This window comes from Lactuca serriola, chromosome 5 (assembly GCF_051521515.1).
Source record: "Lactuca serriola cultivar US96UC23 chromosome 5, Lser_US96UC23_V15, whole genome shotgun sequence".
NCBI classification, from domain to species: domain Eukaryota; kingdom Viridiplantae; phylum Streptophyta; class Magnoliopsida; order Asterales; family Asteraceae; genus Lactuca; species Lactuca serriola.
In genome coordinates this window covers 312331112-312475290 of record NC_136412.1, presented here as the reverse complement: position 1 = coordinate 312475290, position 144179 = coordinate 312331112, and the positions used below count along the sequence as shown (strand labels likewise).

At 37.2% G+C, this 144179-nt stretch overlaps 8 protein-coding genes across 10 annotated transcripts; 5 read left to right on the top strand and 3 right to left on the bottom strand.

Annotated features, from left to right (window-relative positions):
* The first annotated feature begins 24362 nt into the window (after positions 1 to 24362).
* LOC145050774 (F-box protein At3g07870-like) lies at positions 24363 to 25466 on the top strand. The gene has a single exon (XM_078998969.1). It carries the CDS (start codon positions 24363 to 24365, stop codon positions 25464 to 25466), a length of 1104 nt encoding a protein of 367 aa, XP_078855095.1.
* Positions 25467 to 43245: 17779 nt separating this feature from the next.
* On the top strand, positions 43246 to 45152 carry LOC145050773 (uncharacterized). Its single transcript, XM_078998968.1, has 4 exons — positions 43246 to 43372; positions 43697 to 43961; positions 44010 to 44350; positions 44404 to 45152. The coding sequence occupies exons 1-4, from the start codon at positions 43246 to 43248 to the stop codon at positions 45150 to 45152; spliced, it is 1482 nt and encodes a 493-aa protein (XP_078855094.1).
* A 13030-nt stretch (positions 45153 to 58182) lies between these two features.
* Positions 58183 to 59400, bottom strand: LOC145050771 (uncharacterized). The gene has a single exon (XM_078998967.1). The coding sequence runs from the start codon at positions 59398 to 59400 to the stop codon at positions 58183 to 58185; it is 1218 nt and encodes a 405-aa protein (XP_078855093.1).
* Positions 59401 to 64124: 4724 nt separating this feature from the next.
* Positions 64125 to 66690, bottom strand: PAG1 (20S proteasome alpha subunit G1). Its single transcript, XM_079003237.1, has 9 exons — positions 66463 to 66690; positions 66292 to 66375; positions 65981 to 66054; positions 65328 to 65414; positions 65145 to 65229; positions 64911 to 64957; positions 64610 to 64675; positions 64441 to 64531; positions 64125 to 64343 (listed from the first exon to the last, which is right to left on the bottom strand). Exons 1-9 carry the CDS (start codon positions 66604 to 66606, stop codon positions 64272 to 64274), a joined length of 750 nt encoding a protein of 249 aa, XP_078859363.1. The 5' UTR covers positions 66607 to 66690; the 3' UTR covers positions 64125 to 64271.
* A 13552-nt stretch (positions 66691 to 80242) lies between these two features.
* Positions 80243 to 83671, top strand: LOC145054964 (pectin acetylesterase 5-like). Its single transcript, XM_079003236.1, has 12 exons — positions 80243 to 80608; positions 80864 to 80946; positions 81270 to 81399; positions 81656 to 81735; positions 81844 to 81933; positions 82055 to 82179; positions 82289 to 82349; positions 82474 to 82527; positions 82686 to 82763; positions 82838 to 82943; positions 83053 to 83198; positions 83297 to 83671. The coding sequence occupies exons 1-12, from the start codon at positions 80365 to 80367 to the stop codon at positions 83417 to 83419; spliced, it is 1320 nt and encodes a 439-aa protein (XP_078859362.1). The 5' UTR covers positions 80243 to 80364; the 3' UTR covers positions 83420 to 83671.
* Positions 83672 to 84389: 718 nt separating this feature from the next.
* Positions 84390 to 86156, top strand: LOC145054963 (protein ROOT PRIMORDIUM DEFECTIVE 1-like). Its single transcript, XM_079003235.1, has 2 exons — positions 84390 to 84644; positions 84711 to 86156. The coding sequence occupies exon 2, from the start codon at positions 84792 to 84794 to the stop codon at positions 86082 to 86084; it is 1293 nt and encodes a 430-aa protein (XP_078859361.1). The 5' UTR covers positions 84390 to 84644; positions 84711 to 84791; the 3' UTR covers positions 86085 to 86156.
* Positions 86157 to 87495: 1339 nt separating this feature from the next.
* Positions 87496 to 89688, top strand: LOC145054962 (cAMP-regulated phosphoprotein 19-related protein). 3 transcript variants are annotated; one of them, XM_079003231.1, is made up of 7 exons: positions 87496 to 87651; positions 88671 to 88736; positions 88821 to 88883; positions 88950 to 88997; positions 89071 to 89124; positions 89236 to 89293; positions 89430 to 89688. In XM_079003231.1, the coding sequence occupies exons 2-7, from the start codon at positions 88701 to 88703 to the stop codon at positions 89474 to 89476; spliced, it is 306 nt and encodes a 101-aa protein (XP_078859357.1). In that variant the 5' UTR covers positions 87496 to 87651; positions 88671 to 88700; the 3' UTR covers positions 89477 to 89688. The 3 variants fall into 3 exon arrangements, with proteins under 3 accessions (XP_078859357.1, XP_078859358.1, XP_078859360.1); XM_079003232.1 differs by lacking the exon at positions 87496 to 87651 and adding an exon at positions 87664 to 87795; XM_079003234.1 differs by lacking the exon at positions 87496 to 87651 and adding an exon at positions 87678 to 87789.
* A 535-nt stretch (positions 89689 to 90223) lies between these two features.
* Positions 90224 to 92048, bottom strand: LOC145054961 (fructose-1,6-bisphosphatase, chloroplastic-like). Its single transcript, XM_079003230.1, has 4 exons — positions 91558 to 92048; positions 91273 to 91494; positions 90537 to 91046; positions 90224 to 90456 (listed from the first exon to the last, which is right to left on the bottom strand). The coding sequence occupies exons 1-4, from the start codon at positions 91984 to 91986 to the stop codon at positions 90385 to 90387; spliced, it is 1233 nt and encodes a 410-aa protein (XP_078859356.1). The 5' UTR covers positions 91987 to 92048; the 3' UTR covers positions 90224 to 90384.
* Positions 92049 to 144179: the final 52131 nt, after the last annotated feature.

Sequence of the window (144179 nt, the reverse complement as noted above, 5' to 3'; positions counted from 1 at the left end):
CCACAAATATAAAAAATAGCCAATAATAGAGGATCTAAATGGTCTAACCCAACCAATTTCCTCTAACCTTTCATAACATTCAAGAACTTTTGGCCTCTCCGTGCATTTAATTAAATGTTGTAGAGCTTTTTGCATATCAGTGTAAGTCTCCAATAAACATTTTTGATGCTCAATGAACCATTGTTGTTTCTAAGAGTATCTAAGAATGAAGATCCTAATACAGTAATGCGAACGAACTTGGCTAAGAAGAGGACACTCGAGGATTCTCATGGAACTATGTAGAGTTCGTGTGGAGAGGGAATGATGTGGGACAAAAGGCGAAAGACCTACCAGAGGCTATTGAGCGCCACTACCCTAACACATTTAAAGAGGTCCAAATTCGGGTGAATCCAAATTGGTTGGCCATTTTGGGTTATTTTCATGCCATATTTATGCGAACATCCTCAGGTGCACTAACGAAGAAGAAAATAACCATCCTTCAGGTAGATCTTAAAGAGTTGGAGGGGCTTAAATTTAATCCTCGTGGGCCCTCAAGAGACTAGACATGGTTGACAAACTCAAGTTTGGAAACAAGTTGTTGCATAAAGAGTTGATGGCCTAAGATGATTCCTTAGATCCTCTGAAGGAAACAGTTGATATGTGCACAGTTGTTGACCAACATGTTTGAGTTGCTTCTAACACATTCTCTGAAAGCAACGATTGATATGCGTAGAGTTGTTGACCAATGTGTTTGAGCTGCTTCTAAAACTGTAACGTCTGGTTCCTGGTACGCAATTAATTATAATTTATTCACTTTTGTAGAGCTACTTGATGAATTGGGAGCCCCAAACTCATCGAGTAAAAACCAGAATGGCCGTGGGATTTTAAGTCACCTACTCGACGAGTTGGGAGCCTCGACTCGACGAGTAGGACTGCCAGGATGAAACCCTAACTTTGGGGTTTTGCACCCTATTTAAGCATCCTAATCCCCACTTGTTGGACTCATTTCCAGCCTCCGAGTCCCCAACCCTAGTTTTAGAAACCCTAATGCATTTGTGAGCTTGTGATCCATTTTTGAGTGATCTCTGTGTGTCTTGAAGCTTGTGGAAGAAGAAGAAGAAGCTAGTGGATTCAAGGAGAAGATAGTAGATCCAGAGACCTCCTTCCATCCTCATCATTTTATGGTAATCAAGTCTCTAACTTGCCTAACAGTTTCTTAGATCTCCTTATTTTCTCTTTATTGGGTTTTTGGTCCAAGAAGCTTGATCCTTGGGATATAGATGTCCCAAGTGAGGATAACTTCAGATCTGGAATCATTAAGGGTTGTTATGGCATAAAGGTGCAAACTTTATGCCATTGGAGCCCCCATGCAAGCTCTAATATGTCATATTGGCCTTTTAGCCCCAAAAGGCCATGCATGGAGGAAAAGGCAGAAGCTTTACGTGTTAAAATGATGTCTAAGGCCTAGATCTCTATTTATATGCTTTAGTTGGAGTATGGATGACTTGTGGACCAAGATCTAAGTTCTAGAGAGTTAGGGTTTGAGCCAAACCCGTCAAATAAGGGTATTAACAGGTAAAGTTGGAAACTTTACCCTTAAAGGGACGTTTTCAATGTGTATGAGAAACGAGAAGCTTAGATCGGAAGTGTAGGGGCTTAATCCGTTAAATTGGCCCAAACAGACAGAGGAACTCGTCGAGTTCATAGAGAAACTCGATGAGTTGAGGCGAGTTGTCCCGATGTTGAATATGGTAGAACTCGGCGAGTCTGAGGATGACTCAACGAGTTGACTCACTTAATTACGACTATGAGTAGCCATGGGATTTGGCGAGTCAGGGGGTGACAGTTGGATCGTGATTTCAGGGTTTTGATTTATAGAACTCAGCGATTTGATGGAGCAACTCGATGAGTTGAGTCAACCCAGAACGTTGACTTTGACCAGAACGTTCACTTTGACCAGGGGTAAAATGGTCATTTTACCTTAAGAAGGATTATCAGTTTTTTACTAAGTGTTATTGCGATAATGATAGCCAGGGAGTCGTTGGAGCAGCCGTCAGAGATTCCTCACACAAGATTTCACAGTTAGCTTACGAGGTGAGTTTTCCTCCAGCAAGAATGGGTCGAAGGCACCAATGTCAGCTCGTTTATGTATGTTAGCATATGCCGAACTTAGGTTCAATGTTGGGGTTAGCCCGATGTAGGTTATATGTTTCCGGACTTCGGTCCGATGCCCGGGAAAGCTCGAGGAATGTTTATATGCTTGATGTCTTCGTGATTCTTGCATGTGTTTTTTTATATGTTCCGGGCTTCGGTCCGATGTCGTGGCAAGCCTGAGGAATTTTTAGCTTATATGTTATGTGTTTATGTGATACTCATGTTGATATGTTATATGTATACCGGACTTCGGTCCAATACCGGACGGGGCCCAATGCCGGATTCGTCCGATGCCGGGTGGGGCCCGCTGTAGAGGGTAAGGTCCAATGTATGTTATTATATGATTATGTGTATGGTATGTGGTAGTTTGGGGAGACTCACTAAGCTTCGTGCTTACAACTTTCAATTTTGGTTTCAGGTACTTCCGCTAGTAAGGGGAAGAGCTCGGGATGACTGCATTACACACACAACAGCTTTAGCCTGGGAGGATTCACTCTGATGTTTTGACATATGATTTTGATATATTGACAAATGTTATGATATTTTTTTGATACATGATTTATGATTTTTATACGATGAATGATACTTATGGTTTTTGTTAATGATTTAAAATGAAAATTTTGGACCGTATTTTTGGGATTTTTCAAGTTGGTATCAGAGTCTTGGTTTGAGGGATTCGGGCACACTCTCGGGTGTGTATGAACTCAAACTAAGGAATTGGTATGAATTTTTTTCAAAGAAAATCATTTTAAAAAGAATTTTGAAAAGGATTTCGGAAATAGAAAAGGGTGTGGTGCATGCAATTAGCCGAGCTCAAGTAAGTACTCCCAAATTACCCATACAAGTTTATGTTAGGATATGTTTATGAGAACTGCATGCTAGATTAGGACTAAGGATCTAGGAAGAATGTCTTATGTTTCTGTTATATGTGTATCATCTTTATGAACTGCATGCTAGTACAGATCAGTCAGTGATATGATGACCTGAGTAGAATATGATTGATTGTGTTTACTCAATGCTCGAATGCTGCTTGCTTTGTGCTTTTAGGAGTCCTTGTTATCTTTAACTAACTAGTAAACGAGTACATTAAGTTGCATATTGTGAGGACTAAATAATTTCAGAACGTTAGGTTTAGCTCTATTTCGCAACTCTCGTTTGAGTCTAACTGTTGTAGGGTAGGACCTCTCATTCGAAGAATTATCTGGTCTTAGTGATATGTAATGGTATTCGCGAGCTAGTTAGGGGGAGATAGCAGGGACTTCTTATGCAACTGATGGCGGAAAGTGGGTTGGTGATTACCCTAGGGCAAGCCTAGGATGAGATTTTCGCGCGAAGCAGTAGTAGTAGAAGGGACTTGGTGGAGTCAAGGCAGATCTTGAGGAAAGTACGGATAGATGTGGACGGTAATATGGGCCTGTACTACTGAAAGCAGAGGATCTGTACTCGAATCAAGGAAGGCTGAGATGAACCCAGGAAACTTGGAATGTGTGAGATCCCTCGAGTGATGATATGTATATTGATGTTTGTTATGGTGTATTTTCAGTATGGTGATGCTACGTACTAGACCAGTCAACAGTTCAGGTGCCGGTGAGGGATCAGGCTCGGGCTTTGGAGCTGGGCAGCTCGACGAGCATACGAGAGAGTTCATTTCGTTTGAGGTCACGCACAGTATTTTAGACCAGACTCCTGTGATCTTTGGTACGATCAAGGAGGGTATCCTAGAGCTTCTGCATAAGAGACTGAGTGCATTCCGCACTGAGGTGGCAACCATGATGGAGTCGTGCACGCTGACGTTCAGGGAGTTCTGAGCTTGCGGAGCTCCTAACTATCATGGGGCTCGGGACCCCATTGCTAGCAGCAGATGGTTGGCTGATGTCACCAACACTTTCCGTATGAGTCAATGTCCCGAGGGGAACAAGGTCCGACTTGCTTCCCATTTTCTGAAGGACAGGGCACGTGACTAGTGGGAGGAGGTCGGACGAGCCATTGGAGATGATGCAATTCTAGATGCGATGACCTGGAGTGATTTTCGACCAGGTTCAGGGTCGAGTTTGCACTTGTGATTAAGGTGCATCAGCTTGCTAGGGAGTTCCAGGATCTCCAGCAGAAGACTGAGACGGTGACTGAGATCACCGCCATGTTTAGGGAGAGGGCCCTTTTCATTCTGTTGTACGTGGCAGACGAGGAGATGAAAAAGGCCCGATATCATGAGATGTTGCGGAGTGACATCCGCCAGTTTGTGAGCCGATCCAGCTGCAAGATGTTGGAGGATATGATTGCTAGGGCTATAGAGAGAGAGAGAGAGTTGGATTTGGAGATTGAGAGGAAGAGGAAACCCGAGGTGGCCGGGCAGAGGCACCTATGGCAAGGAGCAGGGCCTTTCAGTTGACAGCAGAGGAGATACGAGCAGCTCCCGATGTGGTGAAGGGTATGTATCTTCTCATTATCTTTTTATTTATATTAATTATTGCTTATGTTTCTGTGTTTCATTATAGGATCATTCATTGTGAACGGTATATCTACTATGGTATTGTTTGATTTGGGGCTAACTTGAACTTTTGTGTCGCTCGCGCTCAACAAGCGATTCGTAGGGGATTCGGAGGAGCTGGATTGCCCACTTGATGTGGAGATAGCAGATGACAGGATCGTTAGGGTTGCGAGGGTTCATAAAGGATGTACACTACAGTTGTTCGATGAGCAGTTTTCCGTGGATTTGGTCTTTATTCCCCTACGAGGGAATAAGGTTATAGTTGGTATGGACTAGTTAAGCCAATGGGGCAGTGATCGACTACGAGCAGCAACTAGTGAGAGTTCGAACTCCTAGTGGGGGAGGGTTAGTGATTCAGGGTGAGAGGCCACAATGTGGATCGACTCTATGTTCAGCAGCGAGAGCGAGGCGCTAACTTCAGCAAGGTTGCGCGGGTTATGTTGCGTATGTTACGAATACCCGGGATAAGGGTAAGGCGACAGTGGACGATGTACCGATCATGCGAGAGTACCCGGATGTACTCCGGGAGGATTTTCCTGGGATACCTTCGGAGAGATATGTTGAGTTCAGGATTGACCTAGTCCCTGACGCAGCTCCGATAACCAAGGCACCATATTGGTTGGCTCCTCCCGAGATGCAGGAGTTGTTTACACAGCTGCAGGAGCTGTTAGACAATGGATATATCAGACCGAGCAGTTCACCATGGGGAGCCCCAATCCTGTTTGTGAAGAAGAAGGACGTGTCACATTGGATGTGCATAGACTACCGAGATCTGAATAAGGTAACGGTGAATAACCGTTGTCCCCTCCCGATGATTGATGATTTGTTTGACCAGCTACAGGGTGCATCTTGGTTCTCCAAGATTGATCTTCGATCGGGTTATCACCAGATGCGAGTTAGAGACTAGGATGTGCAGAATACATCTTTTAGGACTCGCAATGGTCACTATGAGTTTGTGGTGATGCCGTTTGCCCTCACCAATGCTCCAGCCGCATTCATGGACCTCATGAACCGCATGTGCAGACTGATGCTGGACCGGTCTATGATAGTCTTCATTGATGACATCTTGGTTTATTCCAAGACTTAGGATCAACATGAGGAGCATCCGAGGGAGGTGTTGGAGACATTGAGGAGGGAGAGACTTTTCATAAAGTTCTCCAAGTGTGAGTTCTGGTTGCGCGAGGTGCGGTTTCTTGGGAACCTTGTCAACCAGAAGGGTATTTTGGTCGATCCGGCCAAGATAGTGGCCGTGATGTAGTGTGAGGCTCCAAGGTCTCCAACCGAGATTCGGAGTTTCCTTAGTCTAGCAGGTTATTACCGGAGATTCATCTAGGATTTCTCCAAGATCGCTGCTCCTTTGACCCGACTGACCAAGAAGTCTGTGACATTCCGTTGGGGGCCTGAGTAGCAGACAACCTTCGAGACTCTCAGACAGCGACTATGTGAGGCACCGATTCTGACTTTTCCAGAGGGCGTCGACGACTTCATTATTTACCGTGACGCTTTGATCACAGACATGGGTGCGATATTGATGCAGCAGGGTCACGTGATAGCTTACGCTTCGAGGCAGTTGAAGCCTCACGAGGGAAACTATCCGACGCATGATTTAGAGTTGGGGGCTGTGGTTTTCGCCCTCAAGATTTGGCGGCATTACCTCTATGGGGTCCATTGTACCATTTACATGGGCCACAAGAGTTTGAGATACCTAATGGATCAGCCGAATCTGAACATGAGGCAGCGTCGGTGGTTAGATGTGGTGAAGGATTATGACTGTGACATCCTTTATGACTGGGGCAAGGCCAACGTGGTGGCCGATGCCTTGGGCATCAAGGCGGTGGCGGCCCCGATTCAAGACATATGTCTGAGGATGACAGTGATTACTCCGTTGCTGGAGAAAATTCGGGAGGTGCAGGTCGAGGGTATGAAGGAGGAGCGATGGAGGTGTGAGCGGATCATAGGCCATGTGGCCTTATTTGATTATGACAGCAGTGGGTCCTTGACCTAGCATGGGAGGGTTTGGGTCAGTACTGGGGCGGAGTACTACAGGTTCTGATGGATAAGGCCCACAAGTTCGAGTTTCTCTATCCATCCAGAGCCGACGAAGATGTGTCGAGATCTTCACCCTGATTACTGGTGGCCCTGCATGAAGTGAAACATAGCATGGTTTTTGGAGCGGTGCTTGACCTCCAGGAAGGTCAAGGCCGAGCATAAACGACCCCATAGCAAGATGCAGCCGTTGGATATTCCCGTATGGAAATAAGAGGATATCACTATGGACTTCATCACCAAGCTTCTCAGGACCGCACGTGCAGTAGATTCGATATGGGTCATCGTGGATCGGTTGACCAAGAGTGCTCATTTCATCCCAATACAGGAGAGTATATCGGCTGAGAAGCTAAATGAGATCTACATTTGAGAGGTGGTGACACGTCATGGAGTGCCCATTTTGGTAGTGTCAGACCGAGATGTCCGTTTCACTTCCAGGTTTTGGAAGCGGTTTCACGACGAGGACGATACAGACTCTCGAGGATGGACAGAGCGAGAGGATGATACAGACTCTCGAGGACAAGCTACGCGCATGCGTCTTGGATTTCGGTGACAGTTGGGATACGTATCTTCCGTTAGTGTAATTTTCGTATAACAACAGTTACCATGCCAGCATAGACCGACCTCCCTTCGAGATGCTCTACGGGAGGAAGTGTAGGACCCTAATCTGTTGGGGCGAGTTTGGTCAGAGAGTCATGGGGAGTACTGAGGTAGTACTCAGGACCACTGAGAGGATCCAACAGGCTCCAGGCTGCTCAGAGTCGGCATAAAAGCTATGCCGACAAGCGCCGTTCAGACTTGGAGTTTCAGGTGGGCGACATGGTCCTACTGAAGGTGTCACCTTAGAAAGGTGTCATCCGGTTCAGGAAGCGGGGCAAGCTGGGCCCCAGATACATCGGTCCGTTCAGGGTGTTGGCCCGGGTAGGCCGAGTTGTGTACCATTTGGATCTTCCAACAGAGTTCATCCAGATCCACAGCACTGTCCATGTTTCTCAACTGTGGAAGTGCTTAGTGGATGACTCAACGGTTGTGCCTCTAGAGGATATTTAGTTTGATGACAGCCTGAATTACATCGAGAGACCAGTAGCTATTCTCGACAAGAAGACAAAAGAGATGAGGACCAAGAAGGTTGAGTTGGTGAAGGTGCAGTGGCAGCACCGCAAGGGTTCAGAGTAGACTTGGGATCCCGAGGAGGAGATAAGGGAGCACTACCTGGAATTGTTTCTCGATGCAACAAAGTTTGAGGATGAAGTCTAAGACAAGTGGGGGAGAATTGTAACACCTGGTTCCTGTTACGCAATTAATTTGTAACATCCCGAGATTTTGCAAGTATTTCCGAAACCTCTTCTATCATTATCTGGTCATTTGTAGTCCTTGGGGTTGGAAGTGTAGAGCCAAGATAAGGTGAAGGGCCAAAGTTGCAACCTTGGGCCAAGAAAGAGTACATTGTGCGTACATAAGAGTAGGCTAAGCGTACTAAGGTCCGCCTTAGTATGTTGGGCGTACTAATGTCTGGTTGAAACCCTAATATTTCGGGTTGGGGGCTATATAAACATCCTTATTGCTCATTTTCTCTCATCATTCTCGGCCTCCATCTTACAGAAACGTCCCAAACCCTAGCTTTGTGTGAGAGTGTGAGTTAGTGTGTGTTTTGAGCTCTTAAAGTTGAAGTCATTGCACCAAGTAGTTGGAGAAGGAAGGCCAGCCTGTAGATCTGAAGTTTTCTTGTGTTTTAGGAACTCTAGAAGGTAAAAAGCTTCTAACTTGGCAACTATTTTGAGTAGATCTTGTATTATTTAGGTTTTGGCACATTTTTTGTCCCAAAAACCCCAATATGGTGCATGATGCATCTTGGCCATATTAAGTTGTCTTCTAGACCCTAGAAAGGGTCTTAAGTGATAAAAATGAGGTTCCGATAGTTGAATGTGTCCCATGCATGGAATAAGAAGGTCTTAATGGATTAAGACCAAGTATTAGGAGCTTTCTGGACGTCCAAAGTGATAAAGTTCGTAACTTTATGGGTCCTAGGCACGTTATGTCTCTGGATATGAAGATTGGGCTTAAGTTCATAAGCCATTTAGCACTTAATAAGATTTTGGCAAGACACTGCGTACACCCAACGTAAATCCAGTACGCCCAATGTACTGGGTCAACCACCGCGATGGTGGTCTACATCTGAGCGAGTATGCCCACGTACGTACTCTGCTGGGCCTTTGACTTTTGGGCTTCGATTTTTGGACTGTTTATGGACTAATTGGGTTTGGGCCTTTGATGGATTTTAAGAATATAATATTTTGGGTCAAGTTTTGATAATGGATCTTGGGATTAGGTCTAATCAGGGAGTTGGGCCCAATTTGGTAAATTGGGCCAATAATAGGCTTTATAAATGAACTTTCAAGTTAAGGACTTGGTATTAGGCTTTGGCCCAATAAAGAGGATGGACTTAATGAGTGGTGTGGACACTTAGTCAAGAAGGTTATTTTGGGTATTAACTTAGTATTTATTATGTTATAGTTCGGGATTCCTGGTGAGACGATAGTCAGAGATTTACAGTATATCAGCACTACTTGCAAGGTCAGTTACCTCACTATACTAAAGGGTCTAAGGCACCAAGGCCGACCCATTGGATATGATATCCTAGCAGTTGGTAGTATGTTGAGTATGAGTTAGAGTTTCATGTTAGTTGCTATGCCAGTTAGGTAGATCTATAGGACTACCTGTAGTGTTATGTGATTATTTGTATGTGCATTACTTGTGTTATATGTCGACATATTATGTAGGATGGGTTGAGGTGAAACAGCTCCGTGCGGTAACCAACAAACCCGAAGCATTCCGGATACGAGCTAAGGGAGACTCGTACTGTGGGCTCGGGAGCATTCCAGATACGAGCTGAGGGAGACTCATACTATGGGATTGATGGCAATCCAGATGTGAGCTGTGGGCCCGGAAGGCAATCCAGACTCACACTGTGGGCCCATGGGTAATCCAGTCTGTAAAGATATGGACCCAGTACATGTTGTTATTTGTATATGTGTTATGTGAAGTGTATCGGTATTTTGGGGGAACTCACTAAGCTTTCGGGCTTACAGTTTCAGTTTATTGTTTCAGGTACATCAGGGGATTGCGACAAGGCAAATGTGTGATCGTACAACTCCTCATGTTATGGTTATGTTTCTGGGAAAACTCTGATATTATACATTTTGAAAACAAGCTTGTAATGATTTAATGATTTTGAAATGTTTTTAAAAGTTCAAATTTGGCATGATTTTATGGGTGTTACATAATTATAATTTATTCACTTTTGTAGAGCTACTCGAAGAGTTGGGAGCCCCAAACTCGTTGAGTAGAAACCAGAAAGGCCGCAAGATTTTAAGTCACCTACTCGACGAGTTGAGAGCCTCGACTCGACGAGTATGGCTGCCAGGATGAAACACTAATTTCAGGATTTTAAGACAATTTGGTGAATCCTATTTGTTCTTTACTTTTTTGTTCTTTATTTGCTTAGTAATTTTGTTCTTGTTTCTTATACTTGAAGTGTATCCGATCGACACAACCCTTCACTATGCTAGATGAACGATTTATACATGTTTTACTCGATTTAAATTGTATATGTATTTTGATACCAATAAATATATTGGGTAAAGATGGATAGATGAAAGATGATATAGATGATAAGAGATGAAAGATGATATAGATGATGAGAGATGAACGATGAAATAGATGATGAGAGGCCTTGACTTTAAAGATGACGTCATCTAGTAGAGTATAGATGAAAATCACGCACTATTCTAGACAGTTCAGTGGAATGTTAACAGACTCACAACCTGTAGGTGTTTGTGAACCATGTGTTCATTAGATGTACTCTAAAAACCCATTGAAATTTATTGTGGGTAGACTCCCTAAATAATATTGTCAATAAAGAAGATGATCCCATGGACTTAGTGCCTAATAGATAAAACCTGGAAGCTATTGACTTAATGCCTATTAGATAAACCCTAACAGAGATGGACTTCATGCCTATTCCTTAGGACAAATCTATATGAATAAATATAGAAGAAAAACTACTGAAAAGTGTCATGGAGGAATCCCTGAACTAGTATTGTCAACATAGACAGTCCTTAGGGTAGATCCTTAAGAATAAAGAAGAAAATGGGGATGGTAAATTGGGTTAGTTGTTTGATGATTAAACATATTAATTATATTATTGTGGGTTGAAAATACTATGTACTCACCAGGTTTACCAACCTGACCCACTTAGTTTATTGTATCACAAGTAGCGATATGAAAGATACATTCTGTTGAGAGATTCGAGGAGTATTAGGACACTAATTTAATTACCGTAAGGCTTGTAATGTTTCGTTATGCTTATTTTTCTGTATTGACGATAGCATCTCAATGTTTAAATATAAATAAAATACATTTCTTCGGAAATGTTTTGATAATATCTTTATCATATTTTTTGGGAACAAATTCCGCAATATTATTCTTCAAAAAGGATACTCTGATTTTAAATAAGCATAAACAAATCAGTCTTTTCTGGCTGTAAAACTGGGACGTCACAAAGCTCCACCAATTGAACATCTTCTTCTCATTCTTCTCTTATTCTTCTAGCCAAGAAATGCTCCAAAAAGGCCAAGAATCAACCAATGAATCAGGGTTAGGGTTTTTCTGAGATAAAAGGGTGTTGGAGGCTGATAATGAACCCTAAAAATGACTTAGAGGGTCTTAAATACGAAGGAAGCCCTAAAAGATCATGGGCTTGGGCTACAACAGTTCTCACGTTGTGAGACCTTATGTCTCACATCGTGAGATTGGTCTCGAAACACGTTACACATGTTTATCCTCGCCACATCGTGACCATCCAATGGTCACATCTCACATCGAAACACTCGATTTTCTTCAAAAATCAACCTTTTGACTCCTTGAAACCCTAAATCGATCTATCCTAGAAAACGGGTGTTACATATTGTATGTCAAATTAAATTAATTATGCAATAAAGAAAACCTAACCGCAAATGTATGACTATAATTAATAAAAATATTAAGTTAATTAGAAAATCAAATTAAATGATACATTATTTAACCATAATATTATGTAAGATAATATTAAAAGTATGGTGCTATATTAGAAAATAAACAAAAATGCGATTTTATAATTAACAAAAGTGATTCTTTTCTTAATTATAACATTATACTTTTGTTTATTTTCTATCTTAGCATCGTACTTTAGTATTATATTACATAATATTAAGGTTTAAATAATGTATTGTTTAATTTGATTTTCTTATTAAAACACGTTGAATCATTGATTTTTAGTTTAACTCTCTTCTTTATAATCATCAAGAGCCTAGAAATACCTGCCTGAAACTGATTTTGAAATTAATTTCGAGTTCCCTATTTTGGGACTACTTTTAGAATACTTTATCACATTTAGGATGTGAATGTGTATTGCATGATTGTTTGTTTGAGAAAAATTTGGTTGTCATTTTCTCCTTGCTCCTTCTGGTATATATTTATTTATATATTTGGGAGCTAAGGGGAAATAGTGCCGAATTTTTATTAAACAAACAACCATGCAATACACATTCACATATGAGATAAGGTATTAAAAAAATAGGTTTAGAAGCCTACTCTTCTCAATACTCTATCCATTCCATATGATTTTTAGTTCTCATGCATACATTTTTTATATACTTCTGAACACTCTATCTGTTCTTGGGTATATATTTCCTTATATAGCCCAAATGTATAGCTCCATATTCATAGCTAAAGATATGAGTTGGCATAATACTGGATGCTCAGTGGATGGTATTGTAACGCCCGTAGATCCGGGCTAGTCAATTTAGAGGCAATAGGGGTCGAAAACGAATTTTCGACAAAATATTATTTAGAATAAATAATCTTAACCAAGTTGTAGAATATGTCACAAGGTTTCCGTACATATAAAGAACTCCTACTGTTAAATTTAAAATCTGTTGAGAATTAGCCAATACAGTCAAAAGGAAAGTTGTAGATCTTGTTTTTACCTACGCGTGGATATAAAGAACGTCAAAAACGGAGTTCGTATGCGAAAGTTATGAATTTTTAAAGATTGGCTGTTTTACCTGCGTCCGGTGCCACTTGTCAGCACCAGACTTCGCCTTGGAGCCTACACAAAACTCACGACGTGAACACCCTTTTTCACGACGTGAATTGGCCCAGACAACCTATAAATAGAGGCGTAAATCACCCCCAAAACTCACCCCTTTCATACTCGTTCTCTCCCATTACCCCCAAACCATCTTCCCCTTTCCCTAGCACCTCCCAGGTGCTAGATGCGAGTCCCGGAGCGCCAGATGGCTCCAAGAAGAAGAGCCTTTCGGCTCGGGAATGCTGCTCCAGCGGAGCCCGGTTTTCTTTAAAACCCTTTGTAAGTGAGCTACGCCTACACTATTTTTAATATAGCTTTCAAATAATTATAGTAATGTTATTAGGTCCTTAAAATAATTATTTGGGCTATTATTATGAGTTATATATAGTGTTGTTTAATTCTTATATAATAATAATAATAGCTAGACTATTAATTTGGCACGGTTATCGTTAGACTAAACCCTAGTAGTATTGGTACTAGGTTTTATCGAAGGAAAATTGTTTTGAGGGTATCTAAGCGTTGTCTGAGTGCTGAGTCACCACCTTTCAGGTGAGTGCATAGTTACTTTCATCTTACACATAGATATGAAGTATTTTAAATAAATTATGTGCTTTGTGTGCATATTACCTGAGTACTTGCTGTCTATGCTGGATGAATGATTTTATACACGTTTTAAATGATTTAAACTCTATATGTATTTTATATCTATGAAAATGTTGGGGTAAGACATGAGTATATGTAATAGATGAAATATGAGTTGGATGATGAGTTGAGAGATGAAATAGACCGTGAGGTGAGGGTGAGAGGTGGACGATGTGAGAAGCCTTTCTCCCAAATGATGGCCCCGTCATTCAGCAGAGTATGGATGACAACCACGGACTATTCTAGACAATTCAGTGGAACACTAGCAGGCTCATAACCTGTAGGTGTTGTGAACGATGTGTTCACCGGTGTACTCTAAAAACCCATTGATATGTATTGCGAGTGGACTCTCGAAAACGATATTGTCAATAAAACCGTGGCAGATGCGCTTAAAGGACTCTACCGGCAGAAGCGCCTAATAGAGAACCTCGTAACCCCGACAGATGCGCCTAAAAGGACTATTCCGGTAGATGCGCCCCATAGAGAATGTCACAATTTTGGCAGCTGCACCTAATTGACAGAACTAGCAGTTGTGCTTGACAGACGTGTCATTTACAACGATGGAATTCATACCTATTCCTTAGGATTCTCCTTAGGAATGAATGAACAAGAAATAGCTGATTCTTAGGGTAGATCCTTAAGAATAAAGAAGATAATGGGGATGGGTAATTGGGTTAACTGTTTGATGATTAGACATAATAATTATATTATTGTTGGTTGAAAACCCTATGTACTCACCAGGTTTCCCAACCTGACCCACTCAGTTTATTTATATCACAGGTGTCAATATGAAGTGACATTACACTGAGAGATTAAAGAGATGTAGATCACTAGTGTAAATAAATGTAAGTTCCGTTTATGCTTATGTTCCTGTATTGATAATGACATCCCAAACGTTTTAAAATGAATAAAATACGTTTCTTCAAAAATGTTTTGATAGCGTATTTATCGTATTTTTCTGGGAACCAATTCCGCAACATTTTTATGAAAGGAAGTACTCTGATTTTTATAAAGCATAAACAAAATCGGTCTTTTCTGGCCATGAAAATGGGGATGTCACGGTTGGTATCAGAGCATTAGTTTAAGCGAAGTAGGAATTTGTAGAAAACTTCTAGACTTAAACTTAGAATGCTAAGCGATGATTGTGAGCTGTGAGCACTAGCTTATGTAGGAAGTATACCTAATATGCTTTTATGTGCTAAATGATTTATAATGCTAAATGTATGATCGGATCTATGGTCTGTTGCCGACCGGATCTGGAAACTTTATGTGTTCAGATTTCTAAATGTTTAATTACGGTATTAGAACTGGCATGTAACTTTTCGGAGTGATAGGGAGAATTATACGTCGATCATAAATAAAATCTTCTCTATCTAAATTCTCGTCACTCTACACCGGACATCTAAATTCGATGTGTAGATCGACATGATGAACACTAAAAGAGGATTTGGAAGCGGTAACCCGCAGCCCGAACCACCAGTGATTGAGCATATGCCAGAGGTAGCAGCTGTACCTGGGCCAATCACGATGGCCGGAGTACAAGCAATGGTGCGGATAATACTGGATCAACAGATGGAAGAAACAAGGCATTTACTTCAACAAAGTGAGGACGAACTTACTGTGCCAGTACGCCAGACACCCGCTCTTGAGGCAACCATCTAGGTTGCTAAGTCTGTCGAAGAAATGATCAACGATAGGATCGCCAACAAGGTTGAAGTTGGCAAGAAGAGGAAATTTGAGGGATCTTCAAGGTCCAACACGAAAAACTTATTTTCACATTCTGGAGGAGGAAGAGGTGAAGCAAAACGGTGTAATAGGAGATACCTTAAGAAAGTGACCTGCTTCAAATGCGGGAAGATTGGTCATTATGCCCATAAATGCTCAACCAAGGAGGAAGTTTGCCTTAAGTGTAGTGGAGAGGGACACTTCAAGCAAGATTGTCCGATGAGAGCAACAACGCCAAATGTACTGCTAAACCACTATGAGGGATACGATGAGAAGGTGACTTGCTACAAATGTGGAAGGACGGGGCATTACGCCAGCAAGTGCACGTCCAAGTGAAAGGTGTGCTACGGATGTAACAAAGATGTACATTTATCTAGGGACTGCCCGAAGAAAAATGAAGCAGCAGGAGCAAATGCACCTCCAGAGCTAAGGGGCATCCTTGACAAAGCAGCTGGCAACGCAAGGAATCAAGAGTAAGGACGAATGACCGAAGATCAAGTTATAAAGTAGTCATGTAGATAGTACCACGTGGTGTAGCCTATTAGAGGCATAGTCTAGGGTGAACTTGAACACCTATGTAATAGTTTCAAGAAATAATAAATTCTTCGTTTTGTTATCTGGTGTGTTAAACTGTTATGTGATTTTCTTTTATGGTGACTTGGAAACTGCGTGACAATACTTGGGACGAGTATGAGTAGGTGTGAATGGTAGTAGAGACCTATACTACCGGAAGCATAGGACTCACGCTTGGATCAGGGAAAGTCACAAGGTTACCAAGAAGCCAATAATTGATTCCGGTTTATTCAAATATGTCGTTACCATCGTTTTCGGTAATGACTAAGAAGATTGTTGTTATCCCGACCCTAGTGGTCATATCACATTGAGTCCGACTACGATGAGTATGTTACGTGGTTCAGAGAACCAAGTTCGATGTAACATCTAACTTAAGCCATAGGATTGAAGTAAAAGATGATCGAAGTGATCGGTAGAGGTATCGCAACGGTTTCTTGTAGCTAGAAATGCTAAGATGTGATTATAACATGAAGGAAGGTATAGTCTGTTCTGAAAATTGACTCTAAAAGACTTGAGTCCAAGCAATGCATCATACGATGAGAGGTCGTTAGAACATGACCCATCGGTCTATTATGATAATCGAAGGAAGAAACTTATCTCAAGTTTGTTAAAGAAGGAGCCTCCAATAAAGAACGAGATCGTGACATGAAGATCATGAGATAGAGAGAGGGTCCAAGATCGGGCACCGCCTGCAGTCAGGAAGTCTTAGAGTTAGATACTCGTTCGAAGAAACATCAAAGTTACGATTATTACTTAAGATGAAGAGATAACGTATGGAGTCATCATGTGAGCCCTGTTTCGTTGATGATTCCGGGACGTAATCATCCTAAGGGGGAGATAATTGTAACGCCCATAGATCCGGGCTAGTTAATTTGGAGGCAATAGGGGTCGAAAATGACTTTTCAACAAAATATTATTTAGAATAAATAATCTTAACCAAGTTGTAGAATATTTCACAAGGTTTCCGTACATATAAAGAACTCTGAAATCCGAGTTATAACGAAGAAGTTATGACCCGTCGAAGTTTTGAGACGAAACCGACACGACACCGAGAAGCGTAAATAGTGAATTTATGATAGAGCGAGATTTAGCCTTAGTGACCTAAACGTAACTCGTAGAATATGTTAAACCGAGAAAATCCATAAAAAGAACGCCTAAATCTGACTTTGTATGAAGAAGTTATGATTTTTCTAAGATTCGGCTTAGCAGTGCACGACCCAAAACTCGAATTTTAGTTCGAGCAGTTTTTTGCTTACGCGACCTAAATGAGAGTTGAAGATCTCATTAATAGGAACTCAACGGTAAAAAGATAGACGAAAACGGAGTCCGTATGAAGGAGTTACGAATTCTTCGCAGTCATTTAGCAGTCTAATCTCCTCCTACTGTTAAATTTAAAATTGGTTGAGAATTAGCCAATGCAGTCAAAAGGAAAGTTGTAGATCTTGTTTTTACCTACGCGTGGGTATAAAGAACGTCAAAAACGGAGTTCGTATGCGAAAGTTATGAATTTTTAAAGATTGGTTGTTTTACCTGCGTCCGGTGCCACTTGTCAGCACCAAACTTCGCCTTGGAGCCTACGCAAAACTCACGACGTGAACACCCTTTTTCACGACGTGAATTGGCCCAGACAGCCTATAAATAGAGGCGTAAATCACCCCCAAAACTCACGCCTTCCATACTATTTCTCTCCCATTACCCCCAAACCATCTTCCCTTTTCCCTAGCACCTCCCAGGTGCTAGATGCGAGTCCCAGAGCGCCAGACGGCTCCAAGAAGAAGAGCCTTTCGGCTCGGGAATGCTGCTCCAGCGGAGCCCGGTTTTCTTTAAAACACTTTGTAAGTGAGCTACGCCTACACTATTTTTAATATAGCTTTCAAATAATTATAGTAATGTTATTAGGTCCTTAAAATAATTATTTGGGCCATTATTATGAGTTATATATAGTGTTGTTTAATGCTTATATAATAATAATAGCTAGACTATTAATTTGCCGCGGTTATCGTTAGACTAAACCCTAGTAGTATTGGTACTAGGTTTTATTGAAGGAAAATTCTTTTGAGGGTATCGAAGCGCTGTCCGAGTGCTGAGTCACCACCTTTCAGGTGAGTGCATAGTTACTTTCATCTTACACATAGATATGAATTATTTTATATAAATTACGTGTTATGTGTGCATATTACCTGAGTACTTATTGTCTATGCTGGATAAATGATTTTATACACGTTTTAAATGATTTAAACTTTATATGTATTTTATATCTATGAAAATGTTGGGGTAAGACATGAGTAGATGTAATAGATGAAATATGAGTTGGATGATGAGTTGAAAGGTGAAATAGACCGTGAGGTGAGGGTGAGAGGTGGACGATGTGAGAAGCCTTTCTCCCAAATGATGGACCATTCATTCAGCAGAGTATGGATGACAACCACGGACTATTCTAGACAGTCCAGTGGAACACTAGCAGGCTCGCAACCTGTAGGTGTTGTGAACGATGTGTTCACCGGTGTACTCTAAAAACCCATTGATATGTATTGCGAGTGGACTCTCGAAAACGATACTGTCAATAAAACCGTGGCAGATGTGCCTAAAGGACTCTACCGGCAGAAGCGCCTAATAGAGAACCTCGTAACCCCGACAGATGCACCTAAAAGGACTATTCCGGCAGATGCGCCCCATAGAGAATGTCACAATTTTGGCAGCTGCGCCTAAGTGACAGAACTAGCAGTTGTGCTTGATAGATGTGTCATTTACAACGATGGAATTCATACCTATTCCTTAGGATACTCCTTAGGAATGAATGAACAACAAATAGCTGATTCTTAGGGTAGATCATTAAGAATAAAGAAGATAATGGGGATGGGTAATTGGGTTAACTGTTTGATGATTAAACATAATAATTATATTATTGTGGATTGAAAACCCTATGTACTCACCAGGTTTCCCAACCTGACCCCATCAGTTTATTTATATCACATGTGTCGATATGAAGTGACATTACACTGAGAGATTAAAGAGATGTAGATCACTAGTGTAAATAAATGTAAGTTCCGTTTATGCTTATGTTCCTGTATTGACAATTACATCCCAAACGTTTTAAAATGAATAAAATACGTTTCTTCGAAAATGTTTTGATAGCGTATTTATCGTATTTTTCTGGGAACCAATTCCGCAACATTTTTGTGAAAAGAAGTACTCTGATTTTTATAAAGCATAAACAAAATCGGTCTTTTCTGGCTGTGAAAATGGGGATGTCACAGGTATGATACGTCATCCAGTTGATGGGAAGTCATGGAAAGATTTTGATCAGAGATATCTAGAGATTGCCAAAGAACCTAGAAACTTTCGTATAGGTTTGGTTGCTGACAACTTTAATCCATTCGGCAACTTTAATAGTACTTATAATACTTGGCTGGTTATATTGTCTACCTACAATATACCACCATGGATATGTATGAAAGAGTATTCTTTCATGCTAACTTTACCGATTCCTGGCCCTAGATCAACCTTAAAGGTCATTGATGTTTTCTTGAGACCTTTGGTGGATGAGTTGAAAATGTTGTGGGCCGAAGGAGTCCAAATGATAGATGCATCAACCAACACTGTATTCAATATGTGTGTGATGTTGTTATGGAATATCAATGATTTCCCAACATGTATTAGTTTTTCTCGATAGAGTGGTCAAGGTTATTTAGCATGCCTTACTTGTAACACAGACACATCTTCCATTCATGTGACCAACATATGTCTTATTTTGGTCACAGACGATTCTTACATATGATTCATAGTTGGAGGTAAAGTCTATTATTTAATGGTCAACATAAGAGAAGACCGCGTCCAAGACAATTCAGTAATGCAACTATATGAAAGCAATTGGCTCGTCTCCCTAATCGTACTCTAGGAAAACATCCTAAGCATGGGGGTGCAAAAAGAAGGCGCGCCGATGAACAACGTTATCATCAATTCATTAAAGGAGTGAGACTACCTGATGGTTTGGATCGAACTTTAAGAAGAAGGTGAATGATACTGAATCAAATATGCTTGGGCTAAAGTCTAACAGTCATCACATCCTCATGCACCGATTGCTACCTATAGGGCTTCGAGCATGTCTCCCAATAAATGTTTCAACAACACTCATTGATTTATGTACATTCTTTCAAAAGATTTGTACACGGTCCTTAGATGTTAGCGACATGAGAAAAGCCCAACCAGAAGTGGTGAAAATATTATGTAATCTTGAGTTGATATATCCTTTAGCATTTTTCGACATAATGATTCATCTAGTTCTTCATTTACCTGAAGAAGCCATTCTTGGAGGGCCTGTACACATGAGAGGGATGTATCCCTTGGAAAGATACTTGAAAAGACTTAAAAATTATGTTAGAAACAAAGCCAAGCCAGAAGGTTAAATAACTGAGGGTTATGTTGCAAACGAAGCTTTGAAATTATGTTCTATGTATCTTGAAGGTATGCAAAACAAATTCAATGGTTTTATAGAAATGAGGATCCTGACCTTCCAAAAAGGAAATTTTTTGTGTTCTCATCACAATGTCAACCGATGTCCACTGAATGCTCACCGAACTTTATAAAAAAGCCAACAAATCATTGCATTGGTTTGTACTAAATAAGTATGATGAGGATGAGATGAAAGACTATAAATAATTGCATTGGGTAAGTAATAAACAAAGTTAATAGGCTCTTTGGTAAATATGTTGTTGTTATTATTATTATTATTATTATTATTATTATTATTATTATTATAGTTTTTAAGGTATATTATTATTATTATTTTAGTGTTTAAATTTAGTTTTTTGTTTTAACTAATGTATGTTTATTGTTTTCTTTATTTTAGGAAAAGATTCAAGGGGAGAAGATGAAGATGCAAGAAAAGCTCGGGGAGGGTGAACACTTAATTGAAGAATATTGTCTCATTCGTGCCCTCGGTAAGAGAAGCAAACATGTTTGCAAACTTGGAAGGAAACCAATCATCAACAATCATTTAATTCCAAATCAACATTCCAAACCTTCGAAAGCCAAATCTCAAAATACGAATAATCCCCAAGTTGCTGCATTAACACAACAAATGCAATCTCAAATGCAACAAATGCAACAAACGTATAATAACTCATTCGCGTCCGTAATTCCTAACTTCCAACCACCAACAATGCCACAATTTTCATTCAATCTTAATATGTTTCAACAAAATATCCCCAAACCAACCAACGAGACCGAGGAGAACAATGAAGATTGTGATTGATCTTTTATGTTTAATTTAAATATTGTTTGTTGAAGACTTGGTTTTTTTGTTATTTTGGTACATAGTAGATCTTGAATTAGAATTTTGATGGTTTGTTATGAATATTTAGTGTTTCGCATTATGTTGCATATATAATGGTTAAATTTGTTTTTTTAAAACAGGTTTTGTATATATAACAAAAATTGTGAAAAACATTAAAAAAAAACGATTTATCAACGACATGTTGTCGGTATAAGTCATAACTATAAAAAGGGTTATGACTTAGCTCAAATGAAAACAACGGTTACCATCATTTCCTGACGATAAGTTGTTTGAATAAGTTGACCTTTCCCGACGACAAGTCGTCGTACAAGTTGTCTCTATACCGACAACAAGTCGTCTATTAAAGAATATAATAAAAAAAATCTCGAAAATCACTTCCGACGACCATTTTCAGACGCCAAGTCGTCAGGATTGGTTGACCTATACCGACGACATCTATTTCACTTATAGCGACAGTAGAGATGGCAACGGGGGCGGGGAACACAGGGGACCTCAATCCCCATCCCCATCCCCGAATCCTCAATCCAATCCCCATCCCTATCCCCATCCCCATCGGGGAATATGAATAAACCCTCATCCCCACCCCCAACGGGGACTGGGGATCCCCAACGGGAAACGGGGATTTCTATTTCTCTTTTAACATGCAAACTTTTACGTAAGAAAAACTCTAAATTTCAATTTTACCATCATAAGTTTAAAGATTTTATAAAATATATAAGTACTCATAAATTGCAGAAAAAAATATAAATAAATTTTCTACCAAATTTAAATACATACATAAAAAATCAAGTAGAAAAAAATTATCAAATTGATATTTTAGGTAAAATAGATCAACCAAAGAGGAAAAAGAAATATACACGAGTTTAAATTAGATAAAAGAAAAAGTAAAAATATAATTTCAACAAAGTAATTACTAATAAGTTAGGTTACTTAGATCAAATTTTATGTATTATAAATTGTACTATAAATGTATGTTCTGTATTATTTTTATATATGGATATATGTCGGGGGCAGGTCCAGGGTCGGGGATTAAGGGTATCCCCATCCCCACTTTTTTTATTCGGGGATTCTCCATCCCCATCTCCATCCTCATCCCCGGTCAACTTAGGGATTCCCCAGTCAAAACGGGTGCGGGTTTCGGGTTCCCTGTTGGGTATGGGGGTTTTTTTGCCATCCCTAAGCGACAGAGCTATACCGACGACTTTTTACAGAAAATATGTCGTTGACATTAGGGGTGTTCAAAAACATCTGAATCCGAAAATCCGATCCGAAAAGTGTGAAACAAAATTATCCGGAAAACCAGATATCCGAATTTTCGGATTCGGATACAGATATCAATTCTATAGATTTTCGGATCTTTCGGATATCCGATATCCGAAAATTTTGGATATTTTTATTTTATTTATTTATTGAAAATGAAAAGGGTCACTTTAAATTATTCAAAATTCATTTTATCTTAGTAATTTTATGAAGTTTTTTGATACTTTAAATATACGATACCTAAAGTATGTTCCTTTTTTCTTTTATTTGTTTTGAGAAAACAAAAAAAGGCTACAATAAACTAACTAAATAGTTTTTTTTTGTCTAAGTGACATAATTAAATATATATTTTGTTGTTTGTATGCTAACATATTAACATTGGATGACTGATCACAAAATAGCTTTATCACTTTAATTAATCGAAATATGTATTTAGTTAATTGATCCCACGAAGTAATGTGGTCATGTTTGACCACTTTATGATAGATTTTTACATTTCATCAAGATATGCACTGTTTATGGCTATTATATTATGTAAGAAAATAGAAAGAATACTTTACGGTTGGTAGTATCAACGTGTAGAACAAAATAGAATAAAAATATCAATAAATCATCTCTTGCTACAGTATATTGTATTCATTGATTTCTTTCATTTTTTTGTTCGCAATTTTAAAGTAAAGAAAAATGGTTTAGATCTTTGTTACTCAAATGTTGCACCACTTAGTTTGATGAAAAAACACAAAATTTTTGGATATCGGAATTAATATCCGAAATTTCGGATACAGATTCAGATACCAAAATCTATTATCCAAAATTTACGGATATCAGGTTTTTGAACACCCCTAGTGGTCATAGGCTTTATGGACAACTTATTGTCGGCAAAGGATTAAAAATGCCGTAAGTATAGGGTTGCATTCTTGCAGTGATATTACTAAATTTAAAATATATGATAATAAATATATAAATTAAGAATGAAATCTTAAAGGATCTCTAATCATTTTTTTGAATATACGATAATAAATATATAAATTAAAGAGAATCTTAAAAGATCTCTATATATTTTGTGTGTGGTATATTTCTATTAAATAAAATATTTCCAAAAAACTATGCTTGCCATAGTAGATTATAGACTTTGATTCTCGTCAGTAAAGATCATGAAAAAACCCCACATCTACTGCCACAGTTACAATCGTTTCTGCGAGATTAAACATTAAACGCTAGAAACCCTTCATTTTCTGCCTATTATTCACCGAAACCTAACTCTAATCATCGATCTACTCATTTATCAATTATCAAAGCTATCGCGCTACAGGTTTTCTCTCAAGTCTCTTCACATATATACTTGTGTCAATTTCATTAATGTGGTGTCTTACGTTCATGCAGTTCGACGCAAATCAAATCGTAATTTAGAGTCTGCAATTTGGTTTCGTATTTAGCCTTACAGTATATGCGCCTGAGTCCGATCGCTGGAGTGTGGCTAAGAGCATCCACAATATTTAGTTAATGGAGGAGTTGAATAAGGTAACAAGTGTCATTCAATTGATTGAACTTCATAGAGGCCAATTTGTTACTTAATGGATTTGAACTCTTCAATGAGAAAAAAGAAAAGTGTTTAATTCTTAAATATATACTATAAATTAATTTTATAGAGTTCAATGCATATTAGAAAAAAAAAAATTAACAAAGTTGTATGGAATGTAAAAAAAACTATGTATCAATCTATTAAACTCTATAAAATTCAATGAATTATGGATTGTGGATCTGTTTGGAAATTAACAAACAGTTTGAGCCCGTTACCCCAAGACTTTAATCGGATACATCTATCTAGTAAAAGCTAAACTTTTTTTTTTTTTTAGCATTTTAGAATGTAACAATCTTGCTTATAAACATTACTTTTATTGATCCGAAGTAAAAACGTATTTGTTGGATTGAATTTTTTATTTGTTACAGCTAGAGAAGTCATTTTCAACCCATAAGTATACACAAAATTGATGCATGTTCCCTTGTGCGTAGTTATATATCTCATCCTTGTGAAACATTTTACAAGAGAATGTAATATTTTGAAACAGATGTCGATCGAGATGGAAACGAGCATCTCAAAGAAAGAATCTAAAGATGAGAAGACGATGAGGAAAAGAAAGAGAAAGAAGATTGACGGGTTTGTGTTTCTTCCGGATGACATCCTTTTCGATATCCTCAAAAGGCTCCCTGATGCTTCCCTTCGTTATAAGGCTAAGTATGTCTGTAAACGATGGTTGGATCTAATCATTAACATGAAATTGCTAGACCATGCTTCTTTTATCCTCCAGAAGACGGGAAACTTGACAGCACGTCATGTGGATATAAGGGAAGAAGGAGAAGGGCTACAAGTGAAAGTGCAAGATCTTGACATACCTCGCATAGGCATCATAAAGTCTTGGGGTAACGAGCTAATGCTAATATCAGATTATAAAAAACAATCTCTGTATATTTATAATCTAATCACCAAGGAAGGATCATATCTTCCCGAATGCAATGCATCATGTGGAGGATATTGTATTATCAAATGTGGAGTTGCAATTTCTTTCGACATGTTCAAGGGAATATATAAGGTGGTTCACTTGTTTATGGGGCCACCAATCGAATGTCATATCCTTATATTGAGAAGCGACAATATTGCTTCTTCAAAGTGGAAAAAGATCCAGGCTCCTTGTATGAATGGAGGGTCGATGTATTCTTCTAACCCAGTTTCAGTTCAAGGAAGGTACTTTCACTGGGATAATTACATTGATAAGCGCCTGGTTTCCATGGATATGGTGAAAGAGGAAATTGTGGATATGAGTCTTCCCGGTGATTGTAAAGGAGTTGACTATACTATTTTTGAGATGGGTGGTTCCCTGGCTCTCTTTGCTGGAGATAGTCCGGACAAATCTGAGATATGGATTCTTAAAGATTTTCAGAAGAAGACGTGGGAGAAGTTGCAGTCAGTTACTCTTGAGAAATGGTATTACAGAAGATTTCCTGTCTGTGGCGTGATGAGTAACAGATATATCATCCTGGAATGTAAATACTATAATGGTATGTGCTATTATGATGTGAAAAATGGAGTCGTGAAAATGCTAGACATCCACATAAACGTTGATGATGGTTGCCTGATTCAGCACCATCAAGTTTTAAATAATCTAACTGCATAAAGCAGGACGGAGGAGGTATGTATTTCCCTACCTTTAGTTCTATTTATCGACTATGGTCTGGTTTCGTTCTTTTTTACATGCATGGAACACATCTTTTTTTTTTGCTATATACACCCCACCTGAGTTGTAAACAACTCACTTTTTCTCAAGGATTTGAGCACTTGCCCATTCCCAGCTTCCAGATTGTGTACGTAGGAAACAAATCTACCATCTGTTGAACCATAATTATATCACTAGACTATTAGAAAAAAGGCTGATTGTTGTGGTAAATGCATAGACATGAGACATGTCTGTGGTGAGTAGCATATTAGTGGGGTGCATTGTTGACAGTTGACTATGTAAATTAATAATAATAAGAGTAAATTACACGAATGGTCCCTATGGTTTGGGGTAAGTTGAAGGCTTGGTCCCTAACTTAATTTTTTAACTCGGAAGGTCCTTACTATTTGTTTTTGTTATGCGCTTGGGCTCAACTGTTTGTTTTTATTACGCACTTGGTCCTTGTTTTACCTAAAAAGACTATTATTTAAATAGGAAAAAATTATGAGGTAGGTAAAGTAAGGTGAGGGGGTGGGGTTGGGGTGTGTTTATTTAGATAAATTAACAAATCAAGGGGAAAATAGTTTTTTTTATGTAAGACAGGGACTAAGCGCGTAACAAAAATAAACAGTAGGGACCTTTCGAGTTAAAAAAATAAGTTATGGATCAAACGCACAAATTACATTAAACCATAAGGACCATTTGCATAATTTACTCTAATAATAATAATAATAATAATAATAATAATAATAATAATAATAATAATAATAATAGATACTTAAAAGTATAATAACATTAATACATTCAACTAAATGTTATTTTACAATTGAAATCTGTGATGGGACATAGCTAAGAAACAATTGATAATACTTTTATTGGTAACCTTGGAAAATCCTTCTCTTTCAAGCGCACAAATTACACAATTATTTAAAAATTCATCCGAAATCTGATTCTACAAATCTGATTTGACAAGCTTCATCGCCGAAAAACATCTCTCCACCGTTGCGGTTGCAACCGGCAAAAGCAATGACAACTTCAATAACCGGTAAACCAAATGAAAGTTAAGATGCATATTGCTTTCCACCATCACTTTAGCAAGGTCGAATATATTCTTCAAAGTAGAAAATCTTGCATCTTGTTGCATAAAAGTGGGGTAAACTGAAAGTTCATTTAGAATATTCAACCTATCTTTAAAGCTAAAATTGTGTGGATATAAATCGATCAACTTCCGTAACTTTGATGGGTCAGTCACAGAATGAATCATGTGGATTCAAACTTTTCATACAAATGAGCAATTCGGAACTTACTTCATTAACATGTCTTCGGGCTCTTGGATTAACATTTCAATAAACATCTACAAGCATCAATGGAAGCATTTAATCGGATTCGATGTTCACTTTTAGCAACCTTATTTTACTTTTGAAGAGCTGTAGCAATTGATTGATTTTGTCTCGTTAAGTCTCCACATATTTAAGTGCAATATAATGGGAACTATTAACAGTTTCCCCCTCACGAGTCTTAAGTCTTTCCGATTTATTTCAACTAGTAAAGCCTTCTGTCACAAAAGCATCACCCCCGCCCTTTTTATTTTGTTCATCTTTAAATAAATAACAACACAAACAGAAGGCTTCATGTGCTCTTGCACTATACTCTAACCACTCACCGTATGCATCATACCATGCCAGATTAAAACGTCTTCCCTTATTTCCAAACATTCTTACATGGTATTTTGTAAGACGCGGTTGACATGGTCCTTTAATCAAATATTTTCGTCTTATATTGTCTCTTTGATTAGGGTCATAATCTGGAAAAAAAAATTCCTATCAGCCGGATCCCAAGGAGTGTCACTTGAATCAATTTCACTCGGTATCGGTGGAATAAAACTAGGTTGTGGAATTTTAGTTGAAGATGGTACTGATGTGGATGTTCTACCGTAAAATCTTTCTATTACACCTGATATTGGGTTCAACAAAAAAAACATTAAACAATGTTAAACACAATTACCAAAACCATTAAACATTAAACAAATACAGAGAACTAAATTAGAAAACACCATTAAACAAAACAATTAAAGAAAATTAATTTTTAGCATCTCTATTAAGCTTAGTTCGTTTCCCTATCCCAAATAACCATCAAAAGCAAACTAAGCCAAACTAACAAATTCATAGCACAAATTAATCTTTTGAGAGTGTTAAATAAAAATAAAATCAGTTTACAAATCAAAAATCCCAAATCAAAATTCATAAACCATTCAAATTAGTTCATCAAATCAAACCCATTTGGGAAAATCAAACTAAATAAAGGTAATAAACTTACAAAGATGGTGGCAAGCGAAATCATACAATGTTGGTTCGTTTGCGCGTGACGGTAGATGGTGTTGCTTAGCTGGTAGTGAGCGAAGTGTGTCACTGCGTTGGCAGCGTTGCAGCGGCGTTGTGCAACAGTGATAAGTTTCGATGATTGTAAACGATGCTGGCGGCTATGAAGTGTTTAATTTTGTCACTGATTCAGTGCATTTGGTATGCTAGGTCAAAACTCTAAAGAAAGAAGTGAAAAATCAGGAGTGAAAAATGAAAAATCGGGAGTGAAAAATCAGAAGAGAGAGAAGTAAGGATGAGTGGGAGTAATGGTGACCAATCTATTGTGAGTGGGGACCAAAAGCTGAGTTTTTTTAATATGTATTCCTAATGGGCCCCACTTTTAACTTGGGTCCATGCACCCCCCCCCCCTTCCCATACAATGAATCTGCCATTGTTTGTAGTTCAAAGTCGTGTCATAAAAAATGAGAGGCATTTGGTCTCCATAAATTTTACGACATTTACGACAAACTTATGACCTACAATTAAGACATACATATACAACATGGGTTTTCGACAGACATTTACGACTCAAAATTATGACAGATATTTTGTATGTCATGATGTTTGACAACATACACTTGTATATCATGGTTTTATATTTTTTTGTAAACTATATATATATATATATATATATATATATATATATATATATATATATATATATATATATATATATATATATATACACATGGTTAGGTTTATATGAGACCATCATATTTTGTAAGACATGGGGATGCAATCCTAGCCATTCATCTTGGAGATAAAAAAAATACATATTTTTCAAATGCAAAATAAAAAAAAATCGAAAAAAAATTAAAATATTATTTTCGTCATTTATATCATCCTAAATAAATAAATAAATTACCATTGTTTCTCAAAATATACTTGAATAATATTCTAATAGAATATTATACTACTAGGTGTGAATCTCGTGTATTACACGGGTTGATTAAAAAAATATAACAAAGTTTAAATATTAAGAATTTTTTAGAATAAAATTTCAAAATAAATAGACATATTCTAAAGATTCCTTGCATTTATTATCACATTAAATATATTTAATACTTTACATATATAAATTTAGTATTATGTGTCATATTAAATGATTTAATTAAAAAAACCACAAAATGACATGTTGATTTAAATTTAATCAAAAAATTTATAAAATTACATGTGGCAAATTTAATGAGAAGATGACATTTGGCAAAATGATCTTCATTTATTAGGATAGATAAATATTCAAATAGAATTTTCAGAATATTAGAATATATTCTACTAAAATATTAAACTATAAATATTCAAAAAAATTCTAATAGAATATTAGAATATTCTAACAATTCTCTTAGAATATATTATAATATTTTAACATATCTATCAATTTAAGTAGAATATTAGAATATTCTAACATTTTAAAATTTTGATTTGATTATTTACAGTGTAATATTCAATTAGAATATTTCACTTATATTTCGAAAAATAACAATATTTTTATTTTGGAGAAATTAAATAACGAAAATAATTTTTTTATTTTCCTTTTATTTTGAATTTTACAAATTTTCTTTTTATTTTTATTGATCTCCAAGATGAGTGACTAGGATCGCGTCTCTATGTCTCGTAAAATTTGCATGATTTCAAATGAACATCTCTCTCTCTCTCTCTCTCTCTCTCTATATATATATATATATATATATATATATATATATATATATATATATATACACACACACACACAGAGATAAGATAGGGTGATGACTATTTTTAAAGTGATGACCCGTGAGGACACTTTAAAATTTTTTTTAAAAAAAAAAACTCTTATAAAAATACAAATCATAAAATCGAGCATGGTACTACATCCGGGAGAAAAAATGAAAAAAAATTGCATCACTAAAACTAAAGCATGAATCATCTTTATGATTCATTATACAATTTTAATGATGAAAAAAAATTTTCCATTTTTTTCTGCTGCATATAGAACTTTGTTCGATATTATGATTTGTATTTTTTTAGATTTTTTTAAAATTTTTTTTAAGGTGTCCTCACGAATACTCACCGGAACCGGACCCTATATATATATATATATATATATATATATATATATATATATATATATATATATATATATATATATAGAGAGAGAGAGAGAGAGAGAGAGAAAGAGAGTTAGGTTCAAATGTTTTCACTATCTATTGTGTGCATGTATGATTGATTTTAGACCAATCATTTTAGTTATTTTAAGAAAAGTAATTAATGCATATTAAATGTTGAAGATGTAATTAATACCCATTATATCTTCAACATGTAATATGCATTAATTACTTTCTTAAAATAACTAAAATGATTGGTCCAGAATCAATCATACATGTACACAATAGATAGAAAAAACAAAATAACCTAACCTTATATATATATATATATATATATATATATATATATATATATATATATATATATATATATATATATAGGAGTAGGATCAAATGATTTTCCGAAGTGGATAAGCATGGTTTTTCAGAAGCTGATGTAGAAAACCAAAACAATAATTGCAGTTTTTTTAAAATAAACAAAGAGAAACCTACCTATGATTAGGAAAGATAAATAACAATTCAAAATTAGGTTCTGAATCCACAGAGAAGCTTGAAAGTAGATGTGATGAATGGAAATAGAGGTGGTGGAAAGTGCGCGATCATGAGAATCTCACCAACCATATCAACAAATAAGTTATGCGGTCTCCCAGATACGATTTCTTTTGGAATCGTAGATACAAACGAAGAAACTATGTGCTTACTTGATGTAGGGCTTTTGCTCTTTGCAGTGGGATGGATAATTAAACTGGTTCCCAATCGACGTTAGGTCGGTATTACCTTATATTAGGAGAGTCATCCGCAATCAAGGAGAGGTGTCAATTAAAAGGGGTTCAACAGTGGGAATCAACATCAGGAGAAACAACACCGCCAATAAGGAAAACCCACCACCAAGTCTTCTTCCTCATGTTGACCGGAAGCAAGCACCAAGGCATCATTCATCAGCAACCAAAGGACGTCGTTTCTTCAATCCCAGTGTGTTGTCATGCTATTTTGGGCGGAAAGGATTTTAAACACTCAAAGAGGCAGCTTAGCTCCAGGTGACGGATGCATGAGGGTGGTAGTAGGGACGCTTCTCATAGACGTGGACTCCTTAATCTTGCAGAAAAGGGTTTCATATATATATATATATATATATATATATATATATATATATATATATATATATATATATATATATAGCAAACTTTTCTATTCCCTCGTCTACAACTAGTTACCACTTGTTGTCGGTCCACTGTCGGACCACCGAACTATCGTCGCTGGACTAACACCAAATTTAATTGCATTTTTTTTGTTGTATTCACAGCTTAATATAAAAATCATTATAGTTCTCATTTATTTGGTAATATTTTTTAAAATATAGTTTTTCATTTTGTAGTAAAATATAGAATATATAATAAAAAAGTAAAATTATTCTTTGAAAAATCATTTTTCTGTCTTTTAAATTGTGGATTTCTTTAAAAATGTATCGTTTGTAAGACGTATTCACAGTTTAAAATACTAAATTCAAAGTTTAATAAAAATATTAATTCACTCATTCACAATTTAATATAAAAATTCAAAAAGATTTATAACTTTATACAATACATTTACAAATTATTCACAAATTAATTAGTATATTCAAAGTTTAATTCACAAAGTTAACAATTTAATCCATAAAAATTCACAACTTAAAACAATGCATTCACAACTTAATACATATTATTTATAGTTTTGCTTCCTCCTAACACCATCAAATCTAGACCTCTAACACTTCAGCTAGCTCCAAAAATTATATTTGGGTTAAAAAAATAGAATTCACTATTTAATAAATATATCCTAAATATTATTAAGTGGTTGAATAAAAGAATAAAGAAGCAATGAGTTTTTAAGAAATTAAATAAATAGTAAGGAAGAGGAGAGTGCTTAAGATGCAAAATCTTAATACATATTATTTATTATTTTGCTTCTTTCTAAGATAATCATATGTGGATAACATTAAATATGAAGCTCTTACACCTTACCAAGCTCGAAAAATCATATCTGAAAAAAAAAAATCAGAATTCACAATTTATTATACTTATTCGTTTTTAACTTACAATTTAAAATACTAGTTAGACATTCATTCACAATTTAAAGACTAGTTTAAATTTATATTCACAACTTAATATACTAGGTCAAATACGAATAAATATCTCTTACACTTTACCAAGCTCCAAAAATCATATCTCGAAAAAAAAATCCAAATTCATAATTTAATATATATTAATTCGTTTTCAATTCATAATTTAAAATGTAGGTCATGCACTCGTAAACAACTTAAAACACATTTAGAAATTAATCATAACTTAATATACTTGTAACATCTGGGATTTAATATTATTTATTTTATTGAATAATGGGTTGTTTTTGGTTTGGACCAGGCCTCCAGTAGTAATTTCCGGTTTCTTTGTTAATAACTTATCTAGTTTCCTAATTTATTAGTTACCCTTGATTTTCTTGTTTTAAAGAAAAAGGATTTTTATTTTGAAGCATGGGATAAACAATAAAAAAACGTAGTATCACCAAAATGGAACAGATTTTGTAATAGCACGAGCAAAAGGACCAAAACTAGAAAAACATAAGTAAGATTTTGGAGACCAAGAATGAACATAGATCGAAATTCAATTGAATCTTAATTTCTTTTCCACCAAACCGCGTGGAATCCATTTAATAGATTACATTCGATTCTGCTCAATCGGGCCCATGAAAACCCTCCTTATCTACCGATTACACACCTGAAACATAGTAACATACCTCCGACAATCATCGATATCTTAATTTATGGAACCTAGCGCCCTATAGGTCTTCTCTCATCGCCTTCTTGTCTCAGTTTCGTTGATGTAGCTTTTTATATATGTGCTTATTTCGTTCTTTTATATCGTCTTGAGAACTATCGAAATGAAATGCTTTAGTTTGACGCAAATATTTGTTGACTGAATAGTAACTTAGGGCGTGTAAGTCTGGCTAGGTATGTGTTCGCTTGAAGTTTGTTGTTGATAAGCAACAGAAGCACACACAAAATTAATGCATGTTCCTTTGTGCATAGTTGTTTCTGAGACTTTCTTCAGTATCTTATTGGTTACAAGAACATGTAATTAATATACTTTTTTGAAACAGAAGTCGATGGAGAAGGCAATGAGCATCTGCAGGAAAGAATCTGAAGACGAACAGACAACAAAAAAAGGAAAGGAAAAGAAGGTTGACTGGTTTGTATTTCTCACAGATGACATCCTTTTAGATATCCTTACAAGGCTCCCTTATGGTTCCCTTCGTTATATGGCTAAGTATGTCTGTAAACGATGGCTGGATCTACTCAGTAACATGAAATTGCTAGACCATGCTTCTTTTATCCTCCAGAAGACGGGAAACTTGACAGCACGTCATGTGGATATAAGGGAAGAAGGAGAAGGGCTACAAGTGAAAGTGCAAGATCTTGACATACCTCGCATAGGCATGATAAGGTGTTGGGATCACGAGTTTCTTCTGATATCAGAGTACAAAGAACGAAAAGTATCTCTGTATGTTTATAATATAATCACCAAGGAAGGATCATATCTTCCAGAATTTAAATTTAATGCATCATATGGAGGATATTGTATAAACAAATGTGGATTTGCACTTTCTTTGGATCGGTTTAAGGGAATATACAAGGTGGTTCACTTGTTTATGGGGCCACCAAATGAATGTCATGTTCTTATCTCGAGAAAAGATATTGCTTCTCCCAAGTGGAAAAAGTTCCAAGTTCCTTGTATGAATTCACAGAAGATATCTTGTTTCAACGCGGTTTCAGTTCAGGGCAGGTACTTTCACTGGAATGTTCGTTATGATCAGCGCCTGATTTCCATATATAGATATGATGAAAGAGGAAATTGTCGAAATCAGTCTACCTTTACCTGATGGCGGTAATGGATTCTGTACTATTTTTGAGATGGGTGGTTCCCTTGCTCTCTTTGCTGGAGATACTCGGGATACAGCTGATATATGGACTCTTAAAGATTTTGAGAGGAAGAAGTGGGAGAAGTTGCAGTCAGTTACTCTTGAGAATTGGTGCTGCAGAAGATTCCTGTCTGTGGCGTGATGAGTAACAAATATATCATCCTGGATTGTAAAGTGGACCGGGGTATGTGCTATTATGATCTGAAAAATGGAGTCGTGAAAAAACTAGACATCTATATTGACGTTGATGATGGTTGCGTGGTCCATTCATCACCACCAAGTTCTTAAATAATCTAACATGCACCATAAAACAGGAGGGAGGAGGAGCTATTGCCCTTTAGTTCTATTTATTAATGGATGACGTACGTTACATGATGATGTAAGAAACTAATCATGCTTAATTAGTTCTACTCTGCTGTGCTTTCTTTCTTTCTTTTTTTTGACATGCATGGAATATCTTTTTTTGCTATATATATACTTCCTCGCTGAGTTGTAAACAAATCACGTATTTGCAGAGATAAAGGAAAATCTGATCAACAGAAAAAAGACAAGTAGTTTGAAATATAACAAATTACCAATTCATAACTGCTTAATAGCAAAATCAACAAGAAGATAGATATACTTGAGTTGTTCTATAGGTTATGGTGTGGACCGAAGCTAATCAATGCCAAAGTTGGTATATATATCATCTAAGAGGGGGGCATTTATATATTTTTTGTTCTATTCCTATAAACTACCATACTTTACTTAACAAAGTTGCGTGATTCTATGATACAAAATCGATAGGAATCAAGAGAGAAATAGTGGAACTAAAGCTAGTATACTACCTGACCCCTTTATTTATACACTAGCTTAGCTTCTACAAACTAACCAACTCTTGTATGTACGTACAAGGTGATATATATTGATAGTTTAATGTCTAAATTAAACTAATTACCCTAGTAGTTTTTATGAGGTTAGAACATATAGGGGATTTGTGTCATCGGGAATACCGTTTGTTACGAGTACTTGAAGCAATATTTTGTCTTACTAAGACCATCTCCAACCCACTCCCATTTTTCCTCAAAAATGCACTAAAAAATAGGATAAATAGTGTTTCATCTTCAACCCTATTTCATATTTTATCCAATTTTTATCCCCAAAAGTATATTTCATTTTTCCAACTTATATAGATTGTCAATCATACCCTTTCTACTAATTTGGTTTTAACAAATATATAATCTGTATTTTTTTATTATAACACTATTAAATAAATAAGATTATATTTATAACACCTAATTATAAGCTTTTGTAAAATACATTATCGTATTTTAAAATTTCAATACGTATTTAAATTTTCATATGAATTTGATAAACAAAAAATAAACTTTGTATTTATAATTAATTCATATAATGTAATATATAATACAATATTATAAGTATTAAATAATGTATTTAAATTATAATTAGTAGATAAAAATAAACTAATAATATATAGATATATAAAAGAGGGACTAAACCGACAACTCAAAGTACATCCCCATTTTGGGGGAAATGAATAGTATAACACCAAATGGTGTTATACTATTCATTTCTCCCAAAATGGGGGAATAAATGGGATAGGGTTGGAGAGGAATGAGGGAAAATGGGAGAAAAAATGGAAAATAGGAGTGGGTTGGAGATGCTCTAAGGTTGCATCTGTAAGACTTATTAGGGTTTTCAAATGGCAATCTACCAAATGGTAACATGGTTTTCTGTTAATTAATGATGAAAACACAACTTTAAAGAGATAAATGTAAGAAATAACAATGTACTTTCATTTAGTTTGTTTATTATAGCATCCAACTAGCTTTAACATGGCTGGTTTCCAGTTTCCAAAGTTAGGAATCTGGTTTTCATCTTTTTTGAAACCGTTACCCGCTAGATAACTATTGTGACAGATTCTAGGACCAGTACCCAGTCTCGTACGTGCTATTTATAAATAAAATATATTTTTAATATTTAATAAACTAGAAATAACTTAAGTAATTAACTCGTTCTAGCTCAACATTATTTTTAATGTTTAATATTTAATGTGTTGCATTTCTGATTCTTATTTAAACTATAATTCAACAACATTGAATTGGTTCTAATCAATGACGAGGCAATCATCGGTTGATTGGTTGGCCTTCTCATTTGCATAAGTTGCAAGGTACTGACTGGGGAAGTTAATTTTGTCTACACCAAATAACTAAACTAAAATATAGAAAAATAATTGACTGCAGTAAATAAAATAACTATACAGTAAATCACTTAGGTTTAACACCCCCCCCCCCCCTCAAGCTAAGTGGTGAGTTGATAACAACCCAAAGCTTGTAACGAAAGAAAATAATTTGTGGACATGGAAGTGGCTTTGTGAAGATGTCAGCCAACTGGAAATGAGAGGGTACAAACTTCACATCAAGAGAACCATGCACAACTCTTTCACACACAAAATGGAAATCCAAGTCGATGTGTTTTGCTTTTTTGTGGGAAACAGGATTTTGAGCTAGAAAATGGCATTGTGATTATCACAAAGCAATAGGGGCTGACCGGGCAGAAGGAAATCAAGCTCTTGAAGAAGATATTGCATCCAAAGAATTTTAGCAGCTGCATTGGCTAGTGCACAATATTCATATTCTGAGCTGGTATGTGATACAGTAGGCTGCTTTTTGGCACTCCAGGAAACCAACTTTGAACCTAAGAAAATTGAAAAACCATAGGTGGAACAACGGGTGTCTAAGCAGTGGGCCCAATCTACATCTGTGTAACCCAAAAGAGCACAAGAAGGTGATGCATGAGAGATAAAAACACCATAATCCAATGTGTTGCTCCAGCAAAACAATGTAGAAAAACATAATCCAAATGCAAAAAAAAAAAAAAAAAAAAAACCTTGACAGCAATTAGCTTTTCTGTTTGTATTCCCGTTTTACCCTTACACCCAAGAACAAGCAATGACAATAACCAAGATAAAAGAAAGTAAATAGAGAATGAAGAACAATAGATTTAACGTGGTTCAGCAATAACTTGCTTACATCCACAAGAAGAGAGAAAACTTTTGTATTAGGTTAAGAAGCAATTTACCTCACTTTTGTTCCCCTGTTACAAAACTTACGTACTCCACTCTTTACAGCTGAAATCAGCATATAAGCAAACATACATGGGCCTACAAACATTAGGCTATTAACTGGGTCATTTAACCCAAAACAGTTGGGCTGACCCAAGTCAACTCAAGCTAAGATCTTTAGGCTGACCACTTAAAATTCGCCACCTCGAACAACATTTGATAGACCTCAAATTTTGGACAATACACCAAAGAAGAAGTTGCACAGCTTGATATGTAAAACTCAATCCGGCTGCACCATTTGACCATGGTTGCCTACGTACCCACATCTGGCATCAAGCCACTGTAGTTCACTTCACCGAGTGAAAACTCCACTTCACCCTGACACCGCCTCGCAATGTCATTGCCCTCAAGTGTAACACCGTGAAAATTAAAACAATTTTTCGCATTTTCAAACACATTTTTACAAACTCATTCATTCATAAAATGTCATAATATCATGTCTTTGTTTCACAAAATATCTCCCAAGATCAAAATACATAGAATCCCATGTGTGTGTACGAATCAAGTCGGCGCCTTCCCGCGGTCATCACTGGTACCTGAAACGCATAACACATAACAATGTAAGCATAAGCTTAGTGAGTTCCCCAAAATACCACTCTAGCACATAATAGTCACTCGATGCTGAAACTCTGTCGACCCTCTGGTCAATGTGTCTCAGTGGTGCCCTCCAGCCCCAACTCTCTGTGGGCCCTCTGGCCCTAACTCTAGGGACCCGAAAGTCCCAAATCTGTAACTCTGAATCATGCATATCACATATCACAATAAATCACAACACATAAATAACATGCAAATACACTGGCATATAACTCTATAATACTCTGTCACATAACTCTGTTACCACACTAGGTAAAGTATAGTGAGAAGACTCACCTCAGGCGTCTCGGTAAATCTCTGACTCGATGGAAAATATTGCCTAGCCTCCGCCTATTCACATAAATAAATACTCTTATAAATATAACTCTCGAGACTAGACTCAACCTGCCATTGGCACCCTCAGAAAGGTAAAAGACTATTTTACCCTCCCCTCTTGTTACAAGGACTCCATTGATGACCAAACCCTAAAAGTCAACAAAAGTCAACGGTCCCACTTTGACCCTACTCGCTGAGTGCACCCTGGCGACTCGGCGAGTTCTCACATGTCCTTTAAATCTTTGTCCCGCTTGACACGCCGAGTCCCTCCCTATGCTCGACGAGTCATACCAGTCATGAATCGCGGGGCCACCCCGACTCAACTCGCCGAGTCTCAAGAACAACTCGGCGAGTACCGCCTTGAACTCCAGTCCTCTAATTCCCTCCTGACTCACTGAGTCATCCCCCAACTCGGCAAGTCTACTCACTGAACAATTTACGTGAAACCCTAACCCTACTCACCGAGTCTCAAGAACAACTCGACGAGTTCATGCCATGCATAAACTCTACTGACCTCCTGAGGTCAGATCTGTTTCCCCAAACCATAGATCTGGCCTCCCCAAGCATGAATGTCACGTAAAGTTCGAAACTTGATGCTTGTACAACCACAACAAGGCATCAAAAGGAGATTTAGTCCCAAAAATGGCAACCTAAGTCCAATAACCCCAAACTGATCCATAAAGCTCCAAGGGTTAAGGTCTCTGGACCTCTTTGAGTCCATATCCAAGGCACAAACTCGAAGAGGGACTATTTGCTCCACGTAATCACTCTCCAAAGGGGTTAGAAAACCTTAACTCTAAAGATCAACACCAAAACTGAAGGAGGTTCGAACTATTACCTCAAAATGAAGTCTCTGAACTCTGGAACTGCTTGAATCGCACCTCCTCTTTGCTCTTGTCACCTTCTTCTTGCTAAACCAAAGGTACAAGGATCAAAAAGTGACTTCTTCTCCCTCACAACGATTTAGCTCACTTAGGGTTCTCTCAAGGGACTAGTAGCCGCAATGGGAGGCTATAAGTGCCCTTAAATAGGCTCCAAACCCGGGGAATTAGGGTTTCATTAAACAGCGTGGACTCGCCGAGTCCGGATGTGAACCCGGATGAACATCTGCGACCTTACTCGGCGAGTCTTGGCTCCAACTCGCCGAGTTCCTCCACAAATTCCAAAATAAATAAATAAAATAATATACCTGGGAAATCAGGATGTTACAATTCTCCCCTACTAGAATCAGACTTCGCCCTCGAAGTCTCATTCTGGAAACAACTCCGGATGTTGCTCACGCATCCCGCGCTCCGGCTCCCAAGTAAGCTCTGACCCTTCTGGTGTTGCCACTGGACCTGCACCAGAGGCACCTCTTTGTTCCTCAGAACCTTGATCTTTCGATCCCGAATAGCCACCGGTCTCTCAACGTAGTTCAGGCCCACATCCACCTGAATATCCTCTAATGGCATCACTGCCGACTCATCGGCTATACACTTTCGCAGCTGCGACACATGGAAAGTGTCATGGATCTGACCTAGCTCTGTAGGTAGCTCCAACCGGTAGGCTACCCTGCCTGCCCTTGCGATCACCCGAAAAGGACCGATATATCGGGGCCCCAACTTGCCCCTCTTCCTGAATCGGATCACTCCTTTCCAAGGAGAGACCTTCAGGAGTACAAAGTCTTCTGACGACTCTGAGCGGTCAATAACCTCTGCCTGACCTACTGTATCTGCTCAAACGTCTGAAGCACGATCTCAGTACTACCCATAACACGCTGCCCGACCTGTCCCCAGCAAATGGGGGTCCGACACCTTCTCTCATACAACAGCTCAAAGGGTGGCATACCAATGCTCGAATGATGGCTGTTGTTGTAGGAAAACTCTACCAAGGGCAAATACGTGTCCCAACTCCCACCAAAATCCAACACACATGCCCGAAGCATATCATCGAGCGTCTAAATCATCCGCTCGCTCTGTCCGTCAGTCTGGGGGTGGTATGCGGTACTAAAGTGCAACCTAGTACCCAATTCCTCATGAAATTTCTTCCAGAATCTGGAAGTGAAACGCACATCTCGATCCGAGACAATCGAGATCGGCACTCCATGCCGCGATACCACCTCCCGCACGTACATTTCTGCCAACTTCTCTGCGGAAGAGCTCTCACTGATAGCAAGGAAGTGGGCGCTCTTCGTCAACCTGTCCACAATCACCCAAATTGCATCGACTCCCCTAGCAGTCCTTGGCAATTTGGTGATAAAATCCATAGTAATCTGTTCCCACTTCCATTCAGGAACCTCCAACGGATGCAACTTAGGCCTTAACCCTACGACAGGTTAAGCACCTCTCAACAAACCACGCGACATCCCTCTTCATACAGGGCCACCAATACTCCCTCTTCAGATCTAAATACATCTTAGTGGCCCCAGGATGGATTGAGAACTTCGACCGATGAGCCTCTTGCATCAAAATGGTACGCGTCCCTCCCACAAACGGTACCCAGATACGCCCCTGAAATGTCATAAACCCCCGGCTATCGGTAACGAACTCCGATACCAACCCAACAACTCGCTCTCTCTTCTGGCTCTCAGGCTGCACAGCCTTAGCCTAGGCCCCATGAATAGCATCCAAAACCGGGGTCATCACCGACAATCTCAAACATACATCTCGCAATGGGGCGCTCTCCGCCCTACGACTCAGTGCATCGGCTACAACATTGGCCTTGCCCGAGTGGTACAGGATCTCACAATCATAATCCTTGACCACGTACAACCACCTCCTTTGTCGCATATTTAGGTTAGGCTGATCCATCAAATACTTCAAGCTTTTGTGGTCCGTGTATATCATACACTGAACCCCGTACAGATAGTGACGCCAGATCTTAAGGGCGAACACCACTGCCCCCAAATCTAGATCGTGGGTGGGATACCTCATCTCATGAGGCTTCAGCTGCCTCGATGCGTATGCTATCACATGCCCTTTCTGCATCAGCACCGCTCCCAACCCCAAGATCGACGCATCACAATACACCACAAAGTCCTCCATTCCCTCTGGGAGGGCTAACACCGGGGCTTCGCATAGCCTCTGGCGAAGCGTCTCAAAGGAGGCCTGCTGCTCTGGTCCCCATGAAAAAGCGACACCCTTCCGGGTCAACCTAGTGAGTGGCACGGCGATCTTGGAGAAATCCATGATAAATCTCCGATAATAGCCTGCCAACCCTAAGAAACTCATGATCTCGGAGGGTGACCTCGGCACCTCCCAACTCATCATTGCCTCAACTTCGGTCGGGTCGACCAATATCCCTTTCTGGTTAACGAGGTGCCCTAGGAACTGGACCTCTCGCAACCAGAAATCACACTTAGAGAATTTGGCATAAAGCCTCTTCGATCTCAGAACTCCGAGGATATAAAACATAATTATATACCTGCCCTTTGGTTTTAGCTGGAATGGTTACAAAACCAAGAACAGAACTTCTCCAAATTATATCCCAATCATATATTGACAAATCGATCTGTCAACAAATGAGTAATAGTTAAAATAAAAAAAATAACTACATAAACTATATGTGTATATTGTTGTGTGGATAAGATGTAACATTACCTTTACAGGAAGTTCATCCATAGAAAAATTAAATTCCTCTCCCCACATTGGATTTCTTCAACCATGAACCATTGAGTTGCAGATTAACATAACTAAAATTGGTCTTAGCTATCAGACAGAAGCAACCAATATGGCATTAAAGTTAAAATATGTAATTACAAGTTACAACTTAATGAAAATCAACCAAATGTTCTTATGATTTACCTACATTGCTTTTCTATACAACTGATGATTGCGTAAGGATCTGACATGTCATTCAGGTTAGCACCAATAAGATTCATAAATGCCAAAAGTTACGCCTTCAAAACACAATATATGATGCTACAAATCAGCAAGAACAACTTAAAGAAAAAGGAAGTTAGGTATATATACCTTGATTACATAAGTAGAGTTGCCATTAGAGTCACCCTTCTGTTGATCTATCTATTCATGAATATGGAGTGAAATAAAAAGTATAAATATATCCCCATACAGCACCATCCACAATACAATCTTGAAAATCAAACGAAAAATGGAATAAACTTCAATGATAATGCTAAAGCAAAACCTGGTGAGGAGGGAACGATTCCAACTGATCCTCTTTTGGAATAAAACTCACCCAATCTTTCGGTAAAATGCTTAAGAGTGTTGAAAAGAGTATTAATAATTGTTTCCAAACTTAAACATTAATTTATTGATTATTGGGTAAAAAGTGTACTATTGTATATTTGTGGGGGTGTACTGTGAATTGTATGTGCAGGTGACAGGTATACACGCGGGTTGATGAGTCATACCCGACGTTAAGAGACCCGATGTATATAATGTGTTAGCTGGATTCATTTGATACATTAGTCAAGATATTTTCATTTGTATCATCAGTTCTCTCTCATCTCCAGATTAGGGTTTCAGTTTAGGGTTTGTTCATATATCATGCTCATGTTTGAAATATGAGTGTGAGTGATTTTCTAGTAAGTTTTGAGTTGTAATCTGTTGATGTAAACCATCTGTTTCATAGTGAATGAAATGATGATGTTGGGAAGATTTTAAGTTGATTAAGTTTCTTTAGATGGTATCATAGCTTAGCTCCTTTTTTGTTCTTGTGACGCTCGTTGAGTTCTGCTCGTCTCACAATCGTACTGGTAACTTCTGAATCTTGTTCTTTTATTCCATGTTTTTTGATTTGATTGTCACAATTGTTTGATTAATCTAAGGGTTCTTCTGAACTCAACCTATTTACTTCATCAACTTTGTTCTTTTGGATGTTTGATTCGATTTAGGGTTTTATTTGTGAATCAAATCGAACATATGTGTTGTTTCTAAATCATGGTACTGCGAGGTTGTTTGTAATCTTGCAGGTTACTGTTGTGGTGGTTTCGTTGGTTGCGTTACAGTCTCATCGGTTGAAAACCTAATCGATTAATCTCCTAGTCTGAAATAACTCACTAGGGGTCGGATTTCATCACCGATAAACCCTAGTTGAGAATGGACAAAGAGAGTCGATTCCTTTTTGTCTCGTCTCAAAAGCTTTGTGCGGATCTTCTTGTTCCTTTACCTCTTTGTTATATTTGTTCTGAGAGATCCTGGTGTCCTGTGTACATTGGTTGTTTTCTTTTTGTATATTTGTTATGTATTTCCTCTATGTTGATTGTCTTGGGCCCCAACATACGTTGTCACCATCTGGACATAAGATCAATATAGTGGCAAGTTTTCTTGATTGTTTTTAGTTGATCTTAATTGTTTTCATTTGCTTCTATGGTGGGTAGTTCTACTGATCCACTTGGTGGAAGTGGGAAGGATGATCAGATTAACTTTGATGATCCTCTCTACATTCACCCTTCTCATAATGTTGTTACTTTTATTACTACAACCAAGTTAACTGGTAATGAAAATTTTAGGTTATGTAGAAGTTCCATTTCTAGGACCCTTAAGGCAAGAAATAAATTAGGGTTTGTTGATTGTTCTTTTAAAAAAAGTAGTGTTGATGAGTCAAAGAAAACTAAATGGGATAGAGCTAATGTTGTTGTTTGTTTTTTGCTGTTATCTTCTATTTCTGATTCCATTTATCAGAGTCAAGCTTATTCTGAAGTGGCAGGGGATATTTGGGAAAATCTTTTTGAAACCTACAATAAGTCTGATGGATCTATTGTTTTTAATATTCACCAATAGATTGATTCTCTTAAACAAAATGGTATTTCTCTGTCAGATTACTTCAATAAGCTTGATTCCTTATGGAAAGAGTTTGATGGTCTTATTAGTTTAACTAAATGTACCTGTGATGCTTCTATTAAAGTGAAGGATCACTCTAATCTCATGAAGCTTATGCAGTTTTGGTCTGGACTTGATGATTCATATAGTCAAGTCAAAAGTGACATTTTATTAATGGATCCTTTACCTAATGTGAAAACTGCCTTTTCTATTGTGTCAAGAGAAGAATCACTTCAAAGAAATGATTCTTTGACTTCTCTCCAGTCATTTTAGTCTGTGACTAAATCTCAGTCATCTGCCTTTAATAGCAGGCTTAATAACAGACCCAATACTAATAAGAATAAGGGCCAAATTGTTCAATGCAAGAATTATGGTGTTAAAGGTCATATGATAGAGAAGTTTTACAAGATAATTGGGTATCCTAAGGATTTTAGGTCAAGAAATGAAACTAATAATCAGAATAATTTTGTTAAAAACTTTTCTGCAAACTCAACTACCACTTCTTTTGGAAGTGCTAGTACTAATAATTTTTCTGATTCTATTGGGGACTCTGAGTTTCATCAACTTACTAAGGATCAATATATCAAACTTTTACAACTTATTGGTGATAAGCAAGTCAATGAAGAAGCTTCTGTTAGTGAAAATATGGCAGGTAATTGTTTGTTTAAAGCTTTTAATGCTTCTATTAATTGTAAAAATGGATAGTTGACTCAGGAGCTAATCAACATATGATTGCTTCTGAGTCACTACTTCATGACACTGTAGATGTGTCTAAGGTAGATCTACTAGTCAGTCATCCTAATGGTACATCAGCTAAATTTGAAAAAATTGGTCATATGAATTTTTCTAATTCCTTAACACTATTTGATGTATTTGTTGTTCCTAATTTCAATGTTAATTTGTTATTTGTTCATAAAGTTTTCAAAGATAGTAATTGTGAGGTTGTTTTTAATGAGCATAATTACAAAATTCAGGATTTACAGTCAAAGGTGATGGTGGGGAATGGTAGAGAGTCTGGAGGTCTCTATTACATAAATAGTGTACCTTCAGGTAATCTATCTAGTTCTTCTATTTATTCTTCTGTTTGTTGTGTGTCTAAACTAACTTGGCACAATAGACTTGGTCATCCTTCTGATCAAGCTTTGAGTTCCATAAAACACAAACGTAAAATTAGAAATGAAACTCTTCCACCATGTGATATTTGTCATAAAGCTAAACAACCTAGAGAACCCTTTCCTGTTAGTCAACATACTACTTCTAAACTTGGTGAGTTAATTCATCTAAATGTCTGGGGCCCCTATAGAGTGACGACTACAGAAGGATTTAGATATTTTTTGACTATTGTAGATGACTTTACTAGGGCAACTTGGGTTTATCTGTTAAATTCTAAAGATGAAGTTTATGATTGTGTTCTTATTTTCTTTAATATTTTTGCTCAATCAGTTTTGTGTTAAAATCAAGGTGATCTAGATGTGATAATGGTGTAGAATTTTTAAACAATAGAATTGTTGGATTAATGTCTAAGTCCATAATTATAATTGGTAAGACTTGACCCGACCCGGCATGGTCCATTTGGGTTGCATGGTATCATGCACTTGGATAGACTAAAATGAGAGAAATAACACTTAAGGTTTATTAATATATTATAAGTTCTAATATATTAATAAGGTTATTTAATTAGTATTGATCAAGAATTAATTTGGAATTAATTAAGTGATCAAAAGGAGACTAATTAAATATATGGGTTGATTGTGTAAATCATTCATTCTTATATATGTGGGCTTATGATCCAAGATTCCTTATGTTGGACTAAGTCCATGGGGTGACCCATGGATACTCCATGGAGGTTAAAATCCATGGAGCATAAGGAATGGGTAAAGTCATAAGTTACATAGTGTAACCCTAATAGCCACCATATAAAAGAATCCCATGGCTCAAGAAATCGGACACTATGTGTGTGTGTGTAAGGGAAAAACGATTTCATGGAGTGTTGAAGTTTCTCTCAAGTTATTCCAAGTGTATTTGGTGTCGTGTGAACCATTTGAGGTGTCACACTTGGGGCACTTGGCACTCAAGCTTCATGAAGACTTTCTACATGAAAGAGGTATGTATTCTATCTTGTTACACTTATTGTTTTGTATGCTAGATTAGGATAATACCTTGGAAGTTCTTATTTGCATGTATAATAGAGAAAACATAGATCCAAGGTATTTAGGGTTGCATGTACACTTAGGAGTGTTATAATGCTCAAAACCCAACAGTGGTATCAGAGCCAAGGCTTGTTTTCTTGTTGTACTTGCTTAAACTGCTTAAAAATCGACTTTTGGTGCTGTTTGCCCAGCAGACTCGCCGAGTCCATGAAGGGACTCGACAAGTCCAAGGCAAAATGCATCCAACTCGCCGAGTTTGTTCATGCACTCGACGAGTTGGACCCCCAGACAGCATATTTTCGAGTTTTGGTGCTGGAATTGGTCTAGAATCATTACCTTTGACTGTTTTGGGCTTATAAAACTTGTTTTGAATAAGGTAATGATTATGTTAAACCAATTTCAATGCTATAATAAAAGTTTCAAGTTTATATGTGTTCATGTTATTCTTGAAAATTGTTGATTATGAATGATCATGCTTATGAGATTTGGTAGATCATAGGAATTGTGTGCAAATTGTTTGTTGATATAATTCATGATCTTCTTGAAAATTGTATGGAGTTCATAACTTGTCCTCAAGTTATGAATTTTCAAGAATTTTATGTTTCCTTGATTTATGAGTTAGTTTAGATTGATAATGAAAAAATTATGTTTTAGTTGTTTTCAATCCATATTAGTCTAAAAGAAGTTCATAAAAAATGTTTTTGTAACTTGTCTTCAAGTTATGTGAAAAGTCATATTTATGAATCTTAAAAACTCATAAAAGTTTTGTAGGTTACATAAAATGTAAGAGTTTTTTTTCCATTAAATAGTTTAATGACTCCATAACTTGTCCTCAAGTTATGGATGATGAAGAGACACTTCTTTAAAGTGTTTTTTAAAGAATAAGGGGTTACATTAAAATGAAGAGTCTTCATTTTAATGAACCATTAAACTCATAAGTTATGATTTAAAGAGTCTTGAAATAGTTTCAAAACTTTCCCTCAAGTTTTGGAATTTGAAAAGTTACTCCTCATGTATACTTTAATTCCAAATTGAACATTGAAATTTTAAAAAGTTTAAAATTCAACCCTTATACTATTATTATAATTTTAATTATATAGATATGTATAAGAGGAAGTCAATCTTACCGTTAGTAGGCCTCATTCACGAAGCCGGTCTATAAGGGGGTATAAGGTTACTGCCTATAAAATGACGGTTTAATGGGTGTCCACTCTCACCCACCGCTTCCTTGACTGGTGGAGGGTCGTTAGCCGAACGGGTAGAAATGGACTTTAGTCTCCCTTCATTAAAAGTATAATGAAAAATACTAAGTAACTAAACACTTATAAATTCCCAATCTTAGTTACTTAGAAAAATGTGAAAAGGTGCTAGCCCAAAAAATTACACTTTGTACCTTACCAAGTCGTTAGTGGAGCGTGTGTGGTTAACCGGCACACTAACATGGACTAGTAAGAGTGGCAAAGGGTAACTTGACTTTATTATAGATCAGTGGAGCGTGTGTGGTTAATCGGCACATCGATTAGGTAATATTGTTGAGGGTACCAAGTCATTTTGTATGGTTATTCACACCTTGTTTGTGATCCTCGGCATCCCAGTCACAAATTTGAGAGGGCACAATCGAGATTCAAACATGCCATTGAAAAGTTCAATGTATCTCAAAAGATCTAGGAGTTTCAAAACCAATAAAACCTAATAATAAAATATTTCGTTTTCATGGTGGAAATTGGTAAATCGTCATTTACCTACCTTCAACTATTTTATAATTTGGATTACGGCATCCCTCTTCCAGTTATAAATAGGTTGTTGGGTCCTAGCCTTAATATTCATATTGGGTGTTATATTAAGGACTTTAAATCAACTAACTTGAATTTCTCCCGTTATAGATGTCTAGTTTAGACAGCTATGGTCTTCCCAAATCTTTAGGAACAAGCTTCCTAATGAAGATGATATCCCAAATGGCAATCAAGGTGAAAGATCAATCCCTTTGTTGGGCATTTGTGGAACTAGAAATCATACTTCACTTCATCCACCTCCTCGAATAAATCTCCCTACCCCACAAGTTTTAAAACTTGATAAGTTCTAAGTCACTCAATCCCTATTGGCAAGCAAAGTCTATATGTGCTTAGATCTTGGGGATTAAGCCACATATTGACAAGTCGGGAGAGTCGGGTGTCGAAGTCTCGAGGTAGCTGGCTGCTGACTTGGTTCTTCAGTCACTCCTTGATGACAAGTCGTGACAAGACCCTTAATGATCTTACATATTTGCTTGATGATGCTAAATCAGCAATGATTTGGAGACTTAGTAAAAGCAAATTGGATTGGAAGATCTACTTTCCAAACCTATTTGGACATTGAAAATGGTGACATTGGAGGTCCAGGAAAAACTTTCTCTTCCCAATGGAAAGGGATCGGCCATAGTCAACCCGGTTGACCAAATGGTAAAGAGAAAGGTTAAGTCTGTGATAGTTCCATGTACCGTTTCCAAAGAGTCCATAAGATTTTGTTGCCAAAGGAAAGACATTGGTTGCGAAGCTACTAAATTTACCTGAAACATCTTAAGGATGGTAAAGTCAATAGGTTTGACTCTACTTCAGGTAAAGTCCATTGCCTAACTGTATTAAGTTTCTATTCTGAGATTCTTATTGCATAATGTGACAAGGTCACATGTTGATGTTTTAAGAATCAAAGAAAAGGTGAAGAAACTTAAAGGAAGTATATGCTGATTCTGATAGCGAAGATGGATTTCGGTCGCATGGTTTAGTGATCAGAATTTTGAGTTGTTACTTAAGAGTTATGATATATTGCTTAGGAATAGATAACAACAAGTTTTCCATATGGATTGTAAGGATAAATTTTAGCGCAAAGTTTTTAAAATAAAAAGAAAAATGGTTTTGATTTTATTTATTTTAAGTATCCTTACAATGGCATTTGTGAAAAATTGTTGGTTATATGTTTCTATTGATAAGCAATATGGGTAAATGGATTTGATTCTTTCATTAGTGGAAGTGTCATAATTTACCAAATAAGGAAAGATTCTCATCACCCAAGTTTCAGTTGGATAGAAACTTGGAATCATGCAACTTGTATTGTATGATCATGAGAATTTTTATATATTTGGGAAATTAAGACTGATTCCTTGTTCACATGTATATGTGAAACAAGTGAAGGACAAAGGGATCAGATACACTTGGGTGTGCGCTGATCAGGTCCACCACAAAGTTGATAAGATTATTCATTGTGATTTACTAAAGTTTAGTAAATATGGTTATACTTACAAGTTTAAGTATAGTTCTGGATCATTGGAGAAGTTTCAATGATAGACATAATGAGTAAGAAGAATCAAATAAGGCAGAAAGATAAAGGTTTCTCTAATCTGAAGAGATGGGAGAGTACTTGAGTATCTTGCTTTATGATTATCTTAGTGATTATGAAACCATGCCACAATTGATCCTCTAAGGACAACTTAGTTCATTTTTTTTGGCTAAGGAGAGGAATCGTGAATTGTTGAAATGGTTAGATCAAAAGATAAATTATACTTCGTTCCAAAATTAAATCTTAGAGTCATACTCCAAGATTAAGCCTTGAGTGAGACATAATCTTAAGAAAGGTTTAAAACACTTGTTAAATGTAGAGTAAAATGTGTTCTTACTCTTGTACATTTGAAATTGGTAAGTTGTGATGTTTTGGATAAAACAAAGACCAACTAAGACCAATTGTGAAAAGTGTTTAACTTGATAAGAATCTGCACTAACTCTTGAATATTCGTTTTTTGTCAAGGAATGGTTATTGACAAAGAGAATCTTATATGTCAAGAGGTGAGTGGGAGTCTTAAAAGGATCTTAAGATAGATTCAAGAACTAATCAAGAGTTTTGTTAATCACTAGACCACGCCTTGAGGTTTGTAACCTATCGTGTTGACATATTGTGTGCCCATTCCAGTTAAAAGTTGGTTTTGCATTGGAGTTCTGAGAGTTCTCAACTAGTTGAATAACAACTTGGAAACAATGGCAGGCCCTTGAGCTGCCAGATGGCAAGAAATTAGATTGAGTTCAGTCCATATGAATTTGGATTTGTCATTAACCTTGTCGTGTGATTATGGTTATGTCAAATTCACATGGATAGGAACACATACACCATCAAAATCTAAGTGTCATAAGGTTTCTCTCCTATTCATGAAAATGATAGTGAGGAAACTCTTTCACTAAGTAGATTTAAGTGGATAGCATGTGTGAAGTTTGCATTCTCATGTCGTTAGTGGAGCGTGTGTGGTTAACAGGCACACTAACTAATGAGAATGGCAAAGTTTTAGACTCACATGTGAGCTATCTAAGGAAAGGTTTAGACTCCAGGTGTATGATTTGATAAAGTCTTATCAAGGCAATCTAGTATCAGAAATCTGACTGATTTCTAGGTACATGTCAAAGCTAGTGGGAGCATAAAGTGTTATGCTAGTTAGATAATAATCATTATGCTAGTGGGAGCATGATGATTATGTTGCAAGTTAGCAATGTTAATTATAGAAAACAAAAGTTTCAACTCGCTTTGAAAAAGTTGTTTTACTATAATTAAGGGAGAGAAATTTATACTTCATTCCAATTCTACAAGCTTAGATTGGGATTTTAATCAACTTTAGTCAAGAATATATATGAATGTTATGTTGGAATGGTTCAACATAAGGAATTTCTATATATGTTGCTTTCTCAAAATTCGATTATGATTACGGCATCCCTCTTCATAGTTCGAATTATGAGAACATGGCAAATAAAAATATTATAGCATGAATCGTATCCCATATGCTTCGGATATAGGATCGGTTGCATGTGTTATAATATTCATCCATTCTAAATTTTCCTAATGCTCAGGGCGTTAAGAAGGGAAAATGGATTAGAACTAGATATGACTAAGATGATTAAGCAATTGTCGAGAACAATTTGGGGTTTTCCGAAGTTTGGTTACTCATGGACAATTGGAAGTATAGAGTAAGGATCATATTGACATATTTTGGAAAAGAGGCAACTCTTGTTCAAAAGTGATGGTCAAGATGGGAATATGGAATTGTTTCCATAGGTGGAGGTTATTCTTTGAATCTGTGTAAGATTAAAGAACTTAATGCAAAGAAGGATGTTCAAAGGAATGTACTTTGAATTTGAGACTTCATATCCATGGGATTGCTTTCCATTGGAATACTTTGTAATGTTTGTTGCCAAGTCTTTGTGACTTGTGTGAATATCATTACAAGAGGATCATTGCATAGATTACGGTAAATGACAAAGAACTTGGTATTCTTACATTTACAATAAGGATTGGGATTGTGAAATGAGAATCATTGAAGTCATGTTCAATTGATATACATTTCACAAAGAGATGACCATATGTAAACATAGTGTGCATACTTGGAGTATGGCATAGCTATTGTTTAGAGAAACATAGTATGCATGCTTAGAGCATGGCATCAATACTGTTTAAATTCAAGTATTAAGTTGATTAATCGAAACATGAATAATGAGTGATCAATATGGTGTTTAGATAAAAGGTGTTTTATTTACGCTCAAAGTGTTGAGGCCATATAGGACTAGTATTATTTTGTGTTTCACTTTGCATGTTTTGACTTCCAGAATAACTAGGTCATTCTCCCGAATGAACAAGTTATTCAAACCATCCACAGTCGGTCATATGTTGGAAGTAGATATGAATCAAGACTGTCGTGAATTTGGCTTGTATGATTTGTCTAAAGTGCTTTAGACAATGCAATAGTTGCTACAACATTCATGAGTAATCATAAGGGCTGAGTATTGGATTCAACCCACGCTCATTTGGATTCACTTCATGGATTTTATCACGAGTGAATCATGAGATGGTAATATCTTATATTCTTCAAACCTATAGATATGAGTTGTTGACTATGAGTTGGTTATACATTGATTCCACGTAAACGCATTGGTAACTCGATGTTATAAAACGTGCCTTTGTGTATGATTCAACAAATAGTTAGTACAAGCATATGAGTCGAAGTTTATCCATTCCTTTTACCTTTGGGATAAAAACGATATATGTGGGCCCCTCAATGATTTAGTGATGACAAAAGTAAGTGCTCGGCCGGGCCAGGACTGATTTGATTTGTTCAATTAGTCAGTCGTCATAAATCAGAAATCGGGAAACAACAAATGGACAGAGAGAATGATTATAATCCATGTCTCAGTCCATATGATATCTAGAATGGAGGAATATATGATCACTTATCTAATGGACAAGTCATTGACAAAGGTCAGAGTTCATCTACAAGGTCAGAGTTCGACAGAAGCTTTTGAGAGCTATGATTGCTAGTCGGGTTTTGAAGTCATACTTGCAATAATAGTTTTAGACTTATCCAAGTGGGAGACTTTTGGATTAATGTCTAAGTCCATAACTATAATTGGTAAGACTTGACCCGACCCGGCATGGTCCATTTGGGTTACATGGCATCATGCACTTGGATAGACTAAAATGAGAGAAATAACACTTAAGGTTTATTAATATATTATAAGTTCTAATATATTAATAAGGTTATTTAATTAGTATTGATCAAGAATTAATTTGGAATTAATTAAGTGATCAAAAGGAGACTAATTAAATATATGGGTTGATTGTGTAAATCATTCATTCTTATATATGTGGGCTTATGATCCAAGATTCCTTATGTTGGACTAAGTCCATGGGGTGACCCATGGATACTCCATGGACGTTAAAATCCATGGAGCATAAGGAATGGGTAAAGTCATGAGTTACATGGTGTAACCCTAATAGCCACCATATAAAAGAATCCCATGGCTCAAGAAATCGGACACTATGTGTGTGTGTGGGAAAAACGATTTCATGGAGTGTTGAAGTTTCTCTCAAGTTATTCCAAGTGTATTTGGTGTTGTGTGAACCATTTGAGGTGTCACACTTGGGGCACTTGGCACTCAAGCTTCATTAAGACTTTCTATATGAAAGAGGTATGTATTCTATCTTGTTACACTCATTGTTTTGTATGCTAGATTAGGATAATACCTTGGAAGTTCTTATTTGCATGTATAATAGAGAAAACATAGATCCAAGGTATTTAGGGTTGCATGTACACTTAGGAGTGTTAGAATGCTCAAAACCCAACAAGAATGAGACAATTGATTGAATCAAAAGGAATTTTACATCAAACATCTTGTGTTCATACTCCACAACAGAATGGAGTTATGGAGAGGAAACACAAACATATTTTAAATGTTGCTAGGTCTTTAATGTTTCAATCTGGTATACAAATCAAGTACTGGGGAGATGCAATTTTAACTTCAGTTTTCCTGATTAATAGAACACCTACTTTTGTCTTAAATGGTTCTTCTCCCTATGAACTTGTTTATAATAGTGCACCTGTTTTTGATAAACTTAGAGTGTTTGGATGTTTGTGTTTTGCCACTAAGTTGAATAATTCTGATAAATTTTCTGAAAGAGCTGATAAATGCATTTTTCTTGGTTATTCTTCTGATAAAAAGGGTTATAAAGTTCTTAGTCTTGATTCCAATTTTTTGTTTTTGTTTCCAGAGATGTAAAATTTTATGAGTCAATGTTTCCTTTCAAGCTTAAATCTTCATCTTTGACTGATAAATCAGTTGTCACTGTGAATTCAAATGACTTGTTTTCCTATGATAAGTCATTAGATTCTAGTTTTATTCTAGATAACACTAGGATAGATAACTTGAGAAGTGACCATCATGTGGATGGTGCTAATGCAGACCATGAACTGGATGAGACTTGTCCCTCTAATGTCAGCAATCGGACTGGTGAGGCATATGTTGCTTCTTCTGATGAGATGTTTCCAAATTCTTCTACGTTGACTGAGGAAAATGATTCAATTAATTCTAATCCTTCTGATAGTTTGTCAACTATGGTCACTAGATCTGGACGTAATGTTCACATGCCAGTTAGATTTAGTGATTATGTTGTAGAGGGTAAGCATAAATATGGAATTGAAAGGACTGTAAACTATTCAACTCTTAATAATGAAACTTTTTGTTTTATTTCTAGTCTTAATAAAACTGTTAAACCAAAAACCTATAGTGAAGCAGCTTTAGATCCAAATTGGATCAAAGCCATGAATGAGGAAATGGAATCCCTCTATAGAAACAATGCCTGGGAAATCACTAACCTTCCAACATGAAGAAAAGCTATAGGATGTCGTTGGATTTATAAAATCAAATATAAATCCAATGGTGATATAGAAAGATATAAAGTCAGGCTTATGGCTAAAGGCTATAATCAAAGGGAAGGTATAGATTATGAGGATACTTTTTCTCCTGTGGCCAAAATAGTAACAGTTTGTGTGGTTATTTCATTAGTTGTGTATAATTCTTGGCCCCTTTATCAACTAGATATTAACAATGTTTTTTATATGGAAATTTGTTTGAATGTGTATATATGAGTCAATCTGAAGGATATCATTCAAAGGATGATATTGAGTTTGTAGGTTATTAAAGTCTCTTAATGGTCTTAAACAGGCCCCAAGAAAGTGGAATGAGAAGTTGTGCTCTTCTCTTTCCAGTTTTGGTTTTAAACAAAGTATAAATGATTATTCCTTATTTGTTAGATATTTTCAAAATACTTTTGTTGTGCTTCTTGTCTATGTGGATGATATTATTTTAACTGGTAATAATGAGGGTGAATTAAATAATGTTAAAATTTTCCTTAAATTCCAGTTCTTAATCAAAGACTTAGGTGATTTGAAATATTTCTTGGGTATTGAAGTGTTAAGAATCGACAGTGGCATTTGTCTTAATCAAAGGAAGTATTGCATGGAATTGCTTCATGAATTTGGAATGCTTGCATGTAACATTAAAAGAGAGTATGATTTGGAAAAGTTTGATTATTTAGTTAATATAATTGAATATCAAAAACTTATTGGTAAATTGATTTATCTAACTGTCACTCGACCTGATATTGCTTATGTTGTTCAGTTGTTAAGTCAATACATGCATAATCCATATAAATCACATGTTAATATTGCTTTCAGATTATTGAGGTATTTGAAAAATAGTCTAGGTATGGGTATACATTTGACTAAGTCTAGTTCTTTAGATTTGGTTGGGTTTGTTGATGCAGACTGGGCTAAATGTTTGTTTAGTCGAAGGTCTATAATAGGATATCTTTTTTACTTGGGAGTATCACTTGTTTCTTGGAAGAGCAAGAAATAGAGTATTGTTTCTCGCTCCTCCACTGAATCTGAATACATGGCATTAGGCAGCATAACGTGTGAATGAATATGGATTTTAAAATTGCTTCATGATTTAGGTATAAAACCTAATTTGCATGTGGATATTTTTTGTAATAATGAATCTGCAATTAAATTGGCTTTAAATCTTGTATTTCATGAAAAAACAAAACATTTTGAAGTTGACCTTCATTGTGTTAGGGAAAAAATTGAGAATGGAGTTTTAAAAGTAAAGAAAATTGTGTCTTCAAATCAAAATGCAGAAATACTTACTAAATCTCTTGGAAGTGTTCATCATGAATATATTGTGAATCGTGTTAATATGATTGATGTTTTTAAGAAAAATTGATTAATTGTGTGTTCTCTCAAATTAATGTTTAGTTTGAGGGGGCATGTTGAAAATAGTATTAATAATTGTTTCCAAACTTAGACATTAATTTATTGATTATTGGGTAAAAAGTGTACTATTGTATATTTGTGGGGGTGTATTGTGAATTGTATGTGCAGGTGACAGTTTGTGACATTCCCAATTTCACGACCAGAAAAGACCAATTTGTTTTAAAAATCAGAGTAATCTTTCAAAGAAAACGGTTGCGGAATTTGTTCCCAAAACAAAATATGATAAGAATTTATCAAAGCATTTCTTAAAGAAATGTATTTTCATATATAACAAAATCTCGGGATGTCATGTTTCGATACAGACACATAAACATAAACAGAACATACATTCATTTACACTAATGATTTACATCTCCTTTAATCTCTCAGTGAAATATGTCTTCGTATCGATACCTGTGATACAAAGAAAACTGAGTGGGTCAGGCTTGGGAGCGTGGTGAGCATATAGGGTTTTCAACCCACAATAATATAATTATTATATTTACTTATCAAACAATCAATCCAATTACCCACCCCCATTATCTTCTTTATTTCTTAAGGTTTTACCCTAAGAATCAACTATCCTTCCTTCTATCATTCCTAAGGATTGAGCTAAGGAATTGGCACAATGCCTATTGCTACATGAGGCGCGTCTGCCAAGTTTATGTCATTTTCTTTTAGGCGCATCTGCCGACATTATCCTTTAAGCACATCTGCCAGGATGTTACAACATTCTCTACTTGGCGCATCTGCCAGGATTTTACGGCATTCTCTACTTGGCGCATCTGCCGACATTATCCTATAAGCGCATCTGTCAGGATTATCCTATAAGTGCATCTGCTAGTATTATGACATTCAATATATAAACACATAGCACGTATTTCATAGCAAATACTTCATATTTATGTGTTAGAAGAAAATGACCACACACTCACACAAAACATATATCTAATACATTCGAACAATACTTGTATTATACTCGTGTTTATGAAAGGGACTATACACTCACTTGATCAGAAGATGATCGGACAACACTATGGCTCTTCAAATAGTATTCTTCGGTGAAACCGGAATAACTCCAAACACCTGGCTTCTCGCAGGCAGAGCTTCGGCTCAAAAACTCTTTTCTCCTCGGGATCTTCGGGGCTTTGGGACTCGCTTCGGGTCTCTGGATGATACCGGAGCTTCGGGGGTACTTCTTTGCACGTAAATTGAGGTAATATGGGTGAGAGAAGAGTGAATTTGCAACCATGGCCGGCTGCCCCTTCAATTCTATTTATAGGGCCATTTTCTGTACTCACGTCGTGAGTTGTAAGTGCTCACGTCGTGAGCACAGTAGGTCACTGCATTCTTCATTCGTCCACTTGCTCTGGAGGCACCCAAAAGGCATCAGAAGTTAGTTCACGTCGTGAACCCTGACAGTTACGGGGTTTCGCGCCCCGAACTTCAGAAATTCATAATTTTCGCATACGAACTCCGTTTTCGATGTTATTTATATCCACGCATAGGTGAGATTATGCTCTACAACTCTCGTTTAGACTCCGTCGGCTAACTTTGAATTCATTTTTAATATATTATTTTTAGTAGGCCGGGATAGGAAAACTTCGTTCGAAAGTCATAACTCCTTCATCTGAACTCCGTTTTTGTCTGTCTTTTTATTGTTACGCTACTATTAACGAGACCTTCGATTCTCGTTTAGGTTGTTTTGGCTAAAAATCATTCGATCTCAAATCGAGTATTCGGGCTGCATACTACTAAGCTGAAACTTAGAAAAATCATAACTTCCTCATACGAAGTCAGATTTGGGCGTTCTTTTTATGCACGCTCTCGGTTTAACGTATTCTATGACTTTCATTTAGATCGCTAAGGCCAAATATCGCTCCAACGTAAATTCACTATTTACGTTGCGTTGTGTCGTGCCGGTTCTATCGCGAAACTTCGACAGGTCATAACTTCTTCGTTATAACTCGGATTTCAGTGTTCTTTATATGTACGGAATCCTTGTAACATATACTACAACTTAGTTAAGATTACTTCTTCAAAATAATTTTCCATCAAAAAGTCACTTTTGACACTAATTGTGTCTAAATTGACTAGCCATGATCTATGGGCGTTACACAGGTATACACGTGGGTTGATGGGTCATACCCGATGTTAAGAGACCCGATGTATATAATGTGTTAGCTGGATTCATTTGATACATTAGTCGAGATATTTTCATATGTATCATCAATTCTCTCTCATCTTCAGATTATGGTTTCAGTTTAGGGTTTGTTCATATATCATGTTCATGTTTGAAATATGAGTGTGAGTGATTTTGTAGTGAGTTTTGAGTTGTACTCCCTCCGTCCCATTTTTATTGGCCACATTACTATTTTAAGTTGTCCCAAATTAATTGTCATTGTTAAAAATAAATGTGTATTTTTACTATATTACCCTTCATTTAAGTTATCTATAATGCATTTAAATTTGGGATTTACGAGGAAAAAGAAAACTCGTGCTTTCTTGCTTTTCCACAAGTTGCTTTACGTAAACAAAAAAGAACAATAAAGTGGCAGGAAACTTCCAAACACAAAAGTCTTTTTTTTTTCATTAAAATCAAAACACCATGAACTATTTCTTTCAAAACAAATTGATATGCAAATTTTTTAATTGTTCAAATACATTACAGCATCGTCTATTAAAGTTTGATCACACTCAATTTGGAGTGGTAAGTTACCTTGTCGATCTAACCTAGACTTACCAATATGTGGTATATGATAATTGTTGCCACCTTGAACCTTTATGATTTTTTTCATACATGTTTGTAGTGTTAAAAAAAACATTGTTAAGTTGTTGCGATTGCATTCTTTCAAAAGATGTTTGAACCGCATTAACCAATTCATTGGTTGTACTCAAAGCCTCTTGTTCTTGAAGTGATTGTATTACTCGAAAAAATCCAAGGTCTAAAACATTCAAATCCGGGCTATTGGGGGGTTGAAAACAAAGTCGAATATCAACCCCATCTCGCGATGCCGCTTCAAGAAACTCGTTATCATCAACATCAATATGGGGCTTTGCGTTATCTTGTTGAATAAATATAGGACCGGTATGACCTCGCGGCCATTTAGCTCTAATATCCAGTAGAACTTTTTCTATCAACCATGACCTTGTTACCTCTTTGTTCACCGATAAAATAGGCTTCGTCTCCATTGTTCCCGCAACACGGTTTTTGCTTGAATGTTTAGCAGGTTCTAATGTTGTAAATGGGTAGATACCAATTTTTCCCGAAAAAACTTCGTTGCCCGATGAATCATATATCGGTCTTGCTACCGCCGCTAGAAACATGATCTTTGTAATAAACTTTTTGCTTTTACATGTTCTTAACGGTTCATCCTCACCGGGGACAAGATAATAACGTTTTGATGGTTTTGACATATAAAACCATTTTTCATCAATATGGACAACATTAAACATATCATGGAATGTAGGAATTGGACTAAATAATGATGACAATGTAATCTTTGATAAACAATATTCTAACATTGCTCTTCTATTCTCATGAGTTAGAGTTGGCTTGATGGCATTTGTATGTGTTCGAAGCACACCTTCTTTAATTCTTCTATGCAATGTTGATTTTGAAACATTTAAAGATTTTGCAAGAGAGCGTATATTGGATCGACGACGTAATGGAATTTCCGAAACTTGATTCAAATTTATTTGTACCCTTTTCCGCCCAACAACCATTGGCATATTTGAAGAGAAATCAACCGGTAATCCATGGTCAACTTGATTTTTACCTTGATGCCAAATGCGACTAACGGTTCGCTTAGAAACCGAGAATAATGAAGCTACTTCACTTGCGGAACCCTTTTTTAATCTTTCATCGAAACTTTCTTGCAATAAGGATTGGAATATAGCTTGATGTTGTGCAATGGTAGTGTTTTTTTTAATAGGTGGATTTGTGGAAAGCTCCATATGATAACTGAAGTGTTGATAAGAATAAATTTGAAGTTGGAATACATTATTATGAACTGGTTGATGCATATAAATATAAAGGTGGTAAAAATATTGGCTCCATAAAATTATCTTTAAGTGCTTCCGGCAAAAAATTATGGCGGCATAATTGCCTCCAATTGTTTATCATAAGAAAAAGAAAGTAAAAGCTGGAGTAAAATTTTAAAATTATGGCGGCTTAATTGTCTCCAATTTTTACCGTAAGAAAATGAAATTTTAAAATAAAGAGTAAAATTTTGGCGGTATATTTTTGCGTAAAAAATGGAATTTTAAAAGTCGGAGTAAAAAATCCAGAATTTTAAAAGACAAAATAAGATAAGTTTATAAAAGGGTAAAAATGTCATTTTACTGAATAAAGTAATCAATAATTAATGTTTTTTTAAACTTTGTGTTTTTTGTTTGTGGACAATAAAAATGGAACGGAAGGAGTAATATGTTGATGTAAACCATCTGTTTCATAGTGAATGAAATGATGATGTTGGGAAGATTTTGTGTTGATTACGTTTCTTTAGAAAGAGAATGTCCATGTACATAAGAAAATTACGAATGAAATCACGTAAGCCACCTGTGAAATCTGCAAAACCCAAAATTGAAGATGGAGAGATCTCCAAAATACATGCAATGATGACTATCAGAAACAAATCCAATGAGAAATTGGAACTTGGATGATAAACATAAAGAAATTCTATGGAGAAATCTTATAATGTTGAACTATAACAAATAACCCAATTGAAAAAACATACAATCATGAAATCGGAATCATACCTCAATATGACATGTGTAGGTAGTTGTAGAGGCCAGTGGTGGTGAAGGGTCAACGATGGTGAAGGCTATGAAGGCTTCAACCGGAAAAAAATACCCAAAAATCAGAGGTGAAAGCTGCAATCGGACAAAAAAAAAACTCAAAACCAAAATAAAAACCTTGACCAATCACAAAATTAGGAAGAATAGAATGACCAAGAAGCATACCTACTAGTTGTCGACGAAGGGGAGTGACCGGAAGAGGTTTGGTTGTCGACAGAAAGAGAGAAACAAGGCAAAATGAGCGTAGTCGTCGACGTCTCTGGTCTTAGATGGGGCTAAACCCTATGCAGACGACATATTGTTGGTATAAGGTACCAAAGACCACGTCGTTTTGTTTAATTGCTGAAATAAAAAAATAAATAAATAAATAAACGGAGGGTTTTGCCGACAAGTCGTCGTCATAGCATTTTCACGCGGATTGCCAGCATGGCATAGTGACACCATAGAATAAAAATAAATGTAAATTACATTTGTCGTGACATATACCGACATAGAATTTCAAAAGACCGCGTAAAAATTTTTGTCGGCATAGAATTTCAAAAGACCGACGTAGAATTTCAAAATAAATGTAAATTACATTTGTCGTCGGCATAGAATTTCAAAAGACCGCGTAAAAATTTCCGTTTCCCGCCGAAGCTGTTCAGACGACATGTTGTCTGCATAACATTTCCAGTCAAACTGAATTGGTCAAAGTTGGCAAAAATTATGCCGACAACATGTCATCGGTATAGCCTTGCTTTTAGCGTCAGACATCTGTCGTGTATGGACAGGTTTCATCCCCATAGATAATTATTCTTCTAGTGAGAAAACAAATATAAAAATGTTAATGGGCTGTAGTGTCATTTTTACTTTTTCGTATGTTGTAGTAGAGACCCAATACCCACATTTATGTAGATTCGCTTCTGATTGAGCTGTAGAAAACCTACATTATCTATCGATTAACTCAAACCTAATTTCGACTATCATCAAGCTAGCCTGCAACAGGTTTTCTTCTTTTATTCGTTTATGTCATCTTGAGAATTCTTATATGAATGTGTCTTTCCTAATCCCTACGTGCTTGCGATTCAACGCAAATTTCTGTCGATCAAATCATATTTTACAGTTTGAAGTTTCTTTTTGTTTTTAGCCCTATAATAAGTTTTCAATATGAACGATGGTGTTAGTTCTTGTAGCTAACTGTATAGATTGTAGATGTTACATAACTGCTAGTTTACTACACATCTACATCTATGGTGTAAGATGATGAACAATTTGTGCCTCATGCATGAAGATGTGTCCGGATGCATCATTTTTAGTGGTAATTCTTACTTTTTAATCCATTTGAGAAGAGATATATAGACTCTACGTAGGCTAAACTAAAACAAATAGCTATGCATCTTTTTTCTATTCTTTGGAAACTTATTCCCTGTTGGTGTCAGAATGCTATATATTACGTTATAGACTAGTTTGTATTGGTACATTTGCGTAGCTAAAACCCTTGACTCGTTAGTTTCTTCCTCATATTTCTGATTACAAGAAAAGGTAATATACAGTTTTGAAACAGAAGTCAGGTGGAAATGTCAAGGCGCAAGTCCCGGAAAAAATTTGCACATAAACGGAGGGCAAGAAAGAGTAAGATAGTGAAGGTTGACCCGTTTATCTTTCTTCCAGATGACATCCTTATAGAAATCCTTAAAAGGCTTCCTGATGCTGTCCTCCGTTATAAGGCAAAGTATGTATGTAGCCGTTGGTTCAATATAATCACAAACAGCATCTTGCTAGACCATGCTTCATATATCCTCCAGAATATGGAAACCTTCAGAACATGTGTTGTGGATATAAGGGAAGAAGGAGAAAGGCTACAAGTGAAAGAGCAGGATCTTGACATACCTCACATAGGCATGATAAGGTCTTGGTGTAACGAGTTTCTTCTGATATCCGTTTCCTACACAGACACTTTGTATGTTTATAATCTAATTACCAAGGAAGGATCATATCTACCCCAGCATAATGCACCTTGTGGTAGATATTGTATTGGCAACTGTGGAGTGGCACTTTCTGGGTTCAAGGGAATATACAAGGTCGTTCATTTGTATAGTGGCCCACCAATCAAATGCCATATTCTTAATCTTGGAAGAGGAGATAATCTGATGAGTTGTGTTTCTTCAAAGTGGAAACACGTGAAAGGTTCTTTTACCAAGGACGTGAAGAACAGGCTACATTCTTGGTGTGAACCGGTCTTAGTTCGTCAAGGTAGGTACATCCACTGGGAAACCTTTAATGACTCCAACGACCTGCTGGTTTCAATGGATACTGAAACAGAAGAAATTTTCCAGAAAAGACTACCGACATCAATTGAGGAGAGATACCACGGGAATTCTCTTTTTGTGATTGGTGGTTTCCTCGCCGTTTTTGATAGAGTTTATGATCAGGGCAATGTATGGATTCTTAAAGATTTTCGTAGGAAAAGGTGGAAAAAGTTGCAGTTGATAACTGGGCACTATACAAGATACCTTGATACTTATCGCATCTGTGGTGGGATAAGTAAGCGATATATCATTCTGAGATCCACAACAGCTGCTAAGGGTATACGTATGTGTAGTTATGATGTGAAAAATGGAGTCTTCAAAGAGTTGGACATCAGCATTGGATCTGATCATGACCATTTCGTGGTTCATTCATCAGCACCAATTAAGATTTAAATAATGCATATATGCAGAAACCACAATATTGACAACATAAAACAAGAGAATGGGTATTGTTGATTTTGTTGGATAATGGACGACTGAATGATGTTAGAAGTAAAGGTGCTTAATTATAATTGTAGTACTCTGGTAGTGTTCTTTCTTTAATCGTTCTTCTTGTTTTACGTATGTGGAGAACATCCATTAATTTTAAGGGTTTTTTTTTGTCATATACTTACCATTGTGTGTGGAAGATATCAGTCATTAAGATCCAATGCTTAGAGATTGTGTAGAAAAGAAATCAACTTAACTATCTGTAAAACCTAATTAACGCTAGGGGGTGGTGTTGGCATGTGCCTCCTTGCAGTCTTAAAATCCTTTTCAAAATTACTTATATGTTTTTATTTTCTTGTTGCCAGTCAAAATTGAAATGACTATTTTAATGCCCTTATTTCTCTTTTATAATTTTTAAACATTTTGAAATAGATAAATAATTAAAATAACTAAATAAATTTATAATAAGAATTAAAAGATGTAAAATGGTAAATCATATTATTAATTGTGGAAGTTTAGATGTACCCAAATTAAAGAAAGGACCATATATATAATAATTAAATAATTAAAATAACTAGAAAGGACCATATTCATAAGTTTAGATGTACCCAAACCATATTGGCCATTTTATGCCTATACTTGGATTTTGTTATAGTTTGGGTATTCATCTAACAGGAAATGTATATAATTTTTGCTTTCTTCCTAAAAGCTAGCATTTTTTACTTAACAAAGTTAATTAATTCTATAAAGGCCTCTGTTTTTAATCATATTTTTATTTGATAAGAAACACGTCTATTATTTGATATATGTGATAAGTTTTGATGCAGGCAGATAGGATCAACTTTATTCCGTCTGATAGAATTTAACGATTCCAATGAATTCGATTAAGTCGAACCTTACAACCAAACGTATAACAAAAATGATTTTTTTTTAATTACGATTCGTATAAGGCCACTCAAACGCCTTCCATTTTTTGAAAACATTTTATTGAGTCAACTTGTTCACCTTTTAGTGGTTTTTCCATCGAGAACATAATATTTGAAGTCTATAAATTTTGTTAACGGGTCTCTTGTCATCAAAACAATTTTAATAATTCTTTTGAAAATTTTGTTTTCTGAGGTGGTGGCAAAAGAGAATGTCGCGAAATACATGAAAATTTTAAAGTGTTGTGAAATACTACAATCTTTGATGATTAATAGCAACCAAACTTAAAATATGCTGGATCAAGGTGTCTAACAAATTTAAATCCAAGAGTAAGACAATCACAAACACAAAGGGAGAGAGAGGAAATTTATAATATATTAAGGGATCTTAATCAGCATCCATTTCTTCCAATGCTGCTTTAGCTGCTGCTTTTGCCTCCTCCAAAAGTGCTTCGGGTACCTACACATGACATTCATCATTATAGCAACGTAACACACACAAACACATATTTGATTTAATAATAAAAATAAAAAATAAAAAGAGTTGGTTTGGTTACCTTCTGGTGCTGGCGGTTTGATTCATCACAGACCCAACTCATCTCCAATTCAAAGGTCTTGTCCTTTGCCTCATCATGTACTCCATAGATTCTGCATAAGTCCATTAAGTCAAAAAGAAATGAGGGGAAAAAAACAAAACAGGTTTTATAACTAAGAAAAAAGACTCACATTTTTGCTACTTCAATAACCCCTTGACGACAGGTCATCTCAGAAAGCTTCAACTTTTCAATCTCCCTGTAGTTAAACAATTGCACCCAATATTAGCATATAAAAAGTTACACCATTAAAGACACATATTTAACCATGCAATAGAAAACAATTATGAACCATAGTTAATAAATTTGCTCCGTTTGCACAACTTGATTAGCAATTTAACTCAAGCCCATGGTAAATTGAGTTTTACCATGTTAAACACATGCAAAGTTTTAAGCAATGAGAACTTAAGATCAATAAACATGAGTTCACTTACGTTTTAGCAGCCTGCCTTCCCTTCCCAATTGCAGCTCCAAAATATCTCTAAAAGAAATAGCATTAGAATTTAGGGTTAATGTTGTTAATGGGTAGCAAACTATTTGTATTTTTTTTCACAAAACACCATTGTTTTAAAAAGATTACTATCATTGCGTAGTCACAAAATACCATTATTTTAATATATTGTTTTGGCATCATCATCACTATTTCTAAAAATAGAATGGTAACTTACATAGGAAACACCGGAAGGTTCAACCATATATAACTGTGGGCCATCACGGTCATAACCTCCAAGAATCACCCCAGATCCAAAAGGTCTGTAGCACAAATACTGCTCTTAGTATATAATAATATAAAGATAAAGATGTAGGTGTTTTCAAATTTGGAAGTGATACAATATTTATGTTCTACAAACCTGAGCCACCAATAAAGTGTGCATAGATGCACATAGCTAGCAACACGCTCAGCAAGTTCTTTAACTGGAATTGGTTCGCCATAAGTACTGCAAAATGCACAAAACTTTGATATTGTAAGTCATGATGTTTTTTATCTGAAAAATAAATGTGTATTTGCTTCTAAGAGGCTAGAATTATTACAAGAATAAATTCAAAGTGTAATGTATGACTGCCCTTATGAAGATAGTTTATGACATGTAGCTATTAATATAGAGGCTGGAGATCATTGCTGATTGTTTAGTTTAGTTTTAGGGAAGACAGTGGCCATAATTTGGAACAATAAAACCTTAAATATTCAGATAGGTCAAGCTAACAGAAAATGATTACACGATTTCTTGTAGATGTTCCTTAAAAAAGATTTGTTGTCTGCAATAGATGACTGTCATTGTCAAGAAGAACGGATGCTTCTATTCATACAAACTCCATATATACATGATCTCACTTTAGGCACCAAAGAGCTTAAAAGGCCAATAATGCTCAAGAACATATCTATTCCTATAAACTCATAACATTATGCAATATTTATTAAAAACCTAACTAATGGCATCTTGCTACCTTAAGGATGTGATAAAAAGGAAGGCATAAAAGTAAATAAAATAGAATGTGAGAAAACCTTTCATAGTTTTGGGCTTCAGATTTGGCTCTTGCAACAATCTGTCTCCCGTCTGCAGCTAATCCGGCTACACCCTGTACAGGGTAACACCAACGGAAGCATATATTCAGCAGATAATAAAGCACTCACAAAAGACTAGAGTGATGGATAACTTCTCAATACTTTTACTTGCTTATTATAAGGATTTCAATATCATAAATAAGATGGAATTGACCATGACTGAGCATTCAACGCCTTCAAATTGCATAATCAGTCATATCACAACAAAGTACACCCTTCAGATATAGCAACAAAAACAAATTTCCATTTACCATCCCAGAATGACGATGCACGGAGTGGATTCTACGATTAGATCCAGGCAACATCATCTTCGACGCAATCAGCTTCTCTACTCCCTGTATTTCAAAAATCATCCGCGGTCAATAAGCAGTAACAACCATACCTTCAAATTTCGAAGTTCACAATGAACAAAGAAAAATTACAATAACAATGCCATCTTTGCATTTGATGCCGACGACGGTGCCGCTGTTATCGACAGCTTTAGCAGCGTACTCGATCTGAAAAACCCTACCGTCCGGTGAGAAGGTTGTAACCGATAGATCGTAACCTGTTCCTATGCTACTCATCTTCTTCTAGGGCGAATTTGATACTACTGATTTTGTTTACTGGCTTCTCGTTTGATTGGGGTTTCGGAATAAGTGAAGAAAAAGGGCAAAGTTATAAGCGGGCTGGTTGTCTTTCGTCTCAAGAAAAGAAATGAGCAAGATGCGACAAAGTAGACCCTCAACAAGTGGTTAATTGTAGTTTCGCCCCCTCATATTTCTCAACAAAATTTCCCTAAAATACCATCAATGATAATTAGGAACGGCAACGGGACGGGTTCAGGGTGGCACAATGTTTTTCAAACCTGTCCCGATATCTTTTGGGTATCTTATCGGGGCGTTCCATCGGGTTTTAGGTTTTTTCGTCGACTTTCAGGTATCTTATCTGGTTTACTGTAACGAAATTGTATTCCGTTTTAGGGGACCCCATTGTCTTATAAAAATATATGTTCTAGCATCCCTTTAAATTAAAAATATGATGAATCACTTTAATAAAATAAATAGGATGTTATTTTAAAAATTATTTGATTTAAATTTAGTGTAATACGTCAAAACATAAAAATTGATCATTCATACCAAATTGTTAATAATTAAAAAGATTGTCCACAGTAAGTATTTTATCTTTGAATATGTGCAATTAACATCAAAAGGATTCTAACATATTATATATATATATATATATATATATATATATATATATATATATATATATATATATATAGATAGATAGATATATATAATCGGGGTGGGGCGGATCGGGTGAGGATAACCCACTTCCTGCCCCGAACCCGATATAAAACCCAATAACGACCCGTTACCCAACCTGAAATGATTGGGTTTCGAGTTTCCCCGTTGGATTCGGGCTTTTTTGTCATCCCTAGTGATAATGATAATGATGAAAAGGATATTAAGGGATCTAACCACAATTTAAGGCGTATTCGAAAAAAAATAATTAGAAAATTTTGTTTTTAGAAAAAAAAAATAATCATTTGGTTTGAAATAGCCATTTCAAATCAATAGAAAATATTTTTTCTGACAAAAAATACATTTTTGATTAACATTCCGAAATTTCAAACCAACATTGTGGATTCTAGACTGAAATTTCGGATTTCGAGAATAAGTTTGAAATCAAATGAATAAATTTGTAATTTCGAGAAAAAAAATCATGTTTTACTTAAATCAGACATTTTATTAAAAATAATGACATTAAGCACTTCAAGAAAGACATTTCAGACATAAAGTGGGGATATTTTCTTTCAAAAAAATGGAAAAAACAAAAAACATAACTCTTGAATCTGAATCTGAAGATCAAATCTTGAATGGAGCATTATAGAATAAGTATTTATTTAAACAACTCCAAATAGATATTTTGGATATACGCAGAGAATTTTTCTTTGAACAAGGCATTCAAGATAAATTGTATTTTTCAAAAACTAGAAAAAAATTTGTTATTTTCTTTAAAAATCTTATTTACTTAATTTATCATGATTCCATGTTACAAATCAATAACCAATTTTATAAATACCCTAGTTTAGTTAAAAACAACTTGTGCATACTTAAGCTTCAAGGTATGAAAGTTAGTACGGATGTTTTGAAATTTTTATAATGGGTTACAATCTTAGGTTACACAAATTCTTTATAAATAAATTTGTTTAATTCATTTGATTGACGGATGTAGTATAGAATAAGTGAGGTGCATGGACCTAGGGGTGTTGTTCGGTTATATTTTTCGGGTTTCGAGTATTATTTGGTTATATTTTTTGTGTTAATCAGGTATTATTTGTCTGGGAATATAATCGATACCGGAACCGAATTACAATTCGGGTTTTTGGTTTTGGGTTTTGGGTTTTCGGGTATTCGATTCGGATTTTTTGGGGTACATACTTGAATTTTTATTTAAAAATTTATAAATTGCATTTATTAGCTTAATTTTTTGTAAAATTACTTTTAAATGCCCACTTTAAACTAGGGATGAGATTTAAAACTAGTAAACCAAAATCGGTAGCACCGGAATATGTAGAACTGTAACGTCCCAAAAATACCAATAAAAAATTTATTTTTAAACCATCAAATCCATACAACCATTTGTTCTAAAACCAATCAGAGTAAATGTAACACCCGTTTTCAGGTACTTTTCGTTCCAGACCTTTATGTTTTAAATTGTTGCAAATGAGGTCCTTACGTTGGAAGTACAAGGCTTTACGTTGGGCGTAAGCCAGCAGACTTATGGTAGGTCAAAAGTAGAGTAAGTTGGGCATATATGTGAGTACGTTGGGTGTACTCGTGCATTCTCTAAACCCTAATCTTTTGGTTGTGACCTTTATTTAAGCATCATAATCCAGCTTGGACCTTCTCATACCTAGCCTCCATCCCTATAAACCCTAAAGTCGAAACCATAGCCTTTGTTGTTGGATTAGTGTCTAAGTCCATAACTATTTTGGTATGTACTTGACCCGATGGTGCATGGTCCTTTTGGGTTGCCTTCACCAAAGCAACTTGATATGATGAATTATGGAGAGAAATGATTAAATATGATTTATTAATATGTTATGAGAATAATATATTAAAGGAGAAATCATATTTTTTAATTAATATTAGTCAATAATTAATAAGAATTAAGTTTGTGGCTAAAAGAGAATAATTAAACTTAAGGGACTTGAACTGTTAATTGTATAATAGTTGAATATTGAGCTAATGGACTCCATATTAAAGGGGTGGACGAATTCTATGGGGAAACCCATTAGAAATCGTCCTAAGGCCTTTAAGGAAGGAGTTCATGGGTTGCTTAGGGCTTAAGCATCTAAATTAGGGTTTCCTTGTTAGATAACCCTAATAGCCTCACTATTTAAAGAGCCCTTATGCCTCAAAAACGTGAAGAACTTATTCCTTAGGGTTTCCACACGTTTTGGGCAGCCTCCTTCTCTTCTCTTCTTCATCCTCTTGCTCTTGGTGGTTGTGAACCATTAGAGGAGTGACATTTGTGACTCTAAGCTTTCTAAAGTCATTACAAGGAGGATTTGAGATTGTTATTGCTACATAACAATCAAGGTATGATCTAAACCCTAATTCATATGTTATATTGATTATCATATACTAGATCTAGGGTTTATAGTCTTGGATGAATTGCATGTACAATAGAGAAACTTAGATCCAAGCATTAGGGTTTGTATGAGCACATAGGATGTTCTTATGGCTAAAACCCACCAGTGGTATCAGATCCATGATTGGTTTCTATTGTGTTGATGCCTTGTATGTTTGTTCAAGTTGCAAAATTGAGTTTTGAGCTCCCTACCTGATGAACTCGGCAAGTACCACAGTGTACTCGGCGAGTACAGTGTGGTACTCGGCGAGTTCGAGCGTCAGATGGAGCTATTTTCGGGATTTCTTGTTGTTTTACTCGTGGATAATTGCCTTATCTGTTTTAGATCATTAAAATCCGATTTTATACATATTTATGAGTATATCCTTGATTAAACAAAAGATAATTACCAATTAATTAGATAATAACTTATAATAACTTCCTTATATGATAAAGTTTGATTATTTGTATTAATTGGGTAACTTATTTTGCAAGAAATTGAAATTATGTCAAATATAGATAATGATAAAATAAATTGTTTAATTAATATTATTTGATCCTTGTGTTATGAAAAGTTTCAATTTTTCCCCTTTAGGTTTTATAGTTTAAATTTGAACTCAAAAGTTTTGTTTTGAAATTTAAATAGTTGAAACCCTAATGTTTTGAAAAAGGTTTCAAAACTTGCCCTCAAGTTTTGGAATTTAAATTTTGATTAAAAAGTTTGATTTTGAAATATTTAAATTCTAAACTCTAATGTTTTGAAATGTTTCAAAACTTTCCCTCAAGTTTTGGAATTTAAAAGTTGATTAAAAGTTTAATTTAGGAATGTTAAATTCTAAAACCCTAGTATTGTTTTGAAAATTGTTCAGATCACACCCTTATGGTTTTATTAATTAATTAAGGTGTATAATTAAAAGAGGTTTAATAAATCCATAAAGTTTTGGTTTACAATTTAAATTGAATTAAAAGTATAATTGTTAAATTTGACCACCTAGTATTTTAAAAAGTGTAAAATACACCCTATACTATATATAACATTAAAAGTCTAACATTATATATATATATATATATATATATATATATATATATATATATATATATGAGTAAAAGTCAGTCTTACCGTTAGTAGGCCTCATTCACGAAGCTGGTCTGTAAGGGGTGTTTAAGGAAATTGCCTATAAAATGGTGATTGAATGGGTATCCACTCTTACCCACCGCACTCTTGACTAGTGGAGGGTCGTTAGCCGAACGGGTAGGATAGGACGAAACCTTCCATTATAAGTATAATGAAGTACAAAAGTAACTAAATGTTTTACAAAATTCTCAATCTTAGTTACTTTAGGCAAAAGTGAATTGATGCAATTCCATGAAATTATACTTTGTGCCCTTGCGAAGACGTTAGTGGAGCGTGTGTGGTTAACCGACACACTAAATGGTTCTAAGCAAAGGTAGCAAAGGGTGACTCAATGTTTGTCATAGTTCGGTGGAGCATGTGTGGTTTACCGGCACATCGAATAGGTGACTGTAACATATGAGGGCACCATGTAGATTTGCATGGTCATTCACACCCGCTTTGTGATCCTCGGCATCCCAGTCACAAACTACAGGGGCATATCAAGATTTAACATGTCATTGAAATGTTCAATGAATCTCAAAGGATCTAGGAGTTTTCATAGATTTAAAACTTAAATTTCTTTTTCGTTTTTTTAATGGTGGAAATTAGTGAATCGTCATTCACTTACCTTCAAATATTTTGCAACTAGATTACGGCATCCCTTTTCTAGGTTGTAGCGTATTGTGTTGGGTCCTAGCCTTAATATCTCATTTGGGCTATTTATTAAGGACTCAATCGATCAACTAACTTGAATTTGTTTTCTCCCGTTTTGTAGATGTCAAAGTACGACAACTATGGTCTTCCCAAATCCCGTGGAACAAGAATTCCACATGAAGATGATATTCCATGATTCGATCGAGGAACAAGAAATCATGCTTCACTTCCTCCACTTCCTCCCGTTATTCTCCCTAACCCACAAGATCGAAGAATTGAAAGGTCCAATGTCACTAAAGCCCTATTGGAAATGAAACATGAAGATGGTAAACCCGTGTGTGCCCACGTTCTAGGAATGAAATCACACATCAATAGGTTGATAATGTTGGGTGCGTCATTCCCAGATAAGTTGGCTATGAACCGGGTTCTGCAGTCACTTCCCGAATCATATAATGAGTTCAAAAGAAAGTATTATATGATGGATCATGATGAAAACCTTATTGACCTAACTTACATGCTCATTGCTGCTGAATCAGAGATGATTTGGCAAAGCAATGGAGCATATTTGTTAGGAAAATCAACCAACCATGCTTCCGAGGACGTTCTAGGAGAACCGACATGCGTTTGCTGCCAAGAGAAAGGGCATTGGATACAAGTCTGCCCTAAGAGCCTGAAGAGTCCAGAAGATGGGAGAGTCAAAGAATATGGCTGTGCTTCAGGTAAAATCCACTATCTAACTCCTTTAAGTTCCTATTCCTTGATTCTTATTACATAATGTGATAAGATTACATTTGAATGTTTTGCAGGATCATTGAAAAGAGAGGAAGCTTGATGAAAGAGAAAGATGAATCTAATCATGAAGAAATGGATCTCGTCGCATGGATTCAAAGATTAGATTTGATCTTAGAAAGTTATGATAGAGTTGTTAGGAATATTTGATTACATAGTTTTTCAGTTGATTTTGCATTGTAAAGACAAATGTTTTCCGCTGCTTTTATGAACAAAATAAAGTTTGTTTGACGTATTTATTTATTTATTTCCTTGCAATGAAATCGTTATGAAAAAAAGTTGATGCCTACATATTTCTACAACAAATGGATGTGATTCTTAATTATGTTATTTATGGAAAGGTCAAGAATTTACCAAATAGGGAGAGTTTCTCATCATCCAAGTTTCAAGTGGACAGAAACTTGGAATCATGCAACAAGTATTGTATGATGAATGAAAAACTTTCACATTTTGGAAAATTAGACTAATTCATCGACAAATTGTCAAGTGAAGGACTAGGAGATCGAGTACACAAGGTTGTGTGTTGATCAAGTCCACCACAAGAGTAACAAAGATATTCGTCATGATTTACTAAGGTTAAGTAAATATGATTACACTTATGAAATTAAGTGTGATTCTTAGTTGATTGAAAAGAGTTTAAATCAATAGCAGAACGAATAAGAAGAATCAAGTAGGCAGAAAGATAAAAGTTTATCTATTCTAAGAAGAAGGGAGAGTACCTTTTATTATGTTTTATGATAGGTCTTAATGATTAAGAACCATATCTCAATTGATGCTCTAAGTGAGTCTTTGTGCAATTGTATGTCTAAGAAAGAGGAATCGGGAATTGAAGAAATGGTTAAATCAAGAAGTCAATCATACTTCGTTCCAAAAACAAGTCTTAGAGTTAAGATTATGACATTGAGTGACAAGTCTCAAGAAGGTTAATAACATTCATCAAGTGTAGAATTTGGAAAAAGGATTTTCTTATTTTCGTACATTTGAAATTGGAAAGTTGTGATGTCTTGGATAAGACAAAGACCAACTAGGACCAATTTTATGAAATGTTTTGTCTTGATAAAAACTACACTAACTCTTGAATATTCGTTTGTCAAGAAATGTTCATTGACAAAATAATCTTATATGTTAAGGAGTCAGTGGGAGTCTTAATGGTCTTGAAAAGTTTCAAGAACTAATCAAGAATAAACCTTATTGATCATCACCAGCACACGAGTTGAGGTTTACAACCTATCGTGTTGACACTATCTTGTTTCTGTGTCGTTCCAATTGAGTTAATCATGCATGTGAGTTCTATGAGTTCTCATTTGAACGCATAAAAGTCAAGCACCTTGATCAATGAAAATTACATTGATATGAAAGGGTGAGCTGCTTGACTACTTGGAATACATGGTGGGCAGTCGTGTTACGATAAGGCAAGAAATCAAGATTGAGAAAGTTCGGTCCATATGAGTTTGAATTTGTCGTAAACTTTGGTTTTGACAAATTCACATGAATAGAAACACATACACCCTTAAAATCTAAGTGTCATAAGATTCCCTGCTTCATGAAAATAACTGTGAGGAAATACTTTCACTAAAAGAGATTTTAAGAAGATAGTGATTATGATAATTGGATTCTCGAATTCGATTATGGTTACGGTATCCCTTTCCATGATTCGAATTGTGAGATTTGGCAATTAGTCTTAATTGTTTAAACACACATATGAGCTATCTAAAGGAAAGGTGTATAAGCTTAGATAAAGGATTATCAAAGCATTAGGTATTAGAAACATGAACTTAAGAAATTCAATAAGTATTGTTTTATGGAAGTTAAGCTGGTTTCTGAATACATGTCAAAGCTAGTGGGAGCATAAATGTTATGATTGTATGATTATTGAGGCAAGTATTGCAAGTTAGCAATATTAATTATAGAAAACAAGAGCCATACTTTGCAAAGTAGTAAGGATGTAAAGTTGTTTTGCTATAATTAAGGGAGAGAATATTATGCTTCATTTCAAATCTAAAAGCTTAGGTTGTGGAATGTTAATAAATTTAGTCAAGGATACATAGTGTGTTCTTAAATTTCGATTATGATTACGACATTCCTCTTCATATTTCAAATTGTGAGAACGTAGCACGTAAAATATTATGACAAAAGATTGATAAAGTATCAAATCTTTATGTAAGACATTATGCGTCGTGTCCTATACGCTTCGGGTATAGGATCGATTGCAAATGCTATAATATTTGACCATTCTAAAAATTTTCCAAACGTCTAGTGCATTTAGAAGGAAAAAGGACAAGAATCGTTTTGACTAAGATAATTAAACAACTATCAAAGGACAATCCAGGGTTCGCCGAGGATTGGTCGCTTGTGAGTAGTTGGAAGTATGATATTGGATGGACCATATCGACTTTATTATGAATAGATAAGATTCTATTAAGAATGTGTTGTCATATGGAAAATATGGAAATGTTTCCATGTTGGGAGTTGGATATTGAGAATCAATGTCTAGATTATAAACTTTTATGCAAAAGGATGTTCAAAGGAATGTACTTTGAGTGAGAGACATCACATCTATGGAATTGTCTTGTAACAATCTCCGATAGAGGACTTTGTAATTTCGTTGGCAATAGTCATTGTGACTTTTGTGCTATGACATTACGAAAGGATCATTGCATAAAATGTTAGAATCTAGCATATTCTATAAGTGGCAAGAATTTGATATTCTTTCACTTGTGATAAGGATTGGGAGTTGTGAAATGAGTATGATTGGAAAAGTGTTCATTTAATCTATTTCACTAAGTAAGGACCGTAGGTTAGCATTGTGTGCATGCTAAGAGCATGGGACAGGTGTGGTAAGTAATTCAAGTAAGAAGTTGATTACCCGAAACGAAAAATAATGAGTAATCGATATGGTGATAAATAAAAGGTGTTTTATTTATACTCAAAGGTTGAGGCCATATGGGATTAGTATTATTCTTGTGTTTCACTTTGCATGTTTTGACTTCCTGAATAATTTAATTGGTTAAGAACAGTCAAATTATTCGAACGGGCCACAATCGTTCATATGTTGGAAGTAGGTATGAATGAAGACTGTCGTGAATTGGTGTGTGGATTGTCTAAAGAGCATTAGACATTAGCAAATGTTTGCTGCAACGTTCATGAGTGCTTATGAATATGATTTGAGCATTGGATTAAACCCACGCTCACTTGGATCACTTCATGGATTTTATCACGAGTGATTGGTGAGACGATAACATCTTATATTCTTGAAACCGAGATGTATGAGTTGTATCTTGCAAGTCGGTTGCACATTGATAATACGTAAACGCACCAGTAACTTGGTGTTATAAAACATATTGTTGTGTATGATTTGGTGAGTGAGTGCAAGCGAGCATTGAGTCATAGTTTATCCGTTCCTTTTATTCAAAATAGGATAAAAGCGATATCTGTGGGCCCCTCGATGATTTAGTGATGACACCTAAGCGCTTGGCCAAGCCGGGACTAAATTGATGTGTTCAATTGTAGTCTGTTGTCAGTCATCATAAATCTGAATTCGGGAAACAACACATAGACATAGAGAATGATTTAGATCCATGTCTCAGTCTATACGATATCTAGAATGGAGGAATATATGATCCCTTATCTAAAGGACACGCGTATCTGATAAGATCAGAGTTGACAGCGGCTTTAGAAAGCTACGATTGCAGATCAGGATCTGAAGTCATACGCAGAATAATTATTAGACTTATCCAAGTGGGAGACTGTTGGATTAGTGTCTAAGTCCATAACTATTTTGGTATGTACTTGACCCGATGGTGCATGGTCCTTTTGGGTTGCCTTCACCAAAGCAACTTGATAGGATGAATTATGGAGAGAAAGGATTAAATATGATTTATTAATATGTTATGAGAATAATATATTAAAGGAGAAATCATATTTTTTAATTAATATTAGTCAAGAATTAATAAGAATTAAGTTTGTGGCTAAAAGAGAATAATTAAACTTAAGGGACTTGAACTGTTAATTGTATAATAGTTGAATATTGAGCTAATGGACTCCATATTAAAGGGGTGGACGAATTCTATAGGGAAACCATTAGAAATCGTCCTAGGGCCTTTAAGGAAGGAGTCCATGGGTTGCTTAGGGCTTAAGCATCTAAATTAGGGTTTCCTTGTTAGATTACCCTAATAGCCTCACTATTTAAAGAGCCCTTATGCCTCAAAAACGTGAAGAACTTATTCCTTAGGGTTTCCACACGTTTTGGGCAGCCTCCTTCTCTTCTCTTCTTCATCCTCTTGCTCTTGGTGGTTGTGAACCATTAGAGGAGTGACATTTGTGACTCTAAGCTTTCTAAAGTCATTACAAGGAGGATTTGATATTGTTATTGCTACATAACAATCAAGGTATGATCTAAACCCTAATTCATATGTTATATTGATTATCATATACTAGATCTAGGGTTTATAGTCTTGGATGAATTGCATGTACAATAGTGAAACCTAGATCCAAGCATTAGGGTTTGTATGAGCACATCAGATGTTCTTATGGATAAAACCCATCATTTGTGAGTGCGATTTGAAGCTTGAGAGTGATCCTTGAGTGTTGTTGGTAGTGAAGGAAAGTCATTCAAGAAGTGGTGGTGCATTCAAGCCTATAGATCCAAAATCTACTTCTCCTTATTCACCTTTTGAAGGTATAATGTTCAAACATTGGAGCTTGTTTTGATAGATCTTGTTTAGACTTGGATTTAAGTTTATTTTATCCTAAAAACTTGATCTTTGTGAGTATAGAATACTCCATAGCATATGAGATGTCCTTTCAGACGTTTTAGGGTGCTTAGAGTCATAAAAATGCTAGCTTGGTCCTTTTCCTTTCTTCAATGCATGAGTGATGGAGATTTTGGTGTAGTGAAATGTTAGGGTTTTGGGATTAAGCTCTCTTTAGCCGTGCAAAGGAATAAAGTCATAGAATTTATGGATTAGGAAGTCTTTTTAGGGTCAGATATGATGTTGGAGTAAGTGTCTTAATGATTAAGACCTTGAAAATGAGGTTTTAGAATCAGGCGCATACATCGAGTGTACTCCTACATGTAATAAGCATCTCTAATTAATACTTAAAGATCACAACTCTAAATAAACTCATGATAGTCCCTCTTTAACTCTTGGGATAGGTAAAAGACCATTTTACCCCTCCATGACCTCTATCCCTCAAGTTTGACCAAACCCTAAAGTCAACATCCGAGTCAACAGTCTATGTTGACCCAACTCGTCGAGTCCCTTCGGTTCCTCAGATCCCTCATGAAAGTCCCACTCAACTCGTCGAGTTGACGTGTCAACTTGCCAAGTTACCGCGTGTTCAAACTCATCGAGACAAACTCCAAACGACTCGTCGAGTCCCTTAAGTCGAAATCTCATTCAGATGTTTTAAGGCAGATCTACCACTCCAAACTCTAGATCTAGCCTCCCAAGGCTCAAATGTCACGTAAAGTTTCGATCTTTACATTCATTAATGACATATTTGCTCCATAATGTCAATACAAGCTCCAACAAGGGTTTGGTGCTCATAGGCTTGCCTTTAGCTCCATAAAGCTTTGGTCTTTGGGCTCATAAGACCTCCTACAATCCAGATATGAGGTTTCAACCTCATGATATGCTCAAGGGACTCAATGACACAAGAAGGATGGGAAAAAGCCCTAGAACTCCCCAAACTAAGATCTTACAAGAAAAATGATCAATATAACATCTTTTTACCTCAAACAGAAGTTACCCACTGGGAACCTCTAGATCCAAACGTCCCTCTTGCTCCAAGCCTTAATGTTTTTTCTCTTCTTCTCTCAAGGTGCACCAAAATGCTCAAGATAGCCTCTCATTCTCACACAACAAGCTAAAACTCGATTAGGGTTCTTCATAGTGCTCAAGGGTGATGAGGGTGGCGGAAATGAGGGCTTAAGGCCCTTTTAATAGGACACAAACCCATAAATTTAGGGTTTCGTCACTCGGCGCCAACTCAGCGAGTCGGCTGTCTGACTCGTCGAGTTGGTCATTAAACCCACGTGGCCAATTCGACCCTACTCGACGAGTTGGGAACACAACTCGTCGAGTTAAATAAGACAACTCATAAATAATTGCATAAATATTATACTTGGGAGTCAGGATGTTACATGAATCATCCTATATATATATATATATATATATATATATATTATAATTGGCAATGCTCAATTAAGTTAAAAAAACCCCATTGATTGCTTTAAATAAGACCTCTACTTGGAATTTTACTAAATGTTAGTTACTCCTACAACCAAACTTCGAAGAAGTGGTATGGCTGGATAACATGTTCAAGTTTTACTTGTTTTTTTCATCAAATTACCCCAACAAAAAAATCCTTTTAAGGAGCTTGCACAAACTACTATGGACACAACCACTTTTGAGTTACTATATGTTTTTTTTTACTTTCTCTTTTTCTCATGCATACACACCACGATAAAGAGAGGAGACAATATAGAGAACTAAGAAAAGACAAGAATAAATTCCTGCTACCTTGTTGCATGTAATTAGCCTATTTGTTACACATGGACTATTTATGTAATATTGACAAGTCTTCCCGATTATAACATTGTACTTTAAAAGTACTATGTTGTAATTGGGATTCTTTTATCAGGTTGTGTATTCGTGTGTATGTTTCTTTGTGATTAGGTGGTTGTTTGTGTGTAAAAGAAATAAATCATCAAACAAGTAGAATCATTTCATGTTTGAAAATGCATTTTTGATATGTAGATTTTTAACTTGTTTAAATAATGCTATTTTTCTCTTTAACTTTTAATCGATTAAAAAGCCATTTTTGAAGTGCATATCTTAAAAAAAAAGTCATTTTTGATCAAGGGCATGTATTCAATATTTTGATACGGTTTTTTTTTTATTGTTGCTATAATGTTTACAGCTAACTTGAAGAAGGGAGCATCTTAATTCTAAAGGAATACATATAATTTTGTTTAAGATCTAAAGACAAATCAAATAACTATCTCATTGGAGAAACATGGTCAATGTATCTGTAATTGGAACCTATACTTTTTTTTTCATGTATGTACTTTGTATTCTCTACATTTTTCTGTATGTAAACTTTATATAGAGTTTAAAACTTATGAAATAGTATTTTGTTTTTGTTGCAAGTATGCATTGCTACCAATATTTGATTTCCAAGATTTATGATTACCAATATTTGATTCCAGTAGTTTAACCCATATACATGATGCAATTTTACTGTCTATTTCACCTTACAATCACTGGAAATTGTATTAATAAGAAAAGATGAAGCCTTCTTTTTAGAATGTTGGTGAATGATTATGCACATATAGTTAATATATAACATTAATTTATGAATTAATATGCAAATATAGTTAATTATGAACATTTTTAATTAATTTATCCATAAACAACGTCCTAAATATCATCAAAACATTTTTAATTATTATTTACAATCACACGTTATAAAATTGAATACAAATAATGTAAATATATAAATAAATAATTGTTTCAAAAAATTGATTCATCACCATGATTTAAAACTATCATTTATTTGCTATTTGATTATTATTCAATACGTAAATTGAAGTTTATTGGAATTACAAGAGCTACCAATCGTCTCTAACCCTTATTTTTAAATTATTAATTTTATTGTTGAACTTTACTAAATCATAATTTTCTAATATATCTACAAATACAAATTGTCGATCAGATATTGAAATCACTATATTTTCGTAGTTTCAACCGATCATTATATCATTATGAACTTACCGACAAAACGTTTATATGTATAAATTATTAATTTTTTTTTTATCATTGTTCAATAATTACCTTTAATTTAATTAAAATTATTTTTAACTTTCTAATCCTAGTTAAGAAAATGATTAAAACCCATTTTTTTTAAGGGAGAGAGAGGATACTAGGGTAGGAATAAACAAGCCTTCTACTTAAAACCCAATTTTATTTTTTTAGGTATTTTTGTTTTTTTCTTTTTCTTTATTTTACTCGGTGATTGGGAACGGACAGACGGGTTTTTTACGTTTTGTTTGGTCAATGGTGCCTTCAACACTGACAGATCTGATAATCATGATTAACATGCTTTAATCTTCACTCATCAGTTCTCGGTCACCCTTCCAACTATGGTGAATATGCAACGTTGGTGGCTGCGAGTAGGAGGAGGAGGCCGGAGTTATATAATGATTTTGTGGCAAAGATGGGGGAAACGTGAATGGGCCATTGCCGCAGTTGGATTCGCCATTGTTCTTCTAGCTTTCTCTTTCTTCCTTTCATCAGATTCATCCTCCCCCGATCAATTCTCCGGCACCACCGACACTGATTTCGTACCGCTCGTTCTCTTAAGAAATGCTGTTCAACGAGGCGCCTGTAATTCCTTTCTCTCTGCAACTTATTTACCTGTGAATTAGAGATACGTTTGAATGTGGTGGTTAACTTTTGAACTTCTTAATCCCCAAACCCGTAAGCAATCATTAAATCTTGAAGCAGATATAAATATTAGCAATTAGTTAATGGTAATTTTTGTACAAGGAGTAGAATAGGGTTTGTACCCTGTTGATGCATTGATTGAGTGATAGTGAATGAAGCATAACATTACTTCTCTTTGCAAAATTTGACGTGCAGATTGTTTAGATGGAAGTATTCCTGCATATCATTTTCAGAAGGGTTTTGGATCTGGCACTAGGAGATGGGTTCTACACATCGAGGTTATTGATCAACTATTAGATGCTTGCTCCCTTTACCCAAACAGTTTTAGCGTTTATGGTTGATGAATGATATTATTTGAATAAACCTTGGTATGTGCTTTTTTCTGGTAGACAATACGATAAATTACAATTAAACTACTGAGTCGAAGTTATTGGGCATGTCCACTTTTTGATAGCTTTTCATTTTCCATGACAATTATTGTTGGTATATTCCTCATTTGTTTATGGTGATCTTATTGGCATACAAGGGTTTGTCCCTAGGATTGTGTATTTAAGTTCTTTTTGCAAGTTTTCAGGATTCATCTCTTTCTTTTTAACTGCAGGGTGGAGGTTGGTGCAATACAGTAGCTTCTTGTTCTTTTCGTAAGGGGACTCCACTAGGATCTTCAAACTTCATGGAACACCAAGTTCAATTCTCTGGGATTTTAAGCAATGATCCATCTCATAATCCAGGTTAGATATGACTGACTATTGCTGTCATTTGGATTCTTGATTTAGGCATAAACCTTGTAAAATGGAAACTTTTTTACTACTTTTGACATCAATCAGGATGCAAAATGTTTGGCTAAAAATGTAATTGCACTAGTTGAAGTTGCAACCCTTAGTATCATTCGCATTAGGTTCTCTATCCTAAGTTTTTCATAGATTGATGTAAAAAGTTGCTACATTTTTATTAATTATATAAGCATTTAATGCATTGACACTTCAGATTTCTATAACTGGAACAAGGTCAAGATACGGTATTGTGATGGTGGATCTTTTGCTGGGCACCCTGAAAGTGAACAAAAGGTATGTTCTTTCCTTGGTATGAAATATTTCTTTCAATTTTTTCAAACATGCCACTTTAGTATAATAAATAAATAAATAAATATTTTGCCTCTTTCAATACTGCTACAGAATGATACTAAACTTTTCTTCAGAGGTCAACTCATATGGGAAGCAATGATGGATGAACTCCTGTCAATTGGATTATCTACTGCTCAACAGGTACATTTTATGGGGAATATATATATATATATATATATATATATATATATACACCCTTTCTGTAGTCAAGTAGAATTATATGATATTTTATTTGAAAAGCTGTTTGTTGATAATTTGCCAGGCACTTCTTTCTGGATGCTCAGCTGGAGGATTGGCAACACTCATCCACTGTGATGACTTCAGAGGAGTTTTGCCAAATGATGCTAAAGTCAAGTGTTTATCAGATGCAGGTTTCTTTCTTAATGAGTATGTTGTTCTACAATGACAATTCATTTATGGTGTATTGGTAGATGTAATATAATATTACTTGCTAGTTTTGTTGAAGATCTAAAAAAGTATTTCTATAAATTTGCAGGAAAGATGTTGCTGGTAATGCCACCATTCAGTCATTTTACCATGATGTTGTTAATCTTCAGGTTTGTCAGCTTATTTGTTATAATGTTGTTAAAGTCAGTATTTTATTTTATTTTATTTATTTTTTTTTTTGTGTTTTGAGAAATGCAGTCATTAATGATCCAATTTCATGTATCATGATGTCAGGGTGTAGCAGGAAGCTTGAAGAAAGACTGTGTTGCTAAAATGGAAGCATCCAAGGTGCCATTTCAATTTGTTGTCTTTATTCAAGGAATAGTAATTCTACATACATACATATCATTGAAATTTGAAAGTACATCTATATTTTTCACAATTAGTCCTTATTATATCAACTCATGTCTAATTTTGTACTATGTAATATTGATCCTTTCATGCAGTGTTTCTTTCCTGAACAAATAGTAAAAAGGACAAATACACCAGTTTTCCTTGTCAACCCAACTTTTGACTTTTGGCAGGTATACTTATTATATTGGTTAAGTTTTATTACTTTTTTTTTTTTTTTTTTTAAATATTATTTTGTTTGTAACAGATAAAACACATTTTGGTACCTGGGCCATTAGATCCTAATGATAGTTGGTACAAATGCCAACTCAGCATTCAAAATTGTGGTCCCGAACAGATTCAAGTACTACAAGGTATGAGATATATATATATATATATATATATATATATATATATATATATATATATATATATGATAAGTCTCATATGTGCAAAAGACGTAAATGCCCTCCTCATATGCAGGCTTTAGAAATTCATTCCTGAAGGCATTGTTGGAATTTGAGCAAATGAAGGGTGGAGGAATGTTTATAAATTCTTGTTATATTCACTGCCAAACATGGATGTCTGAGACATGGCATTCTCCAAATTCTCCCAGAATAAATAATAAGGTAATACTATATTATAATTCGTCCTACTTATGAAAGAAAATTATGATAAGTGAGTAAAGAGTTGATATTTTGTTTGTGACTTTGTGGTTGAATAATAGACTATTGCAGAATCAGTTGGTGATTGGTTTTTTGAGAGAAAAGTAACAAAATACATTGATTGTCCTTATCCTTGCAATCCTACTTGCTACAACATGGATTTCACTGGAAAACGATTACATTGAAGATGTGGATGGCATTCAAGTGTTGTATCCACACAAATGCTGCCAAAAAAAGGGAATCATCAATTGGATTTTATGTAAATCGGGTTTGGTTTATTGTTGTAGGATTTAACTATTTTGTGTAATTTGTTAGTAAATGAAACGTAGGAAAGGTATCGCATCAAAATGATCTTGTTTTTCCTTAATTTTGATTAAGATTATTTGAAGTTGTAATAATAAGTTTTCTAGTGTTTGATAAACCTGATTATGATTTTATTTTTGATTTTTTACTGACGAAATAATTAGATTTTGAGAAATATGATGTAGGAAAGTGTTGCTATGGAGCTAATTTTTGAAATTAAAAGTGGAGTTTTACAATATCCATGCGTTTAATCATTTTTTTTTCTTATTTAAAAACCATCATGGTGATCACTTTGAATCCTTTGATTGAGACCCACTGATATGCATCCAATAACTCTTATGGATTGTCATCTGAGCATTTTATTTTTTAACCTTTAAAATACGTTCAATTTAAAGTATTATTACATTTAAATTCTATTTTTAATTATTTTTATATGTATACACGTAATATTTATTCAAATATTGTGTAAAATTCAACTATTGCATTATATTTTATTCTACAATGTTGATTTATTATATAATCCCAACTTTAAACTATTATTAGGGAGGAGGGAGTCCTTCCCTCTAAACCCACTCAACCCACTGCCACATCGGCTTTTCTTTATTCTTTGTTTTCCAACCCTCCCAACCCACAACATATGAAACCCTATCTTTTCTAATCCAATCAACCCATTTAATATAGTTTTAAAGAAAACTTCTAACCCATGGGAAGCATGGGCCCTTTTCATAGTTTATATTAAAACAAAAAAAAAATAGTAATAAAAGGAAATAAGAGAACAGGTTATCAACCCCATAACATTCAAAAAAAAAAAAAAAAAAAAAAAAAAAAAAAAAAAAAGTAAAAGGAATCAATATTTTATGTTTAATTCTCATTCAATATGCAATTGAAACAAAATGGACGGGTTGATAAACCCACTGAGTGGAGTAAATGGATGAAACCGCTCAACCTATTGCTTGCTAGGAACCATATGCCGGCGGTACCTTCTGTACCAAAAGTTCAACCCCCCTGGACTCCTTCCTCCCTTATTGATTTATTAAAAAAAAAACTTTTAGGACGACAACACTACAAATTTTTGGTTACCCCATTTGGACGACGAGTGCTCTAACGGTATTTTCAAATTATTTTTCTTAAAAAAATTATAATTAGTACTCACAGCAAACCCTACGCACGCAGGTACCACACAGATACCGGAAAGAGCTCCCAAAATTGTAGTTTGAAGCTCCAATTTTTGGTTCATGTAACGCCATTAGAGACATGACAAGGGTTCTACAGCGATTCATATGCAAAACCCAGGTGTCATCTCATCTCATTCAACTCCAATTCGGGCCTTTCAACTCCACCACACAACGTCGATGGAAGAAACCAGCAGTCACTGCACAAACCCGCTTGGAGGACAGAACCAGAGACCTGAAGCTCGACAACCTCATGACTAATCTCCGTAAACTCAGCTTAATCCTAAGCTTCCACAGCCTCATGTCTGGTCGTAGAAGAGGACCCTTTGTTTCTGTTCAAATCATGTCTCGTTGGAACAGAATCGTTGGTCTAAATGTACCAATTGGTGGGTTCCTCCGAAAATATCCCCATGTGTTCGACGTATTTCCTCACCCAGTTAAGCGAAACATTTGCTGTAAATTAACTTCTAAAATGACTCTCTTGCTTCAAGAAGAAAGCAACGCGATTAGAGATATGGAATCAGACACTGTCAATCGGATCAAGAAACTTCTAATGATCTCTATCACAGGTACTCTCCATATCCATGCTTTAAGGTTAATCAAAAGGGAACTCGGTTTACCTGATGATTTCCGTGAATCGATTCTTTCAAAGTACAGCGAATTCGAGTTAGTAGATCTGGAAATAGTGAAATTAATCGACAGAGATGGTGTTCCTGAAGATTTAAAGGTAGCCGAAGTGGAGAAATGGAGGGAGAGAGAGTATAAAGAGAAATGGTTGAGCGAATTCGAAACCAAATACGCGTTTCCGATCAATTTCCCAACAGGATTCAAAATCAAAGCGGGATTCAAACCAAAATTGAAGGAATGGCAAAGACTTCCTTACGTTAAACCCTATGAACAAAAGGAGTCTTTTAGGGCTTCGAGCTGTGGAGGGATTGAGCGATTTGAGAAGCGAGCTGTTGGGATTCTTCATGAGCTTTTGAGTTTGACAGTGGAGAAGATGATTGAAGTTGAAAGATTAGCACACTTTCGTAGAGATTTTGGTATTCCAGTTAATGTTCGTGAGGTTATTCTGAAACATCCCGGAATATTCTACATATCGACAAAGGGTAGCACTCAGATGCTGTTTCTTAGAGAAGCTTATTGTAAAGATTGTCTTGTTTCCCCGAATCCTGTTTATATTGTTCGGAGGAAGATGTTGGATCTTGTTTTGATGAGACGTCGGAATACCAGAGAATTGACAAGTCAACCAAGGGATGTGAAGGAGAGTGTTGGTGGTAATTGGAATGGAGGTGGCGACTTAGAGGGTGATTTTGTAATTTCAATTTTAGAAAATTTTGATGATGATAATGATGATAATGAGGATGATCAGTAGGTTTTAGTTTCAATGATCAATTTATAGGGGCAAAATTCAAAAAAATAACAATACACTTTAATTTCCCTATCATTATAGAATATAGATAATGTAGTTTATCTTACCAACAATAACTATGCACTTGACTTTCTTTACCTATAATAACAACGAACCTTCATTTTTTTAGTGTTAATAGCAATATAAAATATGGAACTAATAATATGCTTACAATTGTTAGATCATACATTACTAGTATTGATAAAAAAAATTGAAATATTTGTTATGATAGATAATGAAATTTAAGTATGTTGTTATTATTGTTAAAAAGATATCGTATATTGTTGTTATTGGTAATAAATAAATTATGTTTTATAAGTTTTATGTTATATAAAATCAAAGTAATTATGAGATCTAATATACCTACAGATTTCACTTAGAAAAAAAAACATAAAATAATGGATTATGTTCTATAAACATATTGATTATATATAAAAAAATATATATTACCGATATTGAAAGCTAATTATGTTCTATAAACACATATTATATAGTCCAATCTATTACATGTTTGAGGTTTGACATAAGAAATGACTTGAAAATGAATATCGGGTATGCCTTTCACGGAATGGTTGAGACTTGAAACTTTGCGGTTTGCGTTAGGTTGGGTTACTTAATTGAACCTTATCAAGTTCGGATTTTAGACGATGACAAGTCTAATAAAAGTTGCGAAATTGAATATCCTCCTACATTTCAATTTTATTTATCATTCTATCATATCAAATGTTGACATGTGTCATATTTAATGACATATTTAATGAAATTGATAATATTTTAATTCACATGCCAATATTTGATATGGTATGAGAATGAGTAAGAATAAAATATAAAAGGATATTCAATTTCTCATAAAAATTTATTAATTTTATTAGATATAACAAGTGAAAAAAATATAAGAGGTTTATATTCTTATACTAGTTTATAACCCGTGGGAACCACGGTTACAAAATTAATTAAGTTTTTATAGTAAAAACTTAAAATTATTAATTAATTATTTTAAATAAATTATTAATTAAGAGTTTTTTTAGTTATATAAATTTTAATCATTGATTTAAATAAATATGTTAAATTATATCATTTGTATTATTTTTATTCTATTGTTATTAATTTAATGTAATTAAAGTGAAAATTTTAAAATTTGAAATTTGAAATGGAGTTGACAAGTGACATATATTAATTAGGAGAGATAATAAGGTGATACGTGGCAAAAGGAGAATAAAATATGTATTAATTAGGAGGCCTAATAATATGACACATGTTAAAAGAAAAATAAAATTATTCTTTTATTAAAAATAGAGTTTTTAGTATTATTTTTAATACAAATACACGTTTTTTTGGAAAGAAAACGTGTTAATGAAGTGGTCAAAACGCAAAGGTCTAACAATAAATTAAAGGAGTAATTGGGGGCGGATCTTCTTCAATATTCGTTCCCCTCTCCCCTCCACGTTGACGGACACAACTTTATGGTATCTCTCCCTAATCGACGGTAGTCGGAAACTGGCTTCAACTCCTCCGCATCTTTGTTTGATCGGTAATTTGCTTTCAGTTTTCCTTTTCTTATTCTTTTTGATTGATTTCAATTGGATCGTCAATCGTATTTGCGAACCTGACATTGTTAGCGGTTGATTTCTTTCATCTGAATCATCGGCGATATCGCTTCAATTAACAGGTGAATGTGAGTATTCAGAGCCATTTTCGATTGAATTTCCTATTCCTTTGAGGCTCAATTGGATGATTGGTTGAACGAATCGTTAGTTTATTAAAATATTAAATTCATTGAATGGTTTTATTAATAAAATATCAATCGTTTTGTCTTTAACCTGTTGGTAGAAGTTAAAATTGGAACCTATAAGATATTATATATAGGTCAATTGTGAATTGGATGGTTATTCCTTTTGGTTGGTGATTTTATTCCTGAGATGTTACATACGTTACGATCATTTCTTGGGTTTAGATTTACTCATAGGATGATATATAATTGGAGTTCTGACATAATCTGCTCTTTGTGCAAAGTGTTTGAAATTTCTATTCGTCTTAGCCATATAATTGCATCAGTTCTCTATAGGATATTTTCTTGCCCCTGTCCCTGAATGTTAGACTTTCATACTAGATAGAATGCTCCCCCTTCTTATGTTAGTAAATGTATTATAATAAATTTAGTGGTTAAAGGGATAATGGTGAGGCAACAAACATTGATCCGCTACCTTCTTGGTTGAGTTGACATGTAATCTGGGTATGGAAAGTTGTAAGCTGCAGCTTTGGAGAAGCCTTCTTTTAAGAAATAATTTGGTTTATATCTCTTCCACCTAGCTTCTTTTATTTCATTTTTGGTGTATGCATGTACTTATATATGCATATATGTATGTATCATATGTAAGACAATCTGAGTGACCAAAGAAGAAACTTTTACTATATCCTTAGCTTGTTGCCACTTTATAGGAATTCAAATATGTACATTAAGCATCTAGTAGTTGAAGTCTTTATACTGGCATGTCCCTAGTGGTTAGTACTACTATATTGATAAAAGAAAAATGTGATATGCAATTGCAGCTTGTGTACACTTGCTAGTGTAAAGACCAAATGGACGAGACATCTAAAGCTTCATCAGGGAAGGAGGTAAGATCTTGAATCTATCCATATGTTATATTATATCCTTGGTTGTATCACATACTATATATAAGTAAGCACTTGTTTCATCAGGAAGAAGTCATCAAGAAGAAGTATGGAGGCATTGTGCCAAAAAAGCCCCCACTCATTTCCAAGGTAAGCTTCCAGCTACTTGGAAACTATGGGCTTTAATGGAATTTTAACTTTTGCATTTGATATCAGGATCATGAACGGGCTTATTTTGATTCAGCTGATTGGGCTCTCGGAAAGGTACCCACTTTATTATTATTATTATTATTTTTTCTTGTAAGAATTTGTGATTAAAACTTGTTAATGTTGACAGCAAGGTGTAGAGAAGCCCAAAGGACCTCTCGAGGCACTTCGGCCTAAACTACAGGTATGTAAAAAATTTGTTGCAGTAGGCCCCGTCTGTTATAGAGATATGACGTGTGTTGACTGTGACTGTGACTGTGGCATTTTTTTTTTAATTGTGTTTATTACAATCCAGCCAACTCAACAACAAACAAGATATAGGAAATCTCCTTGTGCACCAACAGATGGAGAAGGTACATGTGATGCTAAATTTGATGTTCAATTTGACACGTAGTTTAAGAAAATTGTTTATGGTTTTTATTATATCTGTTTAATGAGCTTCAATAAAGATAAGTTGCTAATTATTTGTTGTTTTGGTTGTTTGAATAGATGGAAACAGTACGCCAGCCTCGGATGATGGGTCTATGAATGAATGAGAAAGTGATGTTGAATGTTGATCTTCTCTCTCCCTTTTTCATTTCATGAAACAATAGCTACAAACATATTGTGATACAAGTATGCAACTTGCATTCTTTTTTTTTTCTAAGTGTTTTTTGTTTTTTTTCTTTTCAACTTTAATCCATGTTTGAACTAGCTTTCCATTGGGATCTATGAACTGTGCTGCTGGTAAATGACTCTTTTGCTTTAACTTTTGTGTTTCATCTCTATACCTACACATTTTTTACAACAAAAAATACTCTTTTTTTAAACTTCTATGTATTGTCAAAAAACACTCTTCAACTTATTAGCTTTTTACATGGTTATTTTACATCTTTTTTTGTTGTAAAAATGTTAAAATATATGTACCAATACAAAACTAAAACCAAATAAACGACCCATTTACTGACATTGCCCCTATTGAAGACGAAATCAAAGCACAGACATAAAGACGAATATGTGGTGTTTGAGTTTTAATGTAGGATGTAGGGTTTAGACGTGTGTTTAGATAGTTACTTTAACTTGAAATGACATTAACCTTCTCAACAAATACAAGATACATTTGTGGATTTCTTCAAGTAATTTCATTTTTTTGATAAATTCTTACTTTTTTTTTTCCCATTGTCATATGATGTGGATGAAAATATACTTTTCAAAATTTCAATCTTTTTATTGTTTCCAAGCTTGTTTTTCTTACCTTATTTTATGAGATAGTTATCATACATATCAATGGTGACACAGAAACATAGTGAGAATATATGGGTGATAAAAGCCCTATGATTGCATTATCAACTTATTAATCTGCATTTCCATGAATTGTAACTTACATTCTGATTATCTTATCCTCGGAATGTATGACCAAAATGAATCCTTGCTCAAGTTCAATAAATATCATCCAAACCAAATTTTAAGCCAAATATGTCGCAAGCTTATCGATTTCATCTGGGCTTCCTATGAAAATCGGAGTGCGCTGGTGAATCTGTTGATAAACAAAAAAAAAATCTTAAAAATAGTTTGGTTGACCAAAAGAAAGTCAAAAGTTACTCGATAACAATTTACCTGGTCAGGTTGAATATCAAGAATCCTCTGGACACCATCAGTGGCTTTCCCACCAGCTTGTTCCACCAAATAACTCATGGGTGCACATTCATACAACAACCTCAAATTCCCACTTTTTGCTTTCTCATTCTTTGGGTTACCATAGATACCACCATAAAGCAACATTCTATGAATCTCACCAACAAGGCACCCAATATATCTCCCTGAATACGGTTTTCCATTTGGTCCACCTGGTTTTCGTAGATGGTTGAGGTAGTTCTGCAACTTACTATCCCAAAGATCAAAATTCCCTTCGTTAAAAGAGTAAATTCTTCCTGATTTTGGTATCTTTATATCCTCATGTGTCAGCACGAATTCTCCATATGCTGGATCAAGTGTAAATCCATGCACTCCATTCCCTATCGAAACCGTGAACACCACTGAGCTCGAATACAAACAGTATCCCGCGGCTAATAAGTTGCTTCCAGGCTGACAAACACTCACGATACACTTCTCTTTAGCCTCATCTAACTAATCATCAAAAAGTTAAAAAAAAAAAATGATCAAGTTATTCTTCCAACAATAAGCCAATCCACATTGTAACCGAAACTCCCAACACAGAAGTAATCCTAATCCATATTGGAAATGAAACTTTCATATTGCAGACACATACGTATGCTACTGAGACTCGAACCCTTGATCATTTATGTTAGTTTGAAAATGACAGTATATAAAAGGATTATGATGGTTGTGTTACCGTGTCATTGTCGTAATCAACGAGGCATTGCTCATCGGGAGCGTATATGCCGAAAATAGAACCGGTTGTCAAGGCGATGTCGATGTTAGCAGATCCATCGATTGGGTCAAACACAACAATGTAGTTCCCGGAATCAGTTTCTTCCACTGCCACAGGCACATCTTCCTCCTCTGATGCTATGATCCCGGTTCGACCACTTGATCTTAAACAATTGCAGAACAACTACATATATATGACACCATATATAGTTAAACTTTCAAAAAAAGGAAAACATATATAATATACCTCATTAGAGATGACATCGAGCTTCTTCTGGTCTTCACCCTGGATGTTCATGGTTCCCTGAGCCCCAGTCAGGTTGATAATGCTGGACCTTTGTAATAATGAAGCAATTTGCTTGCAAGCCAATGAAATGCTTGATAGAACTATGGTTAATTCTGCGTCGATATGGCCAGCTTGTTCTTGCTTTAGTAACCATGTTGTTAGGTTCTCCATTTCGTATCTGTTCTTTCTCTTGATAGGGGTGGGGGTAGCGGCGGGGCTGGTGGGACCAGCTCCGGTTCCGGCAACAGCTTGACAACGGAGAGAGATGGGCTTCCCGGTGAAATAGGGTTGTATTTCATGGTGGGAGGGACGGAGGTTGGAAATGGAAGTGGTGGTGGTGGTAGTTGAGAAGAGAGAAGACGGATGCGAAATTAGAATTGATTCAGCCATTGGAGTGAGTGTGAGGCCTTTGATCGGGGAACTTGTTATCTTTCTTTCTGTAACAAACGAGTGAATATGATTGATGCGATGAGAACAAAAGCAACCCCACCATCATCTCAAAACAGAATATACTTTCTTTCCAAAATCATAAGAAAAGTTCAAATTTTATTTTTATAAATTCAACATCACCAATACATTTTTTTTTAAATTAAAGAAAAAAGAATTAAAAGAAACGAACCATCAGTTTCTTGACTTTCTTCTACCCATTAAGATTTTTTTTTTTTTTTTTTTTTTTTTTTTTTTTTTTTTTTTTTAACTAGACAACCCAACTAAATCTGAGTTTTATAAATCATCAGCAATATACGAACTTAACCAAACCCAATTTTCTATTTTACAGTAAATTTCACTTGATGATTAAAATTTAAAACTTCTGGCCCTAAATTGGCAAGTATTACAGTTATACTCTATCTATACATGAAAAAGTATAAATTTTGATATTTCTTTTAAACCTTAAATAAAGATAAATATATTTTTTTTAATCTAAATAAAATACAAGCACCGAATAATAAGTTGACATATGGAAATAATTATAATGCTAGAATTTTAGATAATAAGATGAAACGGACAAATATAAAAGATGATATTGACAACTCCATATAAAATTGAAATAAACAACAAACTATAAACAAATATGTGAAATACAAAATCACTTAATGATGTATCTTACAAATAAAAAGTTACGTAGTGACATATCTTACGAACACATAAAATACAAAACTACATAATGAAATGGCATATAAAGGCATTACAAAAATAAAACACAAATTGAGCTATAATCAACTTTCATAAAACTTTGACTGTTTGACAATAGATAGTGTTTCTTATTCTTCACGTGACAAGTGCTCCATTTGTAATGGTATATTCAAATGCACAAGTTGCATATTCTTTAGCTCCCTTTCCTCCATTTTGCTATATTTCTCCGTTTTTAGCTCCTTTTCACTATCTCTAGTAAGCCTCGGTGCATGGAGTTCTATAACAATTTCGTTAGAAGCATTAAAATTTTATTTTCTTTTGATATTGTCCATGATGAGTCACACAACTCTTCTGATTTTGTCGTGGGACATGCACTTGTGACAATCACATGTACTTGTCAAAGTACTCCAAAAAGATGGTTGAAACGACACCATATGGGATATGGATAGAGAAAAGTCCTAATTTTTCTTATATTAGAATATGGGGATGTGAGGCTATGTGAAACGTTCATAATGGAAAACGTTTGGTCCACATTCTAAAGATTATAGATTTGTTGGATATCATAAAGTAACCACAAAATATCACTGCTACAATCTATTCGAAAACAAATTGTTTGGTACAAGGGATGCTACTTTCGAATCGTGAGCGTTTCATTCCTTACTCTGAAACCATTGTGATTTACTTTATTAATTTGGCCGTGAGATAGTGGACGCCCACGAGCAAATGGATGATCTAATTAACTTAGAGTAGGAGAGTGGGGATTTGTACCTCACTGACATGCCAATTTATACATATAACATGATTAAAGTTAATTAATGTTTTGATATAAAAGAGAGAAAATTACTAAACTAGCGATAATCACTGATTACTTATCAATTTTTAGCCAAAAAATACCACTTATCCTATTTTAGCCACCGCAACCGTAAGTTTATTAGGAAAACCTATGGTCAACGTAACAAAAAAAAAAAAAAACGAACTACTTTTTTGGGCAATGAACTACTATTTCAGGGATCATCTACTCTTTTAGGACCTATTGACCCATAGTATATAAGTATTAGTTTTTAGATTTCTTCATTTTGACTACTCTTTCAAGTTTTTGGTCATTATTTTATCTCAATGGAGCCTTCAAAGAACAACGATGTATGTTTTAATTCTTGTTATAATTTTAGCTTATTCTTGATTAGGACTAGGTTTTATACATATAATATTAAAAGAACAGAAAAAAATGAAACCGTAGGCTTCATACGAAACCTATGATGTACAAGTAGACATTGCACAGATTGTGCATCAAATGCTTGTACATCGTAGGTATCGTAAAAACCAATGTTTTTTTTTGAAGTTGCATATAGTTGTATTATCATGGACATATGATGATTTAAAAAAAACAAAAAAAAGGGACACCGTAGGTTTCATAAGAACCTACGACGTACAAGCAGTTAATGCACAATTTATGCATCGACAACTTGTTCACCGTAAGTTGTTATGAACAGTGGCGAGCATATATGGAGCAAATGGGGTCACAGGTCACTGCTCCAACTTTATCCACAAGTGTAAAAAAAAAAACTTTATTTTATATAGGTGCGCCTGTTGTCCAAAAAAAATTATAGATGCAACTCTAATCTTTAAGGCTAGGTAAGCCCACCACCGAGTTAAAAATAAAAATATTAGGTCACAGTCCACTTAAACCCAATACCCAATTCTCTAGTTATGGGTAGACCTGACAATGAGACAGGTTTGGAGCGAATCGACCTTGATCCAAACCCTTTTAACAAATTTCAAAATCCGATCCAAACTCGCTCCATAACCCGCAGAGTTTTGAATAATCAAACTCATACCCTTATTCACCGAATCAACAGATATCCAAACCCGTCCCGTAACCCGTAGGTTTTTTGAATAATCAAACACCTTTTACTTAAATCATAAAATCACATTTATTAAATAAAACTAAGTGTTGATTTAGAAAAACATTATTTACTTGAGGACTTTCTATTGGAATTAAAATCATTATTTAGTTACTTCTGATTGGTTTTTGACCGTCGATTGTATTGATAGAGAATAGCAATTACAAACTTTCTTCCGATTGATAAATGATCTTATTGATTTATAAATGAAACTGGTGATTACATGATGAAATATAAATGAAATGAAATCATGACTCTTGGGAGAAGACTGAAAGTCTAGAAGTTGAGTCTTCGAGTCCTATGTAAAAACAGTTTAGTCTTTGACATTTTCTCTTTGGACTTCCGATTGGAATTTAATGTAAACTTTAGGCAATATAAAATATAAATGTATAATTCTAAAATTTATATGGAGCGGGTTATAAACAGAGCGGATCGGTGATGATTCATACCTGACCCTTTTAATAAAAGGGTTAGTGGGTACGGGTCGTTAACGGGTAAACGAATCAAAAACTATGCTCCAAACCCGTATAATTGTTAAAGGTTTGAATTGGATCATGGTCAAAATCCGCTCCATTGTCAGGCCTAGTTATGGGTGTAGCCATAAGCACAATGGTACAAAGCAGGAAAAAAAAGAGAGCTCATCTCTGCCTCGATGTGAAGTTGTGACGGAAACATCAACAGGAAGAGAAAATTTTTTTCAAAAAATGTGTACTCGCAAATGTCAAATTTAAATATTAAGATGTAATAATCCGTTTAATGTACTATTTCTTTAAAAAAAATTATGTTATTATATTTGGACGAATTTTTTTTGTGCCAATGCTATTAAAAATGTCTGTGTCCGCCACTGGTTATGAAACCTATGGTTTTGGTCAATTTTTTTTCATTGTCGTTTTCCTTTTTAGCAACATTATAAATAAGTTGATTGTAAATTGTATATAATTGTATTATCGTAGGTCATACACCAACATTTGCCCAACTTATTCTTTTCATACCAACATCAAAATCTTTAATAGGATATGCTTTGTAGGTCTTCCAAAACATTACCTTCATTGTGTCGTTGTTTTTGAATTTAGCTGCAATATTGAAATACAAATGGATACCACATATTCCATGAAAGGCATGAGGAAATATATATGCAATTGATGTCACTATGGATGGAAAGATATAAATGTGAGGTCCTCCATGTTGTTTATACATTCGTGCAGTTTTTGAAAGAACCATGACCACGTCTGCGTACATTCATTTTTGCATATGACATAAGCAACCGACAATATTTGGTTCCGTTCGTCCATAGTCACTGCAAGCAACATCGTACCATTGAATCCACCCTTTAGGTGGCCTACATCAATTATTAGGGTCGACCGATAATATTTGAGGAAGACTTGTACCTAAAATAATTTATAATTGCATTAAAAATTAATTAGTAGGATTCATATGTAATATTTTTTTATAAAAAAATATTACTACTTATCGAGCAACCAAGCACAATATACATGAACTCAAACCGATATTCCTCATCAATTTTAATTTGAGTAACCGTTCTTGGATTATGTGACGAAGTTGTGCACATACGTTGAGAGTTTGGTAAATGAATCTTCTTTGGTACTTCTTAACAACAACAACGTATATTGTTTTGCCCGCCAAGCCTGTTGGTATGTGATATTGATTGAAAGTTTTGAATTGATGTCCCTGACAATTTCATTACCCCGGTAAACTCTCTGCCATACTAAAAACTACTTAGCTAGCATAAATTGCAGCGCTTCAGCGCTCACCTTACTATACTAAAAACTACAGAAAGAGAAGTCGAATCACGAGGGACCGAAATTCTCGGAGGATAAGAAGAGAAATACGCTTGAATCAAGAGAATGATGCAAGAAATATGAGACCATAGTGACTCTTATTTATAGTAATTAAATTTTCAAAAACAACCCTCTATATTTACTTAAATGACTAAACACCACTTTATAATACTATTTTAAATAGATTTAATGATATTTGTACTAAACTAATGTCGAAAGCACTCAAAATTAGTCTTATAACGAACGCATCTTCGATACCTTTCTAATGATATACATTTGTATATATATATATATATATATATATATATATATATATATATATATATATATATATATATATAGACGTATACATGATTTGCGCTTTATTTTAATACGTAAATGTGCTATTAAAATTTATAACACGTTCATACGAACTCCATTTTTGACGTTCTTTATATCCACGCGTTGGTATTTACGAGTAATACAACTTTCATTTAGACACCGTCAGCTAATTCTCATTCGATCCCCAATTTACAAAACTGTATCAAATTTATCGCGCTCGAAGAGTAGAGACCAAGTTTCATCCATATCTTTAACTTACGAGCTCTATTCTTGACGTTCTTTATATCCACGTGTTGGTATTTATGAGTACTACAAATTTCATTTAGACTCCATCGACTAATTCTCATTCTATCTCGAATTTACAAATCTGTATCGAATTTGTCGCTCTTAAAGAGTAGGGACTAAGTTTCGTCCATATCTTTCGCACACGAGCTCCGTTTTCGACTGTCTTTTTATCGTTGAGCTACTATTAACGAGACCTTAAACTCTCGTTTAGATTGTTTTGGTTAAAAATCGACCGATCTAAAATTCGAATTTCGGGCTATGCACTTCTATGCTGAATCTTAGAAACATCATAACTTCCTCATACGAAGTCAGATTTAGACGTTCTTTTTATGTGAAATCTCATTTTAACATATACTATGACTTTCGTTTAGTTTGCTAAGGCTAGATAGTATTTTATCGTAAATTCACTTTTTACGATTCCCGGTGTCGTACTGGTTTTGCCGTAAAATTTTGACGGGTCATAACTTCTTTGTTATAACTCGGATTTCAGTGTTCTTTATATGTACATAACCCTTGTGACATATATTATAACTTGGTCAAGATTATTTATTCTAGATAATCTTATATCAAAAAAAGTTATTTTTGACGCTTATTGTCTTTAAATTAACTAACCCGAATATGCGGGTGTTACAATAAGGTATTCAAAAAGTGGGTTTAGAAGCTTACCCTTGTGAATACTCTTTACATTGTCTAGTTTTTTGTTATTGTTTTGATACTTCATTTTGAGGTAAGGTATTCAAAAAGTCGATTTTTACTCTACCTTTATAAATATTCCACCCGATTTGGCGGTTACTTTATCCTTATAAATATTCAATCCTATTTTTAGTTCTTGTAGAGTAAACGATAAAACCTAACTTATGTTTTAGTTGCAACATTTCTATTGATAAAACCTGGATTACTATTGAAAACCGTAACTCTATCATGTTCTAGCAAGGGCTCGAATCTTTTCTTAAGAGATCGAAAGCACATGTTGATAACAAAGGTCAAACAGATGTGTAATAAATGTGATGTCAATAAATTCATACTACTAGGAATAATGAAATTCCATATACTTCAACATGGTTTTAGTCCAAATTATATTATATGTAAGTATCATGATGAAAATACAGTTCATCTGGTTGTAGAAGACATACCACGTAGTAACGAGATGACCGATGTTATTGATGATGTTATGGTGGGTGTGCTTGAAAATGATACTAACCGCGACGAAGGAACCTGTATATAGAGGGTAGCAATGTCGATGATAGATTTCAAAAAGGTGTTAGAGGAAGTCTAATTAAAATTATATCCTGGATGTTCGTTTTCGTCGCTTGACTTTTTAAGAAAGCTGATGCATATCAAGGTGATCAACAAATGGACTGATATTTCATCCGATCAGCTTCTTGAGTTGTTACAAACCGTATTTCCTCAAGGAAACAAGGTCCCCCATCACATTATGAAGCAAAAAGACACATAGAAAGACCGACTTGGGTTATGAGTCAATACACGTATGTAAAAATGACTGTTTTCTTTTCTGGAAAGAACAAAAGTTGTTGCAAACATGTCTAGTTTGTAATGAGAGTCGGTGAGTTAATGAAAATAAAAAGGGTAAGACAGTAGCTGATGAGGTGTTAAGAAACTTTCCCGTCACCCCCAGACTACATCGTTTGTACTGTTCTAGACACATAACTACATATATGATTTGGCATTGTACCGGACGATCTAAAGATGGTATGATGCTTCATCCCGTTGATGGTACTTCATGGAAAATTTTTGATATGAAGTATCCTAACTTATTGAGGGAGCCCCACAATTTATGCTTAGGGATTGTTGCTGATGATTTTAATATGTTTGGTAACACGTGTTATCCTCATAGCATGTGGCCCGTCATACTCACCACTTACAATCTTCCACCATGGCTATGTATGAAAGAGTCCTCCTTCATGTTGACCTTGTTGATTCCCGACCCCAATGTAACGTCCCAAAAATTCTGAGTAAAAATTTCATTTTAAGTAAGTTAAAACCATTCATTCATTATTCCAAATATACGATTAGAGTCAAAGTATTATCAAAACATCAAAGTAATTCGCAAACATTTAGTGTGTAATAGCTCGAAAATCCAGATATAGTTTTTCATTTTTAAAATAAGAATTAAAATCATAATTTGTTTCTCAAAATCCATTACATCATATCATATCAAAATATCAGAGTATCAATATCGATAAATGCGGAAATTGCTGGGAGTGAATTTTGCGCCATCAAGTCGGGCCCTTCCCCTTAGTACTGGAAGTACATGAAAACACCCAAATAAATTGTAAGCAAAAGCTTAGTGAGTTCCCAAAATATCACATAACATACAACCACAGAATACCATGCTACATACATAAGATTGCCATAGGCTACCCCCATGGTCTTTACCGAAAACTTCTTCATTTTTAAAATAGGAATTACAATCATAATTTGTTTCTCAAAATCCATTACATCATATCATATCAAAATATTAGAGTATCAATATCGATAAATGCGGAAATTGCTGGGAGTGAATGATGCGCCATCAAGCCGGGCCCTTCTCCTTAGTATTAAGAGAGATCATGAGGATTTCGAGTTAAATTGGTCTAAAAAGAGCATATTCTTTAAAATTGAGTATTGGTCTTCTCTGCAACTGAAGCACAAATTTCGATCTTATGCACATTGAAAAAAATGTGGGTGAGAGTCTTTTAGGTAACTTTCTGATAAATGATAAGTCTACAGACACATCGAATACTTGGACGAACTTGAAAAAAAAATGAACATTTAGAAAAGTAAATGGTTGAAAAAGAGTGACAACAAGTTCCTTAAACCCAATCCATCATACCCGTTCACAAAAATTGAACACATTAACTTTTTTTTTAAGTTTATAAGAGATGTGAAAGTGTCGGATGGGTTTGGATCTAACATTAGTAGGAAGTGAATGAAAAAATACTAACGCTATTGGGTTGAAATGTCTTGATTATCACATTCTTATGCAATGTTTGATACCTATTGGAGTTAAAGGGCTTTTGGCCAAAGGTACTTACATGGCAATAGTAGAGCTTTGTATGTTTTTAAGAAACTTCGCTCGAGAACAGTATCGGTGAAGGATATGAAAGAAGAGAAAGCAAACATTATTAAAATATTGTGCAAATTAGTAGTGATATTCAAAAGGTATATGAAGAGGCTCGGTATGTATGAGATAGATGTATCCATTCGAAATGTATATGAAAAAACTAAAAAACTATATCAGAAACAAGGTGAGACCGGAAGGTTCTATAGCTGAGGGTTATGTCGCTAAAGAGGCATAATCATTCTGTTCGATGTACCTTGAAGATGCCGAGGCTCGATTCAATCGCCTCAAAAGAAACGAGGATGTTATCATAGAAGAAACAAAGTTATGGGTGTTTCAGTCTAAATGTCGACCGACTAGCACAAGGAAAATGAATAATCTTAGTTTAAAGGAGAGAAAACATCTATAACGGTTTGTGCTTGATAGTTGTGAGGAAGTCAGAAAGTATATTGCGTAAGTGTTCTTATCTTTTAATTTATTGTCTGTTTTTAATTTCTCCCTTTTTACTAAATATATATCTTTTTTTCATCAATGTAGTGAATTCAAATCATCACATTGTAACATCCAAAAAATCACAATAAAATTTTCATTTTTCAATTTAGTAAAAATCATTGTTTCAGTCAAAACCCAAGTCATAAGAACCAAATATCCAAATACAAATATCCTAAGATCTGAGTATCATAAAATCTCCAAAAACATATCACTAAAGGATGTGTACGATCATGCCTTCTCTTTGCCCCGATCATCAAAAGTACCTGAAACATAAGACTTAAACTGTAAGCCAAAGCTTAGTGAGTCCCCCCAAAATACCCCACACAACAGAACATATATAAACATGCATGTTGGGTCCACAATCATCGTACTGGATTACCCTTGGGTCCACAACCATCCGGTTGGATTGCCCCAGACCCAATCAATCATCAGACTGTAATGCCTCTGCCCAATTAGTCATCAGACTAGAATGCCCCAGTCTGTTGGCTCATATACATAGTAGTAAAGTCTCAACCCATACCACACTATATTGACATATGCAACAGATAAATCATATAACAACACAGATAATCATACATATCTACATATCACCACAACATAGCAACTGTTGGATTAGTGTCTAAGTCCATAACTATTTTGGTATGTACTTGACCCGATGGTGCATGGTCCTTTTGGGTTGCCTTCACCAAAGCAACTTGATAGGATGAATTATGGAGAGAAAGGATTAAATATGATTTATTAATATATTATGGGAATAATATATTAAAGGAGAAATCATATTGTTTAATTAATATTAGTCAATAATTAATCGGTAATTAGTTTTGTGACTAAAAGAGATTAATTAAACTTAAGGGACTGGAATTGTAATTATAAGATAATTGCAATTTGGGCCATGGATTGCCTTTTATTATAAGGTGGACGAATTCTATGGGGGAAGCCCATATGAAATCGTCCAAGGCTTTAAGAAAGGGCTCCATGGGTTGCTTAGGGCTTAAGCAACTAAAGTAGGGTTTCCTTGTTAGATAACCCTAATTGCCTCACTATATATAGATCCCTTAAGGACCAAAAACGTGGCTAAGCTTCTTTCTAGGGTTTCACACGAGTTTTGGCAGCCTCTAACCTCTCTCCTCTTCATCCTCTTGCTTATGGTGTTTGTGAGCCATTAGAGGAGTGACACTTGTGACTCTAAGCCTTCCAAAGTCAATTCAAGGAGGAATTGGGATTGTTATTACTACATAACAATCAAGGTAACATCTTAAACCATATTATATGTTAATATCGATTTCCATATGCTAGAATTAGGGTTTATAGTCTTGGATAACTTGCATGTACAATAGAGAAACCTAGATCCAAGCATTAGGGTTTGTATGAGCACATAGGATGTTCTTAGGACCAAAACCCTTCAGTGGTATCATAGCCTAGACTGGTTTCAATTGTATTGATGCATTACATGTTCAAAAAAATTCGATTTTTGATGTTCTGGAGGCTGGACTCGCCGAGTCCATAGCTGAACTCGCCGAGTCCATGCAGACTCGACGAGTCCAAGCCTGACTCGACGAGTCAACTCGTCAGATGGAGTATATCTCGGGATTTCTTGCTGTTTTTGCTTTGGGATAGTTACCTTATCATATTAGATCAATATAAATCCGATTTTATGATATATTTGACTATATTCTTGATCTAATTGAAGATATTTATCAATTAATAAAATATTTGTTTCCTTATGTGATAATTGATTAATTATTTTGATTAAATTTGTAAATTGTTTTGCAAGAAATCATTAAATAAATCAAATATGGATAATTATGTGATTAAATGTTAATTTAGATTATTTGTTATTTGATCCTTATGTTATGAAATGTTTCATACTTTCCCCTTTAGGTTTTATAGTTTAAATTTGAACCCAAAAGTTTTGTTGTTTTGAAATTTAAATAGTTAAAACCCTAATGTTTTGAAAAAAGGTTTCAAATCTTGCCCTCAAGTTTTGGAATTTAAATTTTGATTAAATGGTTTAATTTTGATGTATATTTAAATTCTAAACCCTAATATTTTGAAATGTTTCAAAACTTGCCCTCAAGTTTTGGAATTTAAAAGTTGATTAAAAGGTTAATTAGGAATGTTAAATTCTAAAAACCCTAGTATTGTTTGAAAAGTTCAAATTACACCCTTGTGGTTTTATTAATTAATTAAGGAGTATAATTAAAAGAGGTTTAATAAATCCATAAAAGTTTAGGTTTAAAATTTAATTGAATTAAAAGTATAATTGTTAAATTTGACCACCTAATATTTTAAAAGTGTAAAATACACCCTATACTATATATATATAACATTAAAAGTCTAACATTATATATATGTATGAGTAAAATTCAGTCTTACCGTTAGTAGGCCTCATTCACGAAGCTGGTCTATAAGGGGTGTTTAAGGAAATTGCCTATAAAATGACGATTGAATGGGTATCCACTCTTACCCACCGCACTCTTGACTAGTGGAGGGTCGTTAGCCGAACAGGTAGGATAGGACGAAACCTTCCATTATAAGTATAATGAATTATTAAAGTAACTAAATGTTTTCATAAAATTCCCAATCTTAGTTACTTAGGCAAAAGTGAATTGATGCAATTCCATGAAATTACACTTTGTGCCCTTGCAAAGACGTTAGTGGAGCGTGTGTGGTTTACCGGCACACTAAATGGTTCTAAGCAAAGGTAGCAAAGGGTGACTCAATGTTTGTCATAGTTCGGTGGAGCGTGTGTGGTTTACCGGCATATCGAATAGGTGACTGTAACATGTGGGGGCACCATGTAGTTTGCATGGTTATTCACACCCGCTTTGTGATCCTCGGCATCCCAGTCACAAACAAGAGGGGCATATCAAAATTTAAACATGCCATTGAAACGTTCAATGAATCGCAAAGGATCTAGGAGTTTTCATAGATTTAAAACTTAAATTTCTTTTTTGTTTTTCGTGGTGGAAATTAGTGAATCGTCATTCACTTACCTTCAAATATTTTGCAATTAGGGTTACGGCATCCCTCTCCCGAGTTGTAGAATATTGTGTTGGGTCCTAGCCTTAGTATCTCATTTGGGTGATTTGCTAAGGACTCATTCAATCAACTAACTTGAATTCGTTTTCTCCCGTATTGTAGATGTCAAAGTTCGACAACTATGGTTTTCCCAAATCCCGTGGAACAAGCATTCCACATGAAGATGATATTCCACGATTCGATCGAGGAACAAGAGATCATACTTCACTTCCTCCTCCTCCTCAAATTATTCTCCCTAACCCACAAGTTCAAAGCCTTGAAAAGTTCAATATCATTCAAGCCCTTTTGGTAAGTAAAATTGGTGTGTGCACACGTCCTAGGGATGAAGTCACACATTGATAGGTTAAGAATGTTGGGATCCGTTGTCTGTGAGGAAATGGCTGTTGATTGGGTTCTTCAGTCACTTCCTAACTCATATAGTGAGTTCCTAAGAGAGTACTATATGATAAACCGCGACGTGACCCTTATAGATCTCACTTATATACTTATTGCTGTTGAATCTGAAATGTTTTGTCGCAATAGAAAAGCAAAGTTGATTGGTGAATCTGCCTTCAAGACCTCTATGGATATAGACGATGGCAACGAAAGACATGCTATGATCGAAAGGTTTGATCATAAGAGAAAGGCAATGTCTGAAGTAGTTCCATGACATGTTCCAAAAGAGTCAATTTGCTTTTATTGCCAAGAGAAAGGGCATTGGAGACGAAGCTGCCCCATTTACCTAAGAGATCTAAGAGATGGGAGAGTCGAAATGTATGGCTCTAATATAGGTAAAAACCATTAACGAACTCTTTTAAGCTTCTATTCTAGATTCTTAATACATAATGTGATAAGATTACAATTGATGTTTTGTAGGATCGAAGAAAAGAAAGGAAGCTTAAGGGAAGAAGTGAGCAGAATCTAACCGTGAAGGAATGGATTTCGATCGCATTTCTCGAAGATTAGATTCTTAAGCTACTACTTAGAGTTAGAATTAGATTGCTAAGAAAGATGTATTAGCATAAGTTTTTCAATGAGTTGCATTGTAAGGACAAATTTTTCCGCATAAAATAATTTTTTTTATATATTATCCTTGCAATGGCGTATATGAAAAATTGATGTTAAAATGTTTCTATTAGCAATAATGGATTTGGTTCTTATTATGTTATTTATGGAAAGTCGAGCGTTTACCAAATATGGAGAGTTTCTCATCGCCCAAGTTTCAATTGGACAGAAACTTGGAATCATGCAACTTGGTTGCATGATGAATGAGAAATTTCATATTTTGGAAATTAGACTAATTCATTGACAAAGTGTCAAGTGAAGGACTAGGAGATCGAGCACACAAAGTTGCGTGTTGATCAAGTCCACCATAAGAGTAACAATGATATTCCTCATGATTTACTAAAGGTTTAGTAAATATGATTATACTTACAAGATTAAGTGTAATTATGAATTGATTGAAAAGGTTTAAATCAATAGCAAAACGAATAAGAAGAATCAAGTAGGCAGAAAGATAAAAGTTTCTCCATTCTAAGAAGAAGGGAGAGTACCTTTTATGCTTTATGATAGGTCTTAATGATTAAGAACCATATCTCAATTGATCATCTAAGTGAGTCTTAGTACAATTGAATGTCTAAAAAAAGAGGAATCAAGAATTGAAGAAATGGTTAAATCGAAAAGTCAATCATACTTCGTTCCAAAACAAGTCTCAGAGTTAAGATTGTGACATTGAGTGATAAGTATAAAGAAGGTTTATAACATTCATTAAATGTGGAAAGTTGTGATGTCTTAGATAAGACAAACACCAACTAGGACCAATTTATGAAGTGTTTTGATAAAAGCTACACTAACTCTTGAATATTTGTTTGTCAAGAAATGGTTATTGAAAAGAGAATCTTATATGTCAAGGAGTCAGTGGGAGTCTTAATGGTCTTGAAAGGTTTCAAGAACTAATCAAGAATAAACCTTATCGATCATCACTAGCACACGAGTTGAGGTTTACAACCTATCGTGTTGACATTATTTTGTTTCTGTGCCGTTCCAATTAAGTTAATTATGCATGTGAATTCTATGAGTTCTCACTTGAATGCATAAAAGACAAGGACCTTGATCAATGGAAAGTACATTGATAAGAAAAGGTGAGCTGCTTTACTACTTGGAAGACATGGTGGGCAGCTGTGCTACCATAAAGGCAAGAAATCGAGATCAAGAAAGTTCGATCCATATGAGTTTGAATTTGTCGTAAACTTTGGTTTTAACAAATTCACATGGATAGGAACAAATACACCATTTAAATCTAAGTGTCATAAGATTTCCTCCTTCATGAAAATGATTGTGAGGAAATGCTTTCACTAAGAAAGATTTAAGAAGATAGTGATTGTAAAATTGCATTCTCGAATTTGATTCACTACAAGAAAAAGACCCTTTAACGACGCGCAAACCACGACACTCATTGATTAATGTTACGCAAAAGAGAGCAACATTAAAAAAGTGTCGTCTCTTCAAAAAATTTAAAGATTTACGTCACACATTATTGCGTGCCCTTAAATTAGTGTCTAAACAAAAAAAGAAAAAAAACGGAGGGCACCTATAGTAAAAATGTGTGTCGTCTAAGGGTGTCGCTTTATAAATTTTAATGGAACGCGCGTTCCATCCTTTAATAGCAGGGGGGAAATGAAATCCTAAAAAATTAAAAACCCCGCGTTTCATCCATCTTTTAGGCTTTCCATGTAAACCTTAGACCTCATTTGCAGGTTTCGTTCTCTGATCAAGTTGTTGTTGTTCGGGAAGGAATAATGAATTCATCCTCTCCACTAGTCGACAACCTTCACTCTTTCCTTCTCCTTTTCTCTGTAAACCCTAATTCGCCTCCACTACTACCGAATCCCTTTTGTTTATCCTAAAGGAATAACACAACTAAGCTCGTATCTCAGATCAAGTACTCCGGCATGGAGTTAAGAATTGAGGGCTCGATTTAGGCTCACATCCTCGCTGATGTGCATCACATGATATTCCAGACCACCGAGGTTTGATCGACTTGAGGCTAAGCAGAGTGGAGGTCGCCACCGACCTCGCTAGCGAGCTTGAAACACCGTCCCCTAGCACTTTCTAGGGGGTTGCTAAATGAAAATCGCTAATTGCTTGGCGAGAGGAGAGAAGGAAGTTTGTTGGATTGTGATTGGCTACATTCTCGTTCAATGGATACAACCCAATTTCATTTGAACAATCAAACCATTCAGAACTGGGTTCCAATCGATTTCGCCTTCAAAATTGCTTCCTTGCTTCTGGTCTGTTGATTTCTTTCGCTAATCTTCTTCTTTTCATATCCCTAATTGTTCGATTTTTCAATATTTTGAGAAATTACGAATTAAGAATTGCTTTCTGATTTTGGGAAATTTCTATGAATTCAATTTGGGGTTCTGAAGGAATTGGATTTGTGTGCGTAGGGTAGTTGCTCTCAGTTTTGGCGGGAGCTTTCGAGGTCTGATCATATATGGGTTGGTTTATGTAGAGATAGATGGCCAACCCTAGGTTTTGATATAGAACAATCTTCTTCTGTTCCTTAATTCAATTCCCAGCAACTTCAGCAACAACATTTGGACTCCAATTTGAAGGTATATCCTTCCAATTGAACCCTTGTGTATTATAGAAAGATGAATGTACGACATAACTGTTACATATTTGGATTTGGATTTAGATTTCTATCCATCAGGATAGATTAAAAATGGATTTCTGACTTTAGTTGGCTGCTGCATCAATAGGTTATCATCCATATGAACAAGTCATTAGAAATAATTGTTAAATAAGTAACAAATTAGTAATAATAAAAAAAGCTTGTAATATTTTTTTTTATCAAATGTAAGCAGAAACTTGTGGTGATTATCAAAGTTTTGATTTTTGTAAACTTTTACAAGTCTAATATCATTTATTCTAAATATTCCAAAGAACCACCTGGGAATCTTGATATTCAAGATGCATATTCCAGTCAGTGCTTTGAACAAACTGGGACATGAACTTGAAGAAATCACTGAGCAGGTAATCCTTTAAAATCTTTCTAACATGATTAATTTGTTCTATGTTTTAACTATTGCATTATAACAATTGTAGGAGAAAGATATCGCACTTGGGAATGGTGGTTTCGGGAGACATGCATCTTGCTTTTTGGACTCCATGGAAACTTTAAACCTACCAGCATGGGGGTATGGTTTAAGGTACATGTATGGCCTCTTCAAATAGAGCATTTCTAAAGTAGGGCAAGAAGAAATGGCAGAAGATTGGCTCGAGGTCTGGACCCAACCCACCTCATATTTTCCATTTACTTATTTCTTTACAATTAATCATTTCTCATTTGCTTTATTATATCAGAAGTTTATTCCTTGGGAAGTTGTCAGGCATGATGTTTCCTTTCAGATTCTTTGGTCGTGTTGAAGTCCTCCCCATAGGATCGTAAGCACAACTACCGATACCTTGTTACAGCTGAAAATGGGTTGAGGGAGAGGTTGTACAAGCCCTAGCATATGACATCCCAATTCCTGGATACAAAAATAAAAACAAAAATAGTCTTTTCCTTTGGGAAGCCAAAGCAAGTGCTCAGGACTTCATTTTGTTTCAGTTTAATGTTTGAATACTATAAATATAGGAAAAACCAACTAATTTTATCTAATATTTTGTGTTTTTTTAGGGATAGTTTAGGCTCCATCAATTCAGCCCATTTATTTTTATCTGTTTTGGCAGGTTAATGGTGTAGCACAATTGCACAGTGACATCTTAAAGGCTGAGTTATTTGCAGATTATGTGTCAATATGGCCAAACAAGTTTCAAAATAAGACCAATGACATTACTCCTAGACGTTGGCTCAGGTTTTGTAGTCCTGAACTTAGTCATATCATAACAAAATGGTTAAAAATAGACAAGTGGGTCACTAACCTAGACCTACTTGTGGGTCTGTGGGAGGTATGTTGCTTCCATTTTCTTTCTATTATTATGTAAAAATGACCAAAATGCCCTCTATTCTGAGGATTTACATATCTCCTGTTGATTGTAATTATATCTTATCCTCTCTCTCTAAAAGTTTGCTGACAATCCAGAACTTCAAGCTGAATGGGAGTCAGCCAAAATGGCCAATAAACAGAGATTAGCACAGTACATACTGATAGTAATAGGCGAAACAATTGACCCAAATACCCTTTTTGACATTCAAGTGAAGTGCATCCATGAATATAAAAGACAGATGTTGAATATCCTAGGTGCTGTTTATAGATACAATAAACTAAGTAACAGCCGATTTTTGGGTGACAAAAAACCAGTGACCTGACCGGTTCCCGATTGAACCGGTCGAACCGGGCGGTCCAGTCCGGTTTCAAAACACTGTATGAGATAATAATAAAATTTAAAAAAAACAACTATTGATAAATGTATGTATATCAAGATTCTAATAGTTTCACGTACTTAAATCTTTCTTTCTTTCTTGATATGCTTTTGGTTTTACTTGTTTATGATTGTGAATGTAGTTATAAAACTTATCCTATATAAATAGATTTATTGGTGTTAATCTGTTTCTGGTAATTTTATATTCTTTTTCAGACCTTTAGGCACCGTTCAACGTGGGGAGATTTATGAGATTAGTCGGGAAAGAGTTGCAATTATCCTTGATAGCACATAAGACAATGATCAATCTGCAAAACCATCACTATATTGGCTTCTTGGTAATTTTATTTTTGTATATCTAACAACATTATTGAATGTTGTAATGAAGATGAAGATGGAAATGTAAATGTTGTTGTTTATATGCAGCTAAGCATGTTGAGCGTGATTTTGATACTGAAGCTGAAGACTGTTATATTGCAATGCAGACATTATCCAAGGTTGCATACATGCTTCTTTCTGTAGTTCATATTGTGTTCATTATGACATATAAATGAAAAGTAAAACAAGTATTTTGTTTGTTTGTTAATTATCTTATTATGATTGCAGGTGTTGAAGTCTGTGCAACCTTTTATTGTGTATTTCCCAGACTCATCTTTATGGTTGTCAAGAGCTGTTTCTAAGTCAAACTGAAAAGAATTTGTGAATAGACTTCAGGAAAGTTTTGACCAGATATCGGGGCCCGTTGTTTTGACATGTTGGCAATATAAAGTTGCTACTGGATCAAAAGAGAAAGAGAAATTTGTAGGTTTACTTACTGTTTTGTTTTCTGTTGTCATGTTTCTTATATCTTTCGTACTAAAAAGATTTGGTAATGCTTTTGTTTTGTTAGCAGACTATGATCCTTCCAAATTTAGGTGGCCTTGCAAAGCTGGTAATTCTTTGATTTTTTTTAGAATACTCTGTGTTATCACTTATTCTATTCAAAATAGATTATATTCTATGCAAAATATGCAATGCCATTTCATTTTTGGGACCAAAAGATGCAACATTTCACCAAAAACATGTCTAACCATTTGAAAAATATAGTTATTGTGTTGTAGCTGTCTTCTTCAACCATTTTTGAAGAATTTTATGATTCTTTCTTGGTCAAAACAGAGTAGTATACAGATACAGATATGGTCAAACCATTTTTGAAGAATTTTAGTACTCTTTCTCTCTCTCTCTCTCTCTCTCTCACACACACATACATACACACACTCGGGTTTTACCAGCTGTGACATGTGAAGCAATATACTATGACCCATCAGATAGTAGTTTCAAAGCTTCATTAATAATGTGGGCCCTTCTATATGCACAACGTTACATTTACACCAATAATCCAACTTAGATCATGCACTGGGCATATGAGCTAACTTTGACTAATTCATTTACTAGATGAGTATATAAGCTACCTTAACTGTACACGTAAATTAAAAAGACTTGATAAGCCTTTGTGACCTAATCAGTCTCCGGTGTCATCTCTTTTCTCTTAACCATCACACCCTCTAACAGTATATGTTCCTAGGTTCAGAAGTTAAAGAAATTGAGAAGACAGAGGGGAAGGAAAATCATGCTCCCTCGTTTTTATGAAAGACGTGGCAATAAAAGAAAGGGAGAATGGTGATTATATTATCTCTAACTTTCCTCCTAAAATGGAGGGATTTGGATAGAATAAAAAATCGGTTACTGATATTACCAAATTACCCTCAGCCTATTAATTATATAAACATCAAAAGTACTTTAGTATATTCGTTTGCATCAAAGTTAGATTTAGATACTGGTTAGTAAGTTAGTTGCTTTTTTCTCTTTATTGACACAGAAAAGAAGATGAAGTTTTAACATAATTTTGTTCAATAAGTTGTTGCTTAATCTATCCTAATGTAGGTTGGAAATACAAAGAAAAATGAAAGAGAGAGTTTTGCATATGGAGCTTGTGGTCAGGTATGCTCTACAAATGTTATGCCTTTTTCCTTTTTAACATAAAATACAAAGGTCAAGTATGGTCTACATATGTTGTGATGTGATGATTTTATGGTTTGATTCGTCAGTTTGGTCACATGAAAGCCAACAAACACTGCCCTAAGTTCGATGGAAAAGGGACTAGAATCGGTTTTGACTAAAATAACTAAACAACTATCAACGAACAATCCAAAGTTCGACGAGGATTGGTTGCTTGTGAGTAGTTGGAAGCATGGTATTGAATGGACCATATCGACTTATTATGAATAGAAAAGATTCTATTAAGAATGAGTTGTCATATGGAAAATATGGAAATGTGCCCATATTGGGAATTGAATATTGAAAAATCTATGTCTAGATTAGAAACTTGTATGCAAAAGGATGTTCAAAGGAATGTACTTTGAGTGAGAGACATCATATCTAAGGAATTGTCTTGTAACAATCTCCGATGGAGAACTTTGTAATATCATTGGCAATAGTCTTTGTGACGTTGGTGCAGTGACATTACAAAAGGATCATTGCATAAAGTGTTAGAATCTAGCATATTTTATAAGTAACAAGAATTTGATATTCTCACACTTATGAAAAAGGATTTGGAGTTGTGAAATGATAATGATTGGAAATGTGCTCAATTTGGTCTATTTCACAAAGTGAGAACCATAGGTAAACATTGTGTGCATGCTAGGAGCATGGGACAAGTGTAATAATTCAAGTAAGAAGTTGATTACCCGAAACGACAAATAATGAGTAATCAATATGGTGATAAATAAAAGGAGTTTTATTTATACTCAAAGGTTTGAGGCCATATGGGATTAGTATTATTCTTGTGTTTCACATTTGCATGTTTTGACTTCCAGAATAATTGAATTTATTAAGAATAATCGAATTATTCGAACGGGCCTCAGTCGTTCATATGTTGGAAGTAGATATGAATGAAGACTGTCGTGAATTGGTGTGTGGATTGTCTAAAAGAGTATTAGACATAAGCAAATGTTTGCTGCAACGTTCATGAGTGCTTATGAATATGATTTGAGCATTGGATTAAACACACGCTCACTTGGATCACTCCATGAATTGTATCACGAGTGATTGGTGAGACGATAACATCTTATATTCTTGAAACCGAGATGTGCGAGTTGTATCTTGCAAATCGGTTGCACATTGATAATATGTAAACGCACTAGTAACTTGGTGTTATAAAACATATTGTTGTGTGTGATTCGGTGAGTAAGTGCAAGCAAGCATTGTATCAAAGTTTATCCGTTCCTTTTATCCAAGGTAGGATAAAAGCGATATCTTTGGGCCCCTCGATGATTTAGTGATGAAAAACGTAAATGCTCGGCCGGGCTAGGGCTAATTTGATTTGTTCAATTAGTCAGTCGTCATAAATCGGAAATCGAGATATAGTACAAAGAGAATGATTTGAAATCATATCTCATATGATATCTAGAACGGATGAATATATGATCCCTTATCTAAGGACACGCGTATCTGATAGGATCAGAGTTGACAGCGGCTTTGGAAAGCTACGATTGCAGATCAGGATCTGAAGTCATACACATAATAGTTATTAGACTTATCCAAGTGGGAGACTGTTGGATTAGTGTCTAAGTCCATAACTATTTTGGTATGTACTTGACCCGATGGTGCATGGTCCTTTTGGGTTGCCTTCACCAAAGCTACTTGATAGGATGAATTATGGAGAGAAATGATTAAATATGATTTATTAATATATTATGGGAATAATATATTAAAGGAGAAATCATATTGTTTAATTAATATTAGTCAATAATTAATCGGTAATTAGTTTTGTGACTAAAAGAGATTAATTAAACTTAAGGGACTGGAATTGTAATTATAAGATAATTGCAATTTGGGCCAAAACCCTTCAGCAACATCCTACATACTAGGATATATAACCTAATGGACCAACATCGGTGCCTTCGACCCATGAGTATAATAAGGAAAACTCACCTCACAGTCTGAAATGTAACTGAACAAATCGATGCTCTAATTGCTATCTCTACCGGTCACATATGCCAAAAATAGGGAACTAATCTAAAATCATTATTCCAATTACCCAAAATGCCCCTAAGTCAAACTTGGTCAAATTACTGGTCATAGTTAAATTCAAATAGTCAATAGTCAAAGGGAACTCAACACATACTGAGTACGCCTGCGTACTCAGTCACTACGTTGAGCGTAGTTGCGATCCTTCCAAACTATGGCGCCTTTGCCCAGTACACGCAAGGTACCACTTGGTATGTCCAACATAATCCACCTAAATCTACTTTTTCTTATTAAGTTCTTAATGCATTAATATACCATGTCCAAAGCTCAGATCTAGACCCAAATACAATTCCAAGTCATAAAGTTTCCTTCTTTATGACTTTCCATGACTAGAAGTGGTCCAAAAACCTAAACTTAAAACACAAACCCAAGCACCATAACTCTTGCATGGAGGGAAGAAAGGGACCAAGATCACATTTTTATGGTTCCCAGAACTCAAAAATGTCTAAAAGGACAGCTTTTGGTTTAGAGTAAGCCATACTTATTGTAACAGCCCGAATTTCCAGGTATCTTTATTGTTTATGATTTTGGTGTTTTGAGAGGGGACTCGGCGAGTTGGAGCTCAGACTCGCCGAGTAGGGACGCGATTCTGGACGCGGGATTTGCCTGGACTCGGCGAGTCCAGGATATGGACTCGGCGAGTCCGTGCTGTTTAATGAAACCCTAATTTCTCGGGTTTGGGACCTATTTAAAGGGCCTTATGGCCGTCATTTGTACCCAGCAGTCCATAGAGAGAAACCCTAGAGTGCTTTAGCGATTTGAGAGAGAAAGGAAGCATTTCTTGACCTTTGTGTGTTGTTTAGCAAAGAAGAGGGAAGTCCTAGCCAAGAGGAAGCAAAGGAGGTTGCTATTCTGTGGATTTGAAGCTTAGATCATCGATCTAAAGGTATGATTTCGGCTCATCTTCTGTTTTGTGAAGTATATTTGGATTTAGGGCTTCTTGTGGCCTTTGTTGGGTTGATTTGATGGTCAAATAATCCCTTGCTAGTGATGAGGCTTTGGATCTGGATCCATAGAGGTCCAGAGAGCCTCATTCATCAAGCTTTATGAAGAACAATGGAGGTTATGACCTTGAGTTGTGATATTTGTTGATAATTCTTCATATATGGACATTTAGAGGTTGTATGTACACCAAGTTTGGGGCTTTACGTGATGAATCAGTCTAGGAAGGCCAGATCTATGAATTGTTGGAGCAGATCTGACCTTAGAAGCGAGTTTGAGTGACTGCATGGTATGGACTCGTCGAGTCCGATGAGCAGACTCGACGAGTAGCTTGAAGATTGCCTTGAGTTCGCTCAGTGAGTGGTCCAGACGAGTCATAGGTTGACTCAGTGAGTCAGGGTGAGTTAGAGAGGGTTGACAGGTGGACTGAGTCGAGTTGGGACTCGCCGAGTTGTTCTTGAGACTCGGCGAGTTGAGTCGGGGTGGCCCCGCGATTCTTCCAGGTGGAACTCGTCGAGTCAGGGGGAGTACTCGACGTGTAAGAAGGGAATCCTAGAGAGTTGGTGAAAAGGTCTAGACTCGCCGAGTTGCCCTTGTGCACTCGCCGAGTCCGGTCAAAGTTGACCGTTGACCGTTGACCAGAGTTGACCTGTGTTGACTTCTTAGGGATAGTCAACCTTAGAGATAAAAAGTGTTAATAAGAGATGTATGATGTTATAGGGAGATTGTAGCTCGGAGGATCGAGCACGAGTGATTTCGGGATTTGCTAGCTATCGATATTCACGAGGTGAGTCTTCTCACTATATTGTACCCGGAAGGGTTTGATTGTGTGACCGGAAGGTCGGTTATGATATGAGACATATGTGTTATATGTGATAAGTTAATTGTTATATGTGCTATGTATGATATGTTTAATGTGGGCCGGAAGGCATTATGATATGGGCCGGAAGGCGAATATGTCATGGGCCAGAAGGCATTGTAGTGTGGACCGAAGGGTTGGCGTGGGTAGGACCGGAAGGTTTACCCAGTAGGGACGGAAGTCCCCTGAGACACATGGACCGGAAGGTCATGGCCTAGAAAGGCGTATGTGCGTAAGTTGTATTTTGGGGAACTCACTAAGCGATTATGCTTACAGTTGTTGTGTATGTGTTTCAGGTACTAGCGAGGACCGTGGGAAGGCGCCGGCGTGATCTGTACACACTGATAGATGATTTATGATCTTGGGATTCATATGATTTGTATTATGATATGACACGTTGAATGTTTATGCCTTGTTTTGGATGAAAATACTTCCTTTTGAAATGAAAAAAAATTTGTTTAAAAATTGCCGTTGTTACAAATTGGTATCAGAGCCTTGGTTTGAGGGATTTGGGTACACCTGCGGGCGTAACTGAACTCAAACCGAGGACTTGAGGAAAACTTTTAAAATAAAGACATAAAATCTTTATAAAGTAATCGTGGTAAACAAGAATGAAGCAGTGTGTACGATCAGCCAGCGCCCGAACGGTAAAGATCCCCAAAATACTCTTACAATGTTGTATTAAGAGATATGATATGATATGAATTGTTATGCATGCTAGAAGACTAGGTATTCATGATAGGACTAGAGTGGCCTAATTTGTGATGCCTTAGTCTAGGGAAGTCTGTTGCTATGAGATGTTGTGATAGCGAGCGGGTAGTTAGTGCATAACAAGAGTAGAGTACTCACGATCCGGGGTTTGGGGAGGAGAACTTGGGATGAATGCTGATGCGGTGTGGTCGGTAGTATTGGGCCCGTACTACCGAAGACACCGGGTCAGTGGGCAACCCAAGTAGGAATCCCTAGGTGTCAGAGACTGAGTAGGGTTGCGTTATCGAGTACGATTATGCTCGATAGAGTCTCTGATAAGTTCTATGTTGTATTTCATAGGCATCATGGTTGGACCACGCCACAAACCGAGTACGAGCAGTGTGAGTGACGAGGAGATTCGTCAGATGATTCATGAGGAGGTGGCTGCGGCGATCCGGGCCGAGATTTCGGAGATGTTTGGGTCTATTAAGACCACTTTGATGGAGACCTTTGATGAGCGATACGCCGCGTTGACTGAGGCTGCAGCCGCTGCCAGGCCACAGGGAGGTGACTCGTTGCTGTTTCGGGAGTTCAGCAACACGAAGCCACCTGAGTTTGACGGGACGCAGGATCCGATCGCTGCTATGAGGTGGATTGCTGATATCGAGGGATGTTTCTACACTTGTTCATGTCCGGAGCATCTGAGGGTACGGTTCGCCTTGAACCAGCTCCGTCTGGGAGCGAAGGATTGATGGAAGTTCGTGACGGCGAACTTCACTTTGGCAGAGATTTCAGCTGTGTCGTGGGAGAGGTTTACCTCTATGTTCAGAGACGAGTACGTTCCGCCGGTGGAGAGGGAACGGTTGGTTAAGGAGTTCTTGACCCTCAAGCAGGGTACTGATTCGGTTACGGTGATCACGCGGAAGTTTCATGAGAGGGCGATGTTCTGCCCCGAGCAGGTGTCCACAGAGCAGGCTCGGATGAGCCGGTATTTGGGTGTGTTGAGGAGGGATATCCGGGAGTTCGTGTCGAACTCCACATATCATACCTTTGCTGAGCTTCAGGCGAATGCCAGGAAGCGCGAGATCGAGTTGGAGACCCAGGCCAGGGAGGAGGCCGAGTCTCAACGGGTGGATCGGCGGCCGGCTCAGTCTCAGCCGGCAGCCAAGCAGACTAAGTCCGCCGATTCGAGGACGGGAGGTCCGAAGGGCCGCACTTGCGGAAAGTGCGGCAAGGGTCATGAGGGGACATGTCGGTCTGGTGCTTGCTACAAGTGTGGCAAGGAGGGGCACATCGCTAGGGATTGCCCCAAGGGGTTTATGGTTTGCTTTCATTGCAACCAGACCGGCCATCGGAAGGCCGAGTGCCCTCAGCTTCTTCAGGGATCTGCACCTGCTGCCAGGGCTACTGAGACTCGACCAGTGAAGGCCGAGGCCCCGAGGGCTCGTGGGAGAGCCTTTCAGCTGACTGCGGAGGAGGTCCGCGCTGCGCCCGATGTTGTGGCAGGTATGCTTTATTTCATGTATTTATTTTGATGTTGAGATATTATGCTTATGCTATGATATACGTAGGTACTTTCCTTGTGAACTCTGTACCTGCTTTAGTGTTATTTGACTCGGGTGCGAGTCGGTCTTTCGTATCTTTGGCCTTTAGTCAGCAGATCGGTGTTAGTCGTGAGCCGTTGAGTCGGCCTCTGAGAGTTTCTATAGCAGATGAGAGAGTGATTTGTGCCACGGAGGTTCTCCAGAGATGTGTGTTAGAGATTTTTGGGGTTGAGTTTCCGATTGATCTGATTCCTATTGCGATGGGTGATGTCTGTGTCATTGTGGGCATGGACTGGTTGAGCCGATTTGGTGCAGTCATCGACTGTGAGCGTCAGTTGGTGACCATACGAGACCCTAGTGGGGGAGTTCTTTCAGTGTACGGCGAGGGTACACGTTCTGGATCAGCTTTTTGTTCGGCCGCTAGGGCAAGGCAGTGTCTACAACAGGGCTGTAAGGGTTTTGTGGCGTATGTGATGGATACGCGGGTGGCTTCTGAGAGACCGAGTTCAGTTGAGGAGGTTCCGGTGGTGCGTGAGTTTTCAGATGTTTTCCCCGAGGAGTTGCCGGGTGTACCTCCTGTGAGGCAAGTGGAGTTTGGTATTGATTTGGTTCCGGGGGCCGCGCCTATCGCTAAGGTGCCTTATCGTCTTGCACCTCCAGAGATGCAAGAGTTAGCCTTGCAGCTTCAGGAGTTTCTGGGGAAGGGATTCATTTGGCCGAGCAGCTCGCCGTGGGGAGCACCTATTCTGTTCGTCAAAAAGAAGGATGGTTCACACCGGATGTGCATTGATTACCGGGAGTTGAACAAGCTAACGGTCAAGAACCGTTACCCGTTACCGAGGATTCACGATTTATTCGATCAGTTGCAGGGAGCATCTTGGTTTTCCAAGATCGATTTGAGGTCGGGATATCATCAGGTGAGAGTGCGGGATGAGGACGTCCAAAAGACAGCGTTCAGGACGCGATATGGGCATTATGAGTTTGTGGTGATGCCTTTTGGGCTCACCAATGCCCCGACTGTGTTCATGGATCTCATGAACAGGGTATGCAGGCCGATGTTGGATCGGTCGGTGATTGTATTTATCGATGATATTCTGGTGTATTCGAGATCTAGAGAGCAGCATGAGGAGCATTTGAGGGAGGTCCTTGGGGTTTTGAGATCGGAGAAGCTTTATGCAAAGTTCTCCAAGTGTGATTTCTGGTTGCGGGAGGTTCAGTTCCTAGGACATCTCGTTAACCAGGAAGGGATTCTGGTCGATCCGGCCAAGGTTGAGGCAGTGATGAGTTGGGAGGTGCCGAAGTCACCATCTGAGATCAGGAGCTTCCTTGGGTTGGCAGGGTATTATCGGAGATTTATCAAGGATTTCTGCAAGATCGCAGTGCCGCTCACCAGATTGACCCGGAAGGGTGTTGTATTCTCATGGGGTCCCGAGCAGCAGACCTCCTTTGAGACACTTCGCCAAAGGTTGTGCGAAGCCCCGGTATTAGCTCTCCCGGAAGGGATGGATGATTTTGTAGTATATTGTGATGCATCGATTTTGGGGCTGGGTGCGGTGTTGATGCAGAGGGGACATGTGATAGCATATGCATCGAGGCAGCTGAAGCCTCATGAGACGAGATATCCCACGCATGATCTAGAGTTGGGGGCAGTAGTGTTCGCCCTCAAGATTTGGCGTCACTACTTGTATGGGGTTCGGTGTACGATATACACGGACCATAAGAGTTTGAAGTACTTGATGGATCAGCCCAACCTAAATATGCGTCAGAGGAGGTGGTTGGATGTGGTCAAGGATTATGATTGTGAGATCCTGTACCACCCAGGCAAGGCTAATGTGGTAGCCGATGCGTTGAGCCACAGGGCGGAGAGCACTCCACTGCGAGATGTATGTTTGAGATTGACCGTGATAGCACCGGTACTGGATGTCATTCGTGGGGCACAGGCCGAGGCTGTGCAACTGGAGATGCAGAAGAAGGAGCGGGTCATTGGGTTGGTTTCGGAGTTCGTTACGGATGGGCGAGGGCTTATGACCTTTCAGGGTCGGATTTGGGTACCATTTGTGGGCGGTACCCGTATTACTTTGATGGAAGAGGCTCATCGGTCGAAATTTTCGATCCATCCGGGGGCCACGAAGATGTATTTGGATTTGAGGAAAGAGTATTGGTGGCCCTGTATGAAGAGGGACGTCACCTGGTTTGTTGAGAGGTGCTTGACCTGCCGTAGGGTCAAGGCCGAGCACCAGAGACCGCATGGCAAGTTGCAGCCATTGGAGGTTCCCGAGTGGAAGTGGGAACAGATCACCATGGATTTCATCACCAAATTGCCGAGGACTGCCAGAGGAGTTGGTGCAATTTGGGTGATTGTGGATAGGTTGACGAAGAGCGCTCACTTGCTTGCCATCAGTGAGAGTTCTTCAGCGGAGATATATTTGAGGGAAGTGGTATCTTGGCATGGGGTGCCGATCTCGATTGTTTCGGACCGTGATGTGCGTTTCATTTCTAGATTCTGGAAGAAATTTCATGAGGAGTTAGGTACTAGATTGCATTTTAGTACCGCGTATCATCCCCAGACAGACGGCCAGAGAGAGCGGACGATTCAGACGCTTGAGGACATGCTTCGAGCGTGTGTATTAGATTTCGGGGGTAGCTGGGATGCGTATTTACCCTTGGCAGAGTTTTCCTACAACAACAGCCATCATTCGAGCATTGGTATGCCACCCTTTGAGCTGTTGTATGGTAGGAGGTGTCGGACCCCCATTTGTTGGGGAGAGGTTGGGCAGAGACTGATGGGCAGTACAGAGATCGTGCTTCAGACGACATAGCAGATTCAGCAGGTCAGACAGAGGTTATTGACCGCCCAGAGCTGACATAAGAGTTATGCAGACAGACGCCGGTCCGAGCTTGAGTTTCAGGTCGGCGACTTCGTTCTCCTGAAGGTCTCTCCTTGGAAAGGAGTGATTCGATTCAGGAAGAGGGGCAAGTTGGGGCCCCGGTATATTGGGACATTTTGTGTGGTTGCGAGGGTAGGCCGGGTAGCCTATCGTTTGGAGTTGCCAGCAGCGTTGGGGCAGATCCACGACACTTTTCATGTGTCGCAATTGAGGAAGTGTATAGCCGATGAGTCGGCAGTGGTTCCATTAGAGGATATTCAGGTGGATGCGAGCCTGAATTATGCCGAGAGGCCAGTGGCCATCAGGGATCGGAAGATCAAGATTCTGAGGAACAAGGAGGTACCTCTGGTGTTGGTTCAGTGGCGACACCGGAAGGGATCGGAGATGACCTGGGAGCCGGAGCGCGAGATGCGGGAGCAGCATCCGGAGCTGTTTTCAGAGCGAGACTTCGAGGGCGAAGTCTAGTTCTAGTGGGGGAGAATTGTAACAACCCGAATTTCCAGGTATCTTTATTGTTTATGATTTTGGTGTTTTGAGAGGGGACTCGGCGAGTTGGAGCTCAGACTCGCCGAGTAGGGACGCGATTCTGGACGCGGGATTTGCCTGGACTCGGCGAGTCCAGGATATGGACTCGGCGAGTCCGCGCTGTTTAATGAAACCCTAATTTCTCGGGTTTGGGACCTATTTAAAGGGCCTTATGGCCGTCATTTGTACCCAGCAGTCCATAGAGAGAAACCCTAGAGTGCTTTAGCGATTTGAGAGAGAAAGGAAGGATTTCTTGACCTTTGTGTGTTGTTTAGCAAAGAAGAGGGAAGTCCTAGCCAAGAGGAAGCAAAGGAGGTTGCTATTCTGTGGATTTGAAGCTTAGATCATCGATCTAAAGGTATGATTTCGGCTCATCTTCTGTTTTGTGAAGTATATTTGGATTTAGGGCTTCTTGTGGCCTTTGTTGGGTTGATTTGATGGTCAAATAATCCCTTGCTAGTGATGAGGCTTTGGATCTGGATCCATAGAGGTCCAGAGAGCCTCATTCATCAAGCTTTATGAAGAACAATGGAGGTTATGACCTTGAGTTGTGATATTTGTTGATAATTCTTCATATATGGACATTTAGAGGTTGTATGTACACCAAGTTTGGGGCTTTACGTGATGAATCAGTCTAGGAAGGCCAGATCTATGAATTGTTGGAGCAGATCTGACCTTAGAAGCGAGTTTGAGTGACTGCATGGTATGGACTCGTCGAGTCCGATGAGCAGACTCGGCGAGTAGCTTGAAGATTGCCTTGAGTTCGCTCAGTGAGTGGTCCAGACGAGTCATAGGTTGACTCAGTGAGTCAGGGTGAGTTAGAGAGGGTTGACAGGTGGACTGAGTCGAGTTGGGACTCACCGAGTTGTTCTTGAGACTCGGCGAGTTGAGTCGGGGTGGCCCCGCGATTCTTCCAGGTGGAACTCGTCGAGTCAGGGGGAGTACTCGACGTGTAAGAAGGGAATCCTAGAGAGTTGGTGAAAACGTCTAGACTCGCCGAGTTGCCCTTGTGCACTCGCCGAGTCCGGTCAAAGTTGACCGTTGACCGTTGACCAGAGTTGACATGTGTTGACTTCTTAGGGATAGTCAACCTTAGAGATAAAAAGTGTTAATAAGAGATGTATGATGTTATAGGGAGATTGTAGCTCGGAGGATCGAGCACGAGTGATTTCGGGATTTGCTAGCTATCGATATTCACGAGGTGAGTCTTCTCACTATACTGTACCCGGAAGGGTTTGATTGTGTGACCGGAAGGTCGGTTATGATATGAGACATATGTGTTATATGTGATAAGTTAATTGTTATATGTGCTATGTATGATATGTTTAATGTGGGACGGAAGGCATTATGATATGGGCCGGAAGGCGAATATGTCATGGGCCGGAAGGCATTGTAGTGTGGACCGAAGGGTTGGCGTGGGTAGGACCGGAAGGTTTACCCAGTAGGGACGGAAGTCCCCTGAGACACATGGACCGGAAGGTCAGGGCCTGGAAAGGCGTATGTGCGTAAGTTGTATTTTGGGGAACTCACTAAGCGATTATGCTTACAGTTGTTGTGTATGTGTTTCAGGTACTAGCGAGGACCGTGGGAAGGCGCCGGCGTGATCTGTACACACTGTAGATGATTTATGATCTTGGGATTCATATGATTTGTATTATGATATGACACGTTGAATGTTTATGCCTTGTTTTGGATGAAAATACTTCCTTTTGAAATGAAAAAAAAATTGTTTAAAAATTGCCGTTGTTACACTTATGAATACCAAGACTATGGGACCAAAATGCATAAAACTTAAGAACTAGCTAGATTCTAAGAAAACATTTATAATGTCCCAATAATTAAGGACAAAATTTTCATTATAATTATAATAAACCATCAACCCAAAAGTGTTTTATAAAACCATAATAGAATCAGAGTATAATAAAAATATCCAGATACATCATAGTCAAAATAAAATATGGAACAATGTGGTGTGTGCGATGCGATCACCCTAAGCTCTCCCCCTTGGATCCGGAAGTACATGAAACATAAACTGAAAATCATAAGCACAAAGCTTATTGAGTTCCCCAAAACACTACATACTATACATATCAAACATATAATGGGCCCCGCCTGACATCGAGCCGTGATAAGAACAAATCTGTCAGTAATATGAGATGGATCTCGTCTCATCACATTCATCAGGCCCAATAAGGCCCAAAACCCCTCTAGTCCAAAAGTGCCCCAAACCGTGAAAGTCAACCAAAGTCAACAATAGTTGAGTACGCCTTGTGTACTCGGGCTTATGCCTTGCAGACTCAAGATTCACTTAGTATGCTCTGCATACGAGATGGGTACGCCCATCGTTCTTCTAAGCATGAAATGATCGGGGACCAGGCAACATACACGCAACGTACACATATGTACGCCCTGTGTACGTGCTCATTAAGCACTTTTCCCATTAAGTGCTTAATACTTGCAACCAAAAGCCCAAACTTCATACCTAAGCCTTATTAAATGTATTAATCCATAAATTCATGAACTTGGAGCCTTTGCATGGCTCAAAAGGAGCCAAACCTCACTTTTACAATTCTACTTTCACCATAATAACCTAAACACATGCATGGTTGATCCACAACCATCAGGATGCTAACTTTATAGACTAAGGACCTCATAAAAATTAAGGGAAGTAACTCTTAACTTTTGGAGTGGAAGGAATCCACTTGATCTCATTTTATAACCAAAATGGGAAAACTTCATAAAGACTAGATCTAAGCAAACAAGGAGCAAGTTCCAAGTTTTATACCTCAATGAAGTTGGAAATCGTGAGAGAAATCCGGATCTACAACTCTTCTTTGGACAAAGGTCCTTCTTCCAATCTCTTCTTCTTCAAATCCCACCAACACACACTAGAAACACATACAATAAGGTCAAGTCTCTTCAAAAGGACTAGGGTTTGAAATGTAACTCAAAGGGCCTTGTAGGCTGAGAAATGAGAGGTTGAAGGCTCATAATGTTGTTTAAAGAGGGTTCAAACCCTAAAATCTAGGGTTTGTCCCTTGCATGCGTATGCCCCGCATACTACAAATTTTCCGAAAATGGAAAAACCGCCCCTAGGGACCAAATCTATAAAATATTTACATACTAAGGTCAAAAATGAAAGTACCTTGAATCGGGTATTACAAAATTCATCAAATTTCTAACTTCATACCTTTTAGGGGTTGCTTGCAAGGTGGAAGTTCCAGATCTACAATTTCTTAAAGCTTCCAAGATGATCCCACAAACTTCTTCTTCCTTCAAGAACACCAAGACACACTCTTAAGCTAAAAAAGGCTCAGATAATGGATTAGGGTTTGCAAGGGACGTTTTGGGAGATGGAGGCTGATGAAGGAAAATGTTTTGAGGGGATAAGGATGCTTAAATAGTGCTCAAACCCAAAAAATTAGGGTTTGCTTACCTGCCACGTACGCATGAGTACAGCCAACGTATTCACATGAACATGCGATTTTTTAATGAGCTACGCCATACGCCCCAAGTATGCATGGCGTAAGGACCAATTTGCAATATTTCTCATATTTTGGGTCAAAAATGGAAATTACCTGATATAGGGGTGTTACATACATCCTGAAAGTGATGAAAAAACCAAATTCCGTAAATGGTTCCTTCACAAGGTCTATGATATGCAAAAACAAAAATCTACTGAGTTTAAGAAGGAGTTATCGACTCTTTTAGTTGGTGCGCATGCGAATGCCTTTACTTACACTGCTTTCATAGTGAACGATTTTAGGTTTATGGTACTTATGCGTGACGCCCAAAGATCAACACAAAACTCGGGGGTTCTAACCGAGGTAGAGAATAAACATAAATATTATGGTCAACTAGAAGAGATTACCAAGCTGCATTATCCTCGTAATTATTCCACTTTATTTTATCGTTGCAAGTGGTTTGATACTGCAGGAGTTAAATATGATAATAATTCAACTAGTATCGACCCACAACGCGAATTGTGCAGCGAAGATCAACTCATATTTGCGATGCAGGACAAGCAAGTGTTGTACATTCGAGAACCTTCTCAAAGTGACAAAAATAACGACCATTGGTGGGTTGTTGAAAATTTTAATTATAGAAGAATTTGGGATCTACCAATGAACAATGTCGACCATCATCCTATTAAAAATATCGACAATCATTCAACCGATGTCATTATTAGTAATGCTTCTTCTAATTTCACTCTTTTATTCAACATTGAAGTTGGTCTACCAAAGGGTATCGTCAATAATGTGTTTGAATGCGAGACTAATTATGATGAGGAGGATTCTGATTATGATAGTGATGTGTCAGCAGACACTGAAGTCTCTGAGGGCGAGAATGATTAAAAAATCTTTACATTGGACTAGTAAAATAAGGTTTGTATTTGTTGTAATCATATCATATTATGTGTGTGTATGTGTGTATATATATATATATATATATATATATATATATATTGTGTTATAATTTTTAAGGATGTCATTTTTTGGATTGCATTGCTCCATCTTATGGGTGCTATGATGGGCCATGGAGGGGACGGTGGTGACGAGCCACCACATTCGTTCTCTGGAGGTTTTGGTGATCACCATAGCGATAGTAATTAAGATTTATTCTAATTCATTGTATTTCATATTGTATGTATATAAAACTTATCTTAACTAATATTTTTTATGTAGCAGTACATCGCAAACGAAGAGGCATGTCAGTAAACAAAAAATGTGTAAGTTATTTGAAGCTAACAGCAAACAACCTTTGACGATAATATTTGACGTAAATAATTACTTTCCGAATATGGAAGTATACAAATGCTTCATTTAGGAGGTTGGGAACTATATGTGGCGCGACATCGCTTTAGATAAGAACGCATGGAAATAAGTTTCTGAAGCCAAAAGGGATGGCATGTTCCAGTATCTTTCGGCAAATTATTATAAAGTTATATTTAATATGTTTAAATTTGATTTATTTTTAACTTCTATATTATTTTGTAGACATGGTTTGATTTTGGAGCGATTTCAAATGATCCAATGTTTTCAGTTTATTGGGCGTCACTGAATAATCAGATATGTGCGTGGTATAAAGGCCGCAAACATCGTGCAAAAGCTCGTTTTATTGATTTTCAAGAGGATGCGGAGGCAAAAGGGCTCGAACCCCTAATGGTACAGATCCGCAACGTTGGAGTGATGCTATTGACCACTTTTTAATAGATAAGCATAAAAAACGATCCAGTGAAAACAAAGAATGCTAAAAAAAAGCAAGACGTTAAGAATCATTGAGTGACATGCAACTACGGTAATGCTTGTTTTAAGAACGTAAGTTACAATAATGTTTATTCATTTATAACATATTTTTAATGTTTATTAAAGTATAACATATTTTGTAATGTTAAACAAAATTTGAATAGACTTGAAGCATTTCACCGCGGGCATATGAATAAACAAGGGGAATTTGTTGATCTGTTAGTTAAAGACCAATATGTAAGTTTTATTACTTAAAAATGAACTAGATTGTTTTTTTGTGTTAGTTATAAAGTATATTGACAATCTTCATGAAATACAAAATGCTTTAGTTGATGAGGTTGCTTCACAGACTCAACACCTAACTGACTCCGGTGGTGATCCAGACTCCATTGATTGAATCGTAACATTTGAGAAGGTGTTAGGTGCTCGAGGGGGGCACGTGAGAGGCATCAGGCCTAAACCACCTTCTACAGTGAGTACAAGTGCTCCATCCCAATGGCAGTCATAGTCACAAGCGCCACAACCAACACATGTACTTATTAAACTCTTAAAGAATTTAGTAACTTTGCTACATTGTTAAGAAATTGATGCATTTATAGTAATTTTTGGTAGTTTGATACTTTGTTTATTTGTTACGTGGTTAATTAATTTGTTATGAATTTTATAGTTTGATAATTTGTTAAATTGTTAAAAACTTAATTGATTTGGTGGTTTGATAGTTTGTTAAATTGTTAATGATTTAATTCATTTGGTGGTTTGATAGTTTGTTAAATTGTTAATGACTTAACGTGTTTTGGACTTAATTGTTAAGTAATAATAATTTGTTTTTTAGTTTGATATTTTAACTTATATTCTTACTTTGTAGGATGTGAATGTTAACGTTTTTCTCCAAAACCCAACGTTTGTGATGGAAATTGGAGATATTATCTGCCAGTTTAAGAGTCAAGTCAACAATAAGGAAAACAACGACGGGAAGTCGAAGACGCCTAGTATTTCTTGTTTTATGTTATGGATGATGTTATTTTGAATTTATTAGATAGTCTATGGATGATATATTTGATTTTTATTTAGATTTATTAGATGGTTTATGTAATGTGGTATATTTGTTATTTTATGTAATGTGATATGTATTGTTTTATGTAATATGGTATGTATTGATTTATGTACTATTATCAAATCTGCATTTTATAATATATAAACTAATATCATATACTAGTATAACTTATTAAAAAAAAAGCATTAGCAGCGACACCTTTAGCGACGACATGCATTAATTGCGACGACGCCTGCCTCCAAGGAGCCTGCTTGGCGGAAAAACTCTGACCGGCAGCTGAAATATCAATAGAGACGACGCTAATAGTGACGCTCGAGGCTTTTAGACAACACCTATTAGAGACGACGTTAATTACAACAATAATTAAGTATTACCTACAAGATAATAGTGACGACCCATTAGCGACGACATGACGTCTATTAGCGACGACTTCAGGAATCAATTGCGACGTTTTATCGTCGCTAAAGGTAAGTTTTTTTTTGTTGTGCTTTAGACATCCTTGAGCTTTTGTCTTTGGGTTATGACTGATTATACGTACATTTCCATCACATAAAGTAGAAGGGATCTCATTCCTTACACCATAGAAGAAGAATGATTAATGCTCTTTAAATTGGATATCTCCATAAAATTTATTATTATTATTATTATTATTATTATTATTATTATTATTATTATTATTATTATTATTATCATTATCATTGTTTTCTTGGGGGGGGGGGGGGTCTTTAATAGATACAACATATTAAAATACTCGTAATCTTACTTAACTGTATGAGTAATGCAGTTAACGTGCTTTACAATTTCTATATGTGTAACACTGTAAAATTTTCAAATAATTTTTTTATTTTTAATTTCCAAAATAATACTCATAAATCCACATCATCACATAAATTGTAATTCCATTTTCAAGACAACATCAGAGTATTCCAAAATCCTCAAATCTTTATAAGCCGACAGATGTGTACAATCGAGCATTTGCCTTCCCAAAATCTACAAAAGTACCTGAAGCACATATCAAACTACTCTGTAAGCACGAATCTTAGTGAGTTCCCCAAAATACCACACACAAATAATCAGCCTCTCATGGCTATATCCCAATAAGGACCCTCTGGTCATGTGTCCCAGTGTAGACCCTCTAGTCTCATAGCTCGGGTTGGACCCTCCAGTCCAGTATCTCACTAATGCATAGAATAATAAACAACATATATCACAAGACAGAATGCATGATAACTCATATCTCATTATGTAACATCCGGATTCCCATGTATCTTATTTTAATTATTTATCTTGAGTTTTGTGGAGGGACTCGACGAGTTAACGCTCAGACTTGCCGAGTAGGATCGCGATTTCTTGTCTGGATTAATGACCGGACTCGACGATTCGATGCGTGGACTCGACGAGTCTGTGATATAAAGTGAAACCCTAAATCTCAGGGCCTGAGCCCTATTTAAAGGCCCTTATGGCCGTCATTTGCGGCCACTACTCCCCTATGAAAACCCTAGAGAGCAAAGAGATCTTAGAGAGCACTTTGGAGGCTAATTCTTCATCCTTTGGTGTGATCTTGCAAGAAGGAGTGGGAAAATCCAAGCTAGGTCGATTGTGGAGCTTGGATCTGTGTTGTTCACACTGAGATTCACGTTTTGAGGTACAAGTTCCTTCCCATTTCGTGTATTGATACATTCCTTGAATCTAGGGTTTCCTTTGCACCATTTTGAGTTAGATTATGAAGCATATGATGTCCCTTTGGGTGTAGATGATAGATCTGGACCTTGAGAGGTCCAAAAGGTCCCAAGCTTCCATCTTTATGAGGTTTCATGTGAGCCTTGAGAGTAGAACCCCATTTTAAAGGTTATTTCTCCATTTTTGGTCTTATAAGCATTGCATGATCGTAAAGTTTGAACCTTTACTTGACTTTCGAGTGTTAGAAGGTTAGATCTACTAGTTGGAGAAGCAGATCTGACCTCAGAAGATTGTTTGAGTGTTTTCATGGGAGCAACTCGCCGAGCCCATAAAGGGACTCGACGAGTCGAGTCGGGTTGCCCTGCGATTCGCGACCTATGATAACCCGTTGAGTGTAGGGTTGACTTAGCGAGTCGAGTGAGGACCAGGGGCGAAGAGGACATGCATGGACTCGCCGAGTCACACGAGTGCACTCGACGAGTCTGGTCAAAGTTTGACCGTGGACTTTTGGTTGACTTTTAGGGTTGGTCAACAATTGGACTTGTGGACCATTTGAAGGGTAAGAGGGTCTTTTATCCTTCTTAGAGGACATGGAAGAGACTAGTCTAGCCTGGAGAGCCGTTATTGATTTGAGATAATTTTTTATGTGTTTAGGCAGAGGCTAGATCAGTGTATACGTGTGCAAGATTATCCGAGATATCCGAGGTGAGTCTTCTCACTATACATTACCTAGAGTGGTATTTATGTGTTGATCGGAGGGTCTTGTGTGCTATGTGTATGTATGAGATTATGTGCAATGTGATATATGTATGCTATATGATTTTATAGACTGGACTGGAGGGTCCAACGATATAGACCGGATAAAAGGGTCCAACGATTGAGACCGGGCCGAAGGGTCCAACGAGCTATGACCAGACCAGAGGGTCCAACGAGCTATGGGGCTGGAGGGTCCCGCTGAGTCACATCGACCGGAGGGCCGTACTGTAGCCTCGATTGACGTATGTGTTGTATGTGGTATTTTGGGGAACTCACTAAGCATTCATGCTTACAGTTGTTGTGTTATGTGTTTCAGGTCCTAGTGATGATCACGGGAAGGCTCCGACATGATCCGTACACACTTGTTGAGTTTATGTTTGAGATTCTGGGATATGTTTTGTGATGATAACATTTGATACATTATGTTTTGACATTATTTTATGAGTAAATGTATGTTTTAAAAATGAAAAATTGTTTTGAAAATTTTACGTTGTTACAAGTTGGTATCAGAGCTTTTAGTCATCACATCAGTATTTGTCGAGAGGCGTTGAGTCGACCTCTTCGGGTTTCCATAGCTGACGAGCGAGCAGTTTATGCTATTGAGGTGATTCGGGGATGTGTACTCGAGATCTTCGGTGTCGAGTTCCCGATTGATCTGGTCCCGATTGCGATGGGGGACGTTTGTGTTATATTGGGAATGGATTGGTTGAGCCGTTTTGGGGCTGTTATAGACTGCGAGTGACAGTTGGTGACGATACAAGACCCTAGTGGGGGAGTACTTACGGTGTACGATGAGGGTACCCATTCTGAGTCAGCATTCTATTCGGCTGCTAGGGCGAGGTAGAGTCTACAGCAGGGCTGTAGTGGGTTTGTGACTTACGTGATGGACACACGAGTGGTAGTGGAGAGGCCGAGATCGATTGATGAGGTACCGATACTACGAGAGTTCCCGGATGTGTTCCCCGAGGAGCTGCTGGGTGTGCCTCCTGAGAGGCAGGTGGAGTTTCGTATTGATTTAGTTCCGGGAGCGGCGCCTATTGCCAAGGCACCCTATCAACTTGTGCTGCCAGAGATACATGAGTTATCCTCACAGCTTCAGGAGTTGATAGGAAAGGGATTTATCAGACCGTGTAGCTCGCCTTGGGGAACGCTGATCCTTTTTGTCAAGAAGAAGGATGGTTCACACCGGATGTGCATTGATTACCAGGAGTTGAACAAGTTGACGGTTGTAACGACCCAAAAATCGCTGAGTCACCACCCGACTCACTGATTCGAGTCTCAACTCGAAGGGTTTGGGGTTTCGCGACCTGAATCGCCGAGTCCACTAATAGACTCACCGAGTCCAAGGCAATCTTCAACCAACTCGTCGAGTTGTTCTTCCAACTCGCCGAGTTCATGCTTAACTTCATCCGACTCGATGAGCTGTTCATCCCACTCGTCGAGTTCCTCCTCATCTTCAAGCTACTCGCCGAGTCCATTCGAAGGACTCGCCGAGTCTATTCAGATCTACATACATGCAGAGGACTTTTGAGTCATGCATGGACTCCAAACTGTAGATCCACTCTTCTAAAGCCTATTCCTTACGTAAAGTGGCAAACTTTACGTGTAGCTAACGAGATCTAGGCTCAAAACACTATAAACTAGAGTTTGAGGCAAAGGGGCTCAACAATCAACCCATAGACTAATGCTTTATAATTCTCTAGGCCAAGATACACATAGATCTGAAGTAGCAACTTCAGATCTGGGCTTCTAACTCGAAATGGTTCATGAACTTGTCCTAAAAGCCCCAAATCCCATGATAAAAGTTGATCTATAGGCAAAAGAGGGAAGGTCACGACTCATTACCTTCAAATGATCTGGAAGACCTCACAAACTCTGGATCTACTGCCAATTCTTGAATCCCCAATGTGTGCCTTCTTCCTTCTTCCTTCAAATCACCCAAAATGGCAAGAAAGCTTGAATGAGCAACAATGGAGGCTTAGGGTTTCTGGTTCTGGACTATAGGGCCGCAACTGAGCCCTAGGGAAGAGTATAAGATACTTAAATAGGGTATTAAGTCCCGAAATTAGGGTTTCCAAACCCAGACCTGACTCGCCGAGTCAGTCACTTGCTTTACACCCGGATCCCGCTCCGACTCGCCGAGTTCCTCCCTGGACTCGACGAGTCAACCCTCTTCAACTTAGGGTTTTTCCTTTCCTTTCTTGACCTTTCTGATTTCGGGTGTTACAACTCTCCCCCACTTAAACTAAACTTCGTCCTCGAAGTTTGCTATGGCCAACTGTCCTGCGAACTGCCTCCAACTCTCTGTCTGGGAAACTAACACCCTTTTGTCCATCACTCCAGCCACTCACAGTGCCGGTCACTACTGTTGGTACATATTGAATCCGTCTCTTTTCTATAATTTCCTCTACGCTACTTCCTCCGACTGAAAATCCTGTTGCCCCTCATCCGCCTACCAGATGCATTGAGACTACCCAGGTCTAACTAATCTTCCGATATCTAGGTTACTGGACTCCCACCGGTCACTACACTCCATCGCAATCTCCTAGTCGCTCCCAGCGATTCCTGAAGATAGAGCGATTCCTGAAGATACTTCGACTCTCTATAACTTTCCTATCCATTCTGCCACTCATACTGAAACGATGCTGCTGGAACCATCTTACTTATCTCCCATCTGATTACTCGACTCCTACTAACTCGAGCCTTGCATCCTTAAGGAAAACTGCCTGCCTAGCTATCCTTACAGATCACTTATACTTGGCAGAAGGCTCAACTGATCCTGCTGAGAGGGACTTGCCATTTCCAAATCAACCAACTATACCGTCAGCACTTGCATTCCAACACAAATACTAATACTGTCCAAAACTCTGAAACTTTCCAAACACTGAACTGTTTGCAATACTGAACATGCCTGAAACTCTAAACTGACTGAAACACTGAGCTGCCTGAAACACTGAACTGACTGAAACACTGAGCTGTCTGAAACACTGAACTGACATATGGCTGCTTCCCAAATATCTCGAGACCCTCCTGGTCTCCAATCATTCGTCGGTTATTTGCAACACTGAGTTCCAACTCAACTGTGGAGTCAAAGGACTCCTCACTTAGTCGCTCCCACGACTTCTGAACGAAATCTTTCTCTGGAACTAGCTTCCACTAGTTATCCTGTCACTGTGGCTCTAGCAACCTTCCGATCCAACCGATTGGGTCCATACGTCACATCCTGACATCATCAATTCCACGACTAACAACATGATGGCTCCCAGACTGACGGTAGCCCTTAACATACCCGAACCCCAACGGTCCACTACTACTCTGATCTCATAACTGAGGCGACGATCTACTGACAAATCGCCGACTTAACCATAACTGAACCATTTGGGAAATCCAGAATCTAACTCGTGGATTCCCATATCCTCACTACTGCACCCGAACTGGTGGGTACTACTGCTTTCCCGCGTCCAACAACGCGCTCATGCTACCTACCAATCTGATAAAGGTTGTGACTACGCTCGCGGACTTACAACTCTCTAATACTATCTGGCTGCTAGTGAATGCTACGGCTACCCTCGCAGACTTACAACACCACTACTACTATCTGACTGCTAGTGAATGCTACGGCTACCCCCGCAGACTTACAACACCACTACTACTATCTGACTGCTAGTGAATGCTACGGCTACCCCCGCAGACTTACAACACCACTACTACTATCTAACTGCTAGTGAATGCTACGGCTACCCCCGCAGACTTACAACACTACTACTACTATCTGACTGCTAGTGAATGCTACGGCTACCCCCGCAGACTTACAACACTACTACTACTATCTGACTGCTAGTGAATGATACGGCTACCCCGCAGACTTACAACACTACTACTACTACTACCCCGAGGACATCCTGACTATCCCTAGTCCCGCTAGTGATTCCTCATCCTGATTTCTCAAAAACAACCCTCAATCTTTGAATACTGCATCATCCTCGACATCTTATATCCTTGATATACTTAGCGCTTCGTCGAGGAACTCTTCGTCTTGATTCCCAAACCAACCGTCTACTAATCCGGATACAAGAAGCTTTTGTTGGGAAGTTTCCAAACTCCCAACTCCTGAATCTACGCAATCCTGCATGCTGACTCTGCCACTGGCTACTAATACGAAGACATCTCTTGCTAACCGTTCTCAGGATCCTCATTCCGACTCACTTGAGCCTCTACAGGTGGTCCTCCAATCCCGGATTCTCAACCAGCTTCTAACCATCTTGATTACATGAACTAACTGCTGGGAAGGTCCTCGAACTCCCAAATCTGAACTCCTCAATCCATCCATCACTGTGCTATAATCATTTTAGAGGCCGCGCAATCATTCTGAGTCTACGTGGCTCTTATCCTTGTGTACTTGGAAGGGTTCTCCCCCACTTGGATTTGACTAGATCCTTACTGCTCACTGGTCGAAAGGATTTCCAACCTTCCTTTCATAAAAAGGGCGATATGCTGTCCGCCGACGTTTACCCTTGCCAGCGCTCCAACTAACTCTTACCAGATCCGCACCCTTCCTGCTATCTGACTGAGCACCCCTTCGATCCTTAACTGTAATTGCTTTAGGGACTACATCCCGAGAATCTGCGTTTGGGGTGCACATCCCCAACTCACTTCCGTACTGACCGCTAGCTACTCCACTAAAAACTCTGAACTATCACTACTGAGAATATAACTGATCATTACTCGACTAACGCCCTCCGCAAGTAGTAAGGCACTACTGCATCTTACACATACATGGTACAGTTACTGTATCCGAAGTAACCTGATCTAGAGGGAACGAACTCCAATTCACCATTCGAATTCCAAGGTATGTAGATGGCATAAAACTCAACCACAAGCAGGTAATATAATACCCCAACACTCAAGCTTACTGATAACAATGCAGCAACATAACAATAATATCACAATAATAGATGACAGAAAAGCAAAAGATACATACCTCCATCACTCAGTGCTGCTCGAATCCCTGCTGAAATCTACCGGAAAACTCGGCTCCGAGCCGTAGGCGCCCTTGCCCGGCCCTGATGTCCGTTGGGCTCTTGAAGTCCCAGGGGCAGGAGCTCGCACCTGCCCAGCTGTATACAAACTCGGACAGTGGGCCTTCTTGTGGCCTCTCTGACCGCAAAGGAAACATATCAGGTCAAGTCCCTGGGCAATGGTAGTAGTACAATCCCTGCTGATATGACCCATTCGACCGCATCTGAAACAGCCCAAATCATCACCACTTCTACGCCTGCACACACTCATGTGCGTCCTTCCGCACTTCCCGCATCGACTGCGGTTCTGATAGTTCCTCGTCCTCAAATCCGAACCCTTGGGCCTCTTACCCGAACCTGAGGCTTCCTGAGTCTCATCCGTTTTCCTCTTCCTTTCCGACTCCCTGCCCGCCGACTGAACAACAACTGTCTGATCCTGGAGCCTCTCGATCAATCTATCAGTGATCCTCACGACCATGCCGGGCAGATCCTCGCGAATGGCTCGCGAAACTTCCTCAACTATCCAATCATCCAAAGGTCTCTCTTGGAGACAGGATGCCCCACTCACTCCTGTCCCCTGATGGCAAAAACTAGAAATGGGATCTCCCTCCCTGATGGATCCCCGAACTCCATAAGAATCGGGATCTAGACGAGCCCCAACCTGTCCTGAAACTATCCCGGCCTTAAAGGCCTCAAGATGACTGTCCATGAGCTCCACAATGGCCTCCCTAACCGAACCGAAAATCACCGGAGTCTGATCAATGATGTTGCACGTGATCTCTGCGGAAATGAAATCCCTCATCTGATCATCAAGCTGCTCGGCTCTAAAGCCCGAGCCAGATCCCTCCTCGACGCCTGAACTGCTAACTGGTAGCTCGCACAATGTCACCATGCTGAAAATATAACAATTCCTAATCAATTTACACACTACTGCTGAGGGATTTCTCACTCCACCACCCTGGTTTCGTCTTGGCCCCTATTGAATCGAGTATGGATCCTCTGCTTTCAATAGTATGGGCCCCTACTACCTTCCACATCTATCCGTACTTTCCTCAAGAGTTACCTCAACTCCACCAAATCACTTCTACTAATACTGATCTTTGCTACTCTCATCGTAGGCTTGCCCTAGGGAACTCTCTGACTCCACTCAAACCAGTCCTCAGCTGCTGAAGGCCTCCTTGTAATGCTAATTAGCCACCACCTGAATACCATCACATGCAATGAGGCTCGGATAATCCTTCGAGTAAAAGACTCGTCCCTACAACGGTTGGACTCAGACAAGAGCTGCGCAATAGGGCCAAATCCAGCACTCTGAGATTATTCAACCCTGCGCACATGTGATGTGACGTATTCACCTAATGGCTAACTCCCACCACTCAGAGTCCCACAAAGCACAAAGCAAGCAGCATTCGGATAAAGGAAACATACTCAGGCAAAACTATTCTCATAACGAGAAGCTACACTAGCATACAATGCTAAGCTCGCGCTACCAGGCATAACCCAATACAGGCTATCCTACTGCTGTCTACTCAATACTAGCATGCAATTCTCATAAAGCTGTAACACATATAGCAGGCACATAAGGCATCCTCCTAGATCCTTAGTCCTATACTAGCATGCTGTTCTACTGAAACTGGAACAATTAATCATAAAAACTTGTATTGGTAGTTTGGGAGTACTTACTTGAGCTTGGCTGATCGCATGCACCACACCCTTATCTTGTTTAAAAATTCTTTTCTTCTAAGTGCTTTTCAAAATCTCATTCGAAAACATTTTTCTTTTTGAAAATCTTTTTATCTTTCCCTTAGTTTGAGTTCAGATGCACCCGGAGGTGTATCTGAATCCCTCAAACCAAGGCTCTGATACCAACTTGTAACGACCCAAAAATCACGACTAAAAATTTCTTTTAAAACATTACTAAAACCATATTTACAAAAACTGTATCATAAGTCATAACATAATTTTTAGAGTATTAATTCAAAACATAATCTCATTATCATAGTCAATCATCCCCAGGCTAACTGACTATGGTGTGTGCACTGCAATCTTCCCGAGCTCCGCTTTTGAAAACCGAGTACCTGAAACCAAAACTGAAAACCGTAAGCACGAAGCTTAGTGAGCTCCCCCAATCTACCACATACCACACAATAACATATTAAGCACATACTAGGCCTTGCCCACTACATCGGACCGAAGTCCGGACTAACTGGGGCCTTGCCCCCTACATCGGACCGAAGTCTGAAGCTGACTGGGACCTTGCCCCCTACATCGCACTAAAGTCCGAAGCTGACTGGGACCTTGTTCCCTACATCGGACCGAAGTCCGAAGCTGACTGGGACCTTGTCCCCTACATCGGACCGAAGTCCGAAGCTGACTGGGACCTTGTCCCCTACATCGGACCGAAGTCCGAAGCTGACTGAACATAGTATAAACATATCCACTAGCATAAACACACATATACTACATTGGGCCGTAGCCCGGATCACATATCACATAACTCCTGTCTGAGCCACGAAGGCATCAAACATGCTAATTACTGCATCGGATCAAATCTGGAAACTACTACTATCTAAACGGGCCGACATTGTGGCCTTAGACCCGTTTCCACTGGAAGGAAACTCACCTGAACTGCTGAGCTCTGTTGATAAACCTCTGGCTGCTACTCGACAATCTCCTGAACCGCTGCTCCTCTAGCTCTCCGAGCTATCAATATCCATATAACACTTAGTCCAACTGACCTCCAAAGGTCAACTGGGTCAACTCTGGTCAAGGTCAAAATCCTGGTCAAAGTCAACCTTCCAGGTCAACCCTACTCGCCGAGTCCTCCTAATGACTCGCCGAGTTCATATGCTCAGGGTCTTTCTATTCGCGACTCGACTCGCCGAGTCAGTCTATGACTCGCCGAGTCCAACTAGTTCCAAGTTCTGTCCTGACCAACTCGCTGAGTCACCACCCGACTCACTGATTCGAGTCTCAACTCGAAGGGTTTGGGGTTGCGTGACCTGAATCGCCGAGTCCACTAATAGACTCACCGAGTCCAAGGCAATCTTCAACCAACTCGTCGAGTTGTTCTTCCAACTCGCCGAGTTCATGCTTAACTTCATCCGACTCGACGAGCTGTTCATCCCACTCTTCGAGTTCCTCCTTATCTTCAAGCTACTCGCCGAGTCCATTCGAAGGACTCGCCGAGTCTATTCAGATCTACATACATGCAGAGGACTTTTGAGTCATGCATGGACTCCAAACTGTAGATCCACTCTTCTAAAGCCTATTCCTCACGTAAAGTGGCAAACTTTACGTGTAGCTAACGAGATCTAGGCTCAAAACACTATAAACTAGAGTTTGAGGCAAAGGGGCTCAACAATCAACCCATAGACTGATGCTTTATAATTCTCTAGGCCAAGATACACATAGATCTGAAGTAGCAACTTCAGATCTGGGCTTCTAACTCGAAATGGTTCATGAACTTGTCCTAAAAGCCCCAAATCCCATGATAAAGGTTGATCTATAGGCAAAAGAGGGAAGGTCACGACTCATTACCTTCAAATGATCTGGAAGACCTCACAAACTCTGGATCTACTGCCAATTCTTGGATCCCCAATGTGTGCCTTCTTCCTTCTTCCTTCAAATCACCCAAAATGGAAAGAAAGCTTGAATGAGCAACAATGGAGGCTTAGGGTTTCTGGTTCTGGACTATAGGTCCGCAACTGAGCCCTAGGGAAGAGAATAAGATGCTCAAATAGGGTACCAAGTCCCGAATTTAGGGTTTCCAAACCCAGACCTGACTCGCCGAGTCCACTCGCCGACTCGCCGAGTCGGTCACTTGCTTTACACCCGGATCCCGCTCCGACTCACCGAGTTCCTCCCTGGACTCGACGAGTCAACCCTCTTCAACTTAGGGTTTTTCCTTTCCTTTCTTGACCTTTCTAATTTCGGGTGTTACAACGGTCAAGAACCGTTATCCCTTATCGAGGATCGATGATCTATTTGATCAATTGCAGGGAGCATCTTGGTTCTCCAAGATTGATCTGAGGTCTGGGTATCATCAGATGAGAGTGCGGGATGAGGATATCCAGAAGAAGGCGTTCAGAACTCGTTATGGGCATTACGAGTTAGTGGTGATGCCTTTTGGGCTCAGCAATGCACCGCAGCGTTCATGGATCTCATGAACAGGGTATGCAGGCCGATGTTGGATCGTTCGGTGATCATGTTCATCGATGACATATTGGTGTATTCGAGATCTAGAGAGCAGCATGAGGAGTATCTGAGGGAGATTCTCGGGGTGTTGAGGACGGAGAGGCTTTTCGCCAAATTCTCTAAGTGTGATTTCTGGTTGCGAGAGGTCCAGTTCTTGGGACACCTCGTTAAACAGAAAGGGATATTGGTCGACCCGGCCAAGATTGAGGCGATGATGAGCTGGGGGGTGATGAGATCCTCCACCGAGATCAGGAGCTTTCTGGGATTGGCCGACTACTATCAGAGATTTATCAGGGATTTCTCCAAGATTGCGGTTCCTCTCACCAGGTTGACCCGGAAGGGCGTGATTTTTAGTTGGGGTCCAGAGCAGCAGGCCTCATTCAAGACGCTTCGCCAGAGATTATGCGAAGCCCCGGTGTTATCCCTCCCGGATGGAATGGAAGATTTTATGGTATATTGTAACGCATAGATATCGGGTTTAGGTGCAGTGCTTATGCAGAGGGGGCACGTGATAGCATATGCATCGAGGCAACTGAAGCCTCATGAGATGAGGTATCCCACCCACGATCTGGAGTTGGGGGCAGTGGTATTTTCTCTCAAGATCTGGCGTCACTACCTGTATGGGGTTCGGTGTACCATATACATGGACCACAAGAGTTTGAAGTATTTGATGGATCAACCCAACCTAAATATGCGCCAGAGGAGATGGTTGGATGTGGTAAAGGATTACGATTGTGAGATCCTGTACCACCCGAGCAAAGATAATGTTGTAGCTGATGCTCTGAGCCGTAGGGTAGAGAGTGCCCCGATTCGAGATATATGTATGCGACTGACAGTCATGACACCGGTTTTGGACACCATTCGAGAGGCTCAGGCGGAGGTTGTGTTACCGGAGAACCGCAAGAGAGAGCGGGTAATCGGGCAGGTATCTGAGTTCGTTACCGATAGTCGAGGGATTCAGACCTTTTAGGTTCGGATTTGGGTACCGTTTGCGGGTGGAGCGTGTACCATTCTGATGGAGGAGGCGCATAGATCGAGGTTTTCGATTCATCTAAGGGCCACTAAGATGTATTTGGACCTGAAGAGAGAGTACCGGTGGCCATGTATTAAGAGGGATGTGGCGTGGTTCGTTGAGAGGTGCTTGACCTGTTGCAGGGTTAAGGCCGAGCACCAGCGTCCGCATGCCAAGTTGCAGCCACTTGAGGTTCCCCAGTGGAAGTGGGAACAAAATTCTATGGATTTTATCACCAAATTGTTGAGGACCGCGAGAGGTGTTGACGCAATTTGGGTGATCGTTGACCGGTTGACGAAGAGCGCTCACTTCCTTGCTATCAGTGAGAGCTCTTCCGCAGAGAGGCTGGCAGAGGTGTATGTGAGGGAGGTGGTATCGCGGCATGGTGTACCGATATTGATTATGTCAGATCGAGATATACGTTCCACTTCCAGGTTCTGGAGGAAGTTCTATGAGGAGTTGGGTGCGAGACTGCATTTCAGTACCGCCTACCACCCACAGAATGACAGGCAAAGTGAGCGGACTATTCAGACGCTTGAGGACATGCTTAGAGCATGTGTAGTGGACTTAGGAGGAAGTTGGGACACGTACTTGACGTTGGCTGAGTTTTCCTAGAACAACAGCCACCATTCGAGTATTGGTATGCCTCCCTTCAAGTTGTTATATTGGAGGACGTGTCGGACTCCCATCTGCTAGGGAGAGGTAGGGCAGTGAGTGATGGGCAGCACTGAGATAGTGCTTCAGACATCGGAGTAGATACATCAGGTCATGCAGAGGTTGTTGACAGCGCAGAGTCGTCAGAAAAATTATGCCGATAGGCGGCGATCTGAGCTTGAGTTTTAGGTGGGGGATTTCATACTCCTGAAGGTATCTCCTTGGAAAGGAGTGATCCGATTTAGGTAGAGGGGCAATCTGGGGCCCCGGTACATTGGTCCGTTCAGGGTGACTGCTAAGGTGGGCAGGGTAGCGTATCGTTTAGAGCTACCTGTGGAGTTGAGCCAGATTCATGATACCTTCCACGTGTCCCAGTTGAGGAACTGTATAGCCAACGAGTCGGCAGTGGTACCATTGGTGGATGTTCAGGTGGATGCGAGCCTGAACTATGTTGAGAGACCAGTTGTGGCGATAGATCGTAAGATCAAGGTTTTGAGAAACAAGGAAGTGCCATTGGTTCAGGTTCAGTGGCAGCATCGCAAAGGGTCTGAGCTGACTTGGGAGCCGGAGGCGGAGATGCGGAAGCAACGTCCAGAGCTGTTTGTAGAATGAGACTTCGAGGGAGAAGTCTGATTCTAGTGGGGAAGAATTGTAACATCCAGATTCCCATGTATCTTATTTTAATTATTTATCTTGAGTTTTGTGGAGGGATTCGGTGAGTTGACGCTCAGACTCGCTGAGTAGGATCGCGAGTTTTTGTCTGGATTAATGACCGGACTTGACGAGTCGATGCGTGGACTCGGCGAGTCCGTGCTGTAAAGTGAAACCCTAAATCTCAGGGCTTGATCCCTATTTAAAGGCCCTTATGTCCGTCATTTGCGGCCACTACTCCCCTGTGAAAACCCTAGAGAGCAAAGAGAGCTTAGAGAGCAATTTGGAGGCTAATTCTTCATCCTTTTGTGTGATCTTGCAAGAAGGAGTGGGAAAATCCAAGCTAGGTCGATTGTAGAGATTGGATATGTGTTGTTCACACCGAGATTCACGTTTTGAGGTACAAGTTCCTTCCCATTTCGTGTATTGATAGATTCCTTGAATCTAGGGTTTCCTTTGCACCATTTTGAGTTAGATTATGAAGCATATGATGTCCCTTTGGGTGTAGATGATAGATCTGGACCTTGAGAGCAGGGTCGGTCCGAAGATATTATGGGCCCAGGGCAAAAATAAAAAATGGGGCCCCCAAAGTTATAAATATAATAAAAATTAATTCGAAATAGAATGTTATAAAATTCACAAAAATCACTATTAATATCAAAAAAACACAAACATGGTCACAAAACTTTTATAGTATACTAACCATTTTTGATCGGGTGACAAACCATTATTTAACTTTCTAGTATGAAATGCATAAGAAAAATATCTAGAAAATTTATCTTTAGGAAACACAAGATTCATTTCTCTTATTGGCCCTTTTTCAATTAAAATATCTCTTGATTTAATATCAAGATAATCCTAATTTCTAGGGTCAAAAATATTTATAGATTCATTTAAATTAATATTTTCTTCGTTTATATTAGTATCATGTTCATTTAATTTAATATTTTCTTCATTCAAGCTAGCAACATTTTCATTTATGTTTGTATTTTGTCCATTCAAATTAATATTTTCTTTATTCAAATTATTATCATGTTCATTTAAATTAATGTTTTTTTCGTTAACACTAGAAACATTTTCATTTAAGTTAGTATCATGTTCATTCAAATTAATATTTTCTTCATTAGAATTCATTGGTTTTAAAAATTTTACCATAGACCCTTTCTCTTTTCGTAAATAAGCCCCAACACCTTTTCGTTTTTTTTTTTTTTTCGTTTTTCACTACCGGATAAGTGCTTTTTTAGAAAACATTTTATGATTGACAAATGACAATAAAGTAAAAACTACTTTAAGAAAAGAATACACATGATTTCTTTGATTTCTTTGTGAAATATGTTGAGCGGTTGAAGCCGAATATCAAAGCAAGCTGTAAAAATCAATAACAAAAAACATCATATTACAATGTTATCAAAAATTCTAATATCAAAAAACATCATATTACAATGTTATCAGTTACCAAGTTAAAAACACAACTCTAAAAAACCAATGCAAAACACAAACAATGAACAATTGATGAACTATCAACAAATTATATGGAAAAGTAAAAGAATAAAACGTAATATTGACACTAATTACCAAAACAGTAGAACACATTGCATCAATTATGACAATATTATTATGTTATGAAACAATGTATTTACTAATTAAGTAAGCAACATGCCAACAATATGTTAACTTTTATCATTAGTTACTAAGCGAAAAGTAAAACAAAAAAGATCGAACACTTAAACTTTAAACACCACCTAAACTTCAAGAAAGAAATTTCATTTGTTTCTAAACAAAAAGTTCATCAATTGAATAGTATATGCGAGTAAATTGCTAAAGCATCCAAAAGAAACAAAACTGAGACTTGAGAATTGAAACTGAATGACTAAGCAGAAACAATTTTTTTCTAAATTAGTGAAACAAACATCAAACCTTCTGCTTCCCTAATCATTAAATTCCTCTTTAATTGAATCTAATGATACCGATTGAATGAGAATTGATCACTTGAGAAACTGAAATCGATTAGAGTTTAGAAACTAGAAAGATTAGTCAATTACTTGGTGGTGACTCGTGTCCTTGTCGGCTTGTCCTTGTGTGGCTATGTCGGCGATTTGAGAATTGAGAAACGAAATCGGAAACGAGATTTGAACAGAGAGTTGTCGGCTGCCTGCCTGTGTGAGACTGTAAGAGACGAAGTGAGAATTGAGAAACCTGCAACGAAATATATCTAGAGTCGAGAAAATTAGTCGTTAGAGATTAAAGATTGTGATTTGTGAGAGAAATCGACAAGACGATTAAGAATCAAGGGCGTGAGGCGTCGATTCAATTACTTGGCGTTCCAATCTCGATTTCCCACATTCCCCGCTACCTTCCTTGGTCTGGTTCCTATTTGATAAGTCATGGAAATCAAAATCACGTTCAGACTTCAGCGACGTAAGATCAAGAGGGCTTAGTGGCCCATTTTATTAATTTGTTTGGGACTTGGGTCGATTTTGGACTAGACATTTGACTAATTTTGGGCCCTAAAGAAATATATAGATAAATAAAAGTAAGATATATACACTATATATTCTAGAATTTTTGGGCCCCCTTGAATCGTAGGCCCTGGGCGGTCGCCCGGGTCGCCCACCGTCAGGACCGGCCCTGCTTGAGAGGTCCAAAAGGTCCCAAGCTTCCAGCTTTATGAGGTTTCATGTGAGCCTTGAGAGTAGAACCCCATTTTAAAGGTTATTTCTCCATTTTTGGTCTTATAAGCATTGCATGATCGTAAAGTTTGAACCTTTACTTGACTTTCGAGTGTTAGAAGGTTAGATCTACTAGTTGGAGAAGTAGATCTGACCTCAGAAGATTGTTTGAGTGTTTTCATGGGAGCAACTCGCCGAGCCCATAAAGGGAGTCGACGAGTCGAGTCGGGTTGCCCTGCGATTCGCGACCTATGATAACCCGTTGAGTGTAGGGTTGACTCAGCGAGTCGAGTGAGGACCAGGGGCGAAGAGGACATGCATGGACTCGCCGAGTCACACGAGTGCACTCGACGAGTCTGGTCAAAGTTTGACCGTGGACTTTTGGTTGACTTTTAGGGTTGGTCAACAATTGGACTTGTGGACCATTTGAAGGGTAAGAGGGTCTTTTAGCCTTCTTAGAGGAAATGGAAGAGACTAGTCTAGCCTGGAGAGCCGTTATTGATTTGAGATAATTTTTTATGTGTTTAGGCAGAGGCTAGATCAGTGTATATGTGTGCAAGATTATCCGAGATATCCGAGGTGAGTCTTCTCACTATACATTACCTAGAGTGGTATTTATGTGTTGACCGGAGGGTTTTGTGTGCTATGTGTATGTATGAGATTATGTGCAATGTGATATATGTATGCTATATGATTGTATAGACTGGATCGGAGGGTCCAACGATATAGACCGAACCGAAGGGTCC

Bases quoted from the DNA above. Each gene is read 5' to 3' on its own strand.
- LOC145050773 (XM_078998968.1), top strand. From the start codon at position 43,246: ATGGTGGGTAGTTCTACTGATCCACTTGGTGGAAGTGGGAAGGATGAT. The intron at 43,373-43,696 runs GTAATGAAAATT...TTTCTCTGTCAG, and splicing joins TACTACAACCAAGTTAACTG to ATTACTTCAATAAGCTTGAT. The intron at 44,351-44,403 runs GTAATTGTTTGT...AAAAATGGATAG, and splicing joins TGTTAGTGAAAATATGGCAG to TTGACTCAGGAGCTAATCAA.
- LOC145050774 (XM_078998969.1), top strand. From the start codon at position 24,363: ATGTCGATCGAGATGGAAACGAGCATCTCAAAGAAAGAATCTAAAGAT.
- LOC145054961 (XM_079003230.1), bottom strand. From the start codon at position 91,986: ATGGCTGAATCAATTCTAATTTCGCATCCGTCTTCTCTCTTCTCAACT. The intron at 91,495-91,557 runs GTATATTATATA...ATATATATGTAG, and splicing joins TCGATGTCATCTCTAATGAG to TTGTTCTGCAATTGTTTAAG. The intron at 90,457-90,536 runs GTAAATTGTTAT...GTTTATCAACAG, and splicing joins TTGATATTCAACCTGACCAG to ATTCACCAGCGCACTCCGAT.
- LOC145054962 (XM_079003231.1), top strand. From the start codon at position 88,701: ATGGACGAGACATCTAAAGCTTCATCAGGGAAGGAG. The intron at 88,737-88,820 runs GTAAGATCTTGA...TTGTTTCATCAG, and splicing joins AAGCTTCATCAGGGAAGGAG to GAAGAAGTCATCAAGAAGAA. The intron at 88,884-88,949 runs GTAAGCTTCCAG...ATTTGATATCAG, and splicing joins AGCCCCCACTCATTTCCAAG to GATCATGAACGGGCTTATTT.
- PAG1 (XM_079003237.1), bottom strand. From the start codon at position 66,606: ATGAGTAGCATAGGAACAGGTTACGATCTATCGGTTACAACCTTCTCA. The intron at 66,055-66,291 runs GTAAATGGAAAT...TACCCTGTACAG, and splicing joins TGCATCGTCATTCTGGGATG to GGTGTAGCCGGATTAGCTGC. The intron at 65,415-65,980 runs GTTTTCTCACAT...TGCATTTTGCAG, and splicing joins GAAGCCCAAAACTATGAAAG to TACTTATGGCGAACCAATTC.
- LOC145054964 (XM_079003236.1), top strand. From the start codon at position 80,365: ATGGTGAATATGCAACGTTGGTGGCTGCGAGTAGGAGGAGGAGGCCGG. The intron at 82,764-82,837 runs GTATACTTATTA...TGTTTGTAACAG, and splicing joins CAACTTTTGACTTTTGGCAG to ATAAAACACATTTTGGTACC. The intron at 82,944-83,052 runs GTATGAGATATA...CCTCATATGCAG, and splicing joins ACAGATTCAAGTACTACAAG to GCTTTAGAAATTCATTCCTG.
- LOC145050771 (XM_078998967.1), bottom strand. From the start codon at position 59,400: ATGGAGCTTTCCACAAATCCACCTATTAAAAAAAACACTACCATTGCA.
- LOC145054963 (XM_079003235.1), top strand. From the start codon at position 84,792: ATGACAAGGGTTCTACAGCGATTCATATGCAAAACCCAGGTGTCATCT.